The sequence below is a fragment of the Xenopus tropicalis genome, chromosome 2 (genome assembly GCF_000004195.4).
Source record: "Xenopus tropicalis strain Nigerian chromosome 2, UCB_Xtro_10.0, whole genome shotgun sequence".
In the NCBI taxonomy this organism is placed as follows: domain Eukaryota; kingdom Metazoa; phylum Chordata; class Amphibia; order Anura; family Pipidae; genus Xenopus; species Xenopus tropicalis.
In genome coordinates, this window is record NC_030678.2 from 47,812,184 (window position 1) to 47,940,724 (window position 128,541).

The 128,541-nt window shown below is 39.3% G+C and overlaps 2 protein-coding genes across 5 annotated transcripts; one reads left to right on the forward strand and one right to left on the reverse strand.

Moving 5' to 3' along the window:
• Positions 1-5,512: 5,512 nt before the first annotated feature.
• pafah1b1 (platelet activating factor acetylhydrolase 1b regulatory subunit 1) lies at positions 5,513-53,302 on the forward strand. Its single transcript, NM_205830.1, is given in 11 exon segments — positions 5,513-5,798; positions 22,820-23,034; positions 30,048-30,132; positions 37,196-37,270; positions 38,779-38,985; positions 43,386-43,554; positions 44,040-44,142; positions 44,841-45,069; positions 45,780-45,881; positions 47,123-47,279; positions 49,267-53,302. Coding segments are annotated over 10 exon segments (1,233 nt in total). The 5' UTR covers positions 5,513-5,798; positions 22,820-23,002; the 3' UTR covers positions 49,341-53,302.
• A 13,428-nt stretch (positions 53,303-66,730) lies between these two features.
• Positions 66,731-117,175, reverse strand: cluh (clustered mitochondria (cluA/CLU1) homolog). 4 transcript variants are annotated; one of them, XM_012957285.3, is made up of 26 exons: positions 110,917-111,704; positions 101,433-101,626; positions 100,145-100,316; positions 95,942-96,085; positions 95,206-95,333; positions 94,952-95,106; positions 93,804-93,929; positions 91,164-91,311; positions 90,236-90,328; positions 88,791-89,485; positions 85,413-85,615; positions 84,618-84,722; positions 83,993-84,093; positions 80,561-80,713; positions 78,867-78,929; positions 78,345-78,589; positions 77,868-77,952; positions 76,180-76,333; positions 74,555-74,694; positions 73,826-73,906; positions 73,507-73,632; positions 72,819-72,940; positions 72,644-72,737; positions 71,351-71,485; positions 70,259-70,332; positions 66,731-70,138 (listed from the first exon to the last, which is right to left on the reverse strand). In XM_012957285.3, the coding sequence occupies exons 1-26, from the start codon at positions 111,662-111,664 to the stop codon at positions 69,970-69,972; spliced, it is 4,653 nt and encodes a 1,550-aa protein (XP_012812739.1). In that variant the 5' UTR covers positions 111,665-111,704; the 3' UTR covers positions 66,731-69,969.
• Between the last annotated feature and the right edge of the window lie 11,366 nt (positions 117,176-128,541).

Genomic DNA, 128,541 nt, shown 5'->3' on the forward strand with positions numbered 1-128,541 from the left:
CCGTGTCACAGACACTTTTAACAGATTCCAGTATGGGGACTCTCTGTGACAACTCTGAAGTACAGGATCATGATTACTTTATACTAATGCCCCATGCTGATGTGCTACCGTTCCAACACAAATTCTGCGAAAAGAGAATGTGCCACAATTACGCTCACTGTTTTTATTTAGAAAGGGTCCAACTGCCAGCTAGCTCTGTACAGTAGCTCTCATGTGAAGAGCCATGTATAGTTTTTAGTTTCTATAAAATTTCTATACACACATATGCGACTATATACATATATAACTATTAAATGTTTGTGTGTCTATATATACAGTGGAGGAAATAATTATTTGACCCCTCACTGATTTTGTAAGTTTGTCCAATGACAAAGAAATGAAAAGTCTCAGAACAGTATCATTTCAATGGTAGGTTTATTTTAACAGTGGCAGATAGCACATCAAAAGGAAAATCGAAAAAATAACTTTAAATAAAAGATAGCAACTGATTTGCATTTCATTGAGTGAAATAAGTTTTTGAACCCTCTAACAAAAAAAGACTTAATACTTAGTGGAAAAACCCTTGTTTGCAAGCACAGAGGTCAAACGTTTCTTGTAATTGATGACCAAGTTTGCGCACATTTTAGGAGGAATGTTGGTCCACTCCTCTTTGCAGATCATCTCTAAATCCCTAAGGTTTCGAGGCTGTCTCTGTGCAACTCTGAGCTTGAGCTCCCTCCATAGGTTTTCTATTGGATTAAGGTCCCGAGACTGACTAGGCCACTCCATGACCTTAATGTGCTTCTTCTTGAGCCACTCCTTTGTTGCCTTTGCTGTATGTTTTGGGTCATTGTCGTGCTGGAACACCCATCCACGACCCATTTTCAGTTTCCTGGCAGAGGGAAGGAGGTTGTCGTTCAGGATTTCACGATACATGGCTCCGTCCATTTTCCCGTTAATGCGAATAAGTTGTCCTGTGCCCTTAGCAGAAAAACACCCCCAAAGCAAAATGTTTCCACCCCCATGCTTGACGGTGGGGACGGTGTTTTGGGGGTCATAGGCAGCATTTTTCTTCCTCCAAACACAGCGAGTTGAGTTAATGCCAAAGAGCTCTATTTTGGTCTCATCAGACCACAGCACCTTCTCCCAGTCACTCACAGAATCATTCAGGTGTTCATTGGCAAACTTCAGACGGGCCTGCACATGTGCCTTCTTGAGCAGGGGGACCTTGCGAGCCCTGCAGGATTTTAATCCATTGCGGTGTAATGTGTTTCCAATGGTTTTCTTGGTGACTGTGGTCCCTGCTAATTTGAGGTCATTAACTAACTCCTCGCGTGTAGTTCTAGGATGCTTTTTCACCTTTCTCAGAATCATTGACACCCCACGAGGTGAGATCTTGCGTGGAGCCCCAGAGCGAGGTCGATTGATGGTCATTTTGTGCTCCTTCCATTTTCGAACAATCGCACCAACAGTTGTCACCTTCTCTCCCAGCTTCTTGCTAATGGTTTTGTAGCCCATTCCAGCCTTGTGCAGGTCTACAATTTTGTCTCTGACATCCTTGGACAGCTCTTTGGTCTTTCCCATGTTGGAGAGTTTGGAGTCTGCTTGATTGATTGATTCTGTGGACAGGTGTCTTTTATACAGGTGACTAGTTAAGACAGGTGTCCTTAGTGAGGTTGACTAATTGAGTAGAAGTGTCTAAGCCAGAACTCTGAATGGTTGGTAGGGGTTCAAAAACTTATTTCACTCAATGAAATGCAAATCAGTTGCTATCTTTTATTTAAAGTTATTTTTTCGATTTTCCTTTTGATGTGCTATCTGCCACTGTTAAAATAAACCTACCATTGAAATGATACTGTTCTGAGACTTTTCATTTCTTTGTCATTGGACAAACTTACAAAATCAGTGAGGGGTCAAATAATTATTTCCTCCACTGTATGTTTAGGAACCCATAGGGTTAATATGCCGCTATGGCTTTAAAGCCTACACTTCCTTGTTTGTAGTTACTAGGCAAAAGCCCTTGTATCTTTGATTATATTTACATATTGTTTATTATTGGCAATAAGCCTTATGACCACTTCCTGCACACTGTAGTATAGTGTTTAGCAGGAGGTGGGTACTTCTTCTTTGGCTTGTATCTGCTGAACCAGGTAGATGTTCCACTGAGCCTGGAATCAACAAGGCCCCAGTAAAGCACCATTGCCCTAGAGAAGCCATCATCTCTAGTGAAGTCGGGGAGCAGGAACCCTATGAACAAGCATTTAGCAAGTGCAGGATATCTTTTGTAATGGCATGTTCTAGGAATGCGAAATAGTTTGTTATTGCTTACAAGAGCAGTTTATTGCTCCAACTAGGAGAGATAGCAGGGCGTATTCTCCTAACATGCTCTGCTGCCTTAGTTAAGGGACCATAGTAGTGACAAAGGTATCAGGCTTAGCTTTGTTCTCCCTGATCCACGTCTGCTTCTTGAGATTTCTGGACCATTAAGGTGTAAACCCTAAGGACATTCATTTGCTAACCATGCTACCCTCCACAGTGGCACATCAGCACTCTGCCTTTATCATCTTTTGAATCTGCCATTCTAGCACTTTACAGCTGCATTTGAGTATTTCTATATCTAACCCTGTGAAGCATTCATCTTAGACAAATTAAATTGTTCTTCTGGAGTCCTTATTTTTACATTTACTTTATTATATCTGGCAGTGGGATGTGCAGTGCAACAACACCATCCATACATCCTCTTCCATATAGTGAAGGCCCATCGTAAAATGGTCTAATGTGTCCTATGTGCTAATCCAACCCAGCAGGACTTGTCTGTATTACAGGCAAAAGAGGGTTACATACATACCCTAAGATACATATATATTCTAGCACAAGGGCGTGGAGTGGAAACGTACAGCCGCGACACGCATAAGGGGCCAAGTGTGTGTCTCTCTCTCACACATACACACATGGGTGCTGTCTCACACACATACAGAGTACTGACTCTCTCACACACATACAAAGTACTGACTCTCTCACACACATATAGAGTACTGACTCTCTCACACACATACAGAGTACTGACTCTCTCACACACATACAGAGTACTGACTCTCTCACACACATACAGAGTACTGACTCTCTCACACACATACAGAGTACTGACTCTCTCACACACATACAAAGTACTGACTCTCTCACACACATATAGAGTACTGACTCTCTCACACACATACAGAGTACTGACTCTCTCACACACATACAGAATACTGACTCTCTCACACACATACAGAATACTGACTCTCTCACACACATACAGAGTACTGACTCTCACACACACATACAGAGTACTGACTCTCTCACACACATACAGAGTACTGACTCTCTCACACACATACAGAGAACTGACTCTCTCACACACATACAGAGTACTGACTCTCTCACACACATACAGAGTACTGACTCTCTCACACACACACACACATACAGAATACTGACTCTCTCACACACATACAGAATACTGACTCTCTCTCACACACATACAGAATACTGACTCTCTCACACACACATACAGAATACTGACTCTCTCACACACATACAGAGTACTGACGCTCTCACAGAGTACTGATTCTCTCACACACATACAGAGTACTGACTCTCACGCACACACATACAGAGTACTGACTCTCACGCACACACATACAGAGTACTGACTCTCTCACATACAGAGTACTGACTCTCTCACATACAGAGTACTGACTCTCTCACATACAGAGTACTGACTCTCTCACACACACATACAGAGTACTGACTCTCTCACATACAGAGTACTGACTCTCTCACACACACATACAGAGTACTGACTCTCACGCACACACATACAGAGTACTGACTCTCTCACATACAGAGTACTGACTCTCTCACATACAGAGTACTGACTCTCACGCATACAGAGTACTGACTCTCACGCACACACATACAGAGTACTGACTCTCACACATACAGAGTACTGACTCTCTCACACACACATACAGAGTACTGACTCTCTCACACACACATACAGAGTACTGACTCTCTCACATACACATACAGAGTACTGACTCTCTCACACACATAGAGTACTGACTCTCTCACACACATAGAGTACTGACTCTCTCACACACACACAGAGTACTGACTCTCTCACACACATACAGAGTACTGACTCTCTCACACACATACAGAGTACTGACTCTCTCACACACATACAGAGTACTGACTCTCTCACACACATACAGAGTACTGACTCTCTCACACACATACAGAGTACTGACTCTCTCACACACATAGAGTACTGACTCTCTCACACACATAGAGTACTGACTCTCTCACACACATAGAGTACTGACTCTCTCACACACACACAGAGTACTGACTCTCTCACACACATACAGAGTACTGACTCTCTCACACACATACAGAGTACTGACTCTCTCACACACATACAGAGTACTGACTCCCAACCTCTCACACACATACAGAGTACTGACTCTCTCACACACATACAGAGTACTGACTCTCTCACACACACATACAGAGTACTGACTCTCTCACACACACATACAGAGTACTGACTCTCTCACACACACATACAGAGTACTGACTCTCTCACATACACATACAGAGTACTGACTCTCTCACATACAGAGTACTGACTCTCTCACACACATAGAGTACTGACTCTCTCACACACATAGAGTACTGACTCTCTCACACACACACAGAGTACTGACTCTCTCACACACATACAGAGTACTGACTCTCTCACACACATACAGAGTACTGACTCTCTCACACACATACAGAGTACTGACTCTCTCACACACATACAGAGTACTGACTCTCTCACATACAGAGTACTGACTCTCTCACACACATAGAGTACTGACTCTCTCACACACATAGAGTACTGACTCTCTCACACACACAGAGTACTGACTCTCTCACACACATACAGAGTACTGACTCTCTCACATACAGAGTACTGACTCTCTCACACACATACAGAGTACTGACTCTCTCACACGCATACAGAGTACTGACTCTCACACGCATACAGAGTACTGACTCTCTCACATACAGAGTACTGACTCTCTCACACACACATACAGAGTACTGACTCTCTCACACACACATACAGAGTACTGACTCTCACGCACACAGAGACAGCTGTCACACAGGGGAGCGCAGGAATTGCACAAACAAACTCTCCTTTCACGTGAACGCGAAGGGCAAGCATGCTCCCTCTTCCGTCATAATGGCGCCTGCGCTCTCCGCCTTCCCTGCGTCATTTGCCTTTGTCATCCCTCCCCATCTCTCCCCCTCCTCGTCCACGCCTAGGCAGCCGCCGCTAGGGCGCAGGCGCGGTTCCCGATTAAGCAAGCCCACTCCCCACAGCCGGCCGGTCGCTCCCTCCTCCTCCTCTCCTTCAGCGGTTGATATGACGTCACCGCGCTCCTGAGCTCCGTTTCGCTGACAGCACGGTGGCGGCGGCGGCTTCCCTGAGAGCCCCGGCGGAAACCACGGAGAAGAAAGGGAGGCACGGACCCTTAGAAAGGAATAGCTGCAGAGAAGACGGATTCAGTGCAATTTGACAGGAAACAACGTACATACAAGCGAGCCCCGCCGACCTCCACACCCAAGCTCTTTATTTTTATTTATTTGATTTCTTGTCACCTCGTCAGGCTCTAACTGGGAGCCTCATCCCCCGCCCTTCCAGAGACCTTGCCCAGGGGAGCTGCCCGGCGGCCATGAGAAGAAATCCTTCTCCCGCTGTGTGCTTGGGATAACCCTGCACGGTAAGTGCCCGGCTAGATCACCGGGCGGGAGAGAGGCGGGATGCAAGGCCTTGTCTGACGATGTGGCTGCTGCTGCTGCTGCCGCCGCCTCCTCCCCTCCCTCCTTCATCTTCTCCTCTCTCTCACTTTCTCAAAATGGCGGCCAGCCGTTACTGTTCCTAGCCCGCAGGGGGGTGGAACAGGAAAGCTTTAGGCAAGGATCTCCTGCTTGCACCTTCCCAGCTGTTTCATGAGCTGCTTCCCCCAGTCTTCTGCTTGGAAGGCTTATAATAGGGGTGCTTGTGGGTGTTGTTTGTGGAGGGGTGGGGGTGCAGTTTGCCAGATCATCGCTTTAAACAAGACGCCTTAATGGTACATTACAGCAACATGCCTACTAATGCTGTAGCTTGGCTATAAAACCTGCACCTCCTGCTATTGCAGAACCATTTTTCCCAGCTGTCAAAGGATGGTGGGAGTTAGAGTTCAGCAGCAACTGGAGAACATAGGGTAGGGCGTCTTTGACATCACAATCAGTGAATCCTCAGACATGTATATGCTATAAGCATCAAGGGATGGTCTGGTACCCCCACTTGTTTAGAGCTGCAGGTTTGATGTCTGTTGTGCCCTTGATTAATGATTTACTAGCCCTTATTTATATGATTCTTTGCTGCAGTGATGTGTGTGTTTGTGGCCTACTAATTGTCGTTGAACTGCAACTTTCAGCCAGCTGTGCCTGGGGGGCACATGAATGTTTCTGTGGAAATGAATTTCAATTTCACTTCTGTGTCATAAATGCATAGTTTCAGTTAAAAGCATATAATGTGGATTCAGTTGATTCATTTGATAAGCCGTTTACTAATAAAAGGACTTTCACCTTAACGAGATAACTGCTGTGTATCAATTTAACTCGTGTGTGGCAGGGGCATTCCATGTTTGTACACGCCCGCCCCCGCACCTTTTCCAGTATTATGTTATTTTTAATTCTTCCTGCAACATCTTGCTAACGGGGATGTCTTCACCATCTGGACAAGGCTACATCTCTAAACAGCATTACATAAGGGCCTCTTCTTGTGCGGAACATCAAGAAAAACAGGGGGGTGGGCCTAGAAGTGACATTTGTCATCTTTTGTGTCATGCAAGTGCTGCCATTTAAGTCTTCTGACATATAACTTTTATAGTTGAGTGCTCACATCATGATAACATTCATTTACATTGTCATGCCCTGGTGTCTCCAAGGATAGGGATGATGGGTTAAGTCCATAAAGGGCTATGTGTATTATGCGATGCTGTATAGGTGTGTACATGTTGCAAGTCAGACACTTGAAAGGCTTGCAGCAAGAGTTGGGATTGACACATGGGAAATTATGATGGCTGAAACTAATGGTAATTACCTGCACTAGTCATCCGGATACAAATGTTTCATACTTATTTTGTAAAACATGGGTATCTTTTCTCCTAATGTTTTAGCAGATCAATAAGTCTGCTATAAATCTGACATCCATTCTCTCATTTGGTTTTCTAAAGGTGATAAGTGCTATTTTTCTTTAAATCCATGCTTTGTTATTTCTCTAGAAAAGCTGTTTTTTTTTTTTAAATCTCTGTCATGTGTGCCTATGTAAGGCATTCAGATTAACAAATGAACAATATATTGCTTACGCCAGGAATTTTAATCATGACTAGGCATTTGTAACCCTGTTTTATTTTATTTTTTTATGGGTTGCGTGTTCATCTTTGAGTGCTGTAAAACTGCCCTGTGTTTGCATGTTGCTGATGGTTCTTGTGCAATTTATCCTTAACCATTAGTATTCTGGAAGAGAAAACATAGTTTCTATATTTCTATCTCGATAATTAAAATATTTATAATATAGATGTGTGTGTTTAGATGCTTCCCAATGTGTTCAATTGGATAGAAGCGATTTTGTTGTTTGTCTGGTTTTTTTTTTTTTTTTTGGGCTCATAATAAAGGATACTGCGCACCGCCGTCAAACAGGGACAGAGAGGAAACTGGGTGGAGTAAGGAGGCAGAGGCGATGCTTTGGCTCTGCAGCTCTGCTAAAATAGTGTATTTGGCATCATTCAGGATTACACAGCTTCACAGTACCAAATTATGTGACTAAATCTGAGCAATTAAGAAACTGAAAATTTCTTTTAAACAAAGCTTTTGCTTTTTTTTTTCTTCTATACACTTGTTGAGGTTTTACTTTATATAATTAATACTATCAGACAATTGTTTTATATTTTATCTTGTTTATGTGGAGAATAAATATTTATTGTTTTATTTGTCTGGTGACAGTAAACTCTCCACAGTGTTTTAAAGGGATTCTAGCATCTCAGCCTGACTAAAATGTCACTATATAAACCTTAAGTTTTGGGTTGAATTTGAGCTATTTAGTAAAACAAAAAAACATTGTTTACTTCCATTTTCGTTATCAGTGGTGAAATGTTGCTTCCTGGATATCCAAATGCTTGGACTTTACAACAAAGGCTCTGTAAAACACCATATACCCACATTGTGACATTTAATTGCTGAGATATTTTTATTACTTCTGATTTCCTCTGCATCAATTGCTTGGTTAAAGGTATGTTGCCAGATTATCCGTGAACTTTTACAGTTCATTAAATGTTAGGATATTTTATATTAGTATATTAGTAATGGAATGCTCTGCATTGTTACTTTACATAGAAGGGTTAACATTTTGTATACACTAATACCCTATTTTCTACTTTTGCTTTACAGAAAGCTTTTTTTAAAATTTCTGTCCAGGAGTGACAAACCCTTTACCCAGTGGTTTTAATGTGGTTTATCCTTACTCTTTTGTTTTCTTTGTTTTTATTTTTTTAAATAAAGCTCATTCTTTGTCTTATGGAAAGCCACTCCTACAATGCAGTGCCTGATTAATGCTTTGAAAGTTGTTCTATCATTGCATCTTTAAAAAGTTATATTAAATATTATCTGTATAGTATAATAGTATAAATTGTTATCAAGCTGGTATCTCAATATTTTATTCAAATATAAATGTACTAATTGCTGTTAAGCAGCTATAGTATGTATTTGATTTTCATGGGCATTTAAACTTTTTTCTTGCTTTCGGCCATGTTACATGCATTCTGGTTTTGTTGACTAGCCCTGCAGCACATGCCATGCTAGAGGCTAGTGATTTTTAAGATGGGCATTGTTATATAGGTGTGGCATTATTCACCTGGCTGTTATTCCACTGTTTGCTGTAGCTCTCCTGTGTTCTCATTGCCAAAGCAGGTAGGATATTGTAGTGGGGCGGGGGGGGGGGGGGAGAGTACCTGGTTATAGGAAAATAGAGGGGGACAAATCTTGAAAAATATTATGGGCAAATATTCCATATTCCTGATAATGTCCCGTCACAGTCTTTGACAATCTGTAACATGTTGTTACAGTTTTGCTGTTTGCTGCTTCTCCCAGTAGAATGTGGAATTTCCTCTTCCCTTCTACAGAAGTGAAGTCTGGTATGTGATTGGAGAGTCTCAAGAAGTGAGTGCCCCCCCCCCCCTCTGCTGCATAACAAATGAACATCTTCCACTCACTCCTGGTCACATCACTCTCAGACTGTATTTGTCCTTCCGCTTTGAATTCCAGGCTTGGTGCATTCAGTCTGAACAAGTTCAGGGTCTGTCTCTCTTTGGGGTTTTGTAAACTTTTTCCAGGTATGGGGCCAGTTTGTATTCACTTTGCAATAATTAATAGACTTGCCCCCCCTCTCTCTCTCTTTCTCCACCTTTCTGCTTTTTCTCTCTCAGGTGGCATTACCTAAGTGAACCTCTTTTGCTCTAGCAATTGAGCCTTCTAGCAACAAGAGGTACAATGTAGTGTCCTGGCCACTAGTCCAGCCTTAGCAGTGGTATTCTGCGATATTTCACACAGTTATAAATAATAATTGTGCTGATGATCCTATTTTTTAACTGCCTATGGGTAAAGACACATGGGGCTACTAGTAGCAGCTACAAAAATGCTGATCATTTACTGGTAATTGTCTCAATATGTGTTTTAGCAGAGGCAATTCTCAGTATTGTCTATGGCAGGGGGATTTTCAGGCATTTAGTAGCCAAGACAAGTATCTGCTAATAAGTTGCTCTGCGTGTCTTCACCCTAATGGCAAGTAAATACTAAAGTTATCCATCCAAATTTACACAAAGGACAAATTTATTTAAGTATGAGCTCACCACAAATTCACACACTCTCTGTTCATTCCTATGGGATGTTTAGATGTGTTTATCAAATGGTGAACTTTCTCCCAATGATGGATACACTTCTAAAAATTCATCATTGGGTGAAAGTTCACCATTTGATAAACACATCTAAAAATCCCATAGGAATGTATAGAGAGTGTGGGAATTTTAATGTGGTGAGCTCTAATTTCAAACTTTGATAAACCTGCCCCAAGGAATGATTATTTGGCAGTTCTGCTGAATTTGAGTGAATGATAATAATTAAGGGCAATGTTATTTCTAAAACACCTTCTAAAATACACTGGTTTATTTTTAGGGTTGGAAATGTATTAGAATGTTGCTATTTAGGATTTAAATCTAGCTCCATTCTGCTGTCAGATTCTATGGACTGTGATCTTTTTTGAAGCACCTTTTGATTTTATTACAGCTCTCTTAAGGTCACCCCACAGTTTTTCCAATTTAGGTCTGGGCTCTAGCTGGGCCATTCCAGAATCTTGCTGCTCCTTTGTGAAGCTGTTGCTATGTTGATTTTGTATGTATGTAAGGGTAAAAATATATTAAGGGCAAGGGCCTCTTGGTGGCCTCTCTGACCAGTTTTCACCTTGTCTTCTCATCAATCTTAGAGGGACGTGGTGATCTTGGTACAGTAACTGCTGAGCCATATTATTTGCACTTGTTGATAATTATCTTCACCGTTCTTCATGGAATGTTTAATGAATTGCATACTTTTTTCATACCCCTGTCCTAATACCTTTCATTGATGTTTTCCTTTGATGTTTTGAAAGTTCTCTGTGGACTATGGTTTTTTGGAGTATGAGAATATTCTTTTCATTCATTTCATTTTTTCATTCGCTTTTATTGATGTCTGTTTGAAATAATACTAAATGTGATTGGTTAATTCTAAATAAAGCCACATCCTTGATTCTTAAAGGGATTCTGTCATGATTTTTATGTGTTTTTATTTCTAAATTACACTGTTTACATAGCAAATTTACTCTACCATTTAAAATTGTATTCTTGAACCAACAAATGTATTTTTTTTCCAGTGTGTAGGCAGCAATCTTCTTTCAGAAGGAGCCAGCACTACACATTAGAACTGCTTTCAGATAACCTATTGTTTCTCCTACTCCCATGTAACTGGAGGAGTCCCAAGCTGGACTTGGATTTCTTACTATTGAATGCTATTCTGATATCTATTGGAAGTTGCTACCTTTCCATTGTTCTGCTGCTGGGGGTAAAGGGAGAGGGTTGATATTACTCCAACTTGCAGCTCAGCAGTAAAGTGTAACTGAAGTTTGTCAGAGCATAGGTCACATGGCTGTAGCACCCTGGGAAATGAAGGATATGGCTAGCCCCATGTGAAATGTCAAAATAAAATAAAAAAAAAATAAAAATCTGCTTTTGTTTTTGAAAAAAAGATTTCAATGTAGGATTCTGTGGGAGAAGCTCTATTAACTGATGTGTTTTCTCATGACAGTATGATTTTTGCTTTTCCATTTTTCACTGAAATGTTTTTATTTTCAACGTCTTTGTATAGATGACAATTTTGCAACGAAGGTGGATTTTTCGCTTTCTTTTTTGTATCAAACAAGATTCTGCCATTTTTCATGATGTGTGGGCTTGTTATATCCAGTGGATCTGTAATGTTAATTTGGTACTATAGTTTATATTTATTTCAGTGGCAACCAAAAGTTGCAAACCGGCATATTTGGTCAAGTATCTAAATTGTATGAATATCAACAATTACTTTAAGCAGTTTGAATATTTTGGATTGGTATGCCTTTAACAGTTTCATGCCTGCTATTTTACATTTCCAGAATGTTTGGTTGGTTTGTTGGCAATTTGTTAACTTAAACATCGCTACTGCAATAGGCAGATCATTTTACATTCATTTAAATGGAAAGAGATGATAGGGTGATTGGGCTTTTTGATAGATACAGCATATATTGTAGTGTACATGAGGCCTTAGAAATCTGAAGTTACAAAGAAAATATCTCACAAATCTGCTTTGATGGCTTTTGTTGCAGTATTTATATTACCCGATCACATCTGTTTTTTCAGCTAGAAGAGACCACCTTTAACTAGATAATGTGATCATCTATGGAGTTCTTCAGAAATTAATAGATTATTGAAGTGGTTTATTAGATACTACCAACGTTTTTGCATATCTTTTGTCCAATATATCTCAATCTGTGATTTACAATTTACTGTGAAATGTTTGTAAATCTGTTTTAAGTTTGTTTCAAGCTAGCAACCAGAAGTTCTGTGTGCTAAAGATGAGAAACATTGCTTGCTGCCACTATTTATTTTGATTATTAATACTGGGGCCCAGCATGGTTTTCCAGGTTATTCATCATGTTGTTCAGGAGGACCAGTATGGTCTGAAGTCTGTTGTGTGAGTGAGAAATGGTATGTTCTTGGGAACTTTCTCAAACATTTCCAGTACTGGAAAAAATAAATAAAAGACTACCCTTTAAACTAAGAATAATATGACTGCTGTATTTGCTGTGTGCAAATGGTATAAAAGATATGGAATACTGAGATAAAGATAATATGATGTATGACAATACTGAGCATCAAGGTAGGCAGGCACAGACAATGACATGCCAATGACATGATTTTCTGCAGGAAAACTGATGGTGGAAAGGCATTTCGCCTGCAATAGTAGAGATCTATTGCTGGCAACTAAACCACTCCTTGGGACATCAGCCTTAGGGAAGGGCCTCTATCTGCACCTCAAAGTATGTTTGAGTTGCAAGTCCTCCTTTGTGTAGATATTCCTGTTTCTCTCAATTGATATAGAATCAATCTTTTCCCCTGATCAGTATTCCTGGGTCAACTTTGCCTACAGGTTTCTGTAAGATCAACCATCATTGAATTAAGCACCGTGGCTTCATAAGATTTATTTGTGTATTTAGAGCTCATCACAATAAAATTCCACTACACGATTTATTCCTATGGGATTTTTAGTGGGTGAATTTTACTGAGGTGAGCTCCAATCTCACACTTTGATATATCTGCCCCTAAAACTGAAAATGTACTTAACAGCTACTGTACTGTGACCAAGAGACAAACCTGCCACTATAGTTCTTAGCAGAGCTGCTTCCATGCTACTGTTTAGCACAGACCAATCACTTGGTCTGCCATTACTTATTTATCTTGTGTCCTAGAAACAGGACAGTGTGTGTTCTTCATTAAGACCAGATGTGAAAATGGTGTTAAAGGAACAGTACCACAAAAAAATCAAAGTGTATCAAAATAATATATTATGTACTATTGCCCTGCACTGGTAAAAGTTGTATGTTTGATTTTATATAAACAACACCGTAATGGGAGTAGACATTTAAATTGAAAAAAGGATAAAAGCCACAGGTTACATAGCAGATAACAGATACATTACATAAATTCCCATTGTATTCTACAGAGCTTATCTGTTATCTGTCATGTAACCTGTGCCTTTTCTCTTTTTCCAGTTAGAATGGCTGTCCCCATGGCTACACAGCAGTTTATTTGTGTTAAAATATATATAATAAAAAAATTAAGAATGTACCAGTGAATTATACTCTTCTAAATATAGAAGGATTGTACTTATAAAAAAGACTTATTTATTGAGAAATTCCACCAAAACCCCAATAGCCCCGTCCATCTGTTCTACTTCCTGCTGGCTGAATCCTCTGGATGTGCAGGGGAGCTGGCGGCACTCTGTACACTGCACTGGATAGGATAGGAACTAATCAGAAGCTAAGCTGACCTGATAGGAAACTGAAGCCTGTCTTTGCTTTTTTGAGTGCAAAGCTGTGATTGGCTCTCCACCTCCTACTGTGCTTCTGGCATCGACTGTTGGGATACGCCCACCCTTCATTTGAAAAAGGGACAGAGAACGAATAGGATCTATAGGGAGCTCCAGTAAAGGTGCCATTTTTACAGATAGGATTAATGTTTAGCCCAAAGTGAAACCGGCACCATATATTATTCATAATTGCCTACAAAATTAGAGTTTTTTCCATTTATCCAATATAAATCAGGTCAGATAAATAAGTAATCCATTGTACTATTGTAAACAAATAACTGGAAGGATGGGCTAGTGATAATAGTAAAAATAAAAACCAAAATAATTATATTAATGGATGGCCTGATGCACCATCACGATATGTAAATTAAGTCTCAGATGCAGTAATTGGTAATTTTCATAATAAGTTTATCCCCAGAAGTCTGAAGGTTTAAGAACACCAAACAAAAAACAAACTAATCACTAAACCTGGGTGCTATCCAAGCCAGTAGTACACAAAATCAAAATACAGATGCACACCAAGAAAAAACTAGACTTTTAATCAGCATCATTAAAAAGAAAACAGGCTGACGTTTCAGCTCCCATCTCGGACAATTCCTCTACCCACTGTTTGTTTAAGGGGCAATTTTAAAAAACCATTTATCAGTGGGTAAAAGTTAGAACTTACTCTGAGAAATACACTCTGCATGCTCTAATTTAGCACTTTAAACAATCTGCCCCTTAGTGTCACACATCTCCTACTTTTATATTCCTCCTTCCTTGCTCAGTGTCTGGGCTGAAATAAAGCTGAGCTTGTCTGTTAATTCTCCCACAGGAAGTGGTCATAACTGTAAGTGACAAGCAGGATTCTGCAGTAGCAGCCCAAGACCCTCCACCTACTGTGGTTAGTGGAATGCATTGTTTTTGTTTTTTCAGTCCTTTAAGGTGATGGCGCATGGGGTTGCTTTTCCACTGAGGTAAATCGGGTACCCCATTGATGATAAAGAGCCCGAAAATGCTCTTTCTTGGACATTAATAGGAATTGTTCTGCTAAAACACTTCAATTGAGTAATCGCATAAAAATTCCTTTGTGTACAGCAGTTCTCTGTTGCAGCAGTGAAACTCTATTTCTGGGTGCTTTCTCGCTCGAGAGGAGCACAGTTTCCTAAGGGTGACATAGTGCTCTGTGTGTCATTATCCTCACTCTAATTACCAGTAATGAACTCCTTATCTGTAAATCTGAGAAGCAGGCTTTTAGGGTTGCGCTAGAGGTAAAAGGGGTAAAGAAAAAAATTTGTGCTTTTTCATATTTTTTTTTCTTATGAGACATTTACAAGTCTGATTTGTTGGGCTTTTGTTAAACACACATTTAAATATTGGTGTATTTTAAAGGAGTATAAGGGTTTTCTGCAAGGAGTGCTCTGCACAGTTCCAGCCAGGGCTATGTCTACAAAGCATTTAGGTTTGCATTTTCTGTTTCTGGTGTGCTCTGACTTACCCCTTAAATTCCAAGGATATAGGCAGGTTAATTTGCTCCTGACTATTGTTTGTGTGTGTTTTAGATTGTAAGCTTCATTGGGAAAGGGTCTGTTCAGGATGATGGACTAGTATAATAAAAAATGATAGGTTACTCATATCTAGGTGTGTTTTGGCTTCAGCATTTGAGTTTATGTGATGTTCAAGTACAAATGACTTTTGTATCCCAGACATGTAAAGATCCATGTCATAGTTACTTATTTTAGCTGTGACTGATTCTTATTAATTGCAGTTAAAAACTGGTTTGAGGCAGTATCTGAATGGCTTTTGTTAATTTCTTTATTGGGAAAAACAGACAATAACAAAACCTACCGTATGTGCCAATGCCTTTTTCTGCAAATTGTTTTTTCTGTTCTTAGTCTGCACCTAAGCATCACCTCTCCATTTCAGTTGAGTTGCAGCATTTCAAGAGCTTTCTGTCAGAAAGTAACTATGCTATGCTAATGATTTTCAGCTGATAGAATATAGGACTGTTTCTTTAAAGGGCATGTCAAATTCGAAAATATTTTTTTGCATAATAAAACAATTAAAATGACTTCAGGTTTGCTTTATAGGAGATCAAGTTTTTACACTGTAGGGTTTCTGGATAAGAGAGACCATACCAATGAAAACACCCCTTTAGACTTCTTTCCCAAATATCATGGATTTAGTCAATACTTTTGAATTTGTTTTGTTACTAGCTAAATAAAACATTTATTTGCATATTTTAAATGCTTTGTTAAACCAAAACAGTTGCCATTTTTGTGACAACTTGGCCATCCTAAAGGCCCAGCTTCAGCTTTTTTTTAAGATGGTATAACTGAATAGCATAACTGAAGCTGCTGTGAATAAGCAATGCTAATACATCTTTTTAAACGTTTGCTAAAGTGGAAACCCTGGAGAATGCCAGATTTTGCATACCAATCATGGACAGCTGCATGGCCTCATTGGTGCCAGGGAAGAAGAATTTTTTTTTTTTTTAACATATGAGCAATACATCTCACAGATTTAACATACCTGGAAAACTTGACTTTTTTTCTATTGTGAGGTATAATCATGTAATATGTGATTGCTTTTAAACATTGATTTACGGATTTAGTTCATGGCCATTTCAGCTGCTTTTTGTATGATACAATGAATAAGCTAGTAACGAAAAAAGTTCTGTCGTGTCATTCAGTTTAGTTGCCACTTTCAGTTTAGAAAGAGATGTTGAGAATGAGACTTCCTCTAACTGACCTACAGACCAAATAAATGCGATTACTGGTGCATGTCCCTTTTCACAATAAAACATCTTGAGCACAAGAGTAAAATTCTGCTGACATGACATTAAACTGAACATGTCAGCAAAATTCAAACTGAATATAATAAGCATAGTCCATTTTTCGCACTATAACTGTTTATTTCTGTAAGGGGGTCTTCAGTTTCTTGAAATAATAAAAGTATTATAGTATATTCACATTTTGTATATACCCCATTTGTATTTTGCTATCATTTTTTGTATTTTCTTGTATGTGTGAGTTGTACCTTGAGTTTTCTTGTAATCTGTAGGTATGAATCTGTACATACTGAAGGAAAGTTGTCCACCCTAATTTACTGATCTTATTCGGTGAAGCATTTTTAATGTAATTTTTTTGTTGGCTTTAGTTCTGTGCCTAATCACAGTGCTTTTACCTTACCTTGATAAGCTGTTGAGGTCTTGATGACACAACTTTAAGGAAGCCAAAGATTTTTATAGCAAAACTTTTTTTTATTAGTGACGTGAATGGCATTGATAACATACAGGTGGTAAGAGGGTTTTGCAAAACCTCATGGCCTCAGCCTTTGTGGTCTCAACCATGCAAGGGCTCTAAAGTTCCTGTGTGTGAGCTGTATTGACCTCTATGAAACAAAGTGTTTTTGTATAAAAATTGCTATTTGTCTCAAAAGTTTAAACTGTTCCGAGTAACATCTTTGAAATAGCTGATCAGCTAATTGCAGTCAAAATGGCCTTAATGATAACCTATTGTTTCTCTTACTCCCATGTAACTGGAGGACTCCCAAGCCGGACTTGGATTTCTATTGAGCAGGGCTGTGGAGTCGGAGGCAATTTTGGGTACCTGGAGTCGGAGTCGGCAAAAAATGAACCGACTCCGACTCCTACTAAATTTAAATGGGAATAAAAAAAAAAAAAAAAAACAAGTTTTAATGTCCCAATTCACAAACAGTCATAATTAATTACTTCTGTGCTATAAGAATAAAGCCCAATGCACACAGTGCATAAACGAACACGCTGAGTGACCATGAAGCTTTTCATTGGCTGTATGCTTCAGTAAATGGGACGTAACGCACAGTTACGGTGCGGCAGCTCCACTGCGTCGGGTTCTACTGGGAACCCAGCCTAACTCTCACTGATAACTAGAAATACCTGTATACGTGAAGGGAATGGATAGTCCATAGTTTAAGACTGAAGCTTTAAAACATTTGAAAAACTGCTGTAATTCAGCTGTAATGTTAGCTTAAACTTTAAACATGACTATGGGATTCTAGGGAAATCATTAGAAGTAGGAGTATAGATAAAATTGTCTATCAGTTTATTATCAGTTCGTGTTCGTGTTTTAAGTGCCCCTTCTCACCTGCCCCTTCCTGGATGTATAAAATACATTATCACAGTGCTGTCCAACTTCTGCGGTGCCGAGGGCCGGAATTTCTCACGCATACATGGTGGAGGGCCGCTAATGGAAGCCAGTTTTGACCACTCCCCCCTTTTAAACCACACCCATTTTATCACAATGGTGGTAGTGCAGCAAAAACCCAAAGGCTTGGTCCTCACTGCAGGGATATCAACCATCATTCATATGTTAAAAAATTATATTATGTCATATTAAGAGACACCCTAAAATCCATATGACGAATCCTCCCCTGTGGATAGCACAGCAACCCCCAGCATATAATTACACACCTTAGGGACCATTTAATGCCTATTTCCAACTGCTAACAAACTCCCAGAACAAACCCCTGCCAGGTTCACCTCCCACAGGCACCATAGGGTAGAAAGAGTATATGGCACACACAGGCAGCACTCTGCCTGCCCTACGCTACCTGTGTGTGCCATACTCTGCCTGCCCTATGCTGCCTGGGTGTGCCATACTCTGCCTGCCCTATGCTGCCTGTGTGTGCCATACTCTCCCTGCCATATGCTGCCTGTGTGTGCCATACTCTGCCTGCCATATGCTGCCTGTGTGTGCCATACTCTCCCTGCCATATGCTGCCTGTGTTTGGGTCCTACGGGAGAAAAGCGCTTTACAAATGGTTGTTGTTGTGCCATACTCTCCCTGCCATATGCTGCCTGTGTGTGCCATACTCTGCCCTACCCTGCCTGTGTATGCCATACTCTCCCTGCCATATGCTGCCTGTGTGTGCCATACTCTGCCTGCCATATGCTGCCTGTGTGTGCCATACTCTGCCTGCCATATGCTGCCTGTGTGTGCCATACTCTGCCTGCCCTGCCTGTGTGTGTGTGCCATACTCTGCCTGCCATATGCTGCCTGTGTGTTCAATACCCTCCCTGCCCTATGCTGCCTGTTTGTGCCATACCCTCCCTGCCCTATGCTGCCTATGTGCCATACTCTGCCTTCCCTATGCTGCCTATACACAGGCAGCATAGGCCAGGCAGTACTTACAATGTCTGAGGTGTGAACAGACGAACAATGTGGGTGATTACAGCCTGAGCAGGAGGTGTGAACAATGCAGGGGGTGAACAATGCAGGGGGTGAACAATGCAGGGGGTGAACAATGCAGGGGGTGAACAATGCAGGGGGTGAACAATGCAGGGGGTGAACAATGCAGGGGGTGAACAATGCAGGGGGTGAACAATGCAGGGGGTGAACAATGCAGGGGGTGAACAATGCAGGGGGTGAACAATGCAGGGGGTGAACAATGCAGGGGGTGAACAATGCAAAGGTGTGAACAGTACAGGGGATTAGATGTTTAAATAATACAGAGGGATTACAGCCTGAATCTGAGGTGAGAACCATGAAGTTAATCTCAGTACTGATACCATTTAAAGTGGGCCGCCAGTTGGACAGCACTGCATTAGCATATTAAAAACAGAGGAGTCGGAGTCGGGAGTATCAGGAACTGAGGAGTCTGAGTCGGAGAATTTATCTACCGACTCCACAGCCCTGCTATTGAGTACTATTCTGATATCTACTTTTTTTTTTTTTTTTTTTAAATAAAAAATCTATTCTACCCTGCACAATGTTTATTATTTTGAATGCTTTATTAGAAAATACCTTTTAAAACTTTGCATCCGGTCATTTCAAATACAGCGATCTTCCCTCTGCACAATCCACTATGTGACGATCCACATCTTCTCCTAGCCTTCCTTCTGTACAGGAAAACAATTGACTTCCGGGTTTGCAGTCGAGCAAGGAGGAGATGTGGATCGTTGCATAGTGGATTGTGCAGTGGGAAGATCACCATATCGCTGTATTTGACTGGATGCAAAGTTTTAAAAGGTATTTTCAGTGTCATTGATATAAGCTAACAGAGGCCCACACCCAATGTTGGACTTTAAAAGGGGCTTCAACAAAGAGTCCAAAAATCACTGCTTTAGTATCATGCAACTTTGCACTGAACAGAAGAAGGCAGCTAAAATAATGCATTTTTTTTGTATAAGATAAGTATTGTTTGCAGGCCTGGTTTAGACAACAGATAAGAGCTGTCTAAATACAGCTGTGGATAGCAAACACCCTACAAAAATAGCTTGATTTAAATAAAATGTTTTTGTACATTATAGACATAATTGCTTTGTCTCGCCAAATGTTTTTCATTTAAGTGACAAGTATACTGATCTCTCCAAGTGGGTTGAAAAGATGGCTGCCTTATGAAGGGTCCATACAAGGTCTGTTTCATTTGTTGAAGCCAGCAGGTTGAATGATTGAAACAGCAGCTTGCAGCTCCTCTTCACTTTCTCAAACCTATGCGGGCCCATTGGGAAAGGACTGCTTTAGTGTGGCTGGGTGGTCTCAGGTGAACAAGTTTTCTAACCTGCTTAATTTCTGGCCACATATTTATTAGTCGGTGGTTGGGAGCCCCCTTACATGGGCTATTAAGCTGAAGACTCGGGCAAGTTCAGTCTGCAAAGTGCAGTTTCAAATGCAAGTTGCAATTTTTTTTATTTTATCCTGTGATTCCAGCATCTCTTTGTCTTGAGGAGAGCAATATCTCTGACACAATTGCAGCCGTTTGCGGTTATGCATGTGATTCAACACAAATCGGATGCTATTCCAAGGAAAATAATTTTTTGTCAACTGATGTCCACACCCAATTCTTTTAGCACAAGCCTACTACGTTTATTGACCTAGCTCATTATGGGTACCCTGGGTTCCCCTACATCAGGCGCACTGTGCCTGAGGAGGAGCAGATTTAGATGCAAATTCCTTTAAAAGAATGGCCTTTCTCCCCAGAAGGACTGTTCCAAATGCTGGGCTTCCACAACTGCACTGCACAGGTCTAAATGACCCCTTCATTATCAGCCTGTGTATAACCAGCTTAAATGGGTGGTTTGCGTTTAATATGATATAAAATGTCATATTATTTGCAACTTTTCAATTCTTAACTTTTTATAATAGATTTGTGCTTCTTGCCACTTCTGTATCTTTCCAGCTTTCATGTGAGGGGCACTGACACCAACAGCAATAAACGTTTTTTTTTTTTTTTTTGCGATGCTGTAATTTCCCTGTGTATATACCATGCTATATTTAATTTATAGGTAAATTGCTTATTTACCTCATTGAGAGTTAAAGGAGGTAATGGGATGTTATTGGTGGAGCAGGCTAATAGCAGGGGCAAACTCTGAACTAGTGAGTTTTTTCAGTGACTACAGCAAACAGCCAATTAGTAAACATTGGCTCATTTTTGTCTAGCCTGTTACTGGTGGAATGTAATTGGCAAACATACATGTTTTTGTTTGTTTGTATATGGGGGTCTTTGTTTTTATGGGGTCTTTATTAAAAACAAGACAAAACAAAAACTTTTCTGATTTGTAATTACAGGTTGATTACTTTTGCTTTATTTGTGTTTCCTAATTTGTGTTTTTTTAATTTACTTAATTTTTTGTCTGTTTTTATGTTAAGTAATTATATTTAAACTGTCTACATGATTTTAGTAACTGGGAAAGCCACTTTCTTTTGCAATCCTCAACTCGGCATTTCTTTGCCACTTTCACAGCAGAAGTGAGGTGTTGAAAAGGAAAATTGCTTCCCCCAGCTGTTCAAGAGAGGCACATGTAAGTTCACGTATTTTATAATGCCATGGTATGGAAACATTCATTTGTGAATGTTACCGAATGGTAAGCATTAGAGGTGGGAGGTGGTTCTAAGAGGTCTTCAAGACCTGCTTTTCTATGTTTGTTGTTTGCCTGGAATCTTCATAATTGCATGATACAGATATTTTTAAGCTTTGATGGATGGAGGTGCTCTATGAGCAACTTTGTTGGATCAGTCTAGCTGGGTCTTGTAGCAGGGACTTTCTAGCAACAAGCTCAGATGCATTGCAAGTGATGGTCTAAAATAGTTCTATAACAGCAGCACTGCAATTTTAAGTAATTAGTATTAATACTCATTTTGTATGTTGTGGCTATTGATAAGTTGATACATCTTAAAAATATGTTTTATTATTTTATTCACAACTTCTGCGCAAATTACTACTGCATAGCAAATTATAAAACTTTCATTCTTCCCCTACTGAAGAGTCTCTTATTGCTTTATCATGTCATAAGATGCTGTATCTAAATTTTATCTATCTAAATTTTAATATTAAATGTTTTGGGGTATCACAGATAACATTAACAGGCAGTATACACCAAAAACAGGGCAGTTTGTTCAGATGTCCCTATCTACCTTTAAACAAACAAACAAACCCCTCCCTTCTCTAAACAGCAGGATTTAAACAGCTCATTATCAGGGGCTTTTCAGTGGACTTCTTTAGGGCTCTGGCACACGAGGAGATTTGTCGCCTGCGTTTTTTCCCCCTGGCGCTTTGGCGACAAGTCGCCACGACAATACCCACGAAGAGATTTCATGCGAGTTGAGCTCCAGGCGATCTGCTACCCATGGTACACTCAACAGTTACCCCTCCCTCATGTTTACTCAAGTCGCTCAGAAAAGGGTCTGTGTGCGATTTGAAACAGCAGACGACTTGAAGTAGCCTCGTATGTTTTGACGCTGGCGATTTCCATTGATTTAGCATTGGCGTCTTGTCACTCGTCTTGTTGCCAAATCGCTCTTTTAAAAATCGCCGGCGACAAATCTCCTTGTGTGCCAGAGCCCTTAATGGTCTTTGTTATCAGTAAGTGGAAAAGTAAAACCGGCTTCAAATTTGCTGTTTCTGACACTTAACAAGAATATTTCTTAAAACAATAGGCAAAAAGTATATTGAGTATCAGCCCAATTCACTGAGCTCATGTCCCATTAAAATGTATTGCATATACAAAGATGTAGGTCACATATATTATACATGTAGTATTATTTATCTTTGCTCTGGCTCTAATAGTTTTTTTTTTTATTTTTGTATGCAGGTGGAATGAACCGTCCTTGTTGAATGACTCCACATTTTTCATGAAACTTCATCTGGAGGAGAATTATTCTTACTTCTGAAGCCACTCGGTGGCACACTTTCCTACAAACCCAGTTTTCATAAGTTGCTGAAGAACTCCTGAAGGTGTCCCTTTTTGTTTTGTATAAGTGGGACATTGTTCATCATGGTGCTGTCACAGAGGCAAAGAGATGAACTGTAAGTGGTTTGAGCTTTTATTCTCATGTTTTTGAATTATGTTCATTCTAATCTTATACTGTAACAGGTTTTACCCAAAGCAAGCTAAATATTTCTGGCACTTCTCAGCCAGCTAAAAAGCACCCTGTGCGATTAACAAGTACTCATCACTTTGTTAATTTTGCATATTTGATGTTTACTTATACATAGGTTATTTTGCGCATTATATTATGAAATTAGTTTTATAATGGAGCTCCGCATAATGACCTGATTCCACTGCGGATAACCGGTACACCTCATGCAGTTCTTTCTGAGGACCCTGTACACACACGACCTAGCCAACCTGGTTTGACTTTTTAACTGATATGGTTTATTGGGTTTAATAATATATAATATTGGGATTCTGAACCCACACCCAGTTTAGAAATACAGAATATTTTGGTGAGGTCTGCCTGTGTGGGGCATCCTAAACAGTTTTGTTTGGAGACCAGATCTTGAGACCTTTTAATAAGGCTTGTAGAATACCATAAGTTTTTATGGTATGTTTGATTTTCTTTAATTACTTGTATGTCATTGTTTAGGTGATGCATGTTTTTCTACTGGCCTATAAATCTGTACCTCTAAGGGCTCTGGCACACGGGGAGATTAGTCGCCTGCGACAAATCTCCCTGTTCGGCCTTCCCATAATCTGGAGCTTTCGGTTTAATGGATCCTATTCCTGTACTATTTTATGTACTACCTATGGAAGAATCACCTGACCAATGCCCATTAGCCTTGGTACATGCAATTTGTTTAGGGCTGCATTTCCTTTGCACCAATTCTCTATAAAAGAGAATCACCTGTTTCCTGTTTACAGCAACTTGACAAATCAAAGATTACACTACATATTGATAATATAATTGCAGCTGCTTTCCTGCATTTTGTGAAAGTGATTGGCAGGGGGTGCCTCTTAATACCTGAGGTAGCAAACCTGATGCCACATCCCCATCACTCCAGGGCCAAGGTAAATAGGGAAAACTGCCAGTAAAGAGAGCACAACTTCACTACAATTGGAACTGAGATTTAGCTAGCTATGCTGTCCCCTTATGTCACTTACAGTGCCACCTAAGACAAGGTTCTCTGTTGCCTCAACAGGAGTCCACTGGTGACTGGCTGCACTTTTGGGTATTTTTATTTTTCCAGTTCACTCCAGAGTAAATCACAGCAATCCAAATGCCTACATTTAGCCCTTATTTTTATATAGCGCTGACTCATTTATGCAGCTTTTTAGAGATTGATCATTCACGTCAAGCCCAGCCCAGTGTTACACAGGGTTGAAAAAAGACCAGAGTCCCTCAAGTTCAACCCTTCCAAGTAAACCCAGCAGACACAAACCTATACTGACCTATTTATACACTATTTATACATTAGAGCTTACACAAATGTCCCTGTTTATTTAAACTGTCTATATGCTTTTGTTATGTAGAGAAAAACAGGTGTATCCAGAGTAAACCTACATAGTCACAGGGAGGAATGCAAACCGCTTACTGACAGTGCCTAGGTCATGATTGAATTCAGGGCCACTGCTCTGCAACCTCTGAGACAGTGTGCCCACCTGTATTAGCATATCTGTTGTATCAGATAGGATGTCCAAAATTGAGCGTACTGATTAGATGTGATTGACTGTGTGAGATACTTCAGCTGTTTTCCCCACTCAGTGCTACATCAATAGTCCTCTCATTGAAAAGGGTAGGGCTATTTTCTGTCTTTTCTGTTTGATGAAAGATAAGCCTTCTCAGTGTGAATGACCACCTTCTGACAATTCTATAGCTGTTCTCATTTTATCTGCCTGATAGCCTGTTAGAAATATGCTCACATCAGCGTATATGCCCATTATAAACCAGACAACCTCTAACCGACCTTCCTGCGTCTGCCTGAACAATTGAGTTCAGCTTTTTGTTGAACCCTTCTGTTGGATAAGTCTGGCTATCATTAACTTTGCCTTTCTTACAATTAATGTTTCTTACAGTGGTCATCTGCCTCAAAGGCAATGGCACACGTGGTGCTTTGTCTCCATCAGCTTGTTGTGGGGGAAAAATGGCAGATCTTTTTGTTACTGCTTGTGCTGGGTATTGCTGCAGGTAAAATCATGAATTATGCTAAATTTTGTATTAATTTCCAGCATTTTTTAAGCAGCCATTCTCGGCACCCAAAATTGCAAAGAATGTTCTGTTGCTTTGTTGTTTAACAAAATGGAACCATTGCAAAAATGTGCCATTGCACTAATCTGGCTCTTATTTTAGTTCTCTCTTAAAGGACATGTCAACCCCCAAAAAAATGTTTTGCTTAATAAAATAAAACTAATTCTAAGCAACTTTCCAATATCCATTTATTAAAAATTATTAGTGCTTTTTAAAGTTATTTGTAAATGTGTTAGCTGTAAGAAAGCAGCATCTGCTGAACTCCTGGTTGTTACTTGTTTAACAGTGTTGCAAGTGCCAGGCTCCTCCAGCAAAACAGGTCTGTAAAATCTCCTGGCGTTTGTTACATTGTTTCAAACGCCAGAGCCACCAGGGCAGAGAATAGAAAGCACAGGCAAACACTGCTTTTAATAGCAATTATATATACAAATAACTTAAAAAACCATTACAAATATGTAATGAATGTACAGTGGAGGAAATAATTATTTGACCCCTCACTGATTTTGTAAGTTTGTCCAATGACAAAGAAATGAAAAGTCTCAGAACAGTATCATTTCAATGGTAGGTTTATTTTAACAATGGCAGATAGCACATCAAAAGGAAAATGGAAAAAATAACTTTAAATAAAAGATAGCAACTGATATGCATTTCATTGAGTGAAATAAGTTTTTGAACCCCTACCAACCATTAAGAGTTCTGGCTCCCACAGAGTGGTTAGACACTTCTACTCAATTAGTCAACCTCATTAAGGACACCTGTCTTAACTAGTCACCTGTATAAAAGACACCTGTCCACAGAATCAATCAATCAAGCAGACTCCAAACTCTCCAACATGGGAAAGACCAAAGAGCTGTCCAAGGATGTCAGAGACAAAATTGTAGACCTGCACAAGGCTGGAATGGGCTACAAAACCATTAGCAAGAAGCTGGGAGAGAAGGTGACAACTGTTGGTGCGATTGTTCGAAAATGGAAGGAGCACAAAATGACCATCAATCGACCTCGCTCTGGGGCTCCACGCAAGATCTCACCTCGTGGGGTGTCAATGATTCTGAGAAAGGTGAAAAAGCATCCTAGAACTACACGGGAGGAGTTAGTTAATGACCTCAAATTAGCAGGGACCACAGTCACCAAGAAAACCATTGGAAACACATTACACCGCAATGGATTAAAATCCTGCAGGGCTCGCAAGGTCCCCCTGCTCAAGAAGGCACATGTGCAGGCCCGTCTGAAGTTTGCCAATGAACACCTGAATGATTCTGTGAGTGACTGGGAGAAGGTGCTGTGGTCTGATGAGACCAAAATAGAGCTCTTTGGCATTAACTCAACTCGCTGTGTTTGGAGGAAGAAAAATGCTGCCTATGACCCCCAAAACACCGTCCCCACCGTCAAGCATGGGGGTGGAAACATTTTGCTTTGGGGGTGTTTTTCTGCTAAGGGCACAGGACAACATATTCGCATTAACGGGAAAATGGACGGAGCCATGTATCGTGAAATCCTGAACGACAACCTCCTTCCCTCTGCCAGGAAACTGAAAATGGGTCGTGGATGGGTGTTCCAGCACGACAATGACCCAAAACATACAGCAAAGGCAACAAAGGAGTGGCTCAAGAAGAAGCACATTAAGGTCATGGAGTGGCCTAGTCAGTCTCCGGACCTTAATCCAATAGAAAACCTATGGAGGGAGCTCAAGCTCAGAGTTGCACAGAGACAGCCTCGAAACCTTAGGGATTTAGAGATGATCTGCAAAGAGGAGTGGGACCAACATTCCTCCTAAAATGTGCGCAAACTTGGTCATCAATTACAAGAAACGTTTGACCTCTGTGCTTGCAAACAAGGGTTTTTCCACTAAGTATTAAGTCTTTTTTTGTTAGAGGGTTCAAAAACTTATTTCACTCAATGAAATGCAAATCAGTTGCTATCTTTTATTTAAAGTTATTTTTTCGATTTTCCTTTTGATGTGCTATCTGCCACTGTTATAAACCTACCATTGAAATGATACTGTTCTGAGACTTTTCATTTCTTTGTCATTGGACAAACTTACAAAATCAGTGAGGGGTCAAATAATTATTTCCTCCACTGTATATTGCAGTGTTGCTTACAATTAAGTTTTCTTTTATTAGGCAAAAAATAATTTTTTGGGGTTGGCATGTCCATTAATCCCTGTTTGAATGAATAGATCATGTATTCCACATTCGTCTGTAACTATATATATGATACATGTGGTAATATACTAAGGATGCATTAGAGTCTTGGATTTGGCCAAATCCGAGCTTTTTTTCACCAGAATTCGGCCAAATCCAAGTGCCTGGCCAATCCGAATCCTTAAATGCGTGAATTTTGGTCACACAAACAAGGAAACCTCAAAGTTTTTTGTGCATGGTATGCATTCGGATTTTAACGTCACCTTGCTTTAATTTGCAAATGCCAAATTTTGCCAATGTTCCAATTCGGTTCAGGCTTCAGTCAAATCGGTCATAGAAGAGTTGGGATTTGTCTGAATCCCAAAATAGTGGATTTTCCTATAATACTAATAAAACTATTCCAAATTCTTATACAAATCAGTTTGTTGTCCCTGAAACCATCTACAGCAGGGTTACAAAACTGTGCTTAGGTGAGTAGCGATCACTTAGAGAAGTGCCATGTTCTAGGACAGGGGTGGGCAAACTACGGCCCGCGGGCCACATCTGGCCCGTTTGCCTTTTTAATCCGGCCCGCCGACGCCTGATTGGTTGCGCCCCGTGCGTGCGCGTGACGTCTGAACGCAAGGGGCGCAACCGTATAAAACTTCAGATGCAGCGGGAGCCGAGGGACTGACACAGCCGAAGGAGGCAGGAGGTCGCTGGAGGATGGAGCCAAAGGAAGCTGTAGGTCGCTGGGGGGGGGGGGGAGCTGGTGGGAGGATGTTGAGGAGGATGGGAAGGACGCTGGGGAGAACTGCAGGATGCTGGGGAGGATGCTGCGGTGGGGAGCTGCAGGATGCTGGGTGGGTGCTGAGAGGCCCTGTGACTTATAATGGCGGCCCTGGGCGTAGTGCTGGTCCGGCCCGGGCCGTCTGTAAGTCAATGTGGCCCCTGAGCCAAAAAGTTTGCCCACCCCTGTTCTAGGAGATCTGAGATGGATAAGCAATTTTTGCAAAAGCCAAGCATGCAGGTTTAAAAGGGGGAAATATATACATAAGAGTTGCTTACCCATGTCCCTGCTTGTTTGATTTGGTTGTCACTGGATTACCTATTTTTGTCATCTCTCCTTCCTTGGAAGGCCAAATCCATGACACTCTAAGGGGATTTAATGGCCCCCAACCAGTGGCATAGGTAAAGACTTTTGGGCATCAGGGCACTATACCCCCATATGCCATCAGCTTGCAGCCATGAGCACTCTACAGCTCATTGGGCTATATTGAATCGTGGCTGCAGCAATGCAGGTCCCCTGGCAGGCCCCACTTAGGGCATATGGCACATCCTTGTGTGCAGGTTTTGATCATCTTTTCCCTTGATTCAATCAGGTACCCCAGGCTGGTGCTGTTTTCTCTTAACAGGGGCACCAGCCCGGGGTACAAGGTAAGCGATTAAAGGCACTTGGGGGTGCCTAACATTTTGGCACCCCTAAGTGACTTAGCCTTTCCTTGTCCTTTAATAAAAATCAATATTAATGAAAGCCAAATGTATCCTGTTTATATTTATGTGCATTTATTTCATATAGCTGCCAATGTGATGGATATATTAACATGGGGATATATCCTGTAAAAGGGGTCCACTACATTGGGGGGTCATTTATCAACACTGAGCAAATTTGCAGTGACCCATGATATCCATTCAAATGGTTGCATTCATTGTTCTACCTGCAGCTCGCTAAAAAAAAGCCAATCACTGGTTGGTTGCTATGGGTTACTGCCCATGGGCAAATTTGCTCAGTGTTGATAAATGAGCCCCAATGTGTTTAGTTGCCCAAAGATGCTCTTATTAGATGTTGCCTGGTTTGATCACTTGTGCACCTGTTGTGTGAGAACTGCTTTACTGTGTTAATTTGGTCCTTGTCCAGTTGTATTTTCATACCTTCCCAATAGATATTGGGACAATTTTTGACCCAGGTATTTGTCTAAAGGTGCAAAGATGTGGAGATGCAGCTTTTACTGGCCCATGTATACATGTAGCCAGACTAATGGACTTATTTTTCACTTTGTAATTTTTGAGTTTGTTTTTCTAAATCCAATAAACTTGCATATCTAATGGTCATTTATTTATAAGAAGGAAAACTCGTTCAGATAAAAAACAAGAATATCTCGAACTTTGCAAGCTGTAAAAACTTGAAAAATTTGAGCTTGAGGATATGGCTTGACTTTGCCTATGACAGTTACCTTTGACCTCTATACAAAATAGCAAGCTTTTACATGGCAAATTTTTTTACATTCGAGTTTTCAGTTTTTTTGCACTTAATGAATACCAGGCATTCAAGTTTTCAAGCCATAACTTGAAAAGGTGAAACAAAAAACTTAATTCAAGAAAAAAAAAAAATCAAACTTGACTGTTGATAATTCACCCCCTAAGGGTGTTTAGGTGCCTGAACCATCCCTAAGGCTATATGTAGTCTTGTTCTGCTCAAGGCGGGCAGTTTTCAGTCACAGACAACCCATAGCTTTAGAATGGCTCAGGTACCTGCAGGTGTCATTATTTTATTTGAAAAAGAAGAAATGGAAATGTTATTTATGGCATTTAAACTTTTCTTGCTGTACGTCTATTTTTCAGTGCTGTGATGTAGGTATAGCGTTGGGATATTTTTACTCTTCTGTGGTGCTTTTTTTTTTTTTTTTATATATTTCAGAAGCAAATGACCATAGTAAAATGTATTTTCTTTTAGAAATCGAGCGATAGCAGATTACCTGCGTTCCAATGGGTATGAAGAGGCCTATTCTGTTTTTAAGAAGGAGGCAGAACTTGATATGGTAAGTTATAACTGCTAAGCTGTTTATAGGCAAGTAAAAGGGAATGAAATATGGCCTGAATGATTAGGGATGCACCAGATCCAAGACTAGATTGGTAATTTGGTATAATCCTAGTACTGCAGGAATCTTTCAAATCCTAAATGCTTAGGCAAACCAAATCTTCTCATCATGACATTAGAGTACTGGATAATTGAAGGTACAGGTATGGGACCCATTGTCCAGAATGCTCGGTACCTGGGGTTTTCCGGATAAGGGTCTTTCCATAATTCGGATCTCCTACTTAAAGTCTGCTAAAAACATTATTTAAACAGTAATTAAAGCCAATAGGACTGTTTTCCTTCCCAGTAAGGATTAATTCTATTTTAGTTGGGATCATGTACAAGGTACTGTTCTATTATTACAGAGAAAAAGGAAATCATTTTTAAAAATGTGAATTATTTGATTAAAATTGAGTCTATGGGAGATGGCCTTTCAGTAATTTGGAACTTTCTGGATAATGGGTTTTCCGGATAAGGTGTCCATGAAGTCACAAGAAAATTATATTTTTAAATATACAATGTCGGGTTCTGATTCTGTTCAGTATTTTGACCAAATGTTTTGTCAAAAATTGATTTGGTGCATCCATAATTTATAATTAAACATTCTCACAGTTTTAGTGCCATCCAGTGTAGCAGTAAAAAATTCTTGTGGGCTGTTGGGGTAAGGTCATCAACCACTTCTAGTAAGCAAACCTTGGATGTAAGATTTTATAGTCTGCAGTCGCAAAGGTGTGTGTGTGTAGTTTGCCTCTGAGGCGTTGCATTGGGGTGATTCTCGCCTGTTCATACGAAATAGCCTCAAGGGGGTTAAGTGGAGCCTGTGTACAATTCTAAATTGTAAAAGCCTGTCTCTTGTTGAGACAAGGTAGTCAGAAATGGTACAGAATTTTTAATTGATTATTTTTAAAAAGTTTTTTTTCTGTAAGATGCTTATGTTAAACATTTTTTTTTTCAATAGCTGTTCTTTTAATGAGAAACTTGCTTGTAAGTTTTGTTGTGCAATTACATTACCTGGCATAGAAGTTTCTAACAGAAGTAGCAGGCTCTCTCTATATAGGTTTGCTAAAACTGGGAAAAAAATTCCCACGACACAGAATTATATTAATTTTAAATATAAAATACTACTAGGAAAGAGCTGCTGTAGTGGCTGTGTAAAAATGAAACCTTCACTGACTGCAAAGCTTTGCCCCATGCATGCAAACATTTAGGGGTGTATTAACGTTGGAGATAAACATCACCGCTGATGTTGCCCATAGCAGCCAATCAGATCTTTGCTTTTGTTTTCTAACTTGTAGGTAACCATTCAAATTTAATTGGTAATACACCCTTAGTGTGTGTGTGTGTTATAGTTTACGTTCTTCCTTTATTAGTGTTGGCTGCTATGCATGCTGCAATATCCTTAGCTTACACAGCACCCATGAAAATTGCTTGGAAATACTTAAGGGCTCTGGCACACGGGGAGATTAGTCGCCAGCGGCAAAACTCCCTGTTCACGGGCGACTAATCTCCCCGAGTTGCCTTCCCCTGCCATCCCACCGGCGAAAATGTAAGTCGCCGGTGGGATGGCAGACGCGGCGGGGCGATTTCGGGAAAAAGACTCGTGAGTCTTTTTCGTCGATTTGCGTGAAATCGCGCCTCCGCGTCTGCCATCCCACTGGCGACTTATATTTTCGCCGGTGGGATGGCAGGGGAAGGCAACTCGGGGAGATTAGTCGCCCGCGAACAGGGAGTTTTGTCGCGGGTGACTAATCTCCCCGTGTGCCAGAGCCCTAAGACTGTATTTTTAAACAGCAATTGCTGTTGCAGGACACCTTGCAGCATTGTTTAAAAACACCACCACCACCACAAACCGTGGCAATCAAAAAGCGCATTGTGTGCTGAAGCCCAAATGTCTTCGATGGAGATTTATAGCTTATACTTGCAGCTGGTTAGACAGCATGATCCATTGTTTAGTTGTAAACAGACTTTTGGCCGCCTAGCAAACAATGAAACCTATTTTTAGTTGGCTACAAGTAGTATTTTATAATCCTGTGAAACCTAAGCCTTAGTAGCTCACCCAGTTAAATGCAATTTCGGCTACTGAACTGCAAATTCAGCCCAATGCTAACAAGATGGGTGTGTTTTTGTTTTAGTTTGAGTATACAATTTGATTCCAATATATTTGGCACTGGCCAAGGGTAGAAACCTAAGGCCTTTAGCCAATGGAACAACATAAAGTCTATAACACATTACAACATATTGTGTGTATATATAACGTTATTTGTGGATTTTCTTAGACAAAAAATGTTTGGTTTTTTTTTTTAATGGAAATTTTATGAAAAGGGAATGGGTAATGAAAAATATGAATGTGCATACCAGCAGACTTAAATGTGTCATCCCCCTTTAATGAAAAAAATAATTCAAAATTATTTGTAAAATCTGTTGAAAACATTGCTTGTTTATCCCTTTCTGTGGGTTCTCTGGGTCTCTCTTTAAAACAGTGTAACAAATCCACTCTGAATGGTCTGTTAATCAGTTGGCTTGCAACTTTATTTCAGGAGTAAGACTCATGCATGCAGAGAAATTCAACTGTCAGACATATTGCTTTCAATAGCAATTACATTTTCGAATAATTTTAAAATCATAGAAAATAATTTACAAATGTATATTAGAATTTGGTTATAAGTACACTTCTTTTGTGGGCAGGGGACCTCTCTAATTGATCTCCATTTCTTTCAAAATGCCAGAAATAAGAATTGCACTGATGTAAAATTTCAAAAAGGTTTTAAAAAGTGTCCGCTGGTGGCCAAATCCTCTTATAGATGCTTGATTTCTTGCTGCAATTGCAAAGAAATTACTTTTAAATTAAAAATGTTTTAGTAGGAGTACAATCTATAATTGGTCCGTATAATGTCTCTGTTTAACTCTGTAATCCTCAGTAATATAATTGTTGTTTTAATATGTGAATTAATGGGATATGAGACCATTAAATGTTGGTTATAGGCTTCCCAGACTGGGTGTTTCTACTGTATTGACTGATATATTCATGTACAAGCTGTCTTACCTTATTCATTACTTTGCATCAAATTGTTGATGGACCAGTTTTTATTCTGTGACCCTCCCTGTTTAAGCTCTCTTCAGCTTTTTTTTTATTAATGGAAGTCAGTTCTCCACCCTGGCTGAGTGGTTCATGTCTACTAATGTACCAAAATAGAATAAGGTCCTAGAATTTGTAAGTTCTTACAATAGTTAATATGGAATTTACTGTCCTCACTGCAGTTAAATTATCAATAAGTTTTGGTGGAGTATTGGTTGGTGTTAAATGCAGGGCTTTGCAAAGAACTAAAAACTCAAATGCAATCTAAAATAATAAAAGCCTATAATGAATGATATTCCCTCTGGTGCTTTGAGGTGTTACTGTGGCTCTGTTAGATTAATGGGGTCCTCAAAGAGTTTTACCTTCTGTATTTGGCACTCTACATCATTTGAATGTGACAGGCATCCATTAGTTGTTCTGGTTTTACTTTAGTGTTAGTAAAGTTTGTTTTTCAGTTTCTTTGTGTTTTTAAATGAATATTATGCCCCCACATTTCCTAGTAACAGCTTGTTTAGAAAGTCTGCAACTTGACTTAATTTAATTCTGAAAAATACATTTTTGGTAAATGGTTAAATTATATAATTGAAAATGCTCCCTATGTGAATCACCACTGGTAAAACTGACCTCTTGCATAATTGCTTGAAAATTTTCAAGCAATTATGCAAGAGGTCATTATTCATTTTTACACAATTAACAAGTCAGTTTAATACAGTCATACACACAGGGAGCAATTCAAATACATTTTTTTCAGGCACTCCGTTACCTGCAGTAAGCAAGATATCTCAAGGGGCACACTACCCTCTAACATTGCCTTTGAGGGGCAAGGGCACACTAAGGGGGCACATTTACTAATCCACAAACATCCGAAAAGCGTCCGAATGCGTTTTTCATAATGATCGGTATTTTGCGATTTTTTCGTAAATTGTCGCGACTTTTTCGTAGCGTTACGACTTGCGCGAATTGTCGTGACTTTTCCGTAGCCATCGCACCGAGTACGAAAGTTTCGAATTCATTCAAGCTTCAGTATCGTGACTTTCCTTGGGCCAGGTTGGAGCTGCAGAGTGCCGTTGATTCCTATGGGAGGCTTCCAAAATCATGCAAAGTCTGAAAGTTTTGCCCGCCGTTAACGAGCGCTCAATACAAAAAAGTCAATATACGAGCAAATCGTAACGGCTACGAAAAAGTCGCAACAATTCGCGCAAGTCGTAACGGCTACGAAAAAGTCGTAACGGCGACGAAAAAAATACGAAAAAGTCGCAAAATGTTCGTTTCCAATCCGAATTTTTCCCATTCGAATTCGTGGATTAGTAAATCAGCCCCTAAACGTGGGGCCCACTTCTCTTCACAAAAGCATGAGCTCTTGGGCTCATCTCTACTATGTGTAGCTGCACACAGGTGGATGCTGTGCTTGGCAGTAAAGCTAGACACAGGAGCTTTGTTCCCGTCTGCCTACATCAGCGTTTTTCAACCACTGTTCCGCGGCACACTAGTGTGCCGCGAGATGTTGCCTGGTGTGCCGTAGGCAGGGCCGCAATTTTTACTTCCAAAAAAAAAAATCCGGGCCCTGTCATTGGTTGCGCCCCGTGTGTACGGGTGACGTCAGTACGCACGGGGCGCAACATTATAAAAGGGCCTGTGTGCGGTCGCGTGTAGGCAGAAGTGCAGAGGCGGCGCGTGTGAGGGGAAGATGCTGCTGAAGCCGCCGAAGAGTAAAATGCTGCTGGGCACCAATGTATTAGGGGGGGCCACGGGGCACACTGACTTATGGGGGCACTGCTGCTGGGCACCAATGTACTAGGGGGGCTGGCTCTTGGCACCAATGTACTGGGGGGCACTGCTGCTGGGCACCAATGTACTAGGGGGGCACTGCTCTTGGCACCAATGTACTAGGGGGGCACTGCTGCTGGGCACCAATGTACTAGGGGGGCACTGCTCTTGGCACCAATGTACTAGGGGGGCACTGCTGCTGGGCACCAGTGTACTAGGGGGGCACTGCTCTTGGCACCAATGTACTAGGGGGGCACTGCTGCTGGGCACCAATGTACTAGGGGGGCACTGCTCTTGGCACCAATGTACTAGGGGGGCACTGCTGCTGGGCACAGAGTTAAATTTTTTAACATTTTCTAATGGTGGTGTGCCTCGTGATTTTTTTCATGAAACAAGTGTGCCTTTGCCCAAAAAAGGTTGAAAAACACTGGCCTACATAATGCATGAGAGTAGCGGACCCTATGCTTAGTTTGCCCTTGCACTAAGGTTTATGGTACACAGAGAAATGTTGTTGCCAAGGGAAGCGCCAGTGAAAAGCAAGATTTATATCAGCCCCCCCACCCCTTTTTTTTTTTTTTTTTTTTTTTTTTTTAAATACTGTCCACTGACCATACTATCTATGGCACTGAAATAGAAAAACAATTGTGCCATAGCTGTGTATTCTGTGGTATCCAATTTTCTCCGTGCAACACTGCTTGGTTGGTGACAATACAGGATGTGGCAAGACCCTAATTTTTACAGGGCTAAAAAAACCTCAGTGACCAACCATGATTTATGCAGTGTTAAAATGTTTCATGTCAAAGGGACTGCCCACTCCACCAGTTGGGCAGGCATGGTTGTATTAAGAAATCCTTCCATTACCTGTTAATGCAACTGGGCAGGCCACGAACAGTGTTAGAAGAAAGAGCAACTGGTATGTCAAGCAGAAAAAGCCAAGCTTTTTACAGTTTTTTTTTATTTTTAAACAATGTTAGGATAAAACTAAACGGGGAGACGAGGGGAAAATGGGTTATTTTGATCGCTAACAATCATGGAACAGCCAGGGTGTTCAAAACATCTTAGACTGCTAATCTTTGGCACGCTACAAGTATCAGAATTCAATATTAAGCATTTCCAAGGTCATGTAGGTTTCTTTTTCATGGCATGGCTATTTAGAAGCGGCCCTCTGTACACTGCACTATAAGATAGGAACCAATCAGCAGCTAAGCTGACCTGATAGGGAACTGAAGCCTGTCTTTGCTTGTGTGACTGCAGGGCTGTGATTGGCTCTCCCACTCATACTGTGCTTCTGGCAGGGACTGTTAGGACACGCCCACTCCATTTCAAACTTGTACAGAGAAGTGATAGGATCTATAGGGAGCTCCAATAAAGGGGCCATTTTTACATATAGGATTTATTTTTAGCACAAAGTGAAACCAGCACCATATATTATTCATAATTGCCTACAAAATTAGGGTTTTCCCATTTATCCTATATGTCCCCTTAAAAAGTACAATACAATACAGTGATGAGAAATCTTCATTTGCTAAACATGATGGAGAACCATGAGGAGCTTTGTGTGACCGTTTTGGTTATATATAAGCCTGATGATAAATGAAAAGGAACAGGCGATAGATTGCTGTTTAAATGTATTTGATTTGTAACCTGAGAACAATAAGTGAAGGAGTGTGAACTATCATAATATTTATTATGATATGGAATTAAAGGGGACCGGGCATCCACATATAACAAGCTGTATAAAAAAAAAAAAAGCCTTTTCAAATTAAACATGACACCTAAATTCTTTTTTTTTTAATATATATATATAATTATATATAATTTTCATATTTATGTAGTGTAAAATTTTTTTGCTCAACTAATATGATTAAAAAGGATTCAGAATTATTTCTTAAGGTGACGGGTACCCTTTAATTTGTAAATGTTAATTGAATGCATTATCTGTCCCTTTCTGTTCTGAACAATGTTGCATATGCCAACTGATTAGCAGACATAGAGTAGAAAAGAAGCATGCTTATTTTCATTAAAAAAGCCTATATATAACCCCTATATATTATTTCTGGCACATTCCACTTGCAGTTTAACAAACATTTAAATTCAGTGTGTTAGAGCTCTAAGGTTGATGTTGTTTCAAGCAGCAGAAAATCTTCACAATTACCTTTAATAACTAATATCTTTTTTTCAGAATGAAGAGTTAGACAAGAAGTATGCTGGACTCTTGGAGAAGAAGTGGACATCTGTCATCAGATTACAGAAAAAGGTTAAACATTTGTGTTATTTAAACCTGTGTCTGTATGTTTTTCTGTATGCTTTCCTCCTATTATGCTCCACGTGCTGAAAGGATAAAACATTTCTGAAAACAGATTTTATATGTAATAGATATATAATATAAAGCAGCAGTGTTGGACTGACCCACAGGGATACCAGGAAAATTCCCAGTGGGCCCTCCTGCTTCTAGCCATTTGGCCTAATTAATGGCCATGAATTATTTTTCTATAGAAATAAAACAAATGAATATAAAGAAGAATAGATTAAAGTTTACAAAGATAAAGAAAAACTAGGAAAATCTAGACTGAGTAAGAAGTGGATAAAAAATAGTTTGGAGAGTGGGCCCATGGTCTAAGGTTTTCTGGTGGGCTCCTGGCATCCCAGTCCGACACTGTAAAGCAGCAACAAAAACTGCACTCAGAGGACTTTTTTTTTTTTTTTTTTTTTTTTTTGCTCAATGCGTTGTCTTTTATTAAGCAGTTTAGCAAGGTACATACATTCATACAGTGAATATTGTACAGTGGTATGAGTAAGCTTATAGTGGTACAGATTACATATATTTGCGTTATTTCCATGGGGGGTTTTGCACTTTGGGAGGTCACCCCTTTTGGGGTCAGAGTTAGCCTGCTTTAGGTTAGGGTGTGTGGGTCAAGATACGTGGGGGGCTAGTAATTGTTAGGTACCGTCTGCCCAGTGACGCCAGATTTGTAGGAATTTTGGCATCTCACCTTTTTTGTCCAGTATAGTTCTTTCAAGCGATGCCAAGTCCTCCATTGCTTTTCTCCATTCTTGAATAGAGGGAGGTTCAGTGTCTTTCCAGTGTAGGGTTAATATCCTTTTGGCCTGGAACAGTGCCTTTGTAATAAATATTTTTGTATGTAGGTCCAGGAAGGCATTGAGGTCGAGTGCCAGGAGACATTTTCTGGCGTCACCGGGGCCCCATTCTGGAATTTTATCCATTACTCAGAGGACTTTTAAAGTGAAAATAATGTTTTTTGTTTTGATTACTTAAAAAACCTTTTTTACTTTAAAGTCCTGTGAGTGCAGTGTTTGTTTGCTGCTTTATGCTAAAAAAAATTCTGGCACCCAGGCACTTCTTTTTCTAAAAGGTGTGCAAACTTTTGGCTGTTATGTATTTTCTTATCTGAATTCATTTTTATTGCATTTTTATTCCATATATTCCCCCCTCCCATCCTTCTCTCCACACGTCATGCTGAAATCCATCCCCACAGCATGATGCTGCCACCAACCAAGCAACTTGGCCATCACATCTTTTGTTGTGAACTAGTCCCTAAAAGTTGTAGCAGTGTAGTATATTGTAGATATACAATAACAATCTTTAACAGAAGCAAGGGAGAACCTTGGCACATGATTATTTTGCATCTCTCGATATTGATGTTACTCATTCTTAGGGACAAATGAAAGGTTGCTGCACTTTAGCAAATATGATAACTACTTCCTCATGTCATTTTTGTTTCATTTTCTGTTCAATATTTTTAGGTTATGGAACTAGAATCCAAATTAAATGAAGCAAAAGAAGAGTTTACATCTGGAGGACCAATAGGCCAAAAGCGAGACCCCAAAGAATGGATACCTCGCCCACCTGAAAAATATGCACTCAGTGGTCATCGGAGTCCCGTCACTCGTGTCATTTTTCATCCAGTGTTTAGTGTTATGGTCACAGCATCAGAAGATGCAACAATTAAGGTAATCTTAATAGTATGTTTTAAATTTGTGTTCTTGCAATTTTTTAATTTTAAATATATTTTTCTGTTTAAAAATGTGGTTTGCATGTGCTTTCTACACAATTAGGGAACAAGACCTGCTTGTGTAGGGTCCTAGAGAATCATTTAGAGAAGGGAGCACATCGTAGTTACACTGTTGCTTTAGGACTATTTCAGACGCATTACAAATAATGTCAATTGCAGTGGGGCCACTGCACATTTATATTTATCATTTCAAATTCTACTTTGTACAGGGTATATATATATTTATCAGCTTAATGTTATATGTTTTAGCATAATCCCATTCCATTGCTATGGAGGGGAGGTTTAAGCACATATACCTTAGCACCGTACATAGGTTATTACAGCAAAATATTATTAAATAGTCTCTGTTTCACACCATATGAGTGCACTGAGTTTAGCTTGTGGTGTGCTGCTGCATTGGTTTAACTGTTTGAGTCAGTATGTCGTTTATACATGCATCTGCTTGCAATTCAGCCACATTAATTACATTTAAGCCCATAACTTATGATTCAGTCAGTAATGTGTATGCATCATAACATTTTAATAAACACGATTTTGATTTACAGCAGTTTTCTCTTGGTATCCTTAAAAATCAGCTTTTTAACCACTATTATTGTAGATAGATTTGGACTATAGCTATAGTATTTATTATCAGAAATGCTGGTGACCTGAGCCAAGATAAGGGATCTTTCTTTAATTTAGATTACCATACCTTAGGTCTGCTAAGAACAGATAAATATTAAATAAACCCAGTAGGATTGTTTTGCCACCAATATGGATTCCTGCAGCGTTGTTACCATCAAGTACAAGGTACTGTTTTATTATTGCAAAGGAAATAGTTCAAATTTGGAATGATTTGCTTAAAATCTACTTAGTGTAATTTGTAGCTTTCTGGATAAGAAAATAAGGGATTGTATAACCCTGCTAATTGAGATGAATGGCTTAAAGGAGAAGGAAAAGCTAAGTCACTTGGGGGTGCCAAAATGTTAGGCACCCCCAAGTGACTTGAATCGCTTACCTTCTACCCCGGGCTGGTGCCCGGAGTGAAAAGCCGAAGTTTAACAGAGAAGTTAGCTTTTTCATTCCACTGCGCGTGCGCCGGGCTCTGAGTCGCAGCGAAACGAAGGCGGAAGGAGGAAGCGCATCGCCCCAGGTGCCCCGGGCTGGTGCGGTTTTCTCCTAACAGGGGCACCAGCCCGGGGTACAAGGTAAGCGATTCAAGTCACTTGGGGGTGCTTAACATTTTAGCACCCCCAAGTGAACTTAGCCTTTCCTTCCACTTTAACAGTAGTGATTTGTTTTAGTGTTAGGTGCTTAGAGATTTAGAGACTTTAAAAACACAGTAAGACATAGGACACTAATGTAATATATAAGCTAAGATAGCCTTTCATTTAGTTTGAACATCAAAAGTGCTATTTATACAGACCCTCAATGGATAAATTGTTTCTAGATTGTAAAGGTCTGCTTTGTTTCTGGTTCTGAATTACCGGAAGCCCATCTCACATAGAGTCCATTTTAAGCAACTAATTAAAAAGTTTTTTTTTCCACAAATGATTTTATTTTTATCTGTAATAATACAACAGTAGCTTGCACTTGATGGTAACTAAGCTGAATACGTCCACACTGAAGGTAAAAAAAAAATTTTTTAAATAAATTTAAGGTATGATGATCCAAATTACAGAAAGATCATAGGTCCTATACCTGTATAAACAAATCTTTCCCTTAGCCCAGTTAGGCTTTATTTAAAAGAACTGCTGGTTTTACAGAGGTCTTTTCAATTCAGTGCTAATTTATTTTGATTTTGTTATGCTTTACAAACATGAAACTTTCATTGTTGGATTTTTCCCTGTTTAGTTTAAGAAATTTACAAAAAGGATAGTTCATAAGTTTGGTACTAGGGATGCACCAAACCCAGATTTTTGGGTTCATCCCAAAATCAGCATATGCTAATTAGGATTCAAATTAGGATTTTGGAGGGCTAAATGTATAAAATGTATAATAAAGCCATACAATTCTTAATGTTTAAAGGGGAGGGTGTTTTTAGTAGCATAATGCACAGAATGTCTTTATGTATAAAATCTATTAATTATTGGTAAGTGCAGAGGATCTCTTTTGTCTGTAAATGAATTTTATAGTCACAGCCTCATTGCATCTCCTACAAATGTACCTGGGACACTGTGCCCACCGAGGACAGACTGCACCACTCATAGTAAAAGCAATAAAATAGGGCTGTGTGGAGTGTGTTCTTTTGTATGGAAAATACAGAGGGCTAAGGACTTATAACATGCCCTATTACATTCACCCCCTGTATGCTCCCAGTATGCTGTCACTTAGCAATTAGAGGAATTAACTGTGTATTATCAGTGCCTGAACGCATCGGTTCATCCAGCTGAAGCACTTCTCTCCCAATCTGAATTAATTCACAATCCTACCCTTTGTAATCACTCCCTTATGCAGCTATTTGACATTGCCCACTATTAGTATTTGTTGTATTTAGGCTATTATTATTATGGCCTATTAAAATTATTAATGCGCTGGTGAGTATAGAGTGGTCATTTGTGCGGTGTGCACACGAGTGCGTCTTAAACAGTTATTGTATTTCTACCTGCCTCTAGGCACCTTTCCCTACCAGCTCCAAGTCACTTCCAGCCGCGCGTTCATTAATCCCAGCCACTTCACACACCTAGCCCTCTATCAATTTCTTCTAAAGTTATTGTGCCTGATGCATGTTTTGTCCATTTTAGGCTTTGTCAAAGCCATAACAATAATAGCCTGAATACAAGGAATGTCAAATGGCTGCTTAAGGGAGTCATTACAAAGGATAGAAGTGTGAATTAATAGAGATAGGGCGAGAAGTGCTTCTGTTGGATGAACTGAGAAGTTTGGGCACTGATCATAATACACAGTTACATACCCTAATTGCTAAGTGAGAGCATACAGATGAGGTGGTGAATGTAATAGGACAAGTAGGAAAAGTCCTTGGCCCTCTGTACATTCCCTACAAAAGAATACACTCCACATAGCCCTATTTGAAATGCTTTTAATATGAGTTTGTAAATAAGTGGTTTCTTTAAGTAACAATTTATAATAAAAGTTATGTTTTAATAATACTTAATAGCCAGTTACGCAGTATATTCTGATATAAAGTTTACCAATATCCCAGAAACCATAGTGCCACAGTAACCATAAGTGAGTGGTGCAGTCTCTCCTATTTCCATGTGCTCTTTGCTGGGCACTGGGTTTCAAGTATGTTTTTCTGTGGATGGATCTACACACTGTGGGTTTCCATGTTACCACCTGACTGAATTATATTTAAGATGGAAGGTGCAGGGCTTGCTCCTATTTATCTCCGAGAAATGGTTTAGAATGTAGTGGTGAGCACAACTTTCACTTTCTTACGGAATATGTAGCCTGCAAATACCCAGCTTTTATTGCCACAGGACATTTCATCACCCTGTGCTAGAGTTCGTTTTGTTCACTGCTCCTAGGTATTCCATTCATGTCCTAATCACCTTCTCAGTGCATCCCTAGTGCAGGGTGATGAAATTTCTCATGTGCCATAATAGCAGTAGATTAGTTAATGGAAAGTTGGGGAAAATAGACTGGCCATTGTCAAGTTAAAGGGGTCCTGCGCGCAAAAGCTGTTTTTGCACAGTTTTAGCAAATGTAATTCTAAACATGTTTTAAATATGTTTATTAAAAGTTTTCAGTGTCCACCCCTGGCACCTGTACTATGTTTTTTTGTAAGCAACCGAGCTCTGCTTCCAATTTACTACCAAGTCCCTCCAACTGGCTGCAGGGCTTCTCCCCCTTAATGCCCTGCTCTTTTTCTCCATGAAAGGCAGTGATCTCATGTAATTGTCTGTACATATGTTTTTTCATCCTGGGTGGATTTTTTTTTCTGGGTAAAACACAGATTTCCAGTTATTTGAAAATGTAATTGCATATTAAAAGCAGTATTTTTTTTATTTACTTTTTATTTTTCGTTACTCCTCTGTCTGATTCCTCAAACAATAGGATATGAGTTTGTAAGATACCTGACCTTGCACCTAGTCTACAAATATCATTTTTCTAAGTTAGCAAATTAATTTTTAGGAAGCAGATTTTCATTGCGTTTATAGTTAGTATTTGCTGCCATTTGTTATAAAATGTAACATTTTTGCCCTACAATGTCTGTCTTGTATTTCAGAAGGGATTGTTTTTCCATTGTTGAGCTTCTTCCAAGACACAATTATTTTGATTTTGTATCTCATTAATTATTTATAAAGGTTAGAGACTTCCCCGCAGAGTGAAAATGAATGCCTGTGCTTTTTCTCATGTCATGGGTTGGTGTAATAGACTTTTCTTTCCCAATATCAGGTGTGGGACTATGAGACTGGAGATTTTGAACGCACACTCAAGGGGCACACAGACTCTGTGCAGGATATATCTTTTGACCATTCTGGAAAGCTACTGGCCTCTTGTTCTGCAGATATGACTATTAAGCTATGGGATTTCCAAGGTTTTGAGTGTATCAGGACCATGCATGGTAGGAACCTCCTGTGTGCGCTTACTGTACCATTCCAGATGTCTAGCAGCCATATGTCAGAACTGTGTTCAAAATAATTGCTAGTATCACTTTCCCATTGTTTGCACATGGAAAACATGGAACACACATGGAACAGTAATACACCATTGTAGAAAAGAGTATATCCTCTTTAAAGTTACAAGGGAATATATGGATTCAGGGAGTCATAACATAACCACAGCTGTGTTTGATGCAGTCAACCATATGGCATCTGCAAATTGACTTCATTTTACCATGTCGTTCTGTACACAAAATTTCAGCATTGGCGTCCAATCCCATGGTTAAACACCTGCGTAGCAGAATGAAATCAATAAACATGTATGTTGTTTTATAGTAGAACATGTAAAGGATGCTGTGAACGACATTGTTTACAAACTTCTGTATGTACCCCTCAACCAGAGCCCAACCATATCATGTTTAATGTATTTATTTATTTTTTTAACCAGGTCATGATCATAATGTTTCCTCAGTAGCCATTATGCCCAATGGAGATCATATAGTGTCTGCCTCAAGGGATAAAACCATTAAGATGTGGGAGGTTCAGACTGGGTAAGTATCAGACATTTCTTAATAGGCAGGGTTTTCAAAGATAAGAAGTTATGGAATGTCTTTTATGTCATTTAAATAGAATTGGGTGGCATTCTTTTGTTCTTTATCTTGTATCAAGACTACTGATTTGTGGGGACAAAATAACACGAAAAGGACCAATTCCCCAATGAGATTTTCTTAGAAACTGGTTTTTTTTTCCCCCCATTGGTACAGACTTTAGTGCCACCTTTTCCTTAGCTGTAACACTATTCATAAATTAGTGTGTCTGTTCCATGCATGTTTAATTTAACATATGAAAATAGTACATGCTGCAGCTTATTTACCAACACTAACAGGTTTGCCACAGTGCAGTAACCCATATGAACCAATCTGCAATTAGCTTTGATTTGTTTACTGCAGGTATAAAAATGGAAGGCAGATTGTAATTTTAGGACGAAGACACACAGAGCTCCATAGTAGCAGCTACTTGTCACAGCTACTAAATGCCAGAAAATACTCTGCCATAGACCATACATACAAGCTTTTTACTCATACCTTCTATGCATTTGCAGTGTGTCTATATGAAAGCAGCTTTTCTTTCTTTTTTGCTTCTTTTTCTCTCTGCAGTTTTAGTTTTTAAGTTTGCATCGCTGTGTAAATCACATAACAAGTACACATTTGTCCATATAGAGCTTGTAAACTTTTTTCTTTTGCCATAGGTATTGTGTAAAGACTTTCACAGGACACAGAGAGTGGGTTCGCATGGTGAGGCCAAACCAGGATGGCACACTAATTGCCAGCTGTTCTAATGACCAAACTGTTCGTGTTTGGGTTGTAGCTACAAAGGAATGCAAAGCAGAACTTAGAGAGCATGAACATGTGGTAGAATGCATTTCTTGGGCACCAGAAAGCTCATATTCTACCATATCAGATGCCACAGGATCTGAGGTATGAAATGGATTTCCAAAACGTAGAGACACGACATAAAGTTCATATTAATAAAAAACGTTTGTGTATACATATGTATGCTTGTGTGAGTGGTATGTATATGTAGGAAAAAGTAGCTGCTTTCGGAAGTCCAGATAACCGGATGTGAACAATTAGCAGAAATAGTAATCATGGAATGTAGAAACACACAGGGCTTTGTTATAGTGAATTAAATTCTTTATTTGTGAACAAGCTTTTTGGTCTGCTAAGAGAGCTTTACAGGTTACACGGTGTGGGGTTGTGTCTAGAGTTTTTTTTTTGTTTTGTTTTGTTTTTTTTGTTTTGTTTTACCCTCCACCAAAAAGTGCATGCCTTGTTGCTAGGCAAACCGCATAAACAAAAAAGCCCTATTACAGCAGTTTAATTTTAAATTAGAAAGGGAATATAACCAAAGATCAGTGTTTAAAGCATTAATACGCTGCTAAAGTACGTAACGGGAATAAAGTGTTGACCTAGAGACCCTTGGTGTGGAAAGGAATGGAAAATGTCAGTAAAAAGTCAGAGTAACCAACAAGCAGGTGTTTGAAAGGTGAAGTGTGAGAAAATTGGAAAATTCCACAGAAATAAATTCACATCTTGACTGATATGTAAATGTACTGTTCTGTTTGTCACGTCCTTCAACAGTTGAAATATTCAAGTCTAAGCTTTGTGTAAACTCTTTTATATTTCAGACTAAAAAAAGTGGTAAACCCGGCCCATTTCTCCTGTCTGGTTCCAGAGATAAAACTATAAAGATGTGGGACATTAGCATTGGCATGTGCCTAATGACACTTGTAAGTTTTACAGAAGCTTTTAAAAGTGTGCACAAGTGTATCTGTTCTCCAATAGATTCTTAAAAACATGCTTGCATGCTGATTTGATTTGTTTTAAGTCTTAAAATTGCATTACATCACATTACCACAGAAACACTGACATTTCTCGCTAGGGTTCATTCCCACTGCAATTTTTTTCCAAAACTGAAAATCTTTTATAAAATAACCTCCATTAATTATAATTACAATTTAGGGTTACCAAGCCTTATGTTTGTTTAAATGAGTGTATTCTCTTACTAAAGAATCTAGTTAAAGCATTCTGCACTTTGCCCTTTCAAGGGCAAACATTAAAACAAGCCCATTGATCAGTTCCAACTGTGAGAACAGATCTCTTTAAAATGGAATTATCAAAACATTTTATATAGGTAGAACACTATAATACAATTTAAACCGAGGAAACATAATTTTAATCAATGAAATGTGTCTTAATTAGAGTATGTCTTTTGACTGTCTCCTTTAACAGTGCTTTTGTAAATTGTGCAATGCTGGTATTTTCAGATACAGCTACAATTTATAACCGCAGAGCCTAGTGTATGACACTGCTTCTGACAGAGGTGTACCATTCCCCTGGGGCAAGCTAAGAGATGTTCATTAGAGCATGTGCCAGTTTTGTTTTCCTGTTGCAGTTGTACTGTGTGTTCTATAGAGCTTAAGTGCATAGCAACACTGCAAGTTGTTGGCACTGTTATACCGTTTGCATTCATCCCTGTGGGTGTGGGGCCAAACACCAAAAGCAGAATTAGATCTCTAAGCCATCATTTTTATTGTGGCCATTGAGTTCTTATGGGGCACACATCAAGTAACAGAAGCCTTCTTTAACCATATAATTTAAAATAAAAAAATAACCCAATATGGAGTGTCCATTTAGAACAGGGGAATATTCTAAGCTGAAAATAGGCTTTCAGTCTCTGCCCAGTTGAACATCATGTTCATTTGGAAAGATGTATACACAAGCAATGCCATGCTTATTACATGGCTTTTGTGACTTTTCAAAAACCCCCAATGGAGTGGAGTAGAAATATCTTACAAATGGAAGATTATTTGTTAAACACAGTGATAGGTGATCTTTTCTAATCTGCAGCATTTATTTTATATCTTAGCACTGCTCCCTCAGTTATTCTGTTATTTATTCTACTCTGTTATGTTATTTAGTTTATACTGTCACTCGGTCACACTGTTACTTATTTTCACCCCCTCACTAGGTTGGCCATGACAATTGGGTGCGTGGAGTTCAATTCCATCCAGGAGGAAAGTTTATTCTTAGTTGTGCTGATGATAAAACTATACGCATTTGGGACTACAAGAACAAACGCTGCATGAAAACCCTTAATGCGCATGAACATTTTGTTACCTCTTTGGGTAAGATTTACTGATCTACTGTTTTTTGTATACTCTAAGGGGTATATTTATCATGCAGTGTTAAAAGTGAAGTAAAACATTAACGGTGATGTTGCTCATAGCAGCCAATCGAATGCTTTGCTTTGGTTTTCTAACTGTTGAAATCTAATTGCAGATTGGTTGCCCTGGACAAAATCACCGGTAAATGCTTCACTCCACTTTTTACACAGCATGATAAATATACCCCTAGTTAAAGTTAACATTCGCCAAGTGCTGTAAGTTTGTGCCTTCTGCCACATAGCAATGCAGGAACTGATTTTAGTCTATCTTTTGAGTTTGTTGCTTTGCTGCACGATAGCACAAATATTCACCACACAGCAAAGAAAAAGAAATACACCTGAAATTGTGATTTCAGCTAAGCATTTGACTATACTGAATTGTAATCTTTGAATTACATAATTATGTTGCTGTTCTGTGGACAGAATTTGATAAATAACTCCCCCTGCTGGGCGGAGAACCAGCAACAGTAAATATTTTTGATACATGTTCTACTGAAAGATGCAGTTGCTGTCATTGGCATGCTGCTGCCTTTTAGATTACACCAAGGCACAAACATTTAGTAGTTATTTATGGTTTTAGGTTGTTGAAATAAATACATTTTAGCTGTTTCACAAATACCATACCACTGTTCCATACCTGTCAGGTTCCTGGTTCATATATATGATATGCTGGAGCAATGATGTATACAATTTCCTTCTGCCTGTTAAAGGCTTTTCCCAGTCAAAAAGCTTAAAGGAGAAGGAAAGGCTAAGTCACTTGGGGGTGCCAAAATGTTAGGCACCCCCAAGTGACTTTAATCGCCTACCTTTTAGCCTGGGGTACCTGTAGCAAGCGATTCCTGCTTCCTTTTCTGGCAAATGTCACTGGTCAGCGCATGCGCAGTGAGAAGCCGACTTCTCTGTTAATGTTCGGCTTTTCACTCTACTGCGCATGCGCGCGCGAGCGAGTCAGGAAGGAGGAAGCGCATCGCTCTAGGTACCCCGGGCTGGTGCTATTCTCTCCGTACAGGGGCACCAGCCCGGGGTACAAGGTAAGCGATTAAAGTCACTGGGAGGTGCCTAACATTTTGGCACCCCCAAGTGACTTAGCCTTTCCTTCTCCTTTAAAGGGAAACTATCATGATTTTTATTTTCTATGAACATTTTGTTCATTAAATATAATTTGTTAAATTTAATCTATTAAACCTTTAAGTTAACTTTTAGTATGTTATAGAATGGTCTATTCTGAGCAGCTTTTCATTTGGTCTCATTAATTATTTATAGTTTTTTTTTGTTTTTTTTTTTAATTATTTGCCGCCGTCTGACTTTTTTTCAACTTTCAAATGGGGGTCACTGGCCCAGGCAGCCAGGAAGATATTGCTCTGTGAGGCTACAATTTCATTGTTGCTTTTTATTATTTTTCTATTCAGGCCCTTTCCTATTCATATTTCAGTCAACTGCTGAAATTCTAAACTGTTAATGTTGCTGAACATAAAGTAATAAAAGAGTATATTTAAAAAAAAAAATAAATGAAGGCCAGTTGCAAACAGTCTTAGAATATTACTCTTTACATTATAAAATACTACTATTTACATTATACTGAAAGCTAACTCAAAGGTAACTTAAATTTTCAAAATATTAAATATTTCCTCACCCTCTAAAAACACAATTTTTCTCTCCTCCTGCTCTGCGCCTGCGTCAAATTTTATACATTGAGTTAGTGACCATGTCAATATAAAGTATAAAAAATGAGGAAGAAATAAGCAGGAGCAAAATACTAGTACAGAGTCTGGGACAGGTAAGGGTTATGGGACTGGGGAGAGGTGAGGCATGTTGCATAAGTGACAGGATGCTTTTATAAACTGAAAACATAGAAGTGTCATTTCACAAAAGAAGAAAATTCTTTTTTTTTTTTTTTTTTTTTAAAAGTCTATGCAGTTTTATTTAAATTCTGTTTGCTTTCATTTTAGATTTCCACAAGACTGCGCCGTATGTGGTCACTGGAAGCGTAGATCAAACAGTAAAAGTGTGGGAGTGCCGTTGATTTGAATTCACCTTGGAACCTGTCGCCTTTCCCCTTTCCTCTGGATGCACTCAGATACCATGGTTACCCATTGAGCTCTGTTAAATACCTATTGTCCTTTCATGTAAATTATTCTGGATGTAGATTGAGCTTATTAAATGTTACACAAAAAGTATTCATGCATGGTGAATCCAAATTGTATACTGTAAATTTACATACGTTGTCTAGAAGTACCATAGGTTTAAGAACATGGGCTGGCATTGGTCACATCAGACCTAAGAGGCAAGAACTGTGTATTTCTGGGGTGTCAGAGTAGCTGACAATGTTAATCGCTCTACCTTACAGGATCGTGCCTGTCCTTACTCTGTCTTCAGCTGTGGTTTCCTGGATCAGTGGGCACGTTCAGAAGCACATATATTTGTAAAGCAATGTTTATTTGTCCCACTATTTTTGTGAGCTTTACCAACTCACTATTGTATTGGAATGTCTGCAATATCACATTTTGTGATGTAGCAGCCAAAACCATATACTAATATTTTCCGTAAGTATGGGTTAACACTTGGCACAGCACCGAGTGATTTGTTTTGGCTTGTTAAAATTGAGCCAGTTTTCTACATATGTGGCTGGTGTTCAGTCTGATTAGTATCTAATGATCCTCACCTAGGGTGCTTTCACAGGGAATTACTCACTTGATGGCCTTAAGGAGTTGATTGTTGGATGTTAACCAAAGACTTGTCATCAGATATAAAAGACACGTTATGCAACAGATTTGTTTGAAGATCCTTAGTTACTTTCTGATTGTGTTTTCTCTGAAATGGCTTTATATTTTGGTAACCCTGTCCAATTTCTTCCTTTCATTCAACAAAAGACCCTTTGTATGCCTCATGGTTCATTGCTGACCTGCCTTTCCCCCCTCAGTTCTTAGTGGGTTTTGCCAGTGCTACACGGTCCAACTGGATCTTGGCTAATCTGCTTTATGGTAACAGGTGTCCTGAAGATCTCTCCATTATTTCAGCCAAGGTAAAGCACTATATATAGGAATTGTGTATCTTGGAGCCCCTTTATACCTTTGCTGTCCTGGAGCACTGCCACTATCATCTCATGCTGGCTAAGCCTAATCCTCCCACTGGCAAGAGTAATGTTTTTTTCTAGATCCTCCAACTCTACTGGTTAATCCTAGTGCTAATTCTGTGTTTGTTTTTTTCCTCTCAAAGAAGCCATTCCCCAAAGCCCTACTTAAACATCTAAAAGTAAGAAGTGCCCATGCCTCACTTTCTGCCGTGCTAATTATAGTTATCTCCAAATGGAGATCTTTGATACAGAACCATTTTTCATGAAAAAAACACTATTTCCCAAATTTTATAGAAAAATCTTTGCATACCCGAAGTATACATTTACGTGGGAGTCCTCTACAAATGGATTGATGGGTTTTTGAGAAATGTAAGAAGCTGTACTTTGTGCCAGTTTCTCCTGATGGCTACCATACATCAGTCTAAAGAGGGAGTGGTGCTTTATCATCCTGTCAATAGCAACCAAAACTGCAAGAGATAATCACACTTTCTGGGCTGCTGCAGTGGTTCTGGCACCCAAACTTGAGCTTTGTGTCATTAAAGCATATGGATTTGAAAGGGGAACTAGAGATAAAGCTTTGTTTGCAGAAAAGTCAGTTTTAACATACTTTGCAATCTAATTTTGAAAGTTAAACTACTGCTTAGCCTGGAGTTTAACCCTTACAGCACTTTTGCATGCCAGCAGGCTTACCTGTGTCACATCAGGCTCAGCGGCCAGCTCTTCTTACTCTTCTGCTTCTGTGGTTTGTTGGCTGGCAAGTTAGGTTCTGCCCCTCCGGCTTCTCTTCCTCGTGAGTGCCAAGCACTGCTTTACTTTCCTATCTTTGTGCCAACGCAAGGAGAGAAACAGCACTTACAATGTTCTGGAAGAGGAGGTAGTGAAGTGTTAATCCAAATAACAGATAACAAAATTATATCACAAACCTTGAATTAAAATAGTAAAGACTTTTTTGGGCTATTTTTTTTTTTTTTTAACGCCTTAGCTTAAGTTCTTATTACCTACATTGTAGTAAAGCTCCCTGTGCCATCCACAGATTATCTGCATCCTCTGGTGGCATGTTAAGACTTCAGTGTGTTTTATGATCGCAACATGTCTTTCTGCAGGCGTCATTTAAATCAAGAGATGCTGATTTGCTCACAGGTTTTAATCTTTTTGCAGCGCAACAATATAAATTGTTGATTTATACGAGCAGGGCATGTGACAAAACCAAAACCTGTTTACTTTGTGCTGTTTTTGTTTCTCTTCTGACAGGTGTATGTGCTTCTGTATTGTCTTTGCTTTGTGTGCAAATAAATGCTGCTGTTCTCAAGCGCAGGACCAATAATGCAGAGAGAATAAACTTTGCACACTTATGTACTGCAGTGCTGTCTGTTATATCCGTAGCTCTCCAGTTTCTAGGGGTTATTAGGCTGCTATACCAACAAATGCCAACATTAAATCTGGGTCCCTTGAAAAAAACAAAACAAAACACTTTCTTTCATTCCCTTAAGTGGAATGATGCTTTTAATCATCGTCATATTGACTCTCGCAAGGGTCTGAGCTATACTCATGCTAGGGATGTTATGGGTGTTAACTATCAGCTGATCCAAAGCTGCTACAGGGTACCCCCCCCCCAAACTGTTTTTGATTGGCAAATAAAAAAATAAAGATTAGATCACGCAAATGTCAAGTTTTAGAGAGGCCTGCCATTGTATTTAGACAAGTAGAACAAACATGTGGTTAACTTTTTAACACTACAGTCATTTTTCTCTTCATAAATTATGGGACTAACCATTTTGTTACTAGTGTAATAGTTCTGGAGCTGGTCTGGCTAAGTTAAAAAAAAAAAATAGCACATTCATTGGATAATGGAAGGTCAATAAAGCAACTCAGTATCTTGCAATACGCTTATTTGCCATTCAGCCATAGGTAATACTAGTAGGTAACTGACATGAACACAAATTCACTCTTTGAAGGCCAGTAATGTTTTTGATTAGTTACATTTGTATTTAAATACTTTCTAGTCTAAACATCACTGCAATTCCCAATAGGAGAGTTTTATGTCTTTCACAGGGAGGGATCCCTTTTCACTTTGCCTTTTTGAATGCTTCTCACTATACTGACACCCAGATTTCATTTTAAATTCCACTATGAAGAAATGAATGATATTAAGGCCACTGGTACACAAAAAGTGTTAATAAATGCAATGAACACATTGGCGATTTGATTCCCAATTCTAACCCTTGCTACTCACTGCATATTTCCCCAATACATGGTTCACACCTGGATAGCTCCACTGCACATCACCAAGCCCTTGGGTACAAGGCACTAACTAGGCACTAGCCATTTAAGCATTACTTTCCTTTCATTTGCTTTATCACCTTTTATATTGCTAGTAGTTTCCTGGGGCTGCCAGAGCTGGTTTGTCAGTCTGTGTGCCTTTTCATTTCTTCATAAGATCCTTTGACAGAATATCGGCACTCGTGTGTATAAATATTTGCTGCCAGTGCCTTCATATGAAGGCTTTCGCTCAGAAAAGGGGTGTGAAAAAAGCTTCTATTTAGTCTTTAGTTTTGTCTAATAACTTGTGACCCAAGGGAATTTGATCAGAACAAACAAAATCAAGACAGAACTAAGTAAGGCAATAGATAAAATAAAAATCTGAACTCTGGGAAATTGACACTTTGCATAGAAAAGGCTCAGTAGTTATGCCAAGTGATGGAACGAGTTGGCTGTCTTTGCCTCGTATTAAAATTTAAAGAAGGTCTCTGCTACGTCAGGCTCGAGTTTGGTGTTTCAATTCCTAGTAGATAAATATTTTGCTTTATGCTGCCTGTGACTGATAGGTCCATGGTACATTCTAGGAGTGATTCTAGGAGTGCAAATTTATAGCAGTAACAAGAATTATCCAAAGGGGAAAACAAAAAAAAAAACGAAAGCAAAATATTTGCGGTTCTAATAGCATCTTGCACTTTAGAAGGTGAAACCGTCCTGCTTGTGTGTGGTGTGACCAATGGTGTGCCCAGGCACTAATACATGAGAATAACTAGTTACTAGCAAGTTGGGTTGTGGAACACTTTGTAGGTTCAAAGCTTTTGGCTTAATACCCCACAAAGCCCAGTCTATTAATTGTCAGTCCCTGCTTCTCCTGTTTTGCCTCTTCTGTTTCATGTGAATTGCCTTGTAAATTTGAATCTAAGCGCCCTGCCAACGCCCTCCACAAACGCTGTTGAAAAAGGTTTCTATTTTGTCGTACAGTGGTGGCTTGATAATCCTCCCAACATTTTAACAGGGAGAACTGGCTTTGAAATAGGTGTTTCCAATCCTAAAAACAGTAAGGCACTTAAAATATCTTCTCTCCAAATTGTCTAGCTGTAAATAGTGACAAATGCACAAAGTTTAGAGGCAAGTGTCTGGTGATAATTGTGGGGAAATATTTAATTTGTTGAATACGTTTTCCTTTCCGTTATAGAAAATGGATTTCCAAGTCACAACTGCACTTCCTCATCTTTCCAAACTTTGTATCTCTTCCACTGTATCATGTAAGTGGTTCCTTACTCGTTCAATCAGCAGTTGTCCAATTCTTCATCCTTCACCCCCCCCCCCCCCCCCCCTGTTCAATCCAAGGAGACGCCGATCATACGTTTAGCTCACCCCCGACACAATTCAATGTTTAATGACATTAGGAAAATGAAGTTTTTATTTAGGTGGAAGAGTCCTTCCTGCCTCCTCTCCAATACTAAACATTAACTAAACAGAAAATTACACAGTAAAGACAGATATAAAATCAGTAAAGGAATGTATATAATACTGCTCTGTGTTTTACAGTAAGATTTGTTGCTCTCAAACTGTGTAAAACAAAATTTATTCGTTTTCTGCATATTAAAAAAAAAAAATCTTATTGTACCAATTGGTAAACTATTAAATGCATATAAAACTTATAGATGTCTGCCTATTATTTGTCACTATTGGCCGTCTTCCATAAAGCAACTTCTGTAATAGGTTTATGCCTTGAATCAAGGCGTTACGGAAACAGTGAAACTCTGGTTTTACATCCCCTTAAGTTTTTCCGCATTTGACGCCATTTTTTTTGGCAGTTCCCTGAATATATAAAATGGGGGTTTCTGCTGTATTGGAAGTAAAATATCACTGTTTGGGAGATTCTGATAATTCAGTTGAGTGTTTCAGAGGTGTATTTTTCTATTTGCTTTCTTTTGTTCCAGTTCAGTCCTGGGCAAAGAGATTGGCACCTCTGCACTCTTCAAATAACACAAATTAAGCCGACCATTCCCGTAATTACTTTTTCTTCTTAAATGACCAATTACAGTGCAATCTGACAAAGCCATCAAATTATCGTAAGGTTAGTGTGCACCAAACAATTGTACATCTAACGATCTTTCATCCTACGTTGGTCAGAAAATCGATTGGGCAGGTTTGGAAATTTTAGTCGTCAACATTGAATTTGTCAGATCTCCAACTGCAGGACCAAGTGGCAGCTCTTTCCTAGCTTCAGTTAGACGATATTGCTTGAAATGGTTGTTCTCATTAATGGGGAAATCGTACTCTTAAATCGTCATTTCATGATATGCTTGGTTGTACGACTACAAAAAGATCTTTTCGAAATCTACAAATATGATCCGCTTTACAGCTTAAACTTCCTGCAAGATAAGCTTGAAGGTGCCAAAACCAGGCTCCCACAATTCCTTGTTTCACCTTTAATGTTACACAACTTTATTTTATTCAGAGCATAACTTATCCCTTAGGATCAGAAAAGAATAAGTGAAACCAAGTGCTTCCTATAGAAAAGAATGAGCTTTCTATTAACGCTCTTTTGCAAATTTCTGCATTTCTCAAAGATTGGAGGGTGTCTTCTGTCAACTGCGCTTTTCATCCCTCTGCAAATGTGTTCAATGGGATTTAGACTTGCTGCTGCCAAAATGATTCCAGGGAAGGTTAGACGAAATGCCAGAAAAGTTCTGAAAAGTGCATTGGGTGGTTGTCCTGCAGGAAGACCCGTGAACATTCTGCAGTAGGGATTTAAAATTGCTCAGATGTGTTTTGGCTTACATGTGGAGCCTATGTCTCCTCTATTAAGCCCCTTTTCATTGTGTTTGTAAAGGATAGCATGACAAAAGGAAAGCAGTTCTACCTTGTACTGGAAGGACCATCTTAAATCATTCTGCCAGTTGATCAAGGTTCTGTTACTACAATATTTTTTTTTAAACATTTTTTATCTTGTGTCCAAGTCCAGGTAGTCTGGCTACAGAGGCACGGGCCTTCAACTTCCTGGGGAGAAAGGAAGGGTCTCTGGCTGAATTTGTAGCTATGAGATTGTCCATCCTTTCTTACAATTTTCTCTATTTCCTCCTCAGAAAGTTCTGTCCATTCTCCATCTTTTGTGTTCTTATGCCATAGGCCCCATAGGATTTTTCCAGTTTTGTTGTGTTACTACAATATCAATACAACAGCTTTGTTGTCAAAGGTGCCAATATTTGTGGCCATAACTAATTTTTTGTATAAACAGCTTTGTTGCTAAAATAGTAGAGGCTAGCTAGTTCGCAACATGGTGTGGAGCTATTGTTTATATTTCTAACATAAACAGGTGGCGTGTTACGTAAAGGGTTACAATGGTTGCAGAAAGGATTGTCTGAATCCTCTCTCACATGCGCTACTCACTGGGAGTAATGAATCAGAGCTATTGGTGCACAGGATGAAACATTTTTTACATTTTGTTAAAAACTTGTTACCCTGGGTATCCTTTGTGTATTGGCAGGTAAGTGGTGACTGCACTGTTAATAATATACTGCTTAGTTCGGTTTCAAATTATTTAGTTATTGAAATAGTTTCCTGACGCAGGTATTAATTCGGATACATCATTGCAATACATCAGACCAAAACACATGTAGTATTTACACCATGGGGGGAACTCACAAAGGGGGAGAGAGCCCTTTTTTGGAGTAAAAGTGGTGGGAAAACTGGTGGAAAAAACTTTCTCCAGATTCACAAACAGAAATCCGCCTAAATTCCGACTCAACCGCCACTTTTCAGGTTTTGGTGAAGTAAAGACACTTTTGTGAATTTGTTGTTAAAACAACATTTATACAGCATTTTAACAACATTTTTTCCCGAAATTTTCCCCAACATTTTGAAAATGGAGTAAAGCTCAGTGTAACCCTGTCAGATAAATTCTAAGCTCTTCTGTTTTGCTTTGTTTCACCCAGTCTCCATTTCCCACCTTATATATTTATATCTTATATATAAAAGTTTTCCCCTCACATTTGCATTGTTATGCTAGTTTTAGTGTAATGAATAAGACAATAATAACATTTTGAGCGAATATATTGAATACATTTTTATTTAAAGGAAAAGTAAAGCCTCTTTTAGCAGCAGTGCCCCCTCTTTAATCACTTCACTGACACTTGCCGCAACTAATCTGTGTCCCCATAGCATGTCCAGAACTACAGAGCCGTTTGGCCCCCCACCTTTAGCTGTGCCCCTTCTGTTCCCAGCAGCCATATTGGTAATCAGCAAACAGCACAGGCACACTGGCACCCAAACTGGGATATTGGGGTACAAGGTTGAACTGGCCCAAGAGGGCACTGGATAAAGACCCGGTGGGCCCTAGTCCTGTTGGACCTCTTTTCACCTCTTTTTTGTTGCAATATCAGCACTTTTGTGAATTCTCCCCAATGTGTCTCTTAAATAAAATGATATTTTTATGTTTCTACTAGCAAGGTATCAGACACGCATGGTACATGGGGCACTCCTATAGCATAAAATCAATGGTACAAATTTATAATTAAAATATATTGCACTTACAGATTTCTGCAGCACAATCAGCATCTCAAATAAAATAAAACTGCGCAGGTAGATCCGGCAGCTCAATGTGTTTCCTCATAAGTCCGACTTCATCAGGGGAATAAATATTAGAATTACACAATGTTGTACATGGGATCGTATTGGCGTGTAGGAAGAAGGAGGGAGCGTACACAATAACGGCACTGTGTCCTGTCCCCACGCCAACAGCGCCAGGCGCCACACGCATAATGTAAGAAGCCAAACCAATCAACAAATAGAACCCTTTTATGCGCAATGCTTGTATATACTGTCCAATGCTTGGACATACTCTGGGGAGTCTGTGCCCATATAAGGGCGGGTGTATCTATAACCAATCAGAGGACATTAGAAAATTACCAATAAGGTACCAATAGCAAATAATAGGTTGTCAGGGTACAATACCATGACAACCTAAATGTAATTGTTGTTATAAATGAAAAACAATAAAAAAGACATAAAAATATACCAGCAATACAAATTAAAACAGATTAAAATGCTACTAAGGAAACACCATATTTACCAGTAATCTCCAACCAGTGGCTCAGGGGCAACATGTTGCTCACCAACCCCTTGGATGTTGCTCTCAGTGCCCCAAACCAGGTAGTTATTTTTGAATTCCTGACTTGGGGGCAAGTTTTGGTTGAATAAAAACAAGATTTACTACCAAATAAAGCCCCCTGTAAGCTGATAGTGTGCATAGAGGCTGCCTAATAGCCAATCACAGCCCTTATTTGGCTCCTCCATGAACTTTTATGGTGCTTGTGTTGCTCTCCAAGTCTTTTTACATTTGATTGTAAGGTTGGAAAGAAAGGTTGGGGATCCCTGATATATACAATATCTAAAACAGAGTGTCTGTAATTTATAAATCCAGGAATTTTATTTCTGTTGCAATAAACCCACTAACATCTGTTCATAATTATTCATTTCTTCAATGGCCAATATATTCAGCCCACTATGGTCTATGTATTTCTGACATGTTTAGAGAAACCTATGTTCCCTAAAATGGGGTTTTGAATCTCTTTTAGTTTGCCCTATATACTGGAGGCCACACTTACAGGTCAGAAGGTAAATTATACCTCGGGAGGAACATGTCAATCTCTGTCTAAAAGGAGACTTATTGGATAAATAGGAAAAACCCTAATTTTGTACTCAATTATGAATAATATTTCCTGGCCATCCCTAGGCAGCATAAAACGAAAGGGTTAATCCCCACTGACCCTTTCGTTTTATGCTGCCTAAAGGGATGGCCAGGAAAAGAAAATCACGGTAAGTATGATTTTAATTTTCTCCTACGGTGCTGGTTTCACTTTGGGCTAAACATTAACCCTATCTGTAACAATGGCCCCTTTATTGGAGCTCCCTATAGATCCTATCCCTTCTCTGTCAGTGTTTCAAATAAAGAGTGGGCGTGTCCTAACGGTCCCTGCCAGAAGCACAGTAGGAGGTTGAGAGCCAATCACAGCCCTGCAGGCACACAAGCACAGACAGGCTTCAGTTCCCTATCAGGTCAGCCTAGCTGCTGATTGGTTCCTATCCTACAGTGCAGTGTACTGAAGCCGCCGGCAGGAAGTGGCACAGATGGGCGGGACTAGTGGGTTTTGGTGGAATTATTCAATATATCAGTCCAAAACACAACTTTTTAAAGCACAATCCTTCTATATTACCACACCTATACATTCCAGCCTGTATTTCATTCTTAGGGAGGATGCTGGAGTCAACAATCTACTGGGTACTAATATCATTCGTACGTTTTTCACTCGTTTAAAAGTTTTATTAGGTTTAGTATCTAAAATAAGATGTAAATATGAATCAAAGAGTAGTAAATTCCAATCTAAGCAATTTTGTATGTCCCTAAAGTGTTGATTAAAAGTAGTGCAAAAGGTGGGAGCTTTTGTTTCCCAAACCTTTTTATTTTCTATTTTAGAATCTACGTAAATGATCCTGATACAGATTCCTATCAAAATGAATTATTCGGCATTCGAGGACCTAAAAGGGTATTTCCCTCAATAGTAATGGCACCATTCCTTGCTTTATTTATAAGCCAGTCCTCATAACCCTTATCTTTAAACCTTTGGGAGAGGTGTCAGACACTTCCTTATCTACCTTGTACCTAGAGAGAATAGACAGTTGACCAGTGAAAATCTAGTCCAGGATATAGTATATAATAAACTGACCTGCTGAAAACTTAGGAGCCGTTCTCCTGCTATTAGAGCTGTTAGGGCTCTGGCACACAGGGAAATCGCCTGCACAAGTCGCCCGTGACAAGGGAGATTTGTCTCGGGCGACTAATCTCCCCCTGTGCCAGAGCCCTTAGAGGTTACTTGATTATGTGCTTCAAGGAGAACCAAACCCTAATTGACTAGAAATGCCATATTTTAAAAACTAGAGTTACTACACCAGCCTAAAGATTCAGCATCTCCATAACAGTAATGATCAGGCCTTCAGAGTTGTCCCAGGAGCTCCCCATCTTGGATTCTGTTAGGAGTGTCAGTGAACATGCTCAGAAACTCTATTACAAAGTTAAATGAAAAACCATAATTGTACTTGACCATAGAGCAGGTGTAACCCAAAGAAATCAGTGAGGTTGAGTTAATCAAGATAAACAATTTGCACCATGTTTTGGGGGAAAAATGTGTAAAATGTGATAAAACATAAACATAAATTCATTACACTGCTTGATAAATACACATGATTTTCTTCAGTGTCATATAAAGTAATACAAATATGTTATGTTTATCACACTGGGATAGGGGGTTGGGATTAGTCTGGATTTCAAAGTCAGTATTTTAGCCTATTGAACAATCATGCTACCCACGGCCCAGAGAGGTTGCCGATTCTCTGCTACCGGGGCATCAAGTATATTATCAGTGCCCGATGTACCACTAGGTGTGGGGCAACTTTCTACATCATGCTAAAAATTTACTCAAAAGTGAACAAACCCTTTAAGGTGGATGATGTGCCCCATTTTGACGTGCCCCAAAACTGCTGTTTCTGAAGTTTATGTTTTGGGAATCCATTCTGTACCCATTCTGTAACATTCTATACCCATTCTGTAACATTCTGTAACATTCTATACCCATTCTGTAACATTCTGTAACATTCTGTACCCATTCTGTAACATTCTGTAACATTCTGTACCCATTCTGTAACATTCTGTAACATTCTGTACCCATTCTGTAACATTCTGTACCCATTTTGTAACATTCTGTACCCATTCTGTACCCATTCTGTACCCATTCTGTAACATTCTGTACCCATTCTGTAACATTCTGTACCCATTCTGTAACATTCTGTACCCATTCTGTAACATTCTGTACCCATTCTGTAACATTCTGAAGCTCTTGAGGTCACATTCAGACCTGTATGTAGTAATCAAGATAAATCAATAAAAAGAAAAATACCCCTTGTGGAAAAAGTAGTACAGCTTCCCCAGTAAGGGCAGTGGCAGACGGGGAGATTAGTCGCCCGCGTTAATAAGGATTTTGTCCTCGTTACTGTAAGGTTTGATATAATATCATATAATCATATATTCATGTAATTATATATTCATATATGCATGTATTTTGATACTTTGATACACTTTGATACTTAGCATATCATACTCCATTTTAGAGATGTATCTCCATTTTGTAATAGCAACCAGCAAGGTTTGAACATCCCATAATAAGCTGTTTTTCCCAAATAGTACCCTTGCACAACTTGCACCTGACAAAACATAAGCCTTGAGAAACAATTTAATCTTATCTGTGCACTAACGCCTTTCTACTCCTTGTATCCTCCTTTAAATTCCTGTCCCGCATTAGCCATCCTTGAAGGCCATCCTTGTAGATAATGAGGTTCTACTCCATCTTTATTTTATAATGATTCCTTTGTCTCTGTACGTACACGAGTGGTATAAATACTATCATCACGTAAGAATAAACCGGACAAGTTTGAACTTCCCTTGGAGCTGTGTCTTTCTTGTCCCCGTATACGCCTTTGTCCTGGTAGGAGGGCTCCCACGGATTACTAAATCTATGATCGGCGGTCAGGGACCTTACAGTTACTGTAGGTGACTAATCTCCCCACGATCCCATCCCACCGGCAGCAATGTAAATCGCCGGTGGGATGGTATACGCGCCGCTACGATTTCCTGAAGTCGCCCGAAGTTTCCTTGAGAGCAACTTCTGGGAATCGTAGCAATGCATATGCCATCCCACCGGCGATTTACATCCTTAACATAGTTTTGGTGGCCTTTGTGGTCTTTTGAGTGCCTGTTCCCCTTTTTCTGTGCTGGATAAGAATGTTTTTTCCCATAAAAACGATCAATGCACCAGAGCCCCCCCTGGGGAACAGAACCTTTCTTTGAAGCAGAGTAGGGGGTTCTTTCCGGAGAGGGCAGTGATGTTGTTATGGCAGATTCTATTAATACTTTTAAGAGTGGCTTGAATGATTCCTTGCATAATATCCAAAGCTATTGTGATGCTTAGATCTACAGTTGGTATAGATATTGGTATATACAGTATAGTTTATATATATGTGTGTACAGATAGGTCTGTATAAGTCTATAGATATGCACTGGGATTCATTTGGGTAGAACTTCATGGACTCTGGTCTTTTTTTAACTTAACTTATATGTGTATTAATGTTCATATATAAGAACTAGTGATGAGCACATTTTTTCAGCAGGTATGGATTCACAGTGAATTTCCACATTTCGCCATTGGCGAATTGTTTCACAAAACTTCTGTGAAAATTCGCCGCGGAAAAATTTGCTGTGTGTCAAAAAAGTCACGGTTTCGCCCAAAAAAGGGTGCGGTCGTGTCAAATTGGGCACGGTCATGTCAAAATGGGCATGTCAAAATTGAATGTCGCCGCTTCAAAATAGGGCGCGGTCGCATCAAGATGGATGCAGGAGACAAAAAAAGCGCAGGTGACAAAAAAATTGCACGACACATTCGTTTCACTGATTTTTTGCTGTTTCGCAAATTTTCTTGCCGTTTCGCTAATTTTATGGCGAAGCAAAACGGGACAGATTCACTCATCACTATTAAGAACAGTATATGTAATGTTCTTTCAAGGTTTTGGAGCCTGAGCCTATGTCCTGCCACATTATTATTACAGATAAAGCAGACAAGAAGTATTGGTTTCTAAATGTTTTGTTGGTTAAGATGTTAACCTGTTGTTTGCACCCAGCTTCTGATAAAGTGCCTCAAGGTAGGGTCGCTGGTGTCCCTCCCCTGTTTTACTTACATGTGCTCAGAGGAGGATGGAGGGGCCCCTTTGGGGGGTTAGGGGGGCACAGCGGGAGCAACTTGGCGGGTGTGGGGCCCCCGGGGCAGTTTCCCTGGTGGGCCCTGCACCCCCCAGTCTAACCCTGCCTGAAGGCCTTAAATATGGAAGGCTATTGTGCACGTTTCTTCAATAAACTACTGTAAGTCGGCCTGTCCATTGACTTTTTCCTATGAGTGCCTTTGTCTATCAAACCCCACATTAAAAAAAAATCTGTCTTTTTCATCTGTCTCCATTTTATTTTCTAATAAATATAAGAGTTGGTTGCTCGAATTAGGTTTAAAAAAGTGGTGGTATGCTAGGTACTCTGTGCAAAGCACAGCATACACAGCTTGATACCCAATATGCATAGATTTACCAGTATGTGCAAAGTATGCGGCCTGTAGGACCCTAAAATGTAAATAGTGCATATAAATTTTCTTGGCTGGCAATTCAGAAAACACAGCTCCCTGTCTGCATATTCTGTTTTGTAACACAGCCCAGCCCCAGAATATTCTGTATTACCCCACATTATTTAATATCCTAATATCACCATTCCTCAATCTGCTACTCAATCCACCTTTCTCATGTGTTGGCATTTACCAATTCATATATATACCATTCAATACAGTATATGACACTGTCCTTCTATGTTTTATGTTTACTGAGATATATCTGGGGGGCCTTTACTACATCTTAAACCACAGAGCCACTGGTATGCACTGAAATGGATCCTTGCTGGGGTTTTTTACACCTAAAAACAACCACACAGGCATCTGCTTTTTTAGGGAATGCAGTAAACTGCCTCCTCTCATAACAGTGAATGAGGTGTCTTCTCATTTTCTTGCGATCATACCTGCAAGTGGGGTTTCCACTGGAAAGGAACTCATATGCATTAGCAACTGCATAAACTCCACAGTCAGTGTTGTCTTGTTCATCAACATCCAGTATTTCCATAGTTCCTTCCGGATCATTTACCAGTTCATTATAACATTCATTTATTTGTTTCCTTAGTAAGGTACAATGGTGTTTTATCTTAGCACTGTCTGCAATCTCCACATGATCCATGTTAAAGCAGCTTGTCAACCAGTGCTTCTCTAGGCTGTCATAATGAATCTGTACAGCTGGTCCTTTAACTGCATGAAATCCAATTTGAGAAAGGAGGCAACTTTGAAGCCCCTCTGTCTCGAACTGAATTTTCAGCAAGGACTGAGCTGCATCAATGATTCTATCGTCCAGACATTCAGTACCTCGCAGGTCGTGTTTATACTGCTGTATCAGGTTAAGTTCAGGGATCCAGTCATCTGTCCCCTTCGGGAAGGGCTGGCCCGTAACTTCAATGTACGCACAAGAATCGTCAGATAATTCATACTCTTCCTCTGTACGGAATCTGGTGCGGGATTTGTAACCATCCATTAACTTTTCTCTCTTCTTCTTTTGCTCATGCTTGATTGCCTGTCTATTATATTTTCTACCTTTCCTTTCCTCTTTCTTGGCCCTTCTGTCATGTAAGCAGTCAGCGAAGGGCATGCTTTTATTTTCTTCATTGAAGCAAGTGGGCACCATATTTCTCTGTTCTTCATTTTTACAGGCGTATAAGGGTCTGTATAAGCTCACAAAGTCATATTCATAACTTGTTTTGTTGTCGTTAGATGAAATTTTGCTTTTATGTCAGACAGACGTCTGAGGGCAGCTTTTATTGGCCAGTTATGCATACTGTATGGTTGCATCTTATGAACATACTGCCATTAATGAGACAGTTTACGGTGCTAACAGTTAGGGTCCTATTTATTAAGCAGTGGAAAATTACTTATGTTAGAAGAACATTGTAAAAACAAGTGCCATAAATGGTAAATTTATAAAGTTGTGTACGTTCTACTGTGTCACTCAATCGCTATAGTTGACACTATTATTGTAAAAAAATTTTTTATAACATATAGAGATGTACCAAATCCACTATTTAGGGAATTTGGCCAAACCTCAAATCCTTCATGAAAGATTTGTGCAAATACCAAACCAAATCCTAATTTGCAGATCATGTTTCTGAAGGGGTAGAAAGAACCGATCACTGCGCTTGTGGCAAACAAATTTCAACTTCTGTGTTTGTGCGACGAAAAGTCACAGATTCAGTTCAGAACCATGGAGAATGTTATTAATTGCATAATACATTGGGTCACGGGGAAATTCAGACAGCAACTCAATGCTGGATTTAATAAACAGCAATGGATGGTCACCATTTTTCTTCCACTGCATTTCATATTGCATTACAAGCCTGTAATATTTGTCAAGGAAAGGATTATTCCTCAATAGTGAGGGGTATAAGGAATTGCCACTATTGGTTGGCAGTTGACTATCACAGTGGCGAGATATATACAGTTAAGTTTCCTAATATACATAGATTTGGAAATATCTGCCAACAGATGTGACAACAGTAGTTCTAATCTTAAAAACCATTCAGAACTTAAAAATGCACTTTAAGAGCAATTTTGAAGCCAAGATGAATACAGGTACTAGGGTAATTGAAAGAGAATGGGACAATGAGCTAATGTTGGCTGGGTCCTACCTACACAAACTGTATGGTAAGATGATGTTTGTTCATATCGAAGGATGTCTAAAGCAGTGATGGGATCAAACTCGAGTCAGGTAGGTGGGGATTTGAGGACAATGTATATTTGCTCTCCTAGTTGTTGTCTTAGTTACATGGGCAGAACACTGATGTTTTCCTACAAGTTAAGATGGGCACTGACCAAAGGTTGGACATTCAAGATGGGCTTGAATTAAAAAAGTTGGAGAAGCACAGAGATAAAGGAATACAATGGAAGAGATACTCTGTACTGCATGCATTTTTACCAGAATAATTGATAAGTGAATTAAAGGAAAATATATAAATATTTAATGATCAGTTTATGGGTATTATTAGGGAGATTCCTACATTTGGGCTTTCATAGAAAATTATGTGTTTTGTCTTCTAGGAACTCATCGAGCTCCAACATATTGTATATTTGGGTCGCTAACCACTAGCTAAAAATGCAGAGCAGCGCAGCAGCGTATCTGGCCGACATCTTCTTACCAACTGAAGACACTTGTGTCTCTCCGCCGATACAAACCTGCTTGCGCACGTGCAGTTGGAAGTAGCAGGAAAGGTTAGGTGTTGGCGGTGAGACCAGAAGTGTCTACAGTCAGTAAGAAGATGGCGGGCAGGTAGGTGGCTGCGCTCCTCTGCATTATTAGCTAGTGGTTAGCGATAGGGACAGACATTAAACTTAAAAACAATGCGATAGTGGAGAGGTGAGGGGGGTCTAGGCAGTGAGAGTTAAGCACCCAGGGTTATAGTTCTCCTTTAATGAGTATGGATAGATTTTTGCCTTACACTCTCCCCGCGTGGTTTAAATGAGAGCATTTCTGTGATCTCATTTCAATACCATATTTATTCTGTATTTACTGTACATTTTTGCCCCATCAAGGCATGTCCCTTTAGTTTATAATCAGATGATCAGTAGGGTGTTTTTTGTAATACAGGACAATAAAATAGTCTCCGTTTCTGCGGTTTGAATCAAGCATTGCCTTTGACATAGTTGTAATGCTAATGTAGTGGGCAATGTACATACCTTATGGTAGAGAATAATTACACAGAGGAGCGGATGGGCAACATGCAGCATTTCATTCTATACCAAGGAAGCTATCCCATCTCACACTCTCTCGAATGAGCCCTGGTATGAGAGAGATTTTACCTCTGTTGAAATTACCTGAATAGATGGGGTCGGCGCCTCTCATTACACTTTACATGAGTAACGCACGTTAGGCGTGTTTTCTGTATATTCGTGTGCAATTTAGAGAAAACAGTGGCAACAGGAAACCTTATAATTTAATGGTCATGTCCATGGTGGCTCCATTTTACTAATATATATATATATATATAATGATCAGATACAAACCTCCTTCAGTGTTCAGATATCTGTGCTTCTCTGTCTCATTAGAGGAGAGTGCTGTATTGCTCTTTGCTCAGATGTTTGATGCTGGAGCCATGTGAGTGTTGCTGAATGCCTTATATCTGTTGCCACAAACACAGTATACAAGCGGGTGTTTTTTTAAGTCTACTATTAAAGCCTATTAATAAAGGTTAAGTTTTAATCTATTGTTCTGAATACTGCTCAACCTAAGGCAGGAAGGCACATTTCCAAAAAATTTCGGCTGAATACAATTAACAGAATAGCACATGGGATGGTGCATTATTTTCTTCTGGTTCCTAAGGAGGAAATAACAGACAAACACATTCAGTTGCATTGTCTTTAATTTATTAAAGGCTAAAATCTCAAGTTGTTAAAGAGACAGTGATTTTACCTACAATGGCTTGGTAAAGTGTTGGGCAATGCCTTCAAGTGACATTTGCCAAGGAACAGCAGCTTTGTATGAATCAGAAACAGGTTAGCAGTTGCCACAACAGATATATTAAAGCTGGACATCTGCTCACTGAATTATTTTGGCACCATTTGTGCCAGCACCCTACAAAGCTTTGCGTTGTGGGTAAATTTCCATTTCAACATCTTTAGAGACCTCAGCACACATTTTAACACGATTAGACATTGTGAGCGCACAAACATTACAGGTTTTGCAATGGAACAGTTTGCAGGTAGAAATATCAGTAACTGATTGGAAGCTGCACACAAAAAAATAAACATACATAATCGGAATCATAGCATTCTATCACATGATTCTGTTATTAAATGACAAGAAATATGATTCATGTAAAAAAGATCCCCCAAAGCAAAACTGGGCTTCCTCTTCTGCAAGAAAACAAATCATGAATACATCTGAAATGTCAGTTGTATGTATGCTTCCATGAGAGTAGTCAACAGGGGCATCAGAGTACCAAACAGAGGCTAACAGTGCTGTCCAGATAGGCTTTAGTCTTGGAGGAAGGATAGGCTTTAATGCTAGGTGGAAAGAAAGTCAAGGAGGGAAAGACTAGAATTTCCCTATCATAATGGGCAGCACTGGTATCAGAAGGTAGCACTTTTTATAGTAGCGTTGAGCTGAACTGCATCCAAGCCCAAAGGGACCTATAGAATGCTCTTCCGAGGACCTTTGCAATTTTTTAATTTACATTTTTTGTCTCAAGATATTAGCAGTTTTTTTTTAGGGCTGTGCTCTTCAGGCTACCAGACACAGTCAGCAGACGATTAAGCTAATATAAGAGAAAGTCTTGTTACGTTGCTTCGCCCAGAAACCATCAGAGCAGAACCATTTGACATTTCTCAGGGGAGTTCTTGGCAGAGCAACATCACAAGTCAAAGTGCACTGGATGGAGCCAGAGGCCTACGACTTTCACTTGCAAAGCATGGACGTTTGGAAGCTCTACTACAATGTAGAAAAAGAGGTAAAGAAATTTTCTGAAAGGACGGCATAGTCGGGGGGCTAGAGTTTGAGTTTGCTAAAGGCAGTAGTCAGCATTTTTTTTTTTTTACATCTGAGCAATCAGACAATACGGATTGTATTTGTATTGATCTCTTGCCATTGGGAAAATACATAGGATCAAAAAGAAATAAAAAAACAAACACATGCTCCATCTTTAAGCCATAATTTATGGCAGAGTGCAGGGAATGAGAATGAATGTTCTCAGATATCAAAGGAGACTATAGCAATAATACTATGAATGTTCTGTAGACCATACAGTTAAATTCCACAGTCCTTCAGCTGTTACTCTTTGGCTAACAGCTTCCTGTGGCTACGCATGTGTGCTCACTGGCTAACAGAGCTGCATATCATACAGCAAGGAACACTTTCCCAACCATCTTGTACACCAAGCTGAACCCTACCACCCAGCAAACCGCCTACTGCTAAAGTGTCCCCAGTTCAGTTGCTGCTAACTTAACAAAGCTTTACCCCATGCACATGGAATACTGATTGACTGGTTCTAAAAGGTACTTTCCTCTAGGGATGCACCGAATCCACTCTTTTTGGATTCTGCTGAACCCCCAAATCCTTTGTAAAGGATTCAGACAAATACCGAACTGAATCCGAACCCTAATTCGCATAGCATAAGCTAATTAGGTTGTTGAAGGGGTAAATGCTATCACGTGCAGCAAAAAAATTTTCAACTTGTGTTTACGTGAAAAAGTCATGTGATTTTTTTGGCCAAATCCAAATCCTGGATTCAGTGCATCCCTACTTTCCTCACAGCCTTTAGTAAATCTAGCCAAGAAAGCAACAGCATAGCTAAGAGGATGGATATGTTCAAGTTAGGGCAAATGATCATGGAACTATTATCTTTACAATCAAATGCTGCTTTAGTGAATAATAAATCAGACAAAAATAGAGGCATAGGGCACCATGCTCATAAAGGAACCCATTAGGCTTCATGGCCTGCTGACTGACAGTCCTCCAATTGTGAGACCACAGGTGTTGCAGAAATACAACTCAGCCATTGGCTCTTATGGAATGCTGGATGTAGGGACCAGTAACAAATGGGGGGCCACAGCCAGAATATCACAGGTCTACAAAATAAAATTCACTGTAAGTAGGCATTTAAGAATAATAGTTAAAAGTAAAATCCACCAATTAGGCAGAACTGTCACAATACATCTTCATTGGATGCAACTTTTTTTTTATGCAACAGTGCATTTCCCCCTTGGGCCTTTCCAGCATTATGACACAATATAATGCTATGTGGCCAACGCAAAGGACATTCTTGCTTCCTAAGGCAAAGTTGAATCATTACATAGGGTTAGGAACACATGAAGCTGAGAATGAGAGAGGATGGAAAAGAGACAGCTGAAAAGAGCACTACAAAAACCTTTAGAGGAGAAAGAATCCAAACATACATACTTTGTCACACATTTCTTATATCCATACATAAAAAAGCAGCTAAATAAAACCGGTCATAAAAAAAAAAAAAAAAAAAAAAAAGGAAAAATAAACTGCTCTTTTAAGAATGTGACTTCCCATCGTTTGTAGAGTGCCAATGACAGTGCGCTCGATCCGTGCCTGAATCCATGATTGGCCCTGGTGCACATACTGCGTTCATTCACAGTCTCTGTATGGCTTTGTATTGTAAGGGTCAGACACTTTGCCTTCCCTAGAAACACATCCCAAATCAAAGCTCAGCCAGGGAGAGAGAGTTCTAGTCTGTGGGGAAAATGACCTGAGAAATGTTCAGTCAACAAGAGGCAGCCCAGCCCAATCGTTCTTTAAAATGTACAAACGCAATAATAATGTCATCTTCCATCACACGCTCATCTACACGCACACAGAGAATGCCAGCGTCAGCCTGGGCTCTTTACTTTCTACATGTGCTGCCGCCATTTGGAAACAGATATGTTTCAGTGGTGCACACACAGGGTCAGACATGTTACACTGGTGATTTATTTGCAATGTGTATTATTGATATCAGAACCCGTGCAATTATATTGTCACTCTTTGATAAAAACCCATTGAGGCTGAATGTCTTTTTGTGTGTTTTTTTGTTTTTTTTTGTTTTTAAACGATGGAAATAAAAAGGCAGGGAAGGAAGGATCTAATCAGAGCTCTCTGGTGCCACGGAGGCTGCATTTATATTGGAGTCTGATGTTTCGGACATTTCTGGTTCTTTAGTCTTTGCCTCGTGATTTTCAGCACCTTTGATTGCTTCTTGAAGTTGCTGGCGACGTTGAACTTCGGCCTTTAGATGTTCCAGGTCTTTTTGGCTGGAGAAAATAAATCAAGTCTCATTATGCAGATATGTAGCCAACAAACCACAAGCCATCCTTAGAAGGAAATGCAACAGATTGAAAGAGCAAAGCCTTGGCTGAAAAGGCAGCACTCACCTGAGTGGGATAAAGAGAATTCCATTAATAATATTCAGTTGTTCCAGTACACTGGTCATGCTGGGAGCTGTGAACTGAAATGGAATATTATCATTAGCTATGTACATTTATCACTGGCTGTCATGTTATTACGGACATTAAGTAAGGATTTTAGGGCAGGACTGTGCTACTTACTGCTTGATGTTGTGCTTCAAGCACTTTGTCCCAGCTGCCTTGTACAGGGGGCATGTAAGGAGTTATATGAAGGTGGTACCATGAGATGTGGTATAAGGAGGATGGAGGAAGCAGGACGGCAGCACTATGCTGCAATATTTATTTATTAACCCCAACATGTTTAGGGCTAGCATGCCCTTTACACTAGCATTGAATTTGCAGTGTTTTGGCAGGAGCACAAGGGGTAAGCAAAGGTAATCTTATCCAGCCACATCTGCCCTTGCTGAATTCCTACTCTTACTATGAGATGTGAACCCTGAGAGTACTGTCTGTATAGATGCAAGCTTTACAAATTACACAAGAAACATTTTTACAGAAACCAAACATTCTCATATCTTAGCAAAGAAACCAGAGAACCAAAGAGCTGCTTTATTCCCCATACTGATATCGTGGGTGATGGGAGATACTTTCAGTGCTTTTTAAACTAGTACTGTACCAGCTTTAAAGCTTTCTTACTTGCAATAAAGGTGCAGGCTGCACATTTCTATTAAACTAGCAGCTAAAACATTAGATAAAAGAATGACAAAAATGCCCCCGGCACCCAGGGACAAGTAATCAGGCAAAAAAGAAAAAAAAAAGGTTCATGTATTAGTTCAATGTATTTGTATCACACTAATATGAAAGAATATCTTAGCAAATGTTAATGAGTTTAGTTGCCAACCCTTAATTAACTAGGATAAAAGCAACACTTGGGGGTGTATATAACATTGGAGACAAACATCCCTGGTGATGCTGCCCATAACAACAAATCAGATCTTTGCTTTTGTTTTCTGACTTGTAGGTGATTGTTCAAATTTAATTGCTGATTGGTTGCTATGGGCATGAGGTTTGTCTCCAATGTTAATAAATATGCCCCTTAATGAGGAAAGGCTTGGTTACCTTGAGAGGCATGATGTTGGCATTGGAGCCATTCTTGTATATCTCATTCATTGTGCGCTGCAGGGCCACTGCCTGTTGGGTCAAGTACTTCAAATACTCTGAGCTTTCTCTGGTCTTTTCATGTTGCTCCCCAAGCTAAAAAGGAATCCACACAAAGATTACACATTGCAAAATAGTTTCAGGAGTCAGAGCCAGGAGTGCAGAGAATGTAAACAGTCAGACAGACACTGCTTTAAAACCTTAGAAAGGGGACTCCACCCAAACACAACTTGAGCTTTCTGAAAAGTAAACTATTTCAAGCAACTTTGCAATATACGTCAATTAAAAAATATGCAGCCTTTTTATGATTGTTAATATTATAATATGGTTTTGGACAGTAAACTAAGCCGGCTGATCTGGCTCACAACTTTGTGAATCAGATTAAATGTAATAGTAGTCGGCTGTTCTTAGCCTGCATGCTCCAAATCCCACAATTCCCTGCACATAATGTCAATATGGGAAGAAACATCACAGTGCAGTACGTTTTGGGTTATGTAGTTCCTGCATGCTGCCCGTAAGCTGTTCGGAAATTGTTACAATTTGTAACAATGTTTTAGTCCCTCCTCCCCTGCTAGAATTTCAGATGATGCAGATAAAGAACTGTTTTGCAGCTGGATTTCAGCATATAAAAATGGTATTTATTCATACTTTTTAAAGGAACAGATTTTAACACATTTTGGTTCAGAAGCCAGAGTTCCCATTTAATGTATATTGAAAAGCTGCTTAGAATTACATTTATATTACATATACACTGTGCAGAAACCTGTTAGTGCGTGAAGGACCCCTTTAAGGAATATAACGTTGACCTAAAAGGGTGAGGTTGATTCACTGACTTTTCTTTCCTTGAAAAGGCAAAGGGGTAGTAATCCCTGCAGACTGATGGTTTTCAGACATGTTTCGGCAGTGTCAGCAGTGCAGGAAGTTATGTGGAGGCTATGATGCTCAGTAGAGTCCGTAAGCAACGTGACAATTCCTCTGTCGTTTGCAGCAAATGGAGGCAAAATCCAGTGTACAGAGCATAAGGCAAAATATCCCACAACGTCCTCTTACATTTGTTGTGAATTATCCCTGCCTCAGATGTTCCCCCATCTCCACATTTACCAAAAATAAAAAGCTAATACAGAACCAACTCCTTGTAAATTAGTGACACCCAGCCTGTCAGGTTTCAGAGCCTTTGTTAATAAAAGCATGCTACAATACACACTGAAATTGCATGTTATCCCTTTATGAAAGCAGCCATGCACGGGAGCTGACCTGGTTTTTGTATATAGTGTATCCATCTTTTTCATGCTGTAAGGCGGAGCGGAATTCTCCCTTGGTTTCATACACTCGAGCAACAAGATGATGACTAAAAGACAATTAAGACTTAGTAAAGTCTGTGATATACTTTATACAAGACACAAATACAGAGGCACAGGGCAGAACTCACCTGAGTGCCACCTTTAATGACTTGACTCCATGGTACTTTGAATTGATAGTGAGAGCATTCTCAAGGAACCGTAGTGAGAGGTCATATTCCATGACTCCATGCAGCACCAAACCAATGTTGCTCTAGAAGACAAATAGTGCAAACATGGTTATACAGGAAGACAGCCCTGGCAGTAGATAAGGTAATCCATAGCCATATAAAGGTTGGTTAGCTCTCACAAACATGTATTTATATGTTACTTCTGAACAAAGTAAACCCAATATTCATAACCGACATTGGTGTTGAAGTTAGACAACCTGCTGACCTGTGCATGCCTTAATACAGGCAAAACTCATAAGGGTCTTCTAATATGAGGAATGCGGAACTTCCAGCCCTCTAGTTGTTGTATGTTAAATATCAGCAACAGATAGAGACTCTATACACTAGGCATATTTTTTACTATATGAACCTAAATTGTAACAGTTTATTTTTTATTGTATTACAAGTACTACCATGGTTTAGTGAGTAAAGCCCAAGTAGCAATATAGTGTAACAGTGGTCATGGCTGACTCCCTCCCCTCCTCTATTGCACTGTCAAATGTGCTGCTGAAGTTTAATCCCAACATTTTTTCTCTGCATGCTGGAAACCTCCCTCAGCCCCAGCCACAGATAGATACCGTTTGGGTAAAGCAGTGCACGGTATACTTACATCTAGCAGCGCCATCTCTGGATGCCCCTCGCCATACACTAAAAGCATGAGATAGCGCGCCCGGTACAACAGGTTTAAGGATGTAGAGACCTGATTGTTTGCAAAGCAGTACAGGGCTAAATGCATCTGAAAGAGATCAAATAAACATGGGTGAATTAAGAGGGTAAAGTGAAAGGAAAGAAAGAAAAATGTGACTAAATAGGAACAATGGTTATTTCATTAAATATTAATAGTAATAAATAAAATCAATCATAAGTAGGAGAGAAAAAGAGAAAAATATTTTAGTTTAGCAACTATAACCAACTAGTAATGAACTTACATATTCTTGGACAGTGCTGGGATGCTCAACACCCTGAATCCTCTCACTCATTAATACTGCTTTCTGCTGATTGCTTAAGGCCTTGTAAGGAAAGACACAGTTATTAAACATTGCCAAAAATGTAACTTCAAAATATTTAAAGGCAAACGATCATATATTACCAAAGAAAATAAGGCAGAATGTTTGTATGCAGTATTTTCAAAATAATCCAGAAAAGGAGATTTAAAGGGCAACAAATCAAAGCCCAAGACCTCTCAATCTCTATTGAAAAGCAAGGACATTAGGAGTCCAAAACAGCACAGAAACATCATCTATGTTGACCATAGTAATTGAGCCTCAACCTAATGCATGGAGTGTTCCACTGCGACATTCAGATTTTTCTTTTGTCAAATATGGGTATGTCTGTTTGTTCTTTGTGATCCATATAAACACTGACATGATCTACTGTCTTCAAAGGTCTTCCAGGAGCTTAAATACCAGTTAGTGACCTGGCTTCTAAGATCCATTACTTATCTAATGCAGAGATGTACATGTTGGAACCCTTCAGATGTTACTCAGCTATGATTCCCAAAATCCATTAGCTATGAAAAGATGCTCAGAGTTAAATCTTAACAGCAGCTAAAAATCTGCAGCTGGAACAACCAGTTTAATGCATGGTCAGCAGAAACGTCTTTATGGCTCCTTCCTATCTACATTCCCACAAAGACTCACAGCTGATTGGTTGCTTACCTCAGAATAATCACCCATGATGTAGTTAAGTCGGGCAAGCAGGCGTAGACATGCACAGATTTCCACGTGCATAGCACCATATACATTGTTAAACAGGTTTAAGGCTTCATTGATTAATTCACATCCTTCTTTTAGGTAACCTGTGAAACAGAAAAAAAAAAAATAAGCTGACAAAGCAGACTACTTGAGAAACACTTAAATATTGCTGGGCTACCAAAAACATATTAGAGGAATTTCGAGGTGCAGAAAAATCAGTATTCAGTGTGAAATTTGGAGAAATACAGGGACTTGTTTTACAAATTTAGTTTTTTTCAAACTGAATCTAAGCCTTTGTTTTTATGTAGCTTCACTGTGCTGAACAATGTAAGAATTAGTTTTACCAGCACAGAAAAGCTGCATAAAGTCTTAGGGCCATGTCCAATGGGAAGATTAGTTTGCCCGTGGTTAATCTTGGCTTCTGCAAGTAATCGCCTAAAATGCCTTCCCATTGGCAATACAATGAATCACTGGTGGGAGGGCAATACACATCGTTTCACTTTCCAAAGTTGCAGGAGATTGTTCGGAGAAACAATAGGTTACCTGAAAGCAGTTCTCATGTGTAGTACTGGCTCTTTCTGATAGCTCAGACTCGGGCACAATGCAGGCGACTAATCTCCCTGTGGACCATGGCCCTTAAAGGGCTACTGTCGTGATTTTTATGGTGCACTTTTTATTTCTAAATTACACTATTTACATAGCAAATCATTTACTCTATTATTTAAAATTTTATTCTTGAACCAACAAATGTATTTTTTTAGTTGTAATATTGGTGTGTAGGAGCCATCTCTGCATTGAGTCTGAGCTTTCAGAAAGAGCCAGCGCTACACAATAGAACTGCTTTCAAATAACCTTTGTTTTCTCCTACTTTCATGACACTGGAGGAGTCCCAAGCCGGACTTGGATTTCTTACTATTGAGTGCTATTCTGATACCTACTAGGAGCTGCTATCTTGCTCCCTTCCCATTGTTCTGCTGATCAGCTGCTGGGAGCGGGGTGATATCACTCCAACTTGCAGCTCAGCATTTCCCACCCTGGGAAATGAAGAATATGGTAGGCTCATGTGGAATTTTAAATATTATAGTTAAATATATATAAAAAAAAAACAAAACCTGTTTGTGTTTTTGAAAAAAGATTTCAATGCAGGATTCTGCTGGAGAAGCTCTATTAACTGTTGTTCAGTAACAGTTTACATTTTCCCAGTATTATTAAATTAGCCTATGTAATGACCCATGTCTTATTTGTTTAAAACATCTGCTGCACTGTCTCCTGCTCATGGACTGATTATTATTCCAACACACCTTCTCAAAAGCCTACTACCTCTCATCTATTATACACAGACTGCTACCTGCTCTGTCTGTTTTCCCATACACCCATATCTGGCTGTAAGCTCTTTCAGTCAAGGATATCCTATATGTATGCTTAACATTTGTGTTTATTCATTTTGAAATGTAAACACCATAAATACATGAATAGGTTCCCAAACAAAAATGTATCAATTAATGTCTTCATTCATTTAAGGGTTGCAAATAAATAAATAAATAAATAAAATTAAAAAGGTGCATGTAGGGCAGTTGAATCTTACACACCCTGTTGTACTTTTGCTTGGCCACTCTGGAAGAAATGGAAGGCATCGGTTGCTTTAGGGTTTACATGTTTCACCACAGGGAAAATATTCAGTATATCTTCTTCAGTGAAGGTAGGCTTGTGTTTGCTATCAAAATTGTATTCTTTCAATAGAATCTAAGAGGGAAAGAGAACACAAATAAAGATTCTTCTATTCATGCCTACATACCTTGGGTAAAAAAATGCTGATATCTTGGGAATAAATTCACTGTGGGAACAAAGGCTTCTGAGAACAAGGAAGGAAGCTAAGAATGTTAAATGAAGAAAAGAAATGGCATGCTGTGTTTTACATACTATGGGCCCGATTCACTAAAGTCCGAAATAAGGAGTGCTATTTATAGCATGCGTTAAAAATCTTATCACTTCTTATTTTTCGCTCGATTCACTAAAAGGACAGTTGTCATAATTAAGAAGCGATGTTCTTGGCGTTATTTATCTTGCGACGACATATTTTCAAGCAACGTGCTGCGTAATATGTTGTGCGCTGCGTAATATATTGCTTGAAAATATGTCGTCGCAAGATAAATAACGCCAAGAACATCGCTTCTTAATTATGACAAGTGTCCTTTTAGTGAATCGAGCGAAAAATAAGAAGTGATAAGATTTTTAACGCATGCTATAAATAGCACTCCTTATTTCGGACTTTAGTGAATCAGGCCCTATATATTTATATAAAAAAAATAAACAAGTTCAAGAAAAACAGGGTAGTCAAAGAGCTACTGGCCAAGAGAATAAAAGTAATATTATAGCCTCACATGGGGGATGCAAAGTGTTGGGCCTATTTATATTTAAAAAAAAACACTGATTTGAGAGTGCAGAACTCACTGTTGCAAAGGATAGCAACTGTTAGAAGGTAGAGCACTATTAATCTGCATTACCCCCTAGACTGCTCAAAGCAAAGCATGTTGGCATCATTAGTCTTGAGGCATTTGTTTCAGCATTGTGACTTGCACAAGGGCTCAGCTACACAAAAGAAGTGTGCTTAAAGGACCAGGAAAGGCTAAGTCACTCGGGGGTGCCAAAATGTTAGGCACCCCAAAATGACATAATTAGCTTACCTTGTACCCCGGGCTGGTGCCCCCAGGGTACCTGTCGAGTGCGCTTCCTCCTTCCTATTCGCTCACTAGCCAATTGTCCCGGACAAACGCATGTGCACTAGAGTGAAAAGCCAACTTCTCTGTTAAAGTTCGGCCTTTTCACTCTACTGCGCATGCGCGCGTGATCGACCAGGAAGGAGGAAGCAATCGCTGCTACTCTCTCTGTAAAGGGGCACCAGCCCGGGGTACAAGGTAAGCGATTAACGTCACTTGGAGGTGCCTAACATTCTCCTTTAATGTTCCATTTATTTTTGGGGTGAATAAATTATTCTTAGCCATTGCAGGCACCATGGTGAAAAGCAGACACCTAGCTTGCCTAGATAAGCACCAATAATTTGCAGAGGACCTAACCAGAAAACAGAAGATGTGACAGAAGACTGGGTCTTAAAGAAAAAGTTCAAACAAGAGGCACCCAAGTAGCCAAAAATCCCATGCAACAGGGGTAGCATGAGCGATATACCATAAAAGACTTTTGAGGGGAAAAAAAGTGTAGCTCTTGTTCCTTTATTTTATGCGATTTTCTTCAACACACACCATATGCTGCTTTCCTTTACCTGAATTCCAACTTTGATACATATTTCTCTCAGTAGGCTGATTTTTTGCAGGTTGTACACCTCCATGGCCTGGTCCACATTTTCACTAGGGGAATGGAAAAAAACCCAATGAGCTCCATGTGTACTGGCTAGCATCAATAAACATCATAAGCTTCATTCTACACTTGTTTATGGGACAAGTAAAGGTATTAGAAATGTGCCTAAGTGTTTCTACAACAAACCTTAAGATGAAGAATTTGCCATCATTCCCTTGTCTCCTCTCCTAAAACCCCTACCAATGGCTTGCTGCCTGCTCACATCCCCACACATGTAGTTCTGTATGATCTTTAACGTTTCTTCTACTCTTCATTCCTTTCTTATGGTACCTCCCCCAGTTTTCTTGGTGTTTCTCACTATTACCTGTGCTAAATGGGGGTTCTGCACATTTTAATGTCCTATTTAGAGTCCACAGTTGCTTACACCCTAACTCTAACTTACCATTCTAAATTAAAATCAAAGTAGCTTTTGGCCTCTGAACAGATGTTTTTCCAAAGCTCCTGGGGGGAGGTGTTGGCCCAAGCTGTATTGTCAGTATTTCCCAAGTTTCGGTTCCTTCGCTTCTTGCTCTTCTTCTTGGAGACCAGCTCATCAGACTGAAGATGGGCCACTGAGTTTGGGAAAGAGCTAAGGAAGCAGTTCAGAAAGTGGCTGATGGCTGCAGATAAGGCAGAAAGTTCCACACCCTAGGAGAAGGAAATCTATTTTAGAGAAGAGCTGGATCTATGAAAGCAAGGTATAAAAGTTAATTCTATGTACCAGAGTACAAAAACATCATCCTGCAGCTTTTACACTAATTTATAAATCCTGATTTAAAAAACAGTAAATATTACCAGAAAGCTTTGAAACAGTAATGCTATGTCCCATAGTGTCCTCCTAATTTCTCATTTTTGCTAACCTGCGTTTTATCTGTAATTAGTATCTAAGAGAACAAATGGCAGAGCAGATCATATTTTCTTTTACCTGTAGGTATGTTTTGAAGATGTGCTTTGCAGATCTGGTAATCACTTCACTGATTAAAATTTTCTGACAAAAGAAAAAACATGAAAATATGTTAACAATTCAACCAGTGTAAGCAAAGGTGCAAAAACATGTTTTTTTTAATGATCGTATTAGCATAATGGACGATTTTTCCCACCGGTTGTTTTGCAGAACAGGCCAGTGATTTGATCACTTGACCCTATGGCTAAACAGATACATCGGCCCATGAAATTTCTCACAGATTCTCACAATGAGGTCTGCTCTCTGACTGCATCATTCTTAGACATTAAGGGGCATATTTATTACAATGAGTAAGTCAACATCACCGGTGATGTTGCCCATAGCAACCAAACAGCAATTAAAATTATATGCTCACTTAGAAGGTAGAAAACAAAAGATCTTATTGGTTGCTATGGGGAACATAACCGGTGACGTTGGCTTACACCAGCGATCCCCAACCAGTGGCACGTGAGCCAACTATTCTGATGTTGCTCCCATTGTCCTCAAAGCAGGTTTTCTTTTTTAAATTTCTGACTTGAAGACAAGATTTGAAGGCATAAAGACCATGTGTACTGTCGAGCAGAGAGCCTCCTGTAGATTGTCAGTCATCACTGGGCTGCCTAATAACGAATCACAGTCCTTATTGGTCATCCACTAGGAAATGTTTCCATGCTTGCATTGCTCCCGGGTAAAAAAAAAGTTGGGGACACCTGGTTTACACACTTTAATAAATATGTCCCTTAAGGCAGTAATCCCCAATCAGTGGCTCATCAGCCACATTTGCTCACCAACCTCAGATGCTGCTCTCAGCCCCCCAAACCAGGTAGTTATTTTTGAATTCCTGACTTGGGGGCAAGTTTTGGTTGAATACAAACAAGATTTACTACCGAATAAAGCCCCCTGTAAGCGGATAGTGTGCATAGAGGCAACCTAATAGCCAATCTTAGCCTTATTAACAGCTCCATGAACTTGTGATGTTTGTGTTGCTCTCCAAGTTTTTTTACATTTGACTGTGGCTCACGAGTAACAAAGGTTGGGGACCCCTGTCTTAGGGTCTTGTATTTAAGCCACTGCAATGTAGCTTTGGTTGTATGTTTATGGTCACTACCCTGCTAAAAGGTGAATCTCACAATCTGCTCACATATTAACTTGCAAAAGCCAACCCCAAAAATACATACACACACTGCAACCTTCAGACTCTAGGTATGTTACATTTATTTTTTCTCTATTTATGCTAACATCTCAACTTGCTCCTGTGCTAATTTGGCTAACTGCTCTTATTAAAGTACACTTACCACAACCAGTGGTGCAAATCCTGGTAAGAAACCAGGCTACAAGTCTTTTAATCTCCTCACTTCTTCAATGTTGTTTTCTTTCAAAACTTCCCTGCATCCCTTATCTAACCAAATCCCTACCTCATCTATTCACTCCAGTCTCAACTGGAACTTTCCTCTGCCAATTATAACATGCATTTGTCAACCCTTTTCTGAAAAAAAAACAAACCCCTTTTGATTCCACAGTGTTGGCAACTTTGATATCATTCATTGTATCCCAAGCCTACATAAGCATCTGATATACAAAAAAAACAAAAAACATGCTTGCTCTCTAAACATGGCTTGCTTGACCTGCACATCACATTACAGATACCAAGTTAAAGAAATTTCAGGTCTACTTACATAGATGTGGTCCAGCTGTGATGGAACAGGGAACTTCCTGACAACATCAATAACCTTCCCCAAGTAGCGCATGTTTATGCCTCTTTGGTGCATTGCTTCAGCCAAGGTGGTTCCATCCATTGGCACAACACTGTGGTCAAGGCAGTCTTTGATCTGTAGAAAGGTATTTAAATGAACTGACACAATAAACATACAGAGAAACATTTGAAGAAAATTCTGTTCTGTGGAGGTAGGATGTAAAATCATTTGACTTCTTGCATTTCCTCATGGCCCTCTTTTGTTTATAACATGCTTAAAGATAAATCTGAACATTCTCCCCCGCCCTGACTAGCCTTAGGCTGCTAACTGCGGGAGTCCCGCCACAGTTTTGGAACCAATGCAGTATATCAATACTCTGGCACATACTGTTTTACTGAGATGCAAAGTGATCTAAGTGCAACAGCAAGGAAGGAAGGAAGTATAGCAGCAGGAGGTACACCATAGGTTCCTAAAGTTTCAGCTTTACCATGCAGTTATTTTAACTTTTTTTTTTAAAGGTAAATTTTTATTGATTTTACAACATCACAAAACAATAAAATACAAAACATTGTGGGATATTAACCTTGGATTGGAGTCAAGTCAAGTTTAGGTCAATACAATCAATGATACTATTGCTAGGCATTGTAGTTGTCACTGTATAGGTGACTGTGTTCAGTTCTGTCAGGTCAGTCACACTCAATATAAGGGGTGAGCTATGTGTCCAAGTTGTCATGGTTACACCAGTTTCCTCAGATCTTATTAAAATTTGTCGTATGCACCCCTTGTTCCATAGGTTAATTTAATGAGAGGAAGAGCTCCATCCACTAGCCGTCTCCAGAATGTTAGGAAGGGAAGGGTATTTCCCATCCAGTGCATAATTACTGTTTTTTGGGCGTAGAACTTGAGCGTGCGTAGCCTAACTCTGGCCGTCTTGGTGGATAGTGTTTCATCTATGATTCTTAGCAAGCAGGTTGTTGGGTACACTATTTATGGTGTACCCAGTTCGCTAGCCAGTGTTTCCATTATTTTGGACCAGAATTCATATATGGGGGGGGGGGGGCAGGACCAAATCATGTGGAGGAAGTTGGCCCCGGGGGATTTACATCTTGGGCAGAGGTCATCCTGTCTCCTCACAAATCTCATCAGCTTAAGGGGTGTTATGTAAATTTGGTGCAGAAATTTGTACTGTATGAGCCTATCCTTTATCGAGATTAGGAAGTTATAGGCATTTTCTGTGGCTTCCTCCCATTGCTCATGTTCTAACTCTGGGATGTCCTGTGTCCAAAGACAACAGGCTCGGTTAAAGGGTGGCTTGACTGTTTTCAGGATCTCTTTATATAGCCTGGATAAAAGTTTGGCGGGAGATGGGGAGAGTAGGATGTCCTCTAGGGTTACCGTAGTTATAATGGGGGAAGGGTGTGGAATTGTGCATGAAAGGCATGCCTGAGCTGGAAGTAAAGAGTTGTACCTGTTGGCCCAAGGCTCTTTCTTGCAGGTCTTGGTGTGTGGGGAACTGGGAGCCAACTGTGAGGTGGCCAAGTTTTTTAACACCCAGTTGCGGCCAATAAGTGTAGTCTTGTAATTCCTTTAGGTGGGCTAGGAGCGAGTTGGCCTAGAGTGGGAGTTGAGTTGAGAGAAGCAGCCATGGGTGGTTTAGGAATTTCAGGGCCCATGCCTTTTGTGGGTTCAGTAAGGTGTTTGGTAAAGTGGTCATATCTGAGTAGTGTCTGTAAGGGTAGGTACTTAGGCCTTCTATTGAGTGGAGAATAGATGCTTGGAGTTGTGTGTTGGGGTTGTATGGGTTGGGAGCGAGGCACCAGTGTACATAGTAAATCTGGGAGGTTAAATAGTAAAAGTAGAGGTGTGGCAGGGCCAGGCCTCCATTTTCAATGGTTGCTGTTAACCTCTCCCAGGAGATGCGAGGGGTGCTGTTGGCCGAAATAAATGGAGCTATGATTTTGTTCAACTTTTTAAAAGGAGATCGAGGGATTATAAATGGGGTGTTGTGAAATATATACAGGAGCTTGGGCAGATTTATCACCTTGATAATATTCATTCTTCCCCAAAATATGAGTGGTAGTTTGGCCCAGGTCTTAAGAACTTGTGACAGGGAGTCCATGATAGGGTCTAAATTGAGTTGTAGGAAGAGACGGTGGGCTGGGTGTATCCATATCCCCAGGTATTTAAAGGATGTAACCCATTTCAGCTGTGTCTGTTGGGGAGGTGGGGTGAGAGGGGTAGGGTCAATGCTAAATATTTTTCCCAGTGATTTTTCCCAGTTAATACGGAGTCCCGAGTATTTTCCAAAGTCTTGGACAACAGTTAGCATGGTGGAAAGAGATTTTGAGGGGTCCTCTAAATATATTAATATGCCATCCCCAAAGAGAGACACTTTCTCTGTGATATTGGCAAATTGGAGCCCCTTAATGGATGGACACCCCCTTATTGTGATGGCCAGGGGTTCTGAAGATAGGGGGCACCCTTGTCTGGTTCCCCTGAGGAGTTGGAAGGGGGAAGAGATGTAATTGTTTACCCTAACCTTGGCAACCGGGGATGTGTAGAGTAGTTTAACCCATTGGATGAATTTGGTGCCCAGGCCAAATCTGTGGAGCATTTTCCAGAGAAAGTTCCACTCTACCGAGTCGAAGGCTTTCTCAGAGTCAAGCGAAGCCACAATTCTGGAGCCTTTGTTGGTATGTGGGAGTTGGAGTTTAGTGAAAAGTCGGAGGTTGAAGTCTGCCATGCTTGCTGGCATAAAGCCTGATTGGTCTGGATGTATTAAATCTTGTACAGCCTGGGTAAGTCTGGTAGCCAGAATTTTTGCCAATATTTTGGCGTCAGTGCTACAAAGAGTTGGATTGCAACCCGATTTTGGGATGACCACTATAAGGGCTTCAAGGAATGATGCTGGTAATGACAGAGTCCCAGGCTGCTTGGAGGGTCTCTAGAAGGCAGGGGGCTATTATTTTGTTTAATGATTTATACCAGTCTGGGGGTAGCCCTCCAGTCCATGCGTTTTATTAGATGGGAAGGATTGTATGGCCCTTTCAATTTCATCAACAGTTACGTCAAGCCAGGCTCCCTCTGCAGGGGATATTGTGGGTCTTGCTGAGGAGTCAAGGTAGCTATTCAGCTGGGGTATTGTACATGATGTAGTGGAGTTATAGAGGTTTTCATAGTACTTAGCAAATGTTTCAGCTATTAAGTGAGGTTCATAGATCATTCAGCCCTCCTCGGATTGAGGAGCTGTAGAGGGTTGCTGTTTGGCTAGGAAAGCCAGTGTTTTACTGTTGGGAGCTGTATAATAGGGCTCTTTTAGCTATAACAGTGGATTCCCTGGCTAAGGCTGCTTCTGCTCGCCTTACTCAACTCTTCGTAGGTATTTTAACATCAGTTTTTTAGTGCATTTCTTACCAAACAAGGTATCTGGCATGTTAAGACAAAGGCTGCTGCATCCTTCAGCAGCTGCTTCTGATTCTGCACTTCTTCCTGAGACTCATTTGGGAAACGCACACCTACGCAAGGACAGAATGGATGGATATAAATACAAGTAAGAGACATAAAGGAATCACTTTCTAGTTGGAAGCATTACTGCACTTATCAACCAGGATTCAAATTGAATGAAGTATTTTTTTTATAAATGTTTTAGGGGGAAGCTAGAGCTGTGAAGTTTGACTACTATTCGGAGGCATGGCTCACGCTTCAGCTTTTCTAGTCGAGCCCTATCAGTGGATTACATTCTGCAGCTGAAACAAAGAAAGAATGTTCTATATCCACAATAAATTAAAAAAATAACCTTAACATCATGTGCTCATATGTGCAAATAAAAATTTTTCTTTACGCAAAATAAACTCAAATGTGTCATGGCTAATATACAGCATGTATTCTGCTGGTGTAACTGCCTTTGTTTGTTACTGTAAAGTAGGAAAATTCAAAGACAATAATTTGGATATTTGAGCATCTAAATAGTTTGCTTTAAAACACACGCCAGATGATATTACTATCACACGTAAAGGAAAGAATAAAACAAACTTTGTACCTGGTGAAAAGATGTCTGGGTTGAATCGGATGTCAAAAGATGTGTTGCTGATGGAGCCAACTGCCTGGCAAGCCTTCAGAATCACCTCTTTGCTTCTGGTATCCACTGTTTGGAAAATTGATAAAATTGATAAGTTGAAGTAAAGATTACAAATGTGTTTGTTTACGTAGAAGTTAGAGAGATTGGATTTTGTTTGGACCCCTTTACACCTTGGTACCACAATAGCAATTTAAGGCCTAGAGTGAATATTGCAGGAAAATATAAGAAAATCCTGCGATGTGTCCCACTGCAGGTGGATCTGCCAGTAAGTCTGTGCGACAGATTCACTTTTATGGCAAAGGTGCCAGAGGGTGGGTCAACAAGAAAAGTAAACCAATATAACCCTAGATTCCTGTTCATGGGGAACTGACAATTTTGGGAGCTCTAAATAAAAAGGTGCACAAATATATATATAATATTTATATGTAATGTAAATGAGTGTCAGTCAACAGCCTTAAACACAAAATATTAAATGCAAAATGAGACCATCTTTAGGTGTCAAAGATATCCCCTGGACACATACTCCTGAGGAGACTGGCAGTATCATGCACAAGTGCATTTGTATAGAACTAAATGGTTATCTTGGTAGATGATTGGCATTTATTAAGTGAAGTGGTCAATGCACATGCATTGGAGATTGCATTTATACTAGCATCATTTGAGCAATAAGACAAATAAGATTTTAATTCTCAGACATCCCTAGGAACATATACTACCAGGTATATATCCACTGTGAAAATAGCAGTATGCAAATACCTGTTTCTTTGTGGGCTGCCATGGTCTCTTCCAGCTGCTTTAGCTGAGCCTCTCCATCCAGATCCAGGTCTTCCTTTTCTTCAGATGGACCGTTTCCTTCCAGCTGCTCAGAGGCAGTGGAAGCCTCAGTTCCCAGTACATCCTTTATGGAGGCTTTTTGCTGCATTAGATGCATGGCAGCCAACTTCATGAATAGGAGATACCTGAGGATCACAAAACCAATGTATATGAAGAGCGCTAACAAACAACAAACATAATAGCATTTTTTTTTTTTTTTTTTTTTGAAGGGAAGATTCCATTAACTGTGTTTTGGTTTTATAATTATTCTTTATAAAGAACTGTTAACATGTTAAAAACACTTTACAGACTGTATCTATCAGTGGAGCTAACAATCTAAGGTCCTGTACACCAAAACGCACTAAGGCTCCTTATAAGTGAGTAACTGCGTAAATGACCTAGGGCAGAGACTGGTTTGAATAAGATATAATCACTTTAAAGCAAGCACAGGGGTATAAAGCATAGTAATAATAAATATGCTACGTCTTAAGTATTAAGTATTCATTTAGTAAACAGGCCATGTTCTGGGACCTTCTCTTGCTAAGCAGATAATGTGCAGTAGTTCATTTTTCAATAGAGGTTGCCATGGCTCAACATTTATAGAAAAAAAAAAAGCGTCATTACATCCCCTTTCTTTAACAGTATAAGACTCTATTCCTGGATTTAAAGCAGCCCCCCCCCACCATGGGGTAATCTACAGAAAAAACTAAAATGGCCACAGGATAGCCCAGCACAACTTTAACCTGCTCCTCTTTAAATATACTTTGCTGCCCCCTTAACTACTACTACTGTACTTGCAGTAAAAAAAACAAAACAAACAAAACTTAAAACTATGGGAAATGTCTATAAACATTAATTTTATGTAAAAAAAGTGCAACATTAGAGTAAAATGAATTGCATATTTACAAAGTAGCCTGTTGTGGCTATTTCTAAAAGGCCATACAGCAGATTTAAACAGGGGTGATTATACACCAGCCTGGATGTTAAATTGAAAACTGGAACAAAAAGCCAAGGATCTAGTTGGGAAAACAGCGAGAAAACGTACTTGTGCCACCTTACTAACAATGCTGGATACTATGCAAGCTTTTATTCCATTAATGTTCACTTGTGGCTACTGCATTCTTAGGGTACTTTAACACTTTAATGCTTTTTATACAGTGGTCCAAAAAGCAAAAATGGAAACTAGGGCCTCCTTTTTACCTTAAACAACTACCCAATATATTTACAAGTCGACAACCTAACAAAGTCCATGTATATATTTACAACTTAAAGGAAAACTATACCATCATAAGGAATACATAACTAATAATAATTTCTTTTATAATAAGTTGTCCTACAATCTTACTATATGTCCATATATGCTTCAGTAAATATTGCCCTTTTGCATCTTTTACCTTAAGCCACCAGTTTGTCATGCTCTAACTGTAACATAAAGGAGTGTGAGAGTAAAAGACAGAGCTCTGTCTATTCATTGGTTTATTCATTAAGCTAGCATGTATGTATGCACTTGGTTTGTGTGTACGCTTTTGTAACTAAACTATTCCATGCGGTGTCTATTTCATATTCCCACTTACAGTCAAGTATGAGGGGAATTAAGCTGGCCATACACGCGTGTATAGCAGGTCGACAAGACGGGCAATTTCGCAGAAGCTTTGGGTATTGGTCGTCTCGCCGATTGAATGGGTCAAAAGATTTTGATTGGGCGCCGTTGAAGGTGCCCGAGCAAAATCTGTGTTTAGGGCTGAATCCCTATTGCTTCTACCTCCATATCCGACAATTCAGCCCTGAACATCGATGGAGTGAACAAATGATCTTTCCTGCGACCAATGGTTGCAGGATTGTGTGCTTAGAGAATGCATCTGCTGTCAAAGCCTCTATATTGTCTTCTCTAAAAGAACCTGCCAACACTTCCCCATGCTCCAGCATCTGGTGTTATATACCAGTTAATGCTTGGGGCAACATTTAGGGGGTAATTTATCACAAAAAAACCCACAAATTTGAATTATTGGTTAAAAAACTCAAATGTCTTGTATTCTATAGAGTTTCCATAGAAGTCGACGGGCGTTGTCCTAGAAAGTTAAGTCATATTACCTAAGTGACCATTCCATATGCAAGTTTATTCGATTTAGAAAAACAAACGCAACATTCGAAACTCAAAAAAGTGTAAATTGTACCGATATATTCAGATGATATTATTTAAGAGGGCACCTCTACAGTAACCCAAGCTAACAGACTGCTTACTAGGATGCTACCTATTTTTAATTATGCACCCCACACATTTGGACCAGTGTTAAAGGAGCCCATATTATAAATCAGGGCCAAGCTAAGCTTTGCCACATAGCTCCACTGAACCTTAAAACTACAGCACATATTTTTTTAACAATGTCTACACACAGCAAAACATCTAGGAAAGAGCATTCAGTTTTTTTGCTGCTTTGTAACTTATACCCTGTACCTTATTAAAAGCTATTTGAAATGAAATAGCAAGGGACAAAGGAAGGAAGGTATAACCAGCATTTACACACTAAGATACTCATGCACAATTAGCCTTTAACAAAAACCAAATGCAAAACAATACTAAGAAATGACCAAACCATGAGAAAATGCAGTGATGCATTCATAACAGAATTAACAAAAGCAAGCTCGACCTATCAAAGTAAAGGCAACTTTTGCATATTTTATTGGTTTTTAGCTGTAGGTTCTAGTCATTTTAAATTGTTATGCTGTAAATAGACTACAAATTGGTTTGATCCAAGTTCACTGTAAAATGTTCAGAATTAGCTTTAAAACCCTTTGGAACTCATGCATTTTGCCACTCAGTGGCTTAGCAGTTAAATGTGTTGTACTAAAGGAATCCAATTCAAGACTTGTGAGCCGCACTCAGATGTAAAATATGTTGGGGAGCCACACAAGCAGGAGGCTCTTCTTTGAGCAAAACGGTCTCTGTGCTTCCAAAACTTGCCTGCAAGCTAGAAATATAAAAATGGGCACCTACTTTGAGGCCACTGGAAGCAAAATGTAGGGGACTTTTTAAATCTCAAAACGGGCCATCTTTGCATTCCATACTCTCCATTAAGCCAAGGGAGGAAAGGAATTCTGTTTTTGTTAAAGAAACATCCTATGGATTTTAACTTCTTGGATCAAACCTCATTTGACCGCTCAGTTGCTACAACTGAAAGGCTTTATGTAAGATAAAATATTCTTATGAGATGAAATGCAGGCAGACTAGTTATTTTGTAGAAATGTACTACACACACACACATTCATCACTGAGCATATAACTTCAACACAACAACGCAGATATGTGATCAGTAACTATACCTGTGCTCCACAAAAGCATCCACCAGCTCCTGACGTAGACAACATAGCTTGTGCCTGTGCTCTTTAGGAAATCCCATTTTTGTACATTCCTCTGGCATAGTCTCACCTTCAACTGGTAGGAAATTAAGGTCAGGGGGGAAGGTGCGCAGCAGATCCAAAATGTAATGACGCCCGTCATTTCCAATGATACCCTTACACTCCACAGAGGAGCAAAGCTCCACTTCCTCATCTTTGTCATTCAGTACTGTGTGTTTCTGTATCTTCAGGGGACGACTTGTCTTCTCAAGCAATTCCAAATACTTTGGATGGGACACTACTGTCTTACCAAAGTCTATGGACCCATAAATGACACTCTGCTCTTGCTCTCGCTCCAGTATCCCAGGAATAATGGACTGAGCAGTGACCCTGTAACCTCGGTAATCCACAACCACTGTCCCCAAAGTATATAGTCCTTCCACATCAACTGCATTATATGCCCGTACCCCATTTAGATCATTTGTAGGTGATACATAGGCAGCACTGTCCCCACCAAAATCCTTGTAGTGATCTCGGACATCAAATCCCAAGCTGAAGAAGATATTGTTCCATATAAACATTTGCATCTTTGTCTCCTCACTGGGATTGATTGCCATGACATTTCCATCAATAACTGCCATGGCACCTCTTGTAGCAGCTGCTGTAAAGTCACTGTGGACCTACAAGCAAAAATGTTGAGCAGTGATGAACAAAATTTTAAATTTACTGATATTTCAATGATGAATCTGACAGGAAAGGCAGTCCTCCCAGGTACTAAAAGGGATACTAGCATGATTTTTTATGGTATACTTTTTATTTCTAAATTACACTGTTTACATAGTAAATAATTCACTCTATCATTTAAAATTTTATTCTTGAACCGACAAATGAATTTTTAGTTGTAATATTGGTGTGTAGGCAGCCATCTTGGAGTCTGAGCCAGCGCTACACACTAGAACTGCTTTCAGGTAACCTATTTTTTCTTATACTTCCATGTAACTGGAGGAGTCCCAAGCCGGATTTGGATTTCTTACTACCGAGTGCTATTCTGATATCTACTGGGAGCTTCTATCTTGCTCCCTTCCCATTGTTCTGCTGATTGGATGCTGGGAGGGGGATGATATCACTCCAACTTGCAGCTCAGCAGTAAAGTGTGACTAAAGTTTATCAGAGCACAGGTCACATGGCTGTGGCACCCTGGGAAATTAAGAATTTGGCTAGCCCCATGTGAAATTTCAAAATTAATTATATATAAAAAAAAAAAAAAGTTTGTGCTTTTAAAAAAATGATTTTAATGCAGGATTCTGCTGGAGAAGCTCTATTAACTGATGTGTTTCTGACATGTTTATCCATGACAGTATTCCTTTAATATCTTCTGTAATGTAGTGAAAAAAGCCCTCTCAATACTAAGATGTAGTAACATAGTTTACCTTAAAAATAGCTCTCTCGCGCAGCAACCTTTCTGGTAAGTTTTTGCGAGTTAATTCCCTTGTGGTCTGCAGCTCTTCATTCCAGTCTCTTGTCTGTAATACAATAATAATTGCCACAACAGAGGCGGAATTATAAGAAAAAAAAACAGTAAGGCCATCCACCCTACACTGCACCCCATTAAGTTTTGAATTGCAGATTTAACTGGCACCATAAAACTACCTATGTCTCCAGGATCTGGTTGCATTTACAAACCCTGCTACCCCTAACTTTGCCCCCCCCCCCATTGATTGTACCTTTCCTTACAGTCTCTTGTCTGTAATACAATAATAATTGCCACAACAGAGGCAGAATAATAATAAAAAAAAAAAAGCAGTAAGGCCATCCACCCTATACTGCACCCCATCATAGTTTTGAATTACAGATTTAACTGGCACCATAAAACTACCTATGTCCCCAGGATCTGGTTGCATTTACAAACCCTGCTACCCCTAACTTTGCCCCGCCCCCCATTGATTGCACCTTTCCTTCTCCTTTAAACTATTACTATGGCACTCACAGCCATAGGTCTGCACATTAACAAACCCTCCTGTGGTCTTTTCCTACCAGATCACACAAAGTTATTGCTACTAAGTCACTGTTATATTGTGAAGCAGACTATAGGGAGCACATTTATCAAAATGTGAGTTTAAAACTTAATTCATAAAAACTCAACCATGTTCTATTCATTCCTAAGGGATTTTTAGAAGTGTATTTATCAATAAGTGAAAGTTGGAACTCACCACTTGATAAATAAGCTTCTACAAATCCCATAGGAAAAAATAGAGCATGGGTGAGTTTTTATGTATTAAGCACTAAACTCATATTTTGATAAATATGCCCCTAGGTGTTGTATACCAGAAATAAAAGCAATAACTTCTCTCCCTTTACCTGGCCAGGAATGTGCTCTTCATATCCAAGGCGGGATGTGTATGCATCTTCTGCTCTAACACAATCCATGGCATGTTCCACCTGGGGTGCAGTCCAACTGTACAGCTGGAAAGGGGTGGCAATCCTCTCAAATGGATGGCGCTGAACCCTAAAAAAGGATGTTTATTTTATTTTTAAAAGAGTAAGGTAGGGTACAATATTTAAGTTTAGAGAGTACATAATGTAAGGTTAGGGAAGATACAAGGAACCATGTGCCAAATTTGTGCTAGTGCAACCAATTATATATTTTTAATATAAACATTAATTTAGATGCAGCTGGAAAAATGATGTCGACTAGAAAAGATTCAGGGGAGTTTAAGATGTCGTATTTTGCATAAATTACTCCAAAATAAAACATTATGATTCAATCTATAAATTAGTTATAGGTGTCCACCAGGTGGTGAAATATTAAATAAAAACTGACCCTGAAATGATGATTGGATGGACTTCTAGGAAAGCAAGACTACCCAACTTAGTAGATCAGCTTGACAGTATTAATATGGCAAATGTAAGCCTGAGGAACTACTGCTAATTAGGTAATAATTACACTTTTAAAAACAGGTTGTATGAATGATAGAATCCTTGTAATAAAAAGCACATATCAAATGCATACATAAAATATTCATTAGTCACGTGAAATAATATATGCTATCTCTCCATCAAACCAGTCTGACCAGTTTACATTCTCTCCAATAAACACTATACATTTAAAAAACAAAGCAAGCCAATATTGCTGCTTAGCAGTACTATCGCATTCCTCATGCTGATTTTTTTTTTTTTAACAAAATATTTTATGGTAAGAAACAACAAAAAGGCAACAGTGCTCACACGAGGGGTTTGATACTGATGGTTACACCCCTTCCTTTCAGAGAAATAATGAGGCATTCATATTGGCTTTAAACACAGGGTCGTCCCTGTCAATTTGTGTCCTGTGGAGCTTCTGAACCTCATTATCTCCCTGGCATAGCTTGGAATCTGCTCTTTCTCTGAGAGAATAAAGTAATAATTCAGACAGAACACAGGGAGGCAAAGAGCTTTTGTACCCAAAATCAGGTATCGCACACAGAATGTTGATCCTAGTTTCCTAAGCTCAGCAGCATACAGAGATTTTATTTCTGAGAGCCAAGAGAGTGAAAGGAAAGGGAACGCTACTTCTAATTATGATGAATACTAATCAGTTTTTATTGTTTTCTCTATTATACACAGATCTCTATTAAAGAGAAAAAAGCATCTTTTTAACAAAAAAAAAATATTCTTTGTTTTACAACCACATATACTGTAATATATACTGTAATATATATATATAAGGCTGAGGCACACACTTATAGGGATAACAACCTGGGTGCAAATCAGATAAACAATGTAAATATGTAAAAAATGCTGATGCACACCAGGAAAATTTTATCAAAAAAAAGATACTTAGTTTATTTAGATCGACGTTTTGGTCCTCACCCAGGACCTTTATCAAGATATATATATATAATATACTACAGTATATGTGGTTGTAAAACAAAGAATATTTTTTTTTTGTTACAAAGATGCTTTTTTTGTCTTTAATTTTTTTTTATTAATTTCAGTGTCAACAGCCTTCCTGTAACGTTGGATTTTTTACAATAAATGTTTTCACTATTTACTAAGTCCTTGTGTGTACGGCTCTCTGTCCTTATATTTCCTAAATTTTTGCCAGCACCCAGGGCATTTGAACCCTAATAGGGTGTGCTCCACTCTTCCTTATTACTATAGAGCAGGGATCCCCAACGTTTTATACCCGTGAGCCACATTCAAATGAAAAAAGTTTTGGAGAGCAGCACAAGCATGAAAAAAGTTCCTGGAGGTGCCAATGGGAGTTATAATATGCTAATTAATAGCCCTTATGTTGACTGGAAGCCTACAGAAGGCTCTGTTTGGCACTTACACTGGGATTTAATGCAACCAAAACTTGTCTAACCATAAATTAAAAAATAACTACCTGGTTTGGGGGCACTGAGAGCAACATCCAAGGGGTTGGAGAGCAACATGTTGCTCTCGAGCCACTGGTTGGGGATCACTGCTATAGAGGAAGCACATCCTGCGGTCGCAGGGGGGCCTGGATCATGGGGTCTACTTCCTCTATAGCTGCTCTCCTTGTCGTTACGCGTGCTACCTGCTTAATATTTTCTAAAAATGTTCTTATAGGGGGGCCTGCCACGTTCTCAGTACGCCATTGGTACAATTCAATTAATGTAAAAGCAATTTCCAAATGTATTTTCATAGAAATATAGGCATTAAAATAGTCACTATCAAAAATACTGAAAAGGTTGCAAACAACTATTGCTAAAACCAGGAAAAACATGTTTCATACACACAAAAAGCTACACTCCCTCAGTTAACTGTATATTTAAAGGAAATGGATAGACTCCAAACTGTACCTATAAATAGCGTATTTTCTGCATAAGCAGCCTGATAATATATATTTATTTTTTGTTCTTTTGGTTGATTTGCATTTGTTCTGTATTTGTACCTGTACCTACACATATGTGCAAAATAATGGGTTTTTTTTATTAGTTGAAACATAATGCCCTTTCACATTTTGCACTCTAAGCTAAACAAAATAAGATTTACCTTTTTTTCTGAAGGGCGGCAAAATTCTTCTTGAAAGTTGGGCTGACCTGATTCAGCAGTTCTACAAGGGAGTGGCTGAGGAAACTGGGATTGGCTGGCTTGGGGTTAAAGTTGTATGCTGTTGATCTGCATGGGAGCAAGGTTTGGCAAGTTATGCAAGGTTGATTTTCTTGGCACTTGAACATTTACTTATTTAATTGCTTTAAATGTATTGCACGAAAATCAGTGCGCCTGTTACAGTAACGAAAAGCAGGGTGTGGCACACTTTCACATAAAATCATCAGAAAAATTGTTTGCATATGAAAACTAAAAAAAAGCATAAATCAATACAAAAGTGTTCAAAGGCCCAGATTAGCTATGTAAAGCTCAGATCAGGTTTCAGTGTTTTCTGTACAGCCATTTTACATTTTGAAATCTAATGAAGTCCATGGTTACCCCTAGGTAACAATAAAAGCTTCCTGTAGCAGGTGCAAAAACAAGATGCGCATTGGCCTACAGACAATGACAGATACAATATGGCAGTGATCCAAAATCCACTATCTTCTGTGGATTACTTACCATTCTCTTGGTGAATGGTCTACATAAATTTTATCAGCATTAATGTATTGTGTGGAACAACCCTCTCCGCAAGTTCAAGGTTATCTCCCCCTTTGAACTGTGCTATTACAACACTCTTTAGTGTTGGGTTCCTGCTTTATTGCTCAAAAACTTGCAACTGACTGCGGCAGGGGCAGATTTTCAGCTCAAACAATCAAGGAACAATAAAGGAAACCCCACGAGTTAAGAAACTTTTACATATTTAAGAAAGCCTGCTCAGGAAAGAATATCTAAACTAACCCAAACCCTGCTTGAGTTCCTTAACTCATGTGGGGTTTCCTTTATGATTGCTCAAGCTAAAAGGCTGGCGCAATCATAAATCTTCCCATAGTGTAAGTCACTTTTGGAAGTAGTATTAAAGGAAACACTTGAATCCCAGTAGTATCCTTTAGACTCTAAAGTTTAAAGCATAATATCTAATTTTTTTGTTTTTTTCTGCAAAGCGGTGCTTAAATTTAACTAAAATGCATTCAGTTCTGGCACTCCATTATGAATATATGGGATATTTCCCTGGTTCATTTCTTTGTTTTTATGTAAAACCCAAGACTCACTGGTTGAGGTAGAATCCTCTTGTGGATGCAGTAATGCTGACGTGCCGGTCCTCCATGGTTATCACATAAAGATACATGAGGTCCCCGTGCATTTTTCTGTTGCCAGGAGGTGGATTCCAGCCACTCATGGTGAAGACTTTCAGACACTGCAAGGGCTGTAACACAAGCATTCCCATGAGAAAATTCATAAAAAGATTTAGAAGCAGACAATTTTCTCCTTATAAAGAAAGTATAAGACACCCATGACACATTACCTTCCAGTCTTTGTTCTGAGGCTGGAGTGGACTTAGTGGTCTCTCCTTGCTGCCAGGCAAAATGTACTCAGGTGGGGTGCAATCAATCTGCTCAAGTTCATTTCCTTTCTTTTTCTTTTTTCCACTGTCTAGAAGATGAAATATTATATATATATATATATATATATATATATTATATTGAATAAGTAAACTGTTGATTAAATGCTATAGTAATATACAGTTGCAAATGTTTAATGACAGCTCCTAAAACAATTTTAGATTTTAACTAAAAAAAACTTAGAGGTTTTTTCTTATTTGTTTTGTTCTCCTGTACATGACTAATTTTATTGCAATGCATATACACTTATATTACTGCAAGCAATACATCAGCATTGCTAGTAAATACTGTACAATATACAGGCCGATAAATGCTGCCAAGTTGGACTTGCCAACGGGCTCGCTACAACAGCCTGCATGGAGATCTGATCGTGTGGCAAGGGCCAAACTATCGGCTCCACCAATGTTGCCTGGCTTAATGTGGGCATACTGGGGCAACAACATCAATCAAGCAGATCATTACAGGTATTGCTGTGAATAAATGTGAAACTGGGACATTTTTTGCCAGTTTGCTTTTCCAAGCGAAAATTTCTATGTAATTATGTAATGCAGATGCATCTGTACAATGCAAGTAAGTATTCTTGGTCTGAAGATGACAACACCCATCGTCATTTGTCAGGCATCCTCTAATGCTGCATACCTCCAAGGTCACCATCAGTGAAGACACTTAAGAATGACAGGGAGTTGCAGTCTACTCCATTGAAAGCATCTGATGGATCCAAACTTTTCAACAGGTCTCGAATATGACGGACATGGATTCTGGCTTCCCGCACAGTATATGGCTCTAAAAGGAAAGCAAAGAAAGATCCAATAAATAATTCGGCTGAAAAGTCAACACATTTTCCCAACTAATATATACAGCGGCTTGCAAAAGTATTCGGCCCCCTTGAACTTTTCCACATTTTGTCACATTACAGCCACAAACATGAATCAATTTTATTGGAATTCCACGTGAAAGACCAATACAAAGTGGTGTACACGTGAGAAGTGGAACGAAAATCATACCTGTGTGTAACCTAATGTCAGTACAAATACAGCTGCTCTGTGACTGCCTTAGAGGTTGTCTAAGAGAATATTGGGAGCAACAACACCATGAAGTCTTAAGTTTTAAGAAATATAAGTCAGAGGGGACAGTAGCTGCGTTTAATGATTATAAACACTATAACAAGTGTTGTAAAACAGCAATCCGGAAGGCAAAGATAGAAAATGAGGAGCGCATCGCGGCCGAGGCCAAGACTAACCCCAAAAAGTTTTTTAAGTATATTAATAGTAAAAAGATGCAGGTTGAGGGTGTGGCCCCATTGAGTTATAATAACAATATGGTTACAGCGGATACAGAAAAGGCAGATGTGCTTAACCAGTTCTTTTCTTCTGTGTATACAGTAGAGGAGCCAGTGGGCCAAGTCCCACCCAATAGCTGCACTGTTGCCTCAGCTCCAACTACACAGTGGTTGGCACAGGATATGGTGCTTAAAGGGTTACACACGATAAATGTAAACAAGGCACCTGGGCCAGATGGAATACACCCTCGGGTACTGAGAGAGCTAGGGGCAGAATTGCAGTGGCCCTTGTTTCTGATATTCTCAGACTCTCTTTCATCAGGTATGGTACCTAGGGATTGGAAGAAGGCGAATGTCATTCCCATATTTAAAAAGGGAGTAAGATCTCAGCCTGGCAATTATAGGCCTGTAAGTTTGACATCCGTGGTGGGCAAGTTATTTGAAGGCTTGTTAAGGGATCACATTCAAAATTATGTAGTGGAGAATGCCATTATGAGCAGTAATCAGCATGGCTTTATGAAGGACAGGTCATGTCAGACCAATTTAATTGCTTTTTATGATGAGGTAAGTAAGAAGCTGGATAGTGGGGATGCAGTAGATATCATCTATTTGGATTTTGCCAAAGCATTTGATACCGTTCCCCACAAACGACTGCTTTCTAAGCTAAGGTCTATTGGTCTTAGTGAAGCCGTTTGCACATGGATAGAAAACTGGCTACAGGATCGGGTACAGAGGGTGGTTGTTAATGGTACATTCTCTACTTGGAATAAGGTCCTCAGTGGGGTCCCTCAGGGTTCTGTACTGGGTCCACTTTTGTTTAATTTGTTCATAAATGACTTAAGGGAGGGTATTATGAGTAATGTATCAGTGTTTGCAGATGACACAAAACTCTGCAGACCAGTCAATTCTATCCAGGATGTGACATCCCTGCAGCAGGATCTTGACCAACTGGCAATCTGGGCAGCTAAGTGGCAGATGAGATTTAATGTGGATAAATGTAAGGTCATGCACCTGGGATGTAAAAACACGCAAGCCCCGTATACCCTTAATGGGACTGCACTAGGCAAATCCATAATGGAGAAGGACCTTGGAGTCCTTGTAGATAATAAACTTGGCTGTAGCAAGCAATGCCAGGCAGCAGCTGCAAGGGCAAACAAGGTTTTGAGCTGTATTAAAAGGGGTATAGATTCACGGGAGGAGGGGGTTATTCTTCCCCTTTACAGAGCGCTGGTAAGGCCCCATCTAGAATATGCTGTTCAGTTTTGGTCTCCAGTGCTCAAACGGGACATTACTGAGTTAGAGAGGGTCCAGAGAAGGGCAACTAAGCTGGTAAAGGGTATGGAAAGTTTCAGTTATGAAGAAAGACTGGCCAAGTTGGGTCTGTTTACACTGGAGAAGAGGCGCTTAAGAGGTGACACGATAACTATGTATAAATATATAAAGGGATCATATAATAACCTTTCTAATGTTTTATTTACCAGTAGGTCCTTCCAACGGACACGAGGGCACCCACTCCGTTTAGAAGAAGGGAGGTTCCATTTAAACATTCGGAAAGGATTTTTTACAGTGAGAGCTGTGAGGTTCTGGAATTCCCTCCCCGAATCAGTCGTGCTGGCTGATACATTATATAACTTTAAGAAGGGGCTGGATGGATTCTTAGCAAGTGAGGGAATACAGGGTTATGGGAGATAGCTCTTAGTACTAGTTGATCCAGGGACTGGTCCGATTGCCATCTTGGAGTCAGGAAGGAATTTTTTCCCCTCTGTGGCAAATTAGAGAGGCTTCAGATGGGGTTTTTTTGCCTTCCTCTGGATCAACTAGTAGTTAGGCAGGTTACATATAGGCATTATGGTTGAACTTGATGGACGTATGTCTTTTTTCAACCCAACTTACTATGTTACTATGTTACTAAGTCCAAAGAACACACCAGACAGGTCAGGGATAAAGTTATTGAGAAATTTAAAGCAGGCTTAGGCTACAAAAAGATTTCCAAAGCCTTGAACATCCCACATAGCACTGTTCCACCGATCATTCAGAAATGGAAGGAATATGGCACAACTGTAAACCTACCAAGACAAGGCCGTCCACCTAAACTCACAGGCTGAACAAGGAGAGCGCTGATCATAAATGCAGCCAAGAGGCCCATGGTGACTCTGGAGGAGCTGCAGAGATCTACAGCTCAGGTGGGGGAATCTGTCCATAGGCCAACTATTAGTTGTGTACTGCATAAAGTTGGCCTTTATGGAAGAGTGGCAAGAAGAAAGCCATTGTTAACAGAAAACCATAAGAAGTCCCGTTTGCAGTTTGCCACAAGCCATGTGGGGGACACAGCAAACATGTGGAAGAAGGTGCTCTGGTCAGATGAGACCAAAATGAAACTTTTTGGCCAAAATGCAAAACGCTATGTGTGGCGGAAAACTAACACTGCACATCACTCTGAACACACCATCCCCACTGTCACATATGGGGGGGGCAGCATCATGCTCTGGGGGTGCTTCTCTTCAGCAGGGACAGGGAAGCTGGTCAGAGTTGATGGGAAGATGGATGGAGCCAAATACAGGGCAATCTTGGAAGAAAATCTCTTGGAGTCTGCAAAAGACTTGAGACTGGGGCGGAGGTTCACCTTCCAGCAGGACAACGACCCTAAACATAAAGCCAGGGCAACAATGGAATGGTTTAAAACAAAACATATCCATGTGTTAGAATGGCCCAGTCAAAGTCCAGATCTAAATGCAATGGAGAATCTGTGGCAAGATCTGAAAACTACTGTTCACAAACGCTGTCCATCTAATCTGACTGAGCTGGAGCTGTTTTGCAAAGAAGAATGGGCAAGGATTTCAGTCTCTAGATGTGCAAAGCTGGTAGAGACATACCCTAAAAGCCTGGCAGCTGGATTTGCAGCAAAAGGGGGTTCTACAAAGTATTGACTCAGGGGGCTGAATAATTACGCACACCCCACTTTGCAGTTATTTATTTGTAAAAAATGTTTGGAATCATGTATGATTTTCGTTCCACTTCTCACGTGTACACCACTTTGTATTGGTCTTTCACGTGGAATTCCAATAAAATTGATTCATGTTTGTGGCTGTAATGTGACAAAATGTGGAAAAGTTCAAGGGGGCCGAATACTTTTGCAAGCCACTGTAGGAGAGACCATACTTCCCACCCCTTTCGTTACTACTAGCCATGGTTAATCAAATTAGACTATATTCTAGGCAGTAGGCTTATCTTAAATAATAAATGGATTTGCGTGTGTATGGATGACTTGAGAACCTACACAAACAATTTATAGTAGAATTAACTATAATTTCATCATTTCAATGGTGTGCCAAAACATTTATACCAGTGGCAGTCGTCCATACATCCATATGATCACAGCATCAAATAAGCTTTATTAATTTAAAACTACACGTGCATATTTCCTAGAGACCAGAAGGAGCAATCCACAATTTAGAAGTTCCTAGAAGAAGCACAGACTTGCCCTTAACCAATTTTAGAACCAACTCCTAAGCACACACCCACCCTGTACCACCATTAGAACTGAATCCTGAGCACACACTCACCTTCCACAACTTTTAGAACTGAGCCTTCCTGGAAACCTTCTATAGTCTTTAGCTCTGCAAAGTTGTCCAGCACATTTCCATCCAACTGGAGGGAAAAACATGTCCTGTGGCAGGTGTCCTCTCGATCCATGAGAACTTGATGGATCTCCTGCACCATCTCCTGTGGAGAGACCTGGCATACAGAAAAAATGTGAAATAAACACAGATGCATTGTAATGTAGAAAGTCTTAGATACTGGTCCATGATGTAAACAAGGTGTCCTTTGTGTACTTAGCTCAAAGCCCATATAAAGGGCATCCTTAAGAAATATTATAAAATGGTTTATGCTTATAAATATGTCTATGTCTGCCTCATTTCAGCTTTCAGATGGCTGGCACAGACCCTGAAGCAAGTACAAACTACTGCTTTTTAAGGCCACAATTTTATTGCGATTGTTAATTTTTTTTTATTCAGCTCCTCCTCCACTCTCTCATTCAAACCACTTGACCATAGCAACCAGATAGCTACAGAAAACCCGAACCAGAAAGCTACTAAATAAAGATAAATTATTAAAAATACACAGGGGATAAAAATGAAGACCAGTCAGAATTGTCTCGGAATATCCCAGCGTACATCATACTTAAAATGAATATAAAAGGTGAGCTACCCCTTTAAGTGTGTTGCAGGCATGCTACCAGTCAGACATTTTGGCAACCTTCAGTAATATAAGTTGTAGGTTTAAACTGAAGATAGTGGGATCCCATAACTCTGGGCAGAGTTACAACTGGTCAGTAACCCCTGGCAACCAATAAAATGTATGTTTTTATGCTTTTATTCTTCTACCTGCAATTGGTTGGTAAAAAAAAATAAACGTATCAATGATCAAGCATTTCTGTGAATCATAGCACTTTAATCTGGAATTTATCAAAACGATTGAATCACTGACTGATTTATTTCAATCAGACACAAAATCTGTAGCAATTTCATACTTCTTATATCACCTGCAGCAAAAAGCTAAAAAGTCTGATTAACACTTTATTATGTCTTGACAACTAAAACAAGACTTGGCTACTGAGATGAGACACATATATGTATATTTATATGTTTTAAAAAAGACCAGCAAATTTAGATCTATAGCATAATGCTAGTAGTTACTAGTTCTCAGCAACTCAGACCCCTTTAATAAAGGATTAAGCATGCCCAAAATTAACTCATGTATTTCAAAAAGTACACTAGTCATCTATCAATACCTTAGGCAAGACCCTCCTTTAAAATAGAAGTCACAATTAGACATAGACCAAAACCTTACTTGGATAGAAAAAGTCTCAACTCCTGGGACTTGAACCTTCACCGTAAAACCAGTGTCCTGGATAACAATAACCTCCTGCTCATTTCCTTCCTCAGTTTGATCTCCCATTTCATGTCCATTCTGCTTTGGCTCTGCTTCAGCCTGATGCTCATGGGCTCCATCGCCGTTCATCAAGGTCATGCCGGTTGAATGATCTACAGTCAATGATATCTCAATGTAAAATAAGCAACTTTAAACATACAATTCCTTTAACGTAAAGCAACTCTAAATAATCTACCCCCTCACCACTTGTGCTTAAAATCAAGGTCTACCATAGCTGTCGCCAGTGCTATGCAGAAGGGCAATCCTAGAAACTTTACTGAGCTCCACAGTTTTGCATTTGTATTGTATGTTTTATATAGCATCACAAATGTACACAGTGTTTTAAAAGGCATAGACACAAACAGTTGTATAGGTATCCTAAATTAGACAGAGAAAATAAACACTTAAGACCAAGGTGTCTCAGTACACACCTTAGATGAGGTCCCTGTCCCGTTGAGCTTTTACTGGGTTTGTATAGTAATGGAAGGTAGTGTCAGTAACTCTAACTGTATATAATCTGCATGTTCCAATGGTGTTAAAATTGTGGCTAAACTCTCATCCATGCAAAGTGTTTTGGTAGAGATGTAGATCAGATTATTAAAAGGCCTCTTACAGTGAGTTTTTGTCTATGACCCTACCTACAGCTACATTTGCTAAAATTAAGGTGTAAGACTAAATTGACAAAGTTTCCCAAATTGTCCTTATACAAGAGCCAGCTCAAACACACTCATGAATATAGTTACTAAAAGTTTCATACATTTGCATATAACTAGCAATAATTTCCCAGCCAATTTATGTACATCTATACTTAAAATTGTGGTAGCTAAGCAGCTCACCCAGTGCCATCCAGTGCGATCCTATGGAATGATGCTTAACGTCCAAAGGGACAAGTGAAGAGCTGACCTTTGGCCCATTTACTTTTATATAGTGGGTGGATCTGCTTTATTTACCTTGATATCATTGGTAAACAGTAGCTAAACAAGTCTATATGTCCAAGACTGATTTTCATTTGCTTTGCCATGCAAACATTTGTAAGGCTCCTATTATCAGAGAAATTAACAAGCTAGCTTTGGTCATTTGGTAATTAAGTCTAAGAAGATTTGAGGCCTCAAATCTCCTAACTTCTGTTTCCTAATCTTAAAATACAACTGGTACTTGCTATACTGCACAAGGGTTGTTTACTACTCCTGCTATCACTAGACCCACATTCTGTAATTGCTTATTAAAGGAAACTATACCCCCAGAATGAATACTTAACCAACAGATTGTTTAATAGGTCACTTAACAAAATATAAATTATCTTGCCAAACTGGAATATATATATATATCTCAGTAAATATTGCCCTTTTACATCCTTTCCCTTGAGCCACCATTTAGTGATGGGCTGTGTGTTCAGAGATCACTTGACAGGACGTAATGCAGCTCTAACTGTAACAGTTACAGAGTACAGAGTACCCAATAGCACATACTACCAAAAGAGTATATTTTTATGTGAATGGTTTATTTAGATGGAGCAGGGTTTTACATATGAGCTTGTTAATGCAATATATTTTTATGGAGACCTACATTGTTTGGGGTATAGTTTTCCTTTAATAAAATGTAAGCTAATGCATTTTGTTTTCCTGCAGCAATAAGCTATATACAATAAAGGCAAAGTATTTGTTAAATAGGACTTTTTTTTTTTTTTTTTAGATTTAATATATACAAATAACTGATTTTATAATGATTTCTAATAATATATATATATATATATATATATATTATATATATATATCTCTGCTTTGATAGATCAAAATCTTAGGTTGGAGGACAGCTACTGCCCAATGTTCAAGGTACAATATCTTTGCTCTACGAATATTGCAGGATAAACAGTAAACACAGGTAATGTTGATGTCCTTCCTGATAAGATCCCCTTAGATCCCAGGGTTTGCCTTCTGACCGTTTTGCCCACAAAGGGTAACAATCCCATAGGTAAGTTATTTCTAACCAAAGCCCTCATTCAAGCCAGGAAGGTCATTACCCTCAACTGGAGAGCTGAGGAGGCCCCCTTAGTACATCAAAGGATTAAACAAATGAATGAGCTTTATGTCACTGAAAAACTAATAGCATACAGAAATAGGCTAAATAAGAGGCATACCCAGCTTTAGCAAACCGGCACCACCACGTACCCCAACTCAGTATCATATGATTATAGGTATTGTTACCCAGACAAAAATAAACTCTATACACAACTTAGATTAACAAATAAGGCCTGGTGCAAAGGTAATAAATTGGTCATTTAGAATTCTGTTTATGACAACCGTTTAAAAACATTATTGCACAAGTCAGCAATTGGTGTTGGGTGTTTTCTAAGAACTATGGCAAAAAATGGAGCCTCCAATTTGTGTCAACAGCTTCGCCTCAGCCTCCTAAATGTGTGCACCAAAGGTTGTTGGGCTCCCCGATTTGTGTTGAAACAATGCTGAACTGGATATCCTTGTAAATTATAAAATTATACAACAATAAGATAAATCTATTTAACTCTATTATTACTTGTGTGTTTAAGTTATTGCTCACTAACAGTTCATCAGAAGGTTTTATTATTGATCCTGCATATTGCTCCTTCTCGGTTTCAGTCAGTTTTAGGTACATACTACTCACAGAAAGAAAAAACTAGCAATCTACAAGACATGCAAATATGGTTAATCACATATAAAATGCATACTTTAAAGGAGAACTCAGTCTTAACTAAAAAAGTATGGCAGAAATAATGTACACAATGTTTTGGTCTTTTGTACCAGCCCAAGGCAACCACAGCCCTTTAGCAGGGAAGATCTGTGCCTCCAAAGATGCCCCAGTTGCTCCCCATCTTCTTTTCTGCTGATTCACTGCACTTGCTCTGTGCTGCTGTCAGTTACTGAGCTTAGGGACTGACTAACAATATACTGTATATATAGAATATAAAAGTCACAATATAAGGCTAATTAGTAATTAATATAGATAATTACTACATGGCAGCTCTGAAACCAGTGCAATTAGAATCATCATTTAATAATCAGCCCTGTAGCATTAGGTTAAATTATATTCCAACCTCATTTTCTGCTTGATAATTAGCTATGACCCCTAAGTTTAGTTACAGCTGCCCAAAGCCCACTGAGCATGTGCGTGTCACTGACACTTCAACAGAATCCGAGATAGAAGCTCCTGTGCACAACTTGGCCTGGATCATTACTGCTATAGAGATGCTGAACATTTAGGCTGATGCAGTAAGTTCAGTATACAAAATATGGCATTTCTAGCCATATTCATTTTTAGGATTCAGTTATGCTTCACTGGGGTCCTGAGTTTGATTTTGGACACATGGAAATACAATGTATTGCAATACATACTTTGTGTTGGCTCGGGATTGAGCAGCGGATTTCTGAACATAACTGCATTGTGCTCAGAAAAGTTCCTCCACACAGGTACATTTTTTGAAGAGATGTGCCAGCCATGGGTAGAATGACTAGAACCACTAGGGTGGGTGGACTTGAATTTTTATTTATGACTCTTGTACATTATAAAACAATATTCTAGAACTTGGGCCTAACTAGTTTTTCCTCCACTACGGATAGTCCTCAGATCACTCCATAAGTTCTCTTTCCAGATGCATGTTGTTACAGACACAATTTAGCAATAAACACAAGGCAGCTGTATTGTTTAAGGCAAAAATTTCAGACAGGGTATAAAGTTGTAGAATATGAGTAACTAATTAAATTTTCTGGCAGAAATGCAAAGAATGCTGACTGCAATCACATGTGCATGCGAAAAAGGTAACAGTTTCTGAATGATGGGTAGATATCAGGCTAATTAGATTGTTTGGCTCTAGGGCCCAATGAACGAATCACAACGACAGGTATAGGGGCCAGTGGACTGGAATTGGCAGCTTAAATCTGCCTGTGTATGGCCACCTTTACACACAATGGCACATTGTAATAACAGGCAAAAGCTGGAGGCTGCTGCTTCATTTTTAAATTTAAACGTGAAAGAGCTTACTTACTAGGCAATACATGTGGGGTCTGTAATATGCAGGCAAAAGCCAACATTTACTGGATATGCTGTGAGTTTGCATAGCTGATACACGTTCTGGGCAGTATTTACACAGGAACACAATATGAATAGATGATTTGTCTGTATCTGTTAGAAGCAGAATGTTCAAGGGACACATGCTGTCAAGCCTAAAAGTTAGAGTGTTGTATGATTCTGCCTTTTGAGTAGAATTAAAAGGATCAGATTTTTTTTAGCAGAACTGTAGTTATTACAATACCTATACTAGCACAGATACAGGGAGTTGCTTGTGGCAGACAGACAGATTGTATACAAATCGAGGACCATTGTAACCCTACCCAGAAGTGGTCAAAGGTACCAAAGGGTAACCTTCTAAGCAACTGAAGGCCTGTCTCACATTGGCGAATATTGATGTTCAAGAGAATACTGAACACCAATGGCATATATGGCAGGGTAGCAAGATGAAAGCCACTGCTCTTCCCCAAAAATATTGCTGACTGTCTACAGTTCTCTAAAGATCATGTGGACAAACCTGATGGATACTGGAAGAATGTTTTGTTAATGGATGAAACCAAAATAGAACTTTAGGCTTAAATACGAAGCATTACATTTTGAGAAAAACACTGCATTCCAGCATAAGAACCTTATCCCATCTGTGAAACATGGTGGTGGAAGTGTTCTGGTTTGGGCTAGTTTTGCTGCACCCTGGCCTCAACGAATTGTCATCATGAATTCTGAACTATACCAGAGAATTCTAAATCTGTCAGTGAACTAAATCTCAAAAGACAGTGGGTCATGCAGCAAAACAATGATCCCAAAGGTTTTCTTCATATATATTTAGCAGTTGTTTGAAAATCAGATGTTTTGTGGCACATTCATATAAAGAGTTCACAAACTTTCAAGCACCACTGTATAGTCTATTGAGAAGATCTCAGGCACAGAGTACGACATAATAGATGCAAGGGATACTAACACAATATTACAAATCTTGCTCATGACAAACCTGAGATGACACTAACTGTGGAATTTTGGAAGTCTGAGCTTGTAACATATGCTTTGCTTAACTTAACTCACTATCTCAAATGCCTCATTTCAAAAGCCCAAGAGTTCATCAGTTAAATTGAAAGCTGACCAACAATTCACATCTAACATTCTAGAATTTATGCACATGCAATGGACAGCTTTCTCCCCCATAGAAAAGGGACAAGCTAGAAGCTTGGAAATAGTATGCTATATAGGGAAACCAAGACTTGTAGCTTCCCAGACAGCCAAATTACAGTTAATAATCCAGAATGCAAAAAAATCTTAACAGTTTAGCACAAGTGGTAAATCTCCAGGGCCAGATTATAATCAGCAGCTATTTGCAATTAACCTCTTCAGATAATTTCAGCAGTAACTCCCTTTTGGTAATGGCATGTCATGTTGATGTTATACAGCATTGTGCAACCCCAATAATAGATCTGCCATAAATATTTAAATCAACAGTAACACGAAAAAACGAGTAATTAAAGTAATTACTCTTAAGTAATTAAAATATAATGTACTGTTGCCCTACACTGGTATACGTTATGTGATTGCTTCAGAAATAATATTATAGCTTACATAAACAAAGCTCCTGTGTAGCTATGTGGGTAACTATTCAAATTGAAATAGGGCTAAACTGCACATGTTACACAGCAGATAACAGAGAAACCCTGTAAAACAGCATTGTATTCTACAGAGCTTCTGTTTTCAGCTATGTAAACCTGTGCCTTTTTGTCCTTTTTTTCAGTTTGATAGCTGCCCCAATGGCTAAACAGCAGCTTATAGCAGTCTTACTAAAACAAACACACACTTTTTACTTGTGCACGGCATTAGTACATTATACTTTAAATTACTTTAAAACACTTTCATTTTTTGGTGTCCCTTATTAAGGAAACAACCTTTGCTATCTTAGATAGTTGGAATGCAGGGATGCTAAACAATATTCAGTGCTGATGGGTTAGATGGTGACCCCCAGATGATAAATTATTCCAAGCAATGTATGATATAATTTTAATATAAACCTGGCCTGAAGTATGGCAAATAACTGGTCCATTACATGGAAAATATATTATATATATATATATATAGTAAATCTCCTGGATGAAAAAAAAAAAAAAAAACACACATACAACTTGAATCTATGTAATAAAACAATTAATTTACTATAATCCTAACTTTCACACTGCCAGCAAGTGAAGGTCTCTTGAAATAAAAAATAAATATGTTCTTAGATTGGGCATAGCTTCCATCTTAAGACTTGACTTGACTGATTCATGAATATTACTTCTATTTCTAGCACTCCTGGTGGGCATAAATGGATTACAGTTTGAATAACCTGACAAGTTTACATTTAGAAATAAAGCCTTAAAATGAATGACTAGAAATGCTGTATTTTACATAGTGAACTTACTATACCAGCAGAGAGATTCAGAAGCCCAATATCAAGTTTATTACCACGGCCTCTAAATTTATTCACAGGAGCTCATCATCCTTGGCCTTTTTAGGCCATCATGTGATGCCCAGGGTGCTCTGTGTGACCTGGGCTCTTGTTGAAAGGCTAAAACTAGGGGATATTGAAAATCATCGAACAGAAAATTAGGTTTACCTTAGAAACCAACGCTGCAGGGCTGATAATAACATTTAAATGCAAAATATATTGGTTTCTGAACTGCTATGTAATTTTTTTGGTTTTGACCAAATCTTGTTTCATGCCGGTAAAGTTCCTTACTGAACTCCCTGACTGGCAAGCATAAGTTCTCATCAGCAAATGTATTGCTTTAGTCACAACACTACTATCGCACAGTTTACAAAAACATGTAAGATGAGCAGTTTTTAGACGAAGAAAGAAAGTACAAGAGACAAATCTAATCAGTCCACAGCACAAGCAACTTTTATCTGTTCCCTCCAGTAAAAAACAAGACTAGAAGCTAGAATAAGCTTAAAGGAGAGATTATTACCTGCACAACTCCAGTGTCCTGTTGGACACACAGAAATAGCTGGTTCTGCAAGATGCGCCTTCTATTGCAAATAAATGATATACAAATAAAAGTCCGCTGTGGTACTAGAATAATACAAGATACGAGTGGGGCGGAGGAAGAAACACTTTCAAATGCTGCAAACAGAGTTTAGAAAAATGCTCTCTGATGGGTGTGTCAGCAACCTGGGGCAGAGGCTGCACAGCAGCGAACTGGATCAGTTGGTTTGGTGAGTTTATACATTCCCTTCCCATAAACAGAATCAGAAGCTTTTCCTGCTTTCCAAGGAGTTGCATTTAGCAGACAGGTATCAAGTCACAGAAACAGGCTACCAAATCAATGTACCCTTGTGAATTAGAATCGCAAAACAAAATAAATTCAATGTTAAATATTTTGCTTTTGCGATATTCCAGTGGTTCCCATAACTGGGGGGACGGGGGGGACTAGGCCCTTTTACCATTTCAGCCAGTTAGGTTTAGACAAAATGTAGTGCAAAAATAAAGTAATTAATGTACTTTCTCATTTGAACGCAAAAATTGCTAATTAATTGCTTTTCTAAAAAAAAAAAAAAAACAGCAACATGCAATCCAACATTTCTATATGATATATACACACATCACCATGTCAATGTATTCAGACTTTCATCACTCTCATTTAATGCTCTCAAATCCTGAACCAACATTTTTTTAAGGGGATATCTTTATCCTAAATATATTCCGCAGTATATTTTGATTTCTTTACTAATTTTGCATTTATAATTGTAATTCTGAGTTAAAAGTACCCACATTACTGCGGTCATCCAGGGCAAGATCACAAGAATTGGTCGGTGTAACAGTGGTTGGTCAACAGTGCAATTATAGGCTTTGGGGCATACAGTCAACAAGGCAAGCAGACATGGCTGCACCCTCACAACTAGGGCTAGGCTCTCAAGAGCGCTGTCTCAGCTATACACTCATATGTGATGGCAGTTAGGCCCTATTTGTCACATAAGGGCAAGGCAACAACCAAGCAGGAAAAAGTTGCCTATGTAAGCCTAAACTCCAAATATAAGGAAGTTTGCAGCTGCTGACATAATTGTTTGTCATAACACAGGAAGAAAATGAAAAAGCACACCTATTCATAATGCTACAGTTTATAGCAATTTTGCACCAATACACCCTTTCACTTGCAAATAAATTGATAGTTTGTGTGAACATGTCTGTAGGCTTATTTTCTAATTTAATTCAATTTTTTAAATATATTTTTATACTTATAAAAAAGGGAAAGAAGGGAAAGTATACATTATCTCCTCTGTCAGCAGTATGAGAATTCAAAAAGTAACAACCATTACTAATTTAAGACTTCACAGTGTTATAGACAAAAAAGTAAAGTTGGGCTGAGGGAAAGTATAGGTCTTAGGGTTGGTACCTTTGTAGCCACAAAGCCACTGGTTGTCTGATTTTTTCAGTTAAAGTCACCCTTGAAACATCAATGTTAAATGAGGGACTTATGCAGTTTACAGATATAGGAAAACACTGGAATATTAGGCATTTATTCATATTTCTAAAGGGCATCAGATAAGGTATTTACCCCAAATGGTATCCCTAACTTACCTTCAAACTAAGCTTTCAAGTTCATCTCTACAAAAAAAAGCATCCTCCCCAAATCTTGCCCTAACTGGCCTTCAGGTTAAGAACCCCTGATATTACTTTCAGCCCCCAGCAAGGAAACACCACAGTTCATGAATATTGCACCAGGCTCCCTGAGAAATACACTTTCCATTTCATTTATGCCGATACAGACATGTGAGGGCAGGTTCAAACAGCAGCCATAATTACCTCTCTAGAAAAACAGAGGGATTGTGAGAACTGAAGGCATTATTTCAGCACTGAAATCAGCTATTCTGCCAGGAACAGAAAGTTATCTGTGTGACATAACAAAATGGAAGAGAAGCGATACAACATACCATAAAACTCAATGAAAAAACGTTATAACAGCACTCACAATACCAAAACACATAAATAGGTGCTTTATAAAAAGTACACATTGAGCAATGCCTAATATTGCTGAAAGTAACCAGGATATGGTTTGAAAGTGATATAAGTTGGAATGCATACTAAAATGTACTTTTGTTAGCCCCACATCTAAACTGTAGGGGAGATTTTATTCGCTAGCAAAACACTGGATTGCCGCATCCATTCTGCTTTAATGTATAAAGTACAATGATATATTTATGTACAATAAGATAATAACTTATCTAACACTGGTATAAGTATGTTAACTAGATCCTTTACAGAGCTCTTTATGTATGTATGTATGTATGTATGTATGTATGTATGTTTGCTTGCATGTAATGGAAGCTGATGTATTGTAATAGGCAATATTCATGCAAAGCTCACCTAAGCTTATTTCCATCTCAGTATCATCATATTTCTTAAAGGCCGAGTCTGTATTTGCTTCATTTATTGGTATCGAAGGGTTAAATCCTGTTGACTGAGATTTCAAAATTACAAAATTAGCATTTTGTTTGTCAAACTCAGTGACATGCCCCAGATTTGTAACTTTCAACTCATCATGTGAAGACCCCAGGTAGTTACACTGATCCTGGGTGTTTAAAGTTATTTGTCTTTGCAATGTCCTTGCATTTGCTTGTGGACAGGCATCTACAATGTCAGCTGCTTCCACATGTTTCTTCTGCTCTTGTGAAGAAAAATTCAGACCATGGGCATCGGGTTTAATACATGTGACAAGTGAAGCAGTAGAGTCTGGCTTGCCCACTTTGTCCGATTCAAGGTCACCAGGAACATGAAAGGCCTCAGGCGAGTGCATCCAAAGGCAATTGTTTGAATAAACCTTATCACAGCCATAGATCTTTTCATTCTCCTTGCAATAATCAAGCTTCTTATTCACTTCTTTATGTGATTTGTGAGGCCAGATGGAAATGTCACTTGCAAACACGTCCTGGTGAAATGCTTCATGCTTGTTACCCAAAAAAACGCCATAATCAGGTTTAGCCAATTGAGGTACAGAACCACTGTTCAACTGTGGTAGCAGAGAAGTTGTTTCTCCTTCTGAATGTGAGTCCTCAGCAGAAAAATAGATTTCAAAGCAATATCTACAATAACAGCAGCAAATGCTGTTGCCCATCTTAATCAGCACAAAGAAAATGACAGCAGAGAAACAGACATTCAATCCTAAAAACAGAAGAATCAGAAGCACCAAATCTTACTTTGCTATACCGAAGAATGACTGAGCTTGCCACTTGTGCAGCGTTGTTGCTATTTATAAAGGGCATTCAGCTGATAGAAGTTTACTGTACCACTGAATGACACTGCACAGCTCCACTTGTTGCATGTGAGGTTAAGATATCAGACACAGGCCTACAATTGGACATGGAGTAAGTTTACCAGTTGAAAAAAAATAAATAAATAAAACACAAAACAAAACAAAGATTTGCCCATTGAATGCAAGTTGCTGATTGCATTTAAATGAAATATAGTCACAATAGCCCCTATAATGTAATTTTCTATAAATATCACCAAGTTTTCAAACCTTACAATAGAATACCTACAAAAAAAAATAATTGTATCTTCATTACAAATCCACAATCAATTGAATATCTGTATTCTCAAAACTGTCTTACAGTTCCCTGTCTTTTAAATTTAAATATCTTCCCATAAAACTTTAGTGGGTGCTGACATTTTGAGTAATGAATGGCAACCAGGGCTTATTTTCAACTTTTCTATGCACTGTTAGCCCAAATTTAGAATAAACCTAAACAGAATGCACCTAGTATCATTTAACAACAGCTATAGCCATTAAGAGCTATAGGCATTACACTTTTTGCAATTCAAGTCTTTGTTACCAAGTCTGTATGTAATTTTCCATTTACACCACAACAATGTTCCATGTGCTATAATGTTAAAATGATTAAAAGGTGGATTATCACCATCACTTCAGCTCTCTGGGAGCCACCAAAGGAAGGAAACCCCAATCAAAGTTATATAGCTTTCCCCCATATGTAAATAAAAGGCCCATAGTTTGCCCAGGAGCAGTAACCCATAGCAACCAATATGATGTTTGCTTATAAATAGGTGGCCATTAAATTCTACATGCTGATTGGTCGCTATGGGTTACTGCTCCTTGGCAAACGGAGTGCCTTTTATTACATAACCTCATTTGTCTTCCTTAGAAGATGACCAGTATGCAGGGATATACATTAGTTAAGCAGCCAAACTAAAGCAAATGTATCAATCTGTCATTTGCAAGTGAAGGAGGAAAAGGAGGAACACAAACCATATTTTTTTTTTACCCAGAAGGAAATTTTTCACATACCAATAAAAACAAAAGTCAGGATTCAAAGCAGATTTCACAGTAACAATTTTTAGCATGCCAACAATTTAATAATTGAATTAGGTATTCTGTTCATAGTACTGTGTGATAAGGAACGTGTAGAAAATTAACTTTAGCAAAAGGACTTGAAATTGCAAGATCCACTGGTGCAGGGACACATGTAATTGATGTATAAACTCTGTAAAGCACTGTGGAATATGCCAGTGTAATATAACTGCAGGATAAAATTGTTATGATAAAGTTTTTTGTGTGTCAAATACAGTTAAACAATTGGTGGTAATTTGTGCTAAACACAGAACAGAATTACAACACAAGAGGTTTATGACAGATCATATTTAGAAATCCTACCATAATGCAAAAGTGATTGTGTAAAGAGGGAAACCTATTTGTTTGTCATACACAAACTCGGATTGGCCACCTGTGGGTTGTGGCAAATGTTACAGAAGCTGCTGTAAGATGCCTTAGAGACAGATGATTTATTGGGCCATATAAGAGGCCATAAAATGTAAAGGTGAAATGTAAACTTGGCCAGCTACTGTGCATAAACTACCCAAAATGTGGTATATTTTTAAATGGCATATTTTTCATGCATTGCTCGGCTTTTGATATACAAGTGTTCGCAATATAGAATTATTTCATGCTGAACAGCAGCAAATGCCCAGGAAATATTTTGAATATTAATGTTTGCCTCACCTTCACAAATACAATGGGAATTGTGTCTCAGCTTAACAAATATTAAGGGGTATTTCACAAAATACATTTACCCCTTATTTGTATGGCTTCTGTAATTCACTTTATTTGGTACATGGGATTAGTATTCTTTTAGGAAAGGGGGTATACTTTTTTTACTGAATTCTCAAGCAGACATCCCCAAGGGTTCGGGGGAAGACACGCGGAGCTACTACTAGCAGGTACTTTTTCACCCCTACAAAGTGCCAGAAAATCCCCTGCCATAGACAATACTGAGAATTGCCTCTGCTAAAACACACACAGAGACAGTTATCAGTAAATGATCAGCATTGTCTACTTTAGTAGCCATGACAAGTAGCTGCTACTATAGTAGCTCCATGTGTCGTCACCCTTATAATGTATCTACCAAACTACACAATGAACTACAATAGGTCTTGCAGCTAACCACTGTATCAGTTTTCAAATTAAAATGCTTGCATTTTCAGAAATGTGGAAAATCATTTGAAGACTGGTTTTAAACAAAATCGGATCACACATACAGTGAACACCACCAAAGGGGTTAAAACTATTTACATATCCTCTAACCTCTCAGCTACTTCCGGATCCCTCCCACACAACCTGCTAATCACAGCATGGTCTGTAACAAGTTCCGATGGCATGGCGCATACCACCATATGCCGAAACAATAGGGGGAGGCAAACAGAGACCCAACTCCTTCCTGCTATATAAATACTGTGTAAAACCCTTGCTACCCGCTGACACTACAAACAAAATGACGCGCAGTTACTGTAGATCCCAGCACATGTGGAGCACACGCATACAACATCTAAGCGGTCTCCAGAATTTCTAAACACCCCTCCAAGGGGGGACGAATGGTAGTGTCAGCTGAAGGTGACCTTGTTCAGGAAGCGGCGAACGCTGGGCTCCACAACAACAACAACAAAGTGCAAGGGAAACCTAGGAGGGGGCATGTTCGCTGCACAAAATGTACTGGTTCCATATCTGACATCCCCCAGGGGCTCGCACAAGAGAAACAAATTCACGCAATTGAATCATATGAGCTGAAACCCAGACCTTTACACTGGCACTTTCATTACACACATAGAAGCATTTTTTTGGAAGGCTCCCCTTTTAGGTCATAGCCGGAATGGGATGAATGGCATAGGTCTAATCAATACATGGGTTACCCGTAGCCCAAGGCTCAGTGAGAGCGCCTAACCAGTAACGTACCTATCACACGGCAGTGCCGTAAAGTAAGGGCGGAAGTCTTCACTGTACTTTACAGGGTAACAAACATTCCCAGTGGGACATGCCTTGGGGATAAACTAATCTTGTAAAATGGGGGGTTCTCACGAGTAGTATATAAAACAGAGTATTGCCAGTAGAATGACATGATGGTAGAGTCGCGGAGAGCCGGCTAGCCCAATAGAACCCCTACTAACAATGAGTCGGTGTAGCCGCACTGTCACAGCTCCATTCTGCACTCTCTCATATCATATTCCTATGACTTCAGCTCATTAATAAATCAGGCCTACTGACCCAATGTCACAGCGAAGAGTCTGCCTGTGACCAATCAAAGCGTTCCATTAATCACTTTGACTTCTTTTACTTGAATAAACTCAGTCATTTTTAAGAAGAGATTCTGCCTGTGACCCTATTGTTTACACGATGCCTTAACCTTTGCCATACAAGTACATCCAGTCCATCAACCTAACCTAACTCCTGAACAACCAGATCTGCAGCCAATTTGGCTATACACCTGGACTAAATTCCCAGAAAGACTTCATGCCAGCCAGCTAACAGAATCTTATCAAAAGCCAATCATTGGGCACATTTGGAGCAATTTTGTTTATATATGGATTTATATAATTGATTATATATAAAGTTTAAAATAAAAAAAAAAAACAGAAAATTGAAAGATAACTCCAGCTGCTTTCCTTGATGCATTAGCCAGACATTCCAATTCCTCTCCAGGCCACACAACTCTGAGACCAAGGACAATGCTAAGTTTAACTTGAAAGTCCTTGGATTAAGGAAAACAAACTGCACACACCAGTGAGAGAACAGTGGGCCCTTCTGGGCACAAACACTATACTGGGATTGAAGGAAGCTGCACAAATACTTGCCCCCCAAAAAAATGAAAAACAGAGAGCCATCATCCTACAAATGGAAAACTGGATGACAATAGTGGCTTTAAATAAATGTACACTTAGAATGCTCCTGAGTACTTTTGTCATTCAAATACGTTATTAGCATGTCTACACGGTTAATACTGAGCTTCACTGCAACAGCTTTCTTTCAGAATAAGTGTCAGAAAACATAGGGTTAAAAGACTGTGCAGGCAGTACTTAGTGAGTTAAAGTCATTGATGCTCTGACTCTGAAAGAGATCCGCTGAGCCTAAAGCCTGGTATTAGCAGTCTAATATCTCAGAAACCACTAAGAATAGAGAATTAAAGTCACCTACTAGACTGCAGAGAAGCACCTGGGTTTTTATGGGCTTAGCCCCAAACCAATCCCCTAACCCTAGGAAGCAGGTGCTTTGAGCCTCCACTGCTTATTTAAGAAAAGCAAAAGTCAGGACTGGCGCCTGGGCATACAATCAAAGCCTTATCATTCCAATTAAGATGGCAGCACACTAACTGTCAGCATAAAGGCATTGTGTATACCATGCTCATGGGATAATAAAGGTTTGAACTCACTTCTATAATTCTGCAACTGCTCTTCAAGGACACCCTGGCAACGATTTCTTGCAGCATGAATCACTTTAAAGGATTGCCCTTTACTCCTGTGTTAGAAAGGGACCTGGGAACTGAAGTTCCACAACAACCAGAGTGCTGGAGAGCAGGGATTGCCTGGTAACCTGAGCAACCCCCTATGCTGTGCCGCATAACTGCATCCTTAGCCAGCACCCCCAGCCTGCATCCCATTGGCTGCAGTTAGGCTATACCATTCCCACAGACGGGACACACAATATAAATCTGCTGGAAATGAGAGTGAAGCTTGCAATCTACTAGTAATGGCAATCCCCGGCTGTTTCTGGACTACAATACCCAGCATGCTCACACACTTGTCAATGTTGCAGGCTGTTAGGGCTTGTAGTCCAGCCAGTCCCAGGGACACACACGGGTAGAGAGCCATACGATACGAATGCGAGGGCTCTGCACCCCTATTAGCCAAGTGCCTTGTTAAAAGCTACAGGGTTACACAATGATAAGCAGCTCTGTAACCATTCGCCCAGTATGCAGCCCCTCTAATTACCGCAGCAGGGTTCCGGGCTCTTGTCAGGAGTCTGTGCAGGGAGCGGGCTGTGCACGCCGGGCTCCTCCGTCTTGCTAACCATGTCCTCCGTTCTGTGTGTCAGCGTGTCTCCGGATCTGAGGGGAAGGACAGAGCCGGCTGCTCTCTCTCTCTCTCTCACACACACACGTGGTGCAGCTGTAACCTCTGCCACCCGACCTTCCAGATCAGACTCCTCTGACGGCAAACACTGAAGGACAATCTTCTCGTTGTCTGCTGAGTCACGAAACGCCTTAAAGTGACAGCAGCTGAAGTGCTTTGTACCGATACGATGCTTCAGCCTGCTGCCTGCTAGTACCATAGTTTTGGTTACCAGTTGGACTATTGTGAGGAGAAACGAGGGTCGTATTTGTAGAACTTAATTTTGCTCTAAATGTAGCATTTTGAATAAAGTGAAAACACATCTGAAAAGCTGGGGTTGTTAACACCCAGATCCCCCATTTTTGTTTAAATTACCATGTAAACACTCTGGTTGGCATGTTCAGGGCAGGATCTGGGGGAAGGCAGAAGAGGCAGGTGCCTAGGGTGCTACAGTGTGTGTGGGGTGTATTAGTTAGGACCCTAGGTACCTATGTCTTCTGCCTCTGCTGCGTGTGTGCATAGAGGGTTTAATTAGACGTGAATCAAAACTATGAGCAGTATGGCAAAAAAGAGCAATGAACGGCTGGTCTGGTGCAAGAGTGAGGATGGGGGGTTGTGGTGTTGCAGGGGTATTATGTTATATTTGTGCCTAAGGCACGGGGGGTTGTGCAGGCATCCCATAACCTGTATGTCGATCAGAAATGTTATTGGCAGCTCCAGGAGGCTCAAAGTGCAAAGGAGTCTTAGTAAGTGCAGAGCACAGCTATGCCTCAGATGTAAGTGCTCTGTAAATGAGCGAGAAAGGGTATGATTTTGTGCCTTGTAGTGCGCTTGTACAAAGGGGCACAATTGTGGATTCTGGCAAATGGGGCTGCTGTAGGATGCCATAGACAGTTGTTATTTAGTCTGCTGGTAGGGGGCTGTTTAGGCCTTTGTGTACTTGGAATACTAGGGCCTATTTTGAATCCCACTCCGGGCCTGGGCATAGTTACATTTGTTTATTTGTTTTGCTACATAGCCGTTTGGGCCCCACTCTTTTTTTAATTCTGCTCTGATTGACTAGTCACACCATGACTTTAGTAACCTACTAGTGGTACAAAAAAACACTGTGAAGCACACAAACACTTTACTACAGCTAAACTGTTGCTGGCTCTTACACATCAGCTCTGGGCCTTCTGCTGTCCTTGGCAAATGTATTTATTGTTCATTGGCCTCCCTTTTGCAATGTGGTGTCCCTGTTAAAGCACATGACAAGTAAACATTTGTTTGTTGTTTTTCTTCTTAGATAACTACGTTCCAACACTGGTGCTTCTTTTGGCTTCTAAGACACTTAGGGCAAGACCCATAAACAAAGCTCTACATTGAAATGGGGACCAGTCTGATCACCCATTAGCAACTGGAGGTAAAACACCAGTTCTATAGTTTGCAGATATGCAGTCCAATTATCAAAGCCGCTTAGGGCAAAAACACATGGTTGCCGCAACTTTTAAAAAGTAATTTGGGGTGAATTATCGTGTGTGTCTTTGCCCTTAGTCTCTAGTACCAAGACATGCTGTAGGTCCAGATTACAGTCATATGACTATGCCAAATCGGATACAAGTCTGACTGTGGGAAAGTGTCTGGTCAAAAGGCTTTATCATTTATTGAAGGAGAAAGAAAGGTAAAAACTAAGTAAGCTTTATCAGAAAGGTCTATGTACATACAGCCATAAGCACTTACAGAAACGCTGCACTGAGCCCTCTATCAAAAGAAACACAGGATTTCTTGTCTCCTTTTTTCCTGCGCCAGAGTCTGTGCAGCGCTCTCCCCTCCCATAAGAATGCTAAGAACTCCCTCCCCCCCTTAGGAATGTGGATTTGAGCCAATCAGCAGGAAGCTTCCTCATAGTCTTACAAACCGCCCATGTACAGGGGTCTTGGTCTTGGTGCAGGAGTGTGGCATTATGGGAATTTAGTTTACAGAACTCAGCATTTTTTTTCCTGTAAGGCTTCTGATGATCTGAACAGGCGAAATATGGTAAAACTTCAGGGCCCTGTTGAGAGAACTGAAGGTATGCCTGCAGCTTGAGATTAACTAACAATCTTTGTTTTCAGATCTTTTGAGAGTTGCTTTGAGCATCCCATGCTGTCACTTTTCAGGGGAAAACCAAACAGACAGCACAACTTGCAACTGGCCACCTTAAATACCTTTTCTCATGATTGGACACTCCTAAATAAAAAGAATTCTCTCATCAAAAGAATTGTCTTGTGCCAAAAAGAATTGTTGCACGTCAAACATTGTCGCGCATCAAAAGAATTGCTGCACGCGGCAATTTTTTCAATGTTCAACATTTAACCCTGTTTCGCAAATTTTTCGGCTAATTTTTTCGTTTATCACTACATACCTACATAATAATGCAGGCTGAGAGGGGTTCCCAATCTTTTTCATATGAGTGTATATATATATATATATATATATATATATATGCACACACACACAAATATATCATTATCCAAAATGTATATAATCAATTTTGATATCTACAGCAGATTTATTTGATATCTACGGCACATTTTCAGCAGGTAATGAAACTCACCAGTTCCTTTTGCAGGATGGCTGGGGAAGATCCAAAGTGCACGCCTGTTTTGTGTACTTTGGATCAGTCATTTTAGGTGAATTCTGTTTAACCTGTTTAACATTTTCGTCACAAACTGGAGTCACTTATTAAGGAGTTAGCCACAAAGGATAGTGAGCTGCTGGATTCTGTAAAACTGCCTATATATGCATTAATCATCCTATCAAATCAAGTGAATCACCTAGTTCAAAAAGCAGACTGATGATTGTGCAGAATTACAGTATGGCTTGGAAAACAAGAATTATTGCCGTGAATAATAAAAAGAAAGAAAAACCTGATAGAAGCACTTTGAAACCAATACCTTTAACTTTGGCTTGGGGTATTGAAGGCACTAGGGTACTGGGCAAACAGCTCATTGGTAGGATCCTCCACTTGGTATTATAAGGAGGGGACTACCAAGACGTGTCAGGAGAGGATCACATAGGTCCTCGCAAGATAAGCTTTTCAAAACTGCCCAACAGATATCTGGCCAATCATAAGCCACATATAGATTGGGCAGGCTCCCATAAATGGCCCAATAAGCTGTTAACTTGGTACTCAGCACCTTTTATTGGCCTGTTTTTGGGTCACTTTACTCTGTGTTTTCTAGGTGTTATTGCTACCCTTCCAATCATATCATATGCCATATTACTTGTAATTATCCTGCTATGATAAAAAGACAAATTCTCCTGAACTGGAAGTCTACTTCCTGTTCTTCTTTGGACTTCTGGAGGTAGGCGAACATTTAAAAATGTACCTATTTAGCTGTCCAAAGAAAAATTGAAGCTAAATGTTTCTTCACCATTTATCAAGAGACATTTCTTATGTACATGCATAGTCTGAATTTGAATTTTATTAATAGTTATATTTATTATTAGTTTTCTTTTAAAGGCAAAGTAATATCTGTATAACGATGTTTAACGTTATCCACTGAGTTAAACCAGCAAAATGTATATATTGCATGTAGGTGTATTTGAATCACCCAGACTGCTGCTCTGCTCTTTTGTGCTCTGTTCCGACTGTCAAATTATCAGTGACAACTCTTACCCAAACACAACCACACTTCTTGCTGGACAGATTCTCTTTGAGGCAGGTGTTTTTTTGGCTCAATGAGAATCATGGTATCATTGTGATTGGATCACACTCTCATACATCTGTGAGGGTCAGCCAACAACTTACTAAATGATTGTGATTGGATATCTGTGACTGTACTACCCTTACAGGTCTAAATGCAGGGAAACTCCCTACCAATCACAGATGAACTTTAGAAGCTGCTCAGAATGTCCCATTGCTTTAGACTTAATTCTTCTAGATACTGTATATCATGGCCTGGATAAATAAAAAACCTCCAGTGGCATAAATATAGAGGAAGCAGACCGAGCAATGTAGACCTGCCCAGGAACTTAACTGGACTGCCATATGCCCCATTGCTTTAGACTTAATTCTTCTAGATACTGTATATCATGGCCTGGATAAATAAAAAACCTCCAGTGGCATAAATATAGAGGAAGCAGACCGAGCAATGTAGACCTGCCCAGGAACTTAACTGGACTGCCATATGCCCCATTGCTTTAGACTTAATTCTTCTAGATACTGTATATCATGGCCTGGATAAATAAAAAACCTCCAGTGGCATAAATATAGAGGAAGCAGACCGAGCAATCTAGAACTAACCAGGAACTCAACTGGACTGCCATATGCCAGAGCATGTATAATATAGCATATAGTAGCAATATAGTCAATTATTTAAGTTTACTACTACTGTGTGTGCGCAGGGGGTCACTGGTAGAATGAGCTAAAATGGAGGTGCGGAACAAGAGGAAACCCTGGACCAGTGTGTCTTTTTCACAAAAATCGTGTAAAATTCAGGGAAAATGTTAAAGCAGTAAAATATGTTACAGCAGCTAGTAAATAACGTTATTGTGTTAATGGCATGGTTTAAAGGGTTAATAGCACTTTCTGCATTTACCACGAGAGACACGTTGTGCTAACCCACTTATTGTACAGCGCTGTGGAATATGTTGGCGCTTTATAAATAAATGTTAATAATAATAATAACCCTAACTTTAACCTTCATGCCACGCCCCACTCCCTGAGAACTCCTGACACAGCTTTAAGTGAACATATTTGAAAGGTTTATTTCAAAGCTTTTCAAATTGAAAACAAAAAAGTTATACTTGATGTATAAAAGTTATTTAAGTCGTATTTTATAGTTTTTATAAATCATTATAAAATAAATATGTCAATGACTTATTTATAGAATAGCAACAAACTTAGTAACCAGTAAGCTACAGAATCTGTTCCATATATCAAACTAATACAAATAAAGGGAACATCAATGAAAGAGATTCATGGTGCCTTACAAATCATCCAGGCAATTTACCTTATCATTATCCAAAAAGCTCTGCATTAGAGGAAGGCCATGTCCTATAGAGTCAATTTTAAGTAAATAAATCTACTTTTAAAAAATGATTCATTTCTCTCTGTTATAATAAAACAGTACCTTGTACTTGATCCTAACTAAACTAAATCCATATTGGTAGTGAAACACACCTACTGGGTTTAGTTAATGTTTACAATGCAGGTCCCAAGCATTCTAATTCTAATAGATCCTATACCTATATATATATATATCAATTTTAATGAAAAAAAAAAAAAAGTTTACACTAGTTAAATAGAAAAATTCTGCATAAATTTGAAATTGGTAAGAGAAAAATATGCACTGGAAACATATATGTAAATACGCCACCCCCCCCCCCCCGATGCAGAAGTGAGGTTGTGCACAGAGTGCCCATGACATCACGTCCGCCCGAGTGACGTCACACAGCACAGCATTATGCAGTGCACCCCCCAAAAACTCTCCGGCTGGGGATGGGGGATTTTTAAGGTTATTTCATTAAAAAGTAGACCAGGAAAGGCTAAAGGCTGATTCTAAATGTCTAAGAATTCAGAAACAACAATACAGACCCTATCATAAACGAATATAATATCATACTAATTAGTATACTTTACGGAGTACCATTAAAGTGATACTCACACCAAAAAACTACTCTTTATAATATTGATGTACATAAAATTTACTTATAGGTCATGTTGATCGTTTTTTGCTGATAGGTTTGCGTTTGTAAGTAATTGTTAGTTGAATCTTTAACCCTGACTGTTTTGCCAACCTGACTGTCCCTTCTCAGCCTGTCAGTTATAGCTTCTAATGCTAATAAACTCCTGCTGCACAAATATGGCAGCCCCCTCACAGGGATTGGATAGGTAATGTAAAAGCATTGGGTAAATACTTGTATGGCGAAATTCTATAGCTCATGTAAAGACAATGCTCTGATAGTTGTAAAAAAACATTTAATTTCTGATGTCAGTATCTCTTTCATATATATTATTATTACCATTATTTCAGAAATGGTACAAAATTTTTATTTGGTTATCCTTGTTTCCATGTTCATATAAAATCTCAGTTTTTGCAATAGTAATATATGTATCTTAATTTGCTCCAAGCAGCCCGTATCTGTGCACCAAAGGCATTTTACAACAGCCTCTCTGGCATTTGCCACAATCCACAGATTGCCAATCTAGGCCTGCTACAATGCTGTTGCTATTATTACTTGTTATTACTTATCTCTCTATTCAGACCCTCTCCTAGTCATCTTTCAGTCACTCGTTACAACCACTGACTAGTTGCTACGGTAAACTGGACCCGAGAAACCAGATAGCTGCTGAACAAAAAGCTAAATAATTAAAAAAAAAAAGTTATTAATACCAGTTGCAAATAGTCTTGTAATACGCTTTTCTACAACATACAACGTAAAGGGTGAACAAGCCCTTTTATGGATTCATAGTAGGGAAGGCAATATCAGTATATATAAAGTTACTGAAGCTCAATGAAAGGGTTGGTAATGGAGAAGTTAATATACACATAGCTAAAGTCATTTTTGGATGTTAAGTGAAATATTAATTTTAAATCCTCATCACATCTTGCTACAACATTCCGAGAAATATATAATGGGCTATTTACAGTCATACACACATTACAATCACCACAATGTGCAAAGGTGCAGAATGCGATTTTTTTTAACCCATAATGCCAGAATAGGATACTGATTTTTGTGTTTAAAGAGGCTACCAATAGAAAGATTTCCCTGATTATGCTCATATATGTGTACATACATATGGCAGTTTGTCTATTTTAGCAGGGTAAGCATCCTTAAACTTTTGTTATTCTCTGCCTATGTACAATGTAATGTCTTTTCCCACAATTTTCACACAAAAGCTGCAAGGCGGCAATGAACCTGACATCTTTGGTGTTCAGATGTTATCATCTCCACCGCTCTGCATAAAAATGACATCTGAGTCCCATTTTTCTTTAGACCCAAGTTTTCTGTATCTATTTACTTAGGCCAATGTAGGAACCCTGGTGCTACTGGCACTACTGAGGGTGATGGCAGCTCCAGTTTTCCTCTGAATCAATGCACTACATGTGAAGAAGAGGCAGGATGGAAACAGTGGTGCTGAGACCTCTGGTGGGGAGGGGGGCAACATTTTGGGAAGTCTGCCCCATGTGTTCTTATCTATAAAGTTTCTAACCGGTAATAAATTCATACTCACTAAGGAATCAGATTTAGAGAGGAAATTTTCAGTGCTGGGTTTCCATACTACTGATCTGTTTGAAAATGATCTCAGAGAGGTTAAAAAAAAACCCATCCTGAACAATTGTAGGAAAAGAAGTAATATCTGGCAGCCCAATGGTTAAAGTTAATAAATGCAGGAAGCTAATAAAATAACGTAAGGTTATTAGATTTCAAGTAGAAAGTTATTTTACTGGAACCTGTAAAGCTTGCTCCAGGTTGAGGCTATTATGGATTGTTGCTTCTATCTGCATACATTTAGGACATGCCTTTTTGGAGTTAATAAGCATTCAACATTGTATTTAAAAGGGTGTAATCCTGATGAATTATGATTTTTATAAAGCTTTTATGGCAAACTCAAGCAAGTGGAAGTGGCTCTTGGGGCATACAGTATGCGCATTTTGTCACAGCAGCTGTTTCTAGCTACAAAGCACATGGAACTTACCACAGAGTCAGCATTCTAGAGCAATAATTGCCTGAACAGCTAGAGAATTACTAGAGATTCAGTATTATATTGTTCAGAACCAAGAAACAAGGCACCTTCTATAAGCAGCACTAAGGAACAGCACAATGACATTAATGGCAGCAGGACAGGGCATGAAGTCAGTGGGCCTCATTTGAGGGGAAACAGTTTGAGGGTGGGCTAGAAAACAAGTTGGCAGAGGTGATAGGAGGCAGTCTCGGGGTGGATTAGAGACAGTGCAGAGTTGGAGGACAAAGTATTAGAAATTTACCGGCAACTACATTGCTGTTAAATTTTGTACTACCGGCTACGAGCTAGGCTGGTAAAACAACATCCAGGAGGCAACCATACTCTAAGGGCTCACGTAGCAACAACTTGCACTGGATTATAAATTGTGAGGAGCAGAGAACAGCATCAGAAGTTACAACTGAGTCCTATCTCTACTGCCTGCTATAAAGCAGGAGAAAAGAACAGGGCTCCATTGCAGCCTGAGCCTGCTGATGCATCTGAATGATGTGTAAAAGTGGCCACACACAGCCAATTTTAGGCCAGATCTCGGTGGGTAGGCCCATTGGGAGTGCCCACACATGGGCAGATAAGCTGCCAAATTGATCTAAAAAAACAGAATCGACAGCTAAAATCTGCCCATGTGTGGCCATCTTAAAGGAGACATATCATATAAAAATTATGAATATACCAGTGAATTATACTCCACTAGATATAGAAGGATTGTGCTTAAAAAAGTTGTGTTTCAGACTGATTTATTGAGAAATTCCACCAAAACCCCACTAGTCCTGTTCCACTTTCTGCTGGCTGACCTGATAGGGAACTGCAGCCTGTCTTTGCTTGTGTGAGTAAAGGGCTGTGATTGGCTCTCCCCCTCCTACTGTGCTTCTGGCCATTAGGACACGCCCAACCTTCATTTCAAACGCCGACAGAGAACAGATAGGATCTATAGGGAGCGCTAATAAAGGGGCAATTTTTACAGATAGGATTAATTTTTAGCAGAAAGTGAAACCAGCATGATATACTATTCATAATTGCCTACAAAATTAGGGTTTTTCTTGTGGTGCTCCAAACACCAAAGATAAAGCTTAAATACTTCCATCCAAGCTAGTTTTCCTCTAGGTCAGTGGTGTAACTACTCTGCACCAGGCCCAACCTGGAAACATCTTCGTAGGGGCTCAGCGCAGGGCAACACAACCTACCTGGCCCCTTCTCCTCACCGCTTGGATGTAAATTTCCCCCTTCCCATCCGCTTTCCTGGTGCTTCATTCTTCATTTTCTGCAACCCTGGAACATTCAAAGGCCAAAGCCCATAAACTGTACAATATTTTGCAAAGGACAATCCAACAGTAAATCACACCTTAATTATATTTACAAAGCACACAGTTCTGAAAGAAACCAAGAAATAGTCTTTAATAAGAGATACTTCACATTGGTTGTCAGAGGAAATATAAACTTATTTTCAGTATATGACTAAAAAGGATAGATAGAAGCAAAGTAAAATCTATAGCATTTATGTCCCTCTTAATGGCTTTTTACTTTTTCACATGTATTATTGCTTCCATTCCACTGAAATGATACTGAGAAAAGTTAGACACTGGAAATATATATTGAACAAACTCATCATTATCATTTTTCATGCTGGAATCGTGTTATAACCAAAATCAAACCTTGTTTTGCTACCCAATCCAATTTTCTATTTGCAGCAGATACTGTTTAATGGCCAATGAACCAAATACAGTAATTGTTTGAAAAGAATAATGCTCTATGTACAGTATATGTGCCTGTTAAAGACAATGCAATGAATTAATGTGACATTATAGTGTATACTTACGTAGATATGAATGCCTGGTACTTATCACTTGTTTTATTTGTCAGCATTCCATACAGTATGTCAGCATATCATTTATTATTATGATTTTTTTTATATATAGTGCCCATATTTATGCAGCACATTACAGAGAATGTTTCATTGCTCATTATCAAATCTGATAACTTAAATTCTAATTTCCCTACCATGTACAACCCACTCACAATTTACAAATTTAAAGGTGTTGGTGGGACTTTAACCATTGTGTAACTAAAGGGGTGCAGAGGTGCAAGCCCTGCAGTTATGGGAAGGTTATAAGGATGGTTGGGCCTAGTAAGAACATAAAGAATATTTATGTGGGACTGTGGTCAGTGTGTGGGTTAGGGGGAGAAGTCAGTCAGGTCAAACATATTTGCCCAGAAAATAAATTGGTTCCTGAAATGGTATACTTCTTAAACTTCAAAACCTACTGGACATAAAAATTATATAAAGAAGTTAAAAAGTTTTCACACGGTTCTTTTTGCTCTTTCTATGCCTTAGTTTGCATATGCAAATTAGGATTTGTTTTGGTATTCGGCCAAATCTTTCATGAAGGATTCAAAGTTTTACAAAATTCCCAAATAGCGGATTTGGTGCATCCCTAGTTGTACAACAACAGTGTTTAATCTTCTTTCCAATGTAGATGAAAAGCTGATGTTTAACTGAAAAAGCAAATGAAATCAGGACTCTGCTATGTGTAATCTTCTGCCACAGACTCTTTCTAGTCACATTTTGACTTTATGGCCTATGGTACCTGAGGCATTTGACTGCTGTGTTTTCCCACATTGCCTTTCACCGCTTAAAGCAGCTTCTCAATTAAAGGAGAAGGAAAGGCTAATAAAGAGTTAATCTCATGCTGCAGGCTTACCTTCAGTTCTCTCAATAGTGCCCTTAAGTCTCCCCATATTTCTCCCATTCAGATGATCAGAAGCCAAACAGGAAGAAAAAACACTGAGCTGTGTAAAGAATGTTCCCATAATGCCTCACTCCTGCACCAAAAGCAAGACCGGTGTACATGCTCAGTTAGTAAGACTATGAGGAAGCTTCCTGCTGATTGGCTCAGATCCACATTCCTAAGGAGCGGGAGTGAGTTCTTAGCATTCTTGAGAGAGGGGGAGCAGGAGAGAGCAGAAAGCTGCGTGTCTCTGGCACATGAATTACAGACACAAGAAATCTTTTGACAGAGAAGTCAGTGCAGCATTTCTGTGAGTGCTTATGGCTGTATTTACATAGACCTTTCTGATAAAGCTTACTTAGTTTTTCCCTTTCTTTCTCCTTTAAATAAAGGAGAAAGTAAGCATTCTTGAGAAAACCAGATAGTAGTTTGTGCAGAGTAGAAACGTACAAATGCTTATCGGGCAGGTTTCATTCATGTCTAGAGTTTTAGCAGTAATTCCAGTTTCCAGGGACTTTAGAAGAGAGTTCTCTCAGCTGTTCGTTTTCACTGCAAGCTCCAACTAGCAGCAACATTCAGAATCTATTAATACATACTAATATACAGCAACCAAACCCGTGCCAATATGTGCAGTCTCTTGCTAATATATAAACTCGGCATGAGAGAAAGCTCGCACCTTTTATTTAAGTGATTTTTATACTTAAACAGTGTCAATACTATCCAATAAGTATATTGTGTAAACACTATAAAAAAAGTGTCCTAATTATTTCCCAAATGACTGATCAATTGATGTATTTTTATGATGAATTAGGTTTCACATGTAGCTAATAAATTTTGTTCACATAAAATAACACGTGTGGTTATTCTATATGAGTAGTGCCAACTCTATGAAGGTATATAATACATACTAATATGATGGGTTAGGTTTAAATATATCAGGGGATAAGAATAACAATGGTTTCAAGAAAAATATTAAGTGTGACAAAATGGGCTAAATTCCTAGCAGACTATGTCATAATTAAAGTTTGGGAAGGCTTAGCCTCCCCAAAAATAATTCAGCTGCTATATGTTCCTATATAATTATAAGTTCTCTAATAGAAACCTTTGTATCGTATCCTCCCCAAACAAAAACTTTACCTCCCCTGCTAAGTATCTTGCTCATTT

Excerpts from the sequence above, each read along its gene's own strand:
- cluh (XM_012957285.3), bottom strand. The coding sequence starts at position 111,664 with ATGGGCAACAGCATTTGCTGCTGTTATTGTAGATATTGCTTTGAAATC. Across the intron at positions 89,486-90,235 it reads GCGAGAGAGCTATTTTTAAG|GTCCACAGTGACTTTACAGC; the intron begins GTAAACTATGTT and ends TTTTGCTTGTAG. Across the intron at positions 73,907-74,554 it reads TCATGGGTGATTATTCTGAG|GCCTTAAGCAATCAGCAGAA; the intron begins GTAAGCAACCAA and ends TTTCCTTACAAG.